This window comes from Erythrolamprus reginae, chromosome 2, assembly GCF_031021105.1.
Source record: "Erythrolamprus reginae isolate rEryReg1 chromosome 2, rEryReg1.hap1, whole genome shotgun sequence".
NCBI lineage: Eukaryota > Metazoa > Chordata > Lepidosauria > Squamata > Dipsadidae > Erythrolamprus > Erythrolamprus reginae.
Window position 1 is genome coordinate 303,934,212 of NC_091951.1, and position 144,179 is coordinate 304,078,390.

Genomic DNA, 144,179 nt, shown 5'->3' on the forward strand with positions numbered 1-144,179 from the left:
ATGCTTGCAATCTTGCTATTTTAAGACATGTTTTTAGTCAGTACCTGGACAGCATTTAAAGTCAGAACGACAGAAATATAATGTAACCCATCACACAATCAATATCCTTGAATGAACATTGTCCTTTCCCAGAGGAATACGTATTTCCTCTGTTTTCCTTATCAGCCTCCCTCTCTGATTTGTAGTTGAATTAATCTGGGGTAAACAACTGTAGCTTGCTAAAAATGGAAAGTTTGAGGTGACTCTCCAGCTGCTTCCTGTCAGCTCCCAACGGCACAAAGGCAGTAATGTATGGTGTCATTAGATCTCTACTCAATTGCCTGGACAGATGGGAGGAGATGTTTGTGTTTCATCAATTTAGGTGCGCTTAGCCATTCCTAATGTTTGCCTGCCGTAAGAGTGTAAATGTGTTATGCACTATTATCTGAGCAATTATAATCTTGCCAAATAAACACATGCAATTAGTTTGCAGGTAGTCATTGAAGTAAAAACAGGTGTTTCCTATAATCTTTGTGATTGCTTACACATCTCAATTTCCTTGTCTTAGCTTCTAATTACTTCGGAATGTAAAGGCTTAGGAGAAGCCCCTGCTCAAAGGCACCCAGCTTTGGAGGGAGTTATTCAGGGATCCAGTCAAACTAAATATAACCAGGGTGATTCTATAGTCAGTGAAATAATTTACATATATTACCACTTCAGTCAACTGTTTAGTCATTAGAAAGGTGTGTTTGTGTGTGTGTGTGTGTGTGTGTGTGTGTGTGCGCGCGTGTAGGTATTTAAAAAAAAACCTCATTTAATAATTGGCCCTTAGCTTGGAGAATGACTCTATAGCTCTAATTCTGAAACTATTATGACTAGGTGCATTAAGAATTTAATTCAATAAGCAAGAAGAATCAGAATTCTATGATGTCTGGCAAAAGGTATATATTTGTTGGGATACAAAGAAAAAGAGATAATTTTATTGTTACATTATTTTAAACATACCAGTATTGTAGTAGATGATGATTATTCACAATATAAATGTGAACTCCTTTTTTCTTCTACCCTTATTCCTTCGTCTTTTTTTCTTCCCTTTTTTTCCTTTATTTTAGCTCAATTTAAGTTAGAATTTTAAAATTTTTACATATGTTGCTAAATATTTTAGATGTGTTTTTATTTACCATTTTGTAATTGATATTTTTAAGCATTTTATAGACGGTGTTAAACAACGACAAGATTTTTTCTTTTCATTTTTTTAATGTTTAATTATAAAGATGACTTCTACTCTACTGTAGCTCCACTAAGTGTTGCATGTTATGTATGTCATGTTTGTCTATGCAATTTAATTTAAAAAAAATTTTTTTTTAAAGAATTTAATTCAATAATATAACAAAAAATATTAAAATATCTGTGATATGTTTAAAAAAACATTAAATAACTAGATCAGGGGTTTCAACCTCAAATTCATTGAGGGCCACATCAGGGTTGTGTTTGACTTCGGGGGCGGGGGCATGGCCAGGGGCACAGCCAGGGTAGGTGTGGCTAGTTCAACATCACACATCAGGGCTCCGTTTTTGGAGGTGATGGTCTATCTCTGCTCCATTTTCATTGGCAGAGGGCTGCAGGAGGTTGTTGCAACCAAATAACAGAGCCTGGACAAGCTGTGTGCGGCCCTCCCAAACTCTGTTTTCTCTAGCAGAGGCACCACGAGCATTTGCTGTTTCCAGGATGGGCCCACAGGCAGATCTAAGCATTTCCCATGCCGGGTCCGGCCCCTGGGCCTTGAATTTGAAATCCCTGAACTAGATCATAAAATAAGAAAAATAATAATAAAGACAAAAGGCAGACTTAAAAGAATAAGTGATATTGCAAACTTAATTGAAGGGTTTCCAAAATAGCTGTAAAACTTGTAAGATTTTCCTGAATGCATCAGGGAGAAGGCTAATCTGATCATCATTGGAAGATGGAATATTTTTTTGTTTAATGTGCAGATATAGCATGGATAAGTCTACCAACAAGACTAAGGAGAAGAACACTGGTATTGGTCCAGAGAAGCTGAATGTCAGCTTCCTTCAGTCTTGGTCAAAGGGCCAATATACTTAATATTTCTGAAGGGCAGTTGATTGCTTTATTGTGTATCATGAAAAGTAACACGTCATAAATGTAAATAATTGGAACAATTGATCTTTTGTCAGATTATCAGTAAATAATAATAATAATAATAATAATAATAATAATAATAATAATAATAATAATTTGTTAGATTTGTATTCCGCCCCTCTCTGAAGAGTCTAAACACAATAAAAGTTCTGGAAGTATGCTTGAACAATTTTTCTTCAAAAGTAGAAGTGCGTAGGTAGCAGATGAGGGTCAAGGCCATATCTGGCTAAACTGAAAAAGATGTAGCACCATTCCAAAAGAAAGACAGTTCAGAGAGTAAGAAGCAGTATGGCAGAAATCGCATTTTACAGAATGCTCTGGAAATGCAAAACACCATTTGGCTGATTGCTGTCTGAAGTTACAGTAGGCTTGTGTATTATCTCACTCCTGCTCAAAACAGCATTTGAAACAAGATGGGATACTACTGATAGGAGCCAATCAAGGCTCTCTTCAGCTGACCAATAGAAGAGCTCTGGTGGCGGGATCAGCTTTTGGAGAAATTCCTTCACACAGACATCTCACTTCACACAAAAGAAGAAGGAAATGTTGTCCCCCACTTTCCTGCATTCAGTATGTGCTGAATTGTAGATGTGGAGGCCATGTGGAGGTTGTGTACAGCAAACTATTATGATTTATGTATGATCTATTTGGGTTGTATGATTGTCTTTTACTATAAGGGTTTTAAATATTGTTTTTAATATTGGATTTGTACTCTGTATATTGTCTGTTGTGAAGTGCTCCGAGTCTTAGGAGAGGGGGGGGGCATACAAATCTAAATGATGATGATGATGATGATGATGATGATGATGATGATGATGATAAAAAAACTGCCTGCCTCAAAGAGGCCTCTCATGCCTATAAGATCTCACCTAATTCACATAGCCAGGATGATTTAGAATGGTGATGGTGAACCTATGGCATGGGTGCCACAAGTGGCACGCAGAGCCATATCTGCTGGCACATGAACGATTGCCCTAGCTCAGCTCCAACATGCATGTGTATGCTGGCCAGCTGATTTTTGGCTCACACAGAGGCTCTGGGAGGGCATTTTTGGCTTCCAGAGAGCCTCCACGGGGATGAGGGAGGGTGTTTATACTTTACACTGGCTCCAGGAAAGTCTTTGGAGCCTTGGGAGGGTGAAACATGAGCCACTGGGCCCACCAGAAGTTGGGAAACAGTCCTTTTCCAGCCTCCAGAGGGTCTCCCGGGGCTGGAGGAAGATGTTTTCACCCTCTCCAGGCATTGAATTATGTGTGTGGGCACTTGCGCATGCACGATAGTGCACATGGACGCTTTTTTGGCACCCAAGAAAAAAAAGGTTCACCATCACTGATTTAGGACATTATCCCTGCCTTGTAGGTGATCTAATCTAGGTTGTATCAACAGGATATTCTTAAGGATTTGCAGGGAGAATTCACCAATGAAAATGCTGTTGTTCTTTTCTATCTTTTGCTGCTTGGAAAACTGTATAAAAAGCAATAAACACACTGTGAAGGCAGTCAGACATCTTAGCATCCTGCAATGACTTGTTTCTAACTCCCTGAATACATTCATGTGTTGATCTGCACACACACAAAGGTCAAGAATATGAATTGTTAGTATGAGAGGAAAGCTACCGAGGTGCACATAAATTCCCACTAAAAATAATAATGTTGGCACGACCGCGTCATTTTCCAGGGCAGCTAGGATTGGTCTGTTACACTGTGTAACCTCTGCAGGGAAGCTCTGTTATGGATATGCATGAGTGGAGGGGAGGGGAGTAAGGGCTGTTTTTAATCCAGAGGATGAGAAGCAAGGCAATTTAAAAGCTTGGTGCATGCTGCTTTTTATATAACCAAAGGGGGTGGGGGGGAAACAAGCTAGAAAGCTGGCTAGAGAGATCATGTTTATGAAATCATCCAGCAGAATTAAGGGAGGGGGATTGCTAAGAAAGTCAAGGTACTAAAAGCCCCCTTTAAAACTCTCAAAACAATCTCCTAAAGCTGTCTCTAGTCTGCCTGCTTTTTAACTGTAGCTCTTACATATGGCACGAAACCTTTATGAAGCTGTGTGCTTTTGTGCTATACAAAAGGTCTCCATACAGTATTTAATATAAATTGAAACATTCCATCTAGCCACTTCCATAGAGGAAAAAGGAACAATTACACACAAAAATGTATGCCATCCATATTTCCAAGTTCGTTTCCAAATGGATCCCAGGTTCAAACCACATTCCATATAAATTGACAGCCCAACAATTTATACAATTGTACAATTGATGGAGAACAAGTAACCTTCCATAATTTTAATGGCTTTAATAAGCCTGAGTTATGCTACAATCAAATATGTTCTACTATGCAACACTATCTCAGCAATTGGCAGAGCATTAAAATTATCTGTCGTTTAAGATTCAAAAGGATGAGGATACCATTTATGAGATTTTTTTAAAATGCTTAAGAAAGAAAGATTTAAAGATCATCTTTCTTGCTTTTAGCCACTGTTGCTGTGTGGCTTATCCAGCTACAAAGAACAAAACTAGAAAATAAGGTTTGTAGGATAAAATACTACCCACCTCTTCATTAGATTCCCAGTACTAGTATGATGAAAGGTTTATTTTTATATTAATAACAGTGCTATTTTTCACTAATTATAGATCAAAGTTAGATTTTAACAAGAATAGAACAAGGTTATTTTACAAACAAAAACATACAATGTCTCCAATTTGATCAATCAAGCAGACAAAAGCGAAATCTTAAAGCAGTACCTGGGCCAGTTGCTGATGTGTTGGCATAGCAACTCTCAGAGTTCACTGCCAATGTTATATAATTAGTTATAGAATTATAATTATTACCTACCAAACTAATATTATCATAAAAATAATTAGACAATGGCTGATATCAGTTGGGCATATTCAAATGAAGTCCTTTAAAGAATTTATTTAATAAATTCTTTCCTATATTTTATTTTTTTAAAGCACTGATATTTTCTCCTTGCAGAACTCCAGATTGTTAAATAAATAGGAGTGGACATAAATATTAGCTTGTACCTACAAAAATAAAAATGACAATTAATCAGAAAACATGTAGAGATTTTTTTAAAGAATGAAACAGAAACATAACATGTGTACTAAATCCTATTACCCCTTTTTCCTACTCCAAACCCTATAAGATATGTGCAACAAGAAAGTGAACAATCAAAAGAATGTAGAAAAAGTCAAATCATTAAAAGGACAATTAAAAAAAAACTTGGTCATGTTCCAATACAATACCAATTATCTGGACACATATTTTCTCCCACCTACTATGTGAAACTCACTATCTTAACTCTTTTTCTTCGGAAATTGTGTTCAATAATAAAGCAATGGGTTTGTCCGAAAAAACAAACATTTTACATTATATTACAGATAATGGCCCTACTTAGGCACCATGCCCTAATCAGGCTCATCATACTGAATTACCATACTGTCTATCAGAACTATTATAAGTGGGAATCAATACATATTTATTTATTTATTTATTTATTCATTCATTCATTTGTCCAATACACAAATACATAGGAAGAAAATAGACATGTGATAATATACAAGAGGGTGAAAGTGAACTTAGAGGAGAGGTTATATGAAAGGAAGAGAATATATAAGATAGGTGAAAGAAAGGAAAGATAATTAGACAGGGGACGAAAGGCACTCCAGTGCACTTATTTACGCCCCTTACTGGCCTCTTAGGAACCTGGAGAGGTCAATCATGGAGAATCTAAGGGAGAAATGTTGGGGGTTAGGGGTTGACACAATTGAGTCCGGTAATGAGTTCCACGTTTCGATAACTCGATTGTTGAAATCATATTTTTTACAGTCAAGTTTGGCGCGGTTCGTATTAAGTTTGAATCTGTTGCGTGCTCTTTTGTTATTGCGGTTGAAGCTTAAGTAGTCATTGACTGGAAGGACGTTGCAGCATATGATCTTGTGGGTAATACTCAAATCGTGTTTTAGGTGCCGTAGTTCTAGGCTTTCAAGGCCCAGGATTGATAGTCTATTTTCGTAGGATATTCTGTTTCGAGTGGAGGAGTGAAGGGCTCTTCTGGTGAAATATCTTTGGACATTTTCAAGGGTGTTGATGTCTGAGATGTGATATGGGTTCCAGACAGATGGCAGTAGTCAAGGATGGGTCTAGCAAAAGTTTTGTAGGCTCTTGTGAGTAGAGTGAGATTGCCTGAGCAGAAGCTGCATAGGATCAGGTTAACAACTCTAGAGGCTTTTTTGGCAATATTGTTGCAATGGGCTTTAGCACTTAGGTCATTTGATATTAGTATTCCAAGGTCTTTTACAGAATGCGGGTTAGCAGTGAGAAATTTCTTATTCTATCCAGGCATCTAATTCCTACACACATGTGTTTATGGAATCTTGATATTCCATTAGATTCACATGGTTGTAAGTTATCTCGTAGTAGTTAAGCAACCTTCCCTTCTCCTTCCTACCCTGCCCTTGCTCCTGCCATGCCCTATCCTACTCTACCCTACCCTACAGTACTTGTGTTCTCTGGAGCCACCAGTCTAAGTGCTTACTAGTCTAACCTGTTTAGACTCTTGGTCTAGACAAGAGTCACCCGGATGTAGTCACTTGCTTGTTGATAGCTGAAATGAAACTCAAGTATGTTCTGTTTGCTCTTTCTTAGTGTGCTCTAGTTGTGCAATACTTCTTAATAATGTGTACCTAAATCAAATGCAAACTTTTGTTCTTATTTATTTATAAGATTTATAAGACTGCTTTTCTCACACTTTGTAACTGTGAGCAGCATACAAAAATAAAAATAAAAAGAGGAAATTTCAAAAACCAAAAATATTCCCAACAAAATAAAATAGAATCAATACATAATTAAGACTGGCAATAAAACATACATATCACAGAATTGGTTCATCTAAAAACCAAGTCTTTCTACAAAAAAATCAGGACAATTCAAACATAGGGGGCTAGAGTTCATTCCAAAGACCAGAGAAGGCTGTTTCATAGATTCCACTGAATGACATTGTTTCAGAGAGGAAACCTGGAGCATGTCTACCTTATGACTGTTCTGTCTGGGTTCCCCCAGACGTCAACACCAACTAAAAAGAGTAGCCAGACACGCTGGTAAAAAGCAAAGTCATTTTATATCTTTGAAAACAAACACAGATAACAAAAACTGTTCTTACTAACTGGAATGCTGTGAAGCTTCACAGAAGAGTCACGACGGCCAGACAATACAACAGGCTTCTTGCTGGCACACACACCACTGTAGATAATAAAACCCACGCCTCCCCCAAATTTTCAGCCTTCGAGGCCACAAGCCAGAATCAGAGACGCCAAGGATCGAAGCAAGGTCACAGGACTCCCAAAAGATAACTCTCCACAATACAGGAAGGGCGGGCCTGCCTTTTCAACCTTTCTGAGGAGAACCACACCCAAACCCAGCTGTTGCCTATTAGGGATGGAAATACCTGGCTAATTGTCCCCTTCTTTGTGCTGCCCTTCTCTGCCTCATATCTATGATGGCTTGTGCATTCTCATCTAATGACTCCAGGCTACTCGCTGGGGAGAGCTCCCCCCCCCGGGGGTTTCAGGCTGTTCCCCCTCCTCCTCGTCCTGACATTCCTCTTCCCCGTTTGCCTGGTCCTCCTCCTCCTCCTGTTCCTCGTCCTCCCCCTCTGAGCATGGAGCCGGCAGAGTTCCAGCCGTTCCCTGAGGAGCCTCAGACTGAATCACAACAATGACATAGGCAAACGTTCCAGAGAGAGGCAATCTCCCAAGTAACCCAATGCCATATTGGACCTTGTAAGTAATAATCAGCATGCTGAATTATAAATGAAAACCTATTGGAAGTCAGTGCAGCTCACAAAATGGTGATGTGTCATGGGCATGGTGAGGCATACCCATTGTTTCCTCTCCTGCTATATTTTGGACCAGATGAAGTTTTCAATTGACCTTCAAATTTAGTCCTATGTAGAGTACATTATAGAAATCTAACAGGTTAGTGACTAAGGTATGAGTAATCACAAACATAATTTCCTGATCTAGATGAAGATGCACAATATAAACTTGAAGAAAGGCCCCATTGGTCTTTAAGTAGGAGCCAGGAGTCTAGAGGATGCCCAAATTACAAACCAGCTTTGAGAAGAGAGTTCAGTCCTACTCAGAACCAAAGATGAAAACCTCCAGAAATGAAGCCTAGGAGAATCTACGGCACTCCAGCTTGCTAGCAGAAAGACTGTTTCCCCCAACCAAACCCCATGCAGACCCCCAAAATGTCTACACCAATGGCAAGTTTTGGACATTTTGGACTTCAACTCCCAACATAGTTGACTGGAGAATTCTAGGAGTTGAAGTACACATGTCTTAAAGTTGCCAAGTTTGGGAACCTTTGGACTGAGTCCATTGGAGAAGAGCGGCCTATAAATTTAAACAAACAAACAAATAAACAAATAAACAAACAAATAATAGGACAGAGCCAAGTTGGCTCATATGGTCAGACAAGGGCAGAGATGTATACAGAGATGTAAACAAATGATATTTAATTCTCTGCCAACAGATGCTTCATGAAGATGTCCCCCATAAAATCGGAGGCCTTAGGGATAGATCTTCCACACACACCAATATCAATTGGAAGAAACAATAGAGAAAGGAGGCACACTATGTCTCCTAGTCCCAGCCATATTCACCAAGGATAGTATTTAAGGTGGCCAAGAGCTCAAAGATGACTAGAAATGATGCACTTCTCCATCCTAAATCCATCCCAGGATTGTTGAAAAATACGATCAGTGTCATCTCAGCATATGTTCCAGCCTGAAACCCAATAGCAAGAGTTTAAGACTAATTTACTTTTCATGCATCTTCAAAACTGCAGGTTCTCAACAATCTTCTCCCAAATCTGACAAATAAAAACAATAAATAAACCTTACCCTAGAGTGAGGAAAATCCTTTTTCCATGTTACTCCCCGAGTATAAAGTTGAGATGAAACTATGCATAAAAATAGCAACAGCCATATGTTTCTCTTCAAAAGGTGTCACCAGACATCCTCTAACACACCTCAATTTAGCAGGAAATAATTAAAAAGCAGTTATATCTTTCTGAGTGCACACATTAAATGAAATTTGTGACAAATAAGCTGTAAATTCTTCATCCAATAAGAAAGCCACAACTTGTGACACAAATTATCTTTGATCACAATTCCTATTATGGGCTAACAATAGTGGTAGCATCTCTTCTTTTTACCTCTGTTAATAATAGATCTTCATTTAACTATTTAAGCACCACAATTTCACAAAGAAGCTTGAAAGATATTGTTAGAGATTCCCAGTCATCCAAGTTATGGTTGTTGGGACAAGCTTGAAAGCTTGTTAACCAACAAATGAATAGAATGGACAAGTAGTGTAAGATGATATTATCGGCCTTCAAGCTCAGAATGAAGGCTGAGGATTGACAATTCCCCATTAGCATTATAAATGACGCTATTGAAATTAATGCGCCTGAGTGTGTTGAAAAATAACTTCACGTGATTCAATTTTAGAAATACGAATGACAATTTAAAATAGTTAATGTTCTGTCTGGGTCACTCCGGAAGCTATGACCAACCCAAAAAGATAAGCCAGACACACCGGTAGAATCCAAACACAGTTTTATAATGGTAAAGAGAAAAGAAGCCAACAGAAAATGTCCTTAAAAATCAGGAAAATACTGGAACTCCAAATGGATACATGAAGGCAATTGTTCATACAAAAACACAGGATCCTTGATGCCAAGACGAGGCTGTAGATAACAGATATACACCTCCCACGGGTCTTCAAGACTGCTGGGCCACGAGCCAGGAACAGAAACGATGAGAGACAATGCAGATTACAGCAACTCCCCTCTGATAACACTCCACACTGTCGAAAGAGTTTGCCTGCCTTATAAACCCTTCCCTGCTAATGAGGACCCCCCCCCCCCGTTCCTCATTCACCGGTGATAATATTTCTTCAATTGATCCCTCCTTTGATCTATACATCTCTGTCGCATACTAATGACAGCTTGTGCTTCATCACCTAATGATTCCAGAGACTCCAAGCTACTGGCTTGAGAGAGCCCCTCCCCAGGGCTCCCAGGCCGTTCTTCCTCGTCACTTTCCTCTTCGCTCTCATCCTCCCCCGGGCATGGAGCCAGCAGAGACGCAGATGGTCTTTCATCTGACTCAGGCTGAACCACAACAAGTTAATATGATAAAATACATTGCAATATAAAAATGCAAGGGGCGCTTGCTATAACAGAGTTTAAGGAATGTATTGTACAGTATGCTTCTAATCTGAACACTGATCAGAGCAAAAGAAAAACAAGATCTGTATGAGCTGAAATAAATATGCTTATTGGTTAAGGAGAGACTCGGTGGGCAGAGATAACCAGCATTTAAAGTCCTGCAGCTAAGAAAAATTTGAGAGCTCTTATCAGGGAATGTATATAATCAGAAACCCATGGGGGTAAGCAGTTGTGAGCAAGAAGAAGGGAATGGTGAAAAATGTGAGTGCTCATTCAATTATAGTTGTTCAGCTGGTGGCCTGGAACTATATATTATCTGTCAAGAAGTATTTATTCATGCCCTCTACCACGCACCTCCAAAGCCATCTTCTTCAACTTAATATCAATGTTCCAACTAAAGAAGACTCTGAGGCTAGCGATTCCTCAAAGTTCCATTTTATTAGAAATATCATATTGACACATCTGGGAAATCTGAATCTGAGAGTTCCGGGTGTTTTTCCCACCCAAAAGAAAATCAAAGATCCATCCCCTGCACCCACAAGTCCATCACATGGTCCAATCATTTCAACCTCCCAATTGGAGGCAACACCCAATCACTCCCGTCCAGGAACATGTTGACTAATTTTGATTCCCATAGAATAAAACATTGTTATGGCTAATCCTCCACTGCTCCTTGCAATCTACCATCCCGTTTTCCCAGGCACTATATGTGGCAGTCCTGAAGCTCCAATGAAAAAGATAAGTTCCAGGTCTGACACCCACTTCTGCATATGAGATGTGAGTGAGTCAGATGTGGTTGTCTGCATATGTATTAGAGTTATTTCCCCCCCAAGATCCTTAATTTATATTCAATTTTAAAATCACCAGAAATGTAAAGAAATGGAGATTACTATTAATGATTCAGTGTGGCTACTGAACAATTAATATCAGGGAACAATGTAATATTTCATTTGATTTAATTTCCCTCCACCATAACCAGTTTTAAAATTACTATATGAAGCCAGAGCAACTCAAAACCCAATGAAAATTGCAGAGATTTGCTTTAAGCAAACACAGACAATTCTTCACATACCAGTCCAGTGGGAGCTACCTCTGAAGAGTCAAGTGCCAGATTGCATTGAAAGGAAATAGATTCTTTTCCTAAATATTTTTTTATATATAACTGTAATGAAGGAAGCTTTTTCTGCAATCATTTGGGACATATCTAAAATGTCAAAAATAGAAGTTGCATTGAATGATAAAAGTTATACATGACTCATGCAGTCCACAAAGAAAGTTTACATGCTAACAGTACCTATGTCAGCGAACCAAATAGCATCTGAGAAATAAATCACATTCCTCTCCATTGCTCTCACACAAGGTTCGATTTATTAGCAGAGCCATGTTGGATTCGTAACGTCCATTCCAGCACTAAATTCTATCCGGTTTCACACCCAGGTTAAGGTTCATCTCACATCCCCATACCCACAAGTGCAATCACGTGGTCCAATCCGGTGCAGGGACTCACTGACTTCCTCATTTGTTCAGTTGACTTTGGACTCTGTGTAAAGGAATTTGTTGTGGTATTTAGCTTCTCTCTCTCTCACCCCTATTGCTGTGCTACTGTGGCAGGCCAAAGCCTCTAAGTCCACATGATGGCTTTTGGCGTGACAACCTATACATTAATGCATTTGGTCAAGATGATGAATTTAGCTGGATAAGAATGATGGTGATGCTGAAATAGACATGGATGTAAACCCATCTGTTGGACTATGTGTCAGGATGCCAATTAACACCCCCAATGAAAGAAAACTCCAAGACTTGGGTTTCCTCAAAGTTCCATTTTATTAGAGATGTCATATTGGCACATCTGGGAAAACCTGAATCTGAAAGCTTCCAGATTTCCACACCCAAAAGAAAGTTCAAGCCCCTACCCCAGCACCCACATGTCCATCACATTGTCCAATCTAGGCACCATCCCAACTGGAGAGGTCTCTAAGGTACATCCCTCCAGGTGCAGGATAGAGTGACCTTGACTCTTGGAAAAAGAAATGTTATTTTGACTATTTCTCCCCATTCACACAATCCCCACCTTCCAATTTCCCACAGCACTAGATGTGGCAGGCCTGAAGTTCCAATGGCCAAGATGGTTTCCAAGCCTGACACTAGGATTGCTATCTATCTATCTATCTATCTATCTATCTATCTATCTATCTATCTATCTATCTATCCATCCATTTGATTTTTATCCCAATTTAAATCCTGTGTTCGTGCAACAACCAGGACAGCTTTATTTGCACATCTAATCCAGTTAGTTTGATTATATGTTTTCAGCTTAATATGATGATTGATGCCTCTGACTTGTAAATCATGCTTGAGTGTGGGAAATATGAATACAGAGCACTTGATTCTTCTGAGAAGCAGTGAACAAGTAGATACAGGAAGAACTGTATCTGGAGAAGCAGTGATTCACACTAGAAAAGGACTAAGACTATATATTGTCCTCCTATCCATTTAACATACAGAACAAATATATTTTGGTAGGACTGGAAAATATAACAGCTTGAAAAACATGAAGAATTTATGATATGTAGATAACACCACTCCGCTGAATATATTTCTTTAAAAAGTCTTAGACACCTTTATTGTGAAAGTGAAAGTAGAAGTGAAAAATCCAAATTGAAGTTAATACTAAAAAGCAAAGTTTATGCCAACTAGAAAGTCATTTCTATAGCAATGAAGAGTAGCATAGTGTTTATCTTTAAGGGTTATTAGTGCTAATGTACTCTATAAAACTGGATGCTGAGAAGGAGTGATTAAAACAGAAGATGCGTGCCATCGAGTTATGGACTTAGAAGACTTTATCAGACCTTATCAGAGGAAAGTTTTTATACAAGTGGACAGGAAAAGAGACAGTGGTTGTCATGTGTGAGGAAAGTAAAAGAAAAGAAAGACAATGATAGATACATTGGATGATTTACAAGAACAAAACTTGATTAGAATTTCCTTCGAAGATATAATAATAATAATCGCTAAATAAAAGTCAAAATGATGAGCATTTATCCTTATAATCACTGACTCATCATTCTGCCCCTTTTTACCCCTCCCCATAGATACCACTAATTCAGAGTAAAATCCACTTGAAAACATTTAACTTCACTGTGCAAAGCCAACCTTCTTGGAAAAATTAAATTCAAAAAGTTTGTTAAACCAAGGAACCAAACTGAAGCAGTAACAAGGTAAGGCATCTTGTAATGACCCACCAACCAATACGCTATAACGGCACAAGGATCTTACCCCTGGTTCTTCATCTTCCTACCATTTCATACCATTAAACGGAATGATAGTGTCCATTACATCCTGCTTGGCTATCTTTCAATCATTTTTTGCCCTGGACAGAAATTGGCTCCCTATCTAAGCAGTAGGAGAAAGCTCTACTTTCTATCTATCATCTATCTATCTATCTATCTATCTATCTATCTATCTATCTATCTATCTATCTATCTATCTATCTATCTATCATCTATCTATCTATCTATCATCTATCTATCTATCTATCTATCTATCTATCATCTATCTATCTATCTATCATCTATCTATCTATCTATCTATCTATCTATCTATCTATCTATCTATCTATCTATCTATCTATCTATCTATCTATCTATCTATCTATTTTATTTAATTTGTATGCTGACCAACTCCCGAAGGACTCTGGGCAACTTACTGCAAAAACCAATATCAAAACAGTACAAAACCAATTTAAAACCTAGTTAATAAAAACCACACATCTTTTCTGTGGCCAGATCAGAACCCCCAGGTTGCCAGCAGAGTCAGGTCTTTAAGGCTTTCCAGAAGGGCAGTAGGATGGGGAAAGCATGGATCTCCGGAGGTTGATGATTCCAGAGAGCTGGTGCCACCACAGAGAAGGCCCTCCCCCACGACCCCACCAACTGGCATTGCTTAGCCAATGGGACCCAGAGAAGGCTGACTCTGTGGACTCTTATGGGTCGCTAGGAGGTAGGAAGCGGTCCTGTAGAGCAACCTTTATTGATCCATGACTGCATCTTTCTAAAACTGGCTGGGGGTGGGGGGGACGCGATATACCTATGGGTATAGCTCTTGATTAAGAGAGGGAGAGGGAGGGAGAAAAAGGAAGGGAGAGAGGAGGGGAGGGAAACCCTTGGGTAGTCCACCTTCACTCTTAATTAAACATGAGGTGTTATATTCACACACCACCCACCCCTTTTTGTTGTAATTTACCCCCCCCCCCCAGCTCCCAATTTCCACCCACCCGGTTGTTTCCAACATCTGGGGACCCTTTTTCCTCTCCTCCTTCCCTCCCCTCCCAACCCACAGAGGCTTCCAACTCGTCAATATGTTTACGGCAGGCTTTGCATCGCCCAGCCTGAGCGACAAAAATGACTAAACCAGGGTTAGCCCGGATTCCCTCTCGAAGTCGGTTTCCCAGCTGGGGGGGGGGGGGCGATTTGGGAACCCGGGTTTTGGATGGGGGGGAGAGAAAGAGAGAGAGAGAAGGGCGAGGGGAGGTGTGAAGGGGAAGGCGCCAGCACCGCGGACAGCTCCTCACCCTTCCTCCCTCTCCCTCCCTCCCTACCACCACCACCACCTTTGCCTGCGCCGTGCGTATCATCTGGATTATTTTGATCGCATCGCAGTGCTTCCCCCCCCCCCCCACCGCCTACGTTGGCGAGTGCTCTCCGGCTCCTCCTCACCCCCCCGGGGAACATCCAAGCAAAGACTCCAGGCCGGGAGATGTGTTTGACGTCAGGGGAGCGCTTTCGTCCTCTTTGACGTGGAAGCGCTCATTCCCCATTCTGGCGGCGGCGGCTCGGAGCCGGGCTCTAAAGCGCGATGAGACGAGCGAAGGAGGCGAAGGAGGCGGCTACGGCGGTGGCCAGGCACTTTCTTAGCAACTGCCCGCTCTCCTTCCTCCTCCCGTAGCAACCAGAGCCGGAGGGACTTTCCTCTAGCGTTTGTTTTCTTCACACACACACATACATAGACAAACTAACACACACACCCGCCGCCCGGGAAAGTCAGTGTCGCTCTACCGGGGGCCATGGGAAAGAGATGCCGGGCAGGGCAGGGTGTGTTCGGGGCTCTCCTCCTCGGCGCCTGGACTGTGGTCCTGATGGCCAAGGCTGAGCGCCAGTTTGTCAATGAATGGGCAGCCGAGATCCCCGGAGGGCTGGAAGCCGCGCGGCTCATAGCGGACGAACTGGACTACGAACTTCTGGGACAGGTAAGACGTCCCTCCCCATCCCTTCCCTTCCCTTTTATCTTCTCTTTTATCTTTTCTTTCTTTCTTTCTTTTTTCTTTCTTTTTCTTTTCTTTCTTTTTAAAGTCGGGCGACTTTTATTTATTTATCAGATTTATTTTTTTTTAATGCCGCCCTTCTCCTTAGACTCAGGGCGGCTTACAACATGTTAGAAATAGCACTTTTTAAAAAAACAGAGCCAGCATATTGCCCCCCAACCACCCCCACACACAATCCGGGTCCTCATTTTACCCACCTCGGAAGGATGGAAGGCTGAGTCAATCTTGAGCCGGTGATGAGATTTAAACCGCTTTTCTCCTCCAAAGAGAAGGAGACACGGCGGATAACGTGTGGGGATCCTGCGACTTGGCGAGAGATGCAATTGCTGAGGGACTGGTTGCCTGGGTTTGGGTTTGGAAAGAGCGCTCTTTTTCCCAGAGATTCTCTGCCTGCTCTGCCGACCAGGAAAGGTATGCATGGGATGTTTTTTTTTAAGCTTCTTTGATTGTTAATTGTGGGTTTTAAACTGTTTTGTATAGGGCTTTACATTGCATTTTATGTCTTATTTGGCTGTGAGCCGCCCAGAGTCATCCGGGAGTCCAGATATAAGTCCGGATGGATGGGTGGGTGGGTGGGCAGGTGGGAGGGTGGGTGGATAGGTAGGTAGGTAGACAGACAGACAGACAGACAGACACACAGACAGACACACAGACAGATAAGATTTAAAATTTATTAGATTTGTATGCTGCCACTCTCCGAAGACTCAGGGCAGCTCACAACAACAACAATACAATAACAACAAAAGAAAGAAAGAAAGAAAGAAAGAAAGAAAGAAAGAAAGATAGATAGATAGATAGATAGATAGATAGATAGATAGATAGATAGATACAAAGGTAGCCAGGCAGGCAGGCAGATAGATAGATAGCATAAACACATAAATAAACACACACAAACAAACAAATAAGCAAGCAAGCCTTCTACCTGGTCGGTATTATTGCTGTTATCCAAACGAAACAAGAAGCAAGTTGTCACTCTGTGCTCCTGAAGAGAAACTTGGAGTTCTTCCCTGCTTCTCTCCTGCCCCCCATCTTCTTTCTATAGAATTGTCACCCCTGGTTGTGTGTGTCCCCTTGCCCTTGCTGTGTTTTCCCTTTGAACAATTTTTTTTTCCAAAAAAATTGGCCGGTCACCAGTAACTGTGACTCCAAGCAGCCTACACAGATGAAAACAACAGCTATGACCAATAACCCACGGAGTAGTAACCCCTAAGGTAAAACAGTCCATCCTGAATCATGACGGTGGAGGCAAGGGATGGTATTGGGACCAGGGTTGCATAGAATCTGTTTACCTGCAAAGAAGCCCAGGTGCCGAATGGAGCAAAATCAGCAGCAGATGCTGGAAAATTGCAAAGCAGAGAATTGGGTGAAAGCCCTCTGGGAATTCCGCTTGGCTTGGCTTTAACCCTTTCAGCTGCCCAAATGCCACCGCTGATTAGTTTTGAAAGCTGAGGTTCCTGAGCTCCTGCAGATGAGGTGGCTTTAGCTTTAACAGCAAAGGAAGAGACTATTCCTGGGTCTGAGATCTACCCTACAGATCCCAAACAACAGACATTTGAGATGGTGTTAATGTAGGTTGCATAGTGGAATTAATTGCAATTGACTAATTGCAAAAACAGTTAATTGCAATTGACTAATTGCAAAAACAATTAATTGTAATTGGCTAATTGCAAGTCACCAGTCAGAAGATCAGGGCAAAAATAAATTACAATATTTTTTTCCCTTTACTTGAAAAAAAGCAAAATGGTCAAGATGTAGAAGGCTAAAGATTATTGTTGTTAGCCGCCCGGAGTCTACGGAGAGGGGAGGCATACAAATCAAATCAAATCAAATCAAATCAAATCAAATCAATCAATAAACAAACAAACAAATAAATAAATAAATAAATAAATAAAGATATAGCTACATAGTAGTCCCTATGTACTCTATTATCTACTATATTTTTGATCCTCTGTAAGGTCTCTCTAACATCTGTTTCCTCTTTTATTATCTTGATTTGCTTGTTTAACCAAGCTTTATGGTGTGGGTACATAATATGCATAACGTAGAAACAGAAGATTGACAGCAGAAAAAGACCTCATGGTCCATCTCGTCTGCCCTTATACTATTTCCTGTATTTTTTCTTAGGATGGATATATGTTTATCCCAGGCATGTTTAAATTCAGTTACTGTGGATTTACCAACCACGTCTGCTGGAAGTTTGTTCCAATCATCTACTACTCTTTCAGTAAAATAATGTTTTCTCATGTTGTTTTTGATCTTTCCCCCAACTAACCTCAGATTGTGCCCGCTTGTTCTTGTGTTCACTTTCCTATTAAAAACACTTATCTCCTGAACCTTATTTAACCCTTTAACATACTGTACTTAAATGTTTCGATCATGTCTCCCCTTTCCCTTCTGTCCTCCAGACAGATATGTGAAGAGGTAGGGGTGTTGTGTGTGTGTGTGAGAGAGAGAGAGTGGGGGTTTAAATATATGGTGAATGAATCCTCATCAGTTTCTAAATGGCTATTTGGCAAATAGAACTATGTAAGATCTGATTCACGTTGCCTGACATGAACCAGCTCATTGTGTTATATAGCACCAGGATGTCAAAAACTGCATTGGCAACAAGGCAGACAAACAGAAGAAAATACAAAGATTTTAAAAATTCAGATGAAAGATGTTATAGATTTACTGACTATATTCATCTATATACCAGAGATGGAGAACCTTAGTTTCTACAGCTGCTGGGTGAGCAAGCCAAAATGTCCAGTTCTGAAAACTGTAATTCAGCAATACATGGAGGACCATGAATATTCCACCAGCAGCCAATATATATTAGTCTATACCACTAAGGAATCACCCATATTAAAGCCAATCTTTCAAATAATGCAGCATAATAAACTGCTTCACAAAGATTGCAATTAGTGAATTGCAATTAATTCCACAATAGATTCCATAAAAATCTATTGGTAAACCATTGAAGCTATGCATACTCCCATCATCAGTTTTCTACTTTAGCAAATTACCTCATTTCTAAGTTCAACAATACTCCTAGACCTAGAGAATACCGAATCTGAACCTGTGGCTCAACACTTGTCACAATAAAATTTCATTTAAATTTTAGAATTCTAACCTCACCTCTGAAACATGGTTCATTATATACATTATAACAGTATTTAAGTATTTATTAGATTTGTATGCTGCCCCACTCTGAAGACTTGGGACGTCTCACAACAACAACAATACAATATACAGAGTACAAATCCAATATAAATTAAAAACAAAATTTAAAACCCATAGATATTAAAAACTATCATTACTGGACAATCACACCATTCTCATGTATTACAGTCAGGAAAAAGGTGGTGTTGGGGGGAGAGATAGTTATTCCCCCCATGCCTGGTGATATAGATAGCTCTTCAACATCTTGTGGAAGGTGGGAAGAGTAGGGACAATTCGAATCTCCAGGGGGAGTTGGTTCCAGAGGGCCGGGGTCACCACAAAGAAGGCTCTACTCCTGGGTCCCGCCAGACAGCATTGCTTAGTCGACAGGACCCGGAGAAGGCCAACTCTGTGGGACCTGATTGGCTGCTGGGATTAAGTTACACACTCAAACACACATTATTTCCACCCTCCCTCCCCCACTCCCTTTCCCTCTCTCCGTCTCTTGAAAACAGGAGGATAAAAAAATATGCATTGCCCATTTTGTATACTTTTCTCTAAATGTGTATTTTAATTTATATAATGCCACAAATCTGCAAGTACTTATGCAGTCATTCCAGCATAAACAGTATTAGGAAAAAATGGAAGAGAATATGATTTAAAAAAATAAAATACAGTCTATGAAATCCTCTTATTTTCTACTGAGAAAATTCTGATACGATTTTAGTCATATCAAGTCACCTATTATCTAATTCCTCTCATATACAAATATATTGCATACTATATAACTGTGATGATGAACCTATGGCACATGTTCCAGAGGTGGCATGCAGTGCCCTCTCTGATGGTATGCAAGAACTCACCCCAGTTCAGATCCTCCACGTATTCACGTGCCTCCCACTAGCCAACTGGTCTTCGGGTCTTTGCCATGCATGTATTGGGGGCAGGAGCAGAGCACATATGGGGGGACATGCTCACAGATGTGGGGAGGTTGGGCACATTCCTTGAGGTCACTCACACATTGCATTTTGATTCAGGCGTGCATGCATTCGCACACGCATGTGCTTTGGGCACTTGATCCAGAAAAGGTTAGCTATCACTGCTATATAACATAAATCTAATTTATCACTGAGCTTATGTCAAGCTACCTTTATAGTCCTTCATGTATGTCCATGATCCCACTATATGACCTATAAAGCCCTACATGGCATAGGACCAGATTACCTGCGAGACCACCTTCTGCCACACAAATCCCAGCGCCCGGTCAGGTCCCACAGAGTTGGCCTTCTCCGGGTCCCATCAACTAAACAATGTCATTTGGCGGGTCTTCGGGGGAGAGCCTTCTCTGTGGGGCCCCCGGCCCTCTGGAATCAACTCCCCCCAGAGATTCACACTGCCCCCATCCTCCTTGCCTTGAAAACGCACTTATGTCGGCAGGCTTGGGGTCATTAGACTCCAGCCTCTACCCAGTAAATGTATTAGATGTGACAGTGTGTATGTGTATGTGATTGTTCATTTTAAATGACTAGTTTTAAGACCATTTTTAAAGTAATTATTCCATTAATTGGCTTAGAAATGTTTTATATTGTATCTTTTTTATCTAAAATGTTGTGAGCCGCCCCGAGTCCATGGAGAGGGCATATTTGTCCAATTAATAAATAAATAGATAAAATATGTTTCTAACCAATGTGCTAATTTTTTAAATACTCTTTTTAAGTTTTATTTTTATTGTTCAATATTTTTGTTTGATTTTAAATAAAGTAAAATATACTTTTATGGAAATTGAAGAGGAAGGGCAGACCTCACTATGGAGCTAAATCATACCTAAATATTCTAAATTGAGAAGAATCTAATTGGGAAATAAAAGCAATAATTATGAATATTTCTCTGAGCTACCAGGGCAAATAATATAGCATGATGTTTACTAATAATTCTTATCAGAGTTACGCAGTTGATGAATTAATTATAACTATAGCATGGATCACATACATAGATATGCACACATTACTACCACCAAAACAGAAATATGTGTTTCTTAGTAGCAACCATTCTGCTTTCATGATATCTGATTCAATCAACTTCTGCATCTTCAGAAGCTCACATTTCTTATTGAAATTAAAAATTCCAATAAGACAATTGATATTGAACAGAATGAAGACTGGCCAAATTGCTATTTAAATGAAAGTAAAACAACTCAATCACTAAGTGCATTTTAAAATTTCCTGTATAAAAGCACTGAATAAAGAAGCAACTGATAGAAGATAATACTTGAAGCTCAGGGCTGAACTGTGGAGTCCTCAGTGCTCTATGTGTTTGGCTGTTTTTTGGCAGACTGTTCATTACCAAACAAGTAACATCATCAGTGTATAAAGAGATTTATTACATACTCATTCATCAAAATGTTTTTAACTAATAGCAAGATTTAGATCAACATTCCAAGTAAATTTCTTGTGCGAAGGTTAAGGACTTGATCACTATATAGTAAAAGTAAGATTTCAGAACAAGCAACCATTTTTGCCATTCTATTTATTTAAGGCTTGACAAATTAATACAAAGACATTCCATGGAAAAATATGTAGGGAGAAATATCAATAGCCGACCATTTAATTATGGCAATAGCTGATAGAAGAATTCTACCATACTTTTTAAATTAATCTTAGATTTAGTTATTGCGAAATGATGATGTGAATGAGAGGGACTAAACACACTGTGTTCAGGTTTCATGTATTAATTCTACAAAAAAATAAAACATCCTTAAATCACTAATTCAGGAAGAGGGGGAAGAGATTACTACAGGATACAAGAAATGCACAACCAAATACTGTACACAGATTACAGTATTGTGCTCTTCTCAAATCCTGGATATGGTGGAAAAATATGCCAGTGTAAATTGCACTCTTCCAGAAATTTGAGCAGCAAGTGGTGGTATTCTTGCAATTTTGATGAGTAAACTTAAGAAAGGTAAAATTGATGGAGTTCCCAGTTTTTACTTCCCATAACACTGAGCATTACCTTCTGGTAGGAAAAAATTCTACGAATTGCTCTCCTTAAGGTTTGGTAGGATGGGGTTAGGAGTTTTGGCAGTTAATTAAGATTGTTCTGTGAAATTTGGAGTGAGAAAATGTACTTAATAACATATACCCAAACTTTTTCAGAAGGAAGAGAGAGTCAGAGGAATGCTATGTTATAAACCACAAAGGTTACTAGCTCCATGCATAATGTAGCTAGAAACTACTGTATTTTGGAGAAGTGGGAGAAAGAGTGGGGAGCAATTAATGAAAGAGAGAAGGTGCTTATAATAAATAACCTGATGCTACTTTTGTCATTCTGAGGACAACAGCAAGCTCCTGTAGATGGACATGTCCTACTCGTTTATATTTCTTCTTAAAATAAATTTAAACACACGTACCACTTTGGTCCATGTTACCATTAAATAAAAGCAATACACTTTCATTTTTATGCAAACATATGCAAGATTTAAAAGTACTAGTAAAACATAATTCTGCTTTCTGACCCTTTGTTTTTAAAAGGCATTTTATTAGGCAAGTATGCATTGTTGCATGGCTTCAGCTCTTAAAGTAAAAGCCTTTCTGGGCAATTTTGATTGTTTCATGCTGTTGTTTCTTGCGGTTTCCTGCTGCTGTTGTGCATTATGGGAAAAATATCTTTAAATTGTTTTGTAATTTACAGATTGGGTTACTGGAAAATCATTATTTACTTAGACATAAGAACCACCCTAGAAGATCTCGACGAAGTGCTTCTCATATCACTAGACAACTCACAGATGATAATCGTGTAAGTAGTAAGTTTAATCGTGTAAGTAGTAAGTTTAATCAGATTCAGATTTGTACATGTGTGCTTTATAGTTTCTCTTAGATGGTAATTCTAAATCCAATTCTAATCTTTCTCAATATAGAAACTTTCATCACCAAATAACTATTCGTGACATTGCTTGCCAGTTTGCTATTAAATCACCAATTCTGTGGAAATAATTAAATATAATCCTTCAATAATTGAATGATTTCTGATAATTATGGTAATATTTATATTTATATTTTTTATTCAAAGATTTTTAAATATGTGTGGATGGTTTCGTGTTTTCAACCTGAGACTAAATCTTAGTCTAGAGTCTAGACCACACTGGGACATTATATTTGAAAAGTGACACTTTAAAACAAAGAAATTGTAACTGTTGGCTTTAAGAACTATACAACCACATGAAATTCCAGAAGGCACAATCAAGTCGAAAGTGGGCATTTCTTCATTTGCGAATTTGATCATATTTATTTCTGGATCTCTTGTTTTATATGAATATCTCTGGAAACTAACATCAAAAGCATATCTTGTGTTTACTATTCAAATTCTTGTAATTTAGGAATTAGAAAGTTTGCAAACATTTCACAGATGAACAACAAACCTTATTTTCAAAGTTGCTATTGATATAAGTCCATCAAACATCAAAAGAGCTGAATTAAAGATTAAGAAGGAGCTTTAACATGTATCCCCTTAATAGCTTTATGATGCAAATGAAAAAAATAAAATATGTAAAAGTTATGATATTTATGTAGTCACTTACCAAGCACATATAAATTATATTAAAGTAACCAAAAGTCTTTACAATCCCCAAGGCATGTCACAACTTTTGAGCACCCCTAAAGTTTGGAAATTGAAAGTTGACAAATTTGACACACCTTAATTGCTGCATTCCTACTCATCTAACAATAAATTTGTTTCTAACAGTATATACAATAACATTATATACAGTAATTAACTGGAAAAACATCAATTGAAAATACTTGTTTCAGAATGAATACCTTAAAAAAAGAAGCCATCAGTCCTATTGGGTTCCTAATGAGTTGTATCATTTATTTTGTAGAAAACACATTTTTAATCATGTGAAGTATTTTTGGTGCTGCACGAGATGTCATGGATCATCATTGGCATTTAAATTCCTCACTGTCTTTGAGATTTCTTGATGATTCTGCTGCATTTAATTCATAATTGGAAACATCACCTGAATGATACCCCTACTCTAGAAAAATAATCATGTGCCCAAGCCAAGGCCATTTGAATCTATGTTATGTCCTCATGAAAATGCTTTAGCTAATGTAATTATTCTTCTTCTTTAATACAATTAGAGATATGGCTCTGCTTTTCTTCTTCATCTCATTTTTTTAAAAAATTAACTTTCATTTTTGTCTTTATTTATCCTGCTCTGGGATTTAAAACTAGACCTTCAAAGTTCAAGCAACAGTTGTACTGGGGAATATATCTTATTTTGCCTTGTTAAAAAATGAAATGCTGCCTTAGCAACTGTTGTGGTTAGCTCTGGCCCAGCTCCTGCCCCAAGGACTGTGGATGTAGGGGAGACATCCACATGCTGCAGGCTTGTTTTGCCCCCCCCCCCCGGTGGAATATGCTGCTGAAGGCTCCTCTGACCAAGAAGACATGAGTGACAGGGAGGAGGAGAGTGTGGCAGGCAGCTCAGAAAGAGATCAATTATCTAGCTCCTCCTTGGATTCAGAACAAGAGTTAATGATACAGCCACACATGCAGAGAGCAATGCATAGGCAGCAACAACTGAGAGATTATTATCAAAGAAAATGAGGCCACCTGTGGTTGGGTGGGGCTGTGGTAATTAGTGAGGCTGCTATAAATAGCAGCCTGTGGGTTTGGCCATTGTGGAGGATTATCTGATCGTTGTGTTTCGTGCCTGCTTTGCTGCCTTTGACCTTTTGTGTGCTGATTTTTCTCCGCTTTGAAACTAAACCAGAGCAAAGTGTGTTTCAGTTTGTGAAAGAAGAAGGACTGTGAATTGCCTCACAGCTGCAAGCTAAGTATCACAGAACTGATAAGGGACTTGTAAAAATGACCAGTTTGTTTGGAGATGAGTGCTCTTTGCTATACCAAAAGACGGCTTAGTTTAAGTGAATTTTCATTATAAAGAACATTGTTTTGAATGTTCAAACGTGTGTCTGTCTGAATTTTGTACCTGTGAATTTTCGGGAGGAGTCTATCAGAGAGCCGGACAGAAAAGCAACATTTCAGACAGAAGAGTGAATAGATTTTGATTCCTACCATCAGAGCAACAACAGCCAAAGGCCTGAATGTGAAGAACTTTCCTAGGAAGAATTGTTAAGACTGATCCTAGATAGAAGCAGAGTGTGGTAGCAGTTGCTTTACATGTCAGTAGCTGCAGGGCAGTTGAGGAAAAAGTAATTGCTAGGATTTAGAGGATATTGCTAGATATCTAAAGCTACGCTGTATCTTTAAGCCAGCTTTCTGCCTTTAGGAAATATGATCTGATGAACTATATGACCATTTTCTGCACATGGGTTGAAAAGGTTCTATCTTATCCTTCACCTTGGGTAGCAAAAGCCATAGGGGAGAGGCAGAGAGTCCAGATTAGATTTCTGGTCCATGTTGTAAACATACCAGATTTTTACTCCAAATGATATTATTACAAAAAGCAATGGGGTCTTTACTTCTCATGTCAAAATTCTTGACAATGGGAAATCCCATAGATTGTACATCCATAATTCATTTTATAATAAAAACAAGGCAGATTAAAAATAAGACAGTATCATTCATTTTGATTCTTGGATTATGGATCATCACTGCAGGATCAAAGCTGCTGCCTTCTTGACAAGCTTTTATTATCCTTTTAAAATTAAAGACCAAGGGCTGGATTAGAAAAATGGAATTTGATTTCCCAAAATAATAAAGTAAGACCAATTCTATAAGATCTTACTGAATATGATGTGTCTGCAGACACAGTGTCATACTGATAACATATCAACTGCAAAGAACAACTCTACTTCTAGTATATGTCTTCCAAATGCAGTTTTTTCCTCACTCATAGGGTAGAGGCCAAACAGGTGCTCACAGTGAGAAAAGCTAACCAATGTTCAACTGCTTAGGTAGATTTCATGATATGCTCCTATGTATAAGGAAGATTGCTGCAAACCCCAGCAAATGGTTAGACAGGGATAAGACATTTTTGTTGCCCCCAGATTGAAGGAGCATGAAGGAGATTGATTCCTCAAAATTATGGAATTATGGTTGAGTGGGGTAATCAATTTAAAAAACAAAAACTTGAGAAATAGGTTCCCTCAACCAACACTTCTGTCCCTGGCAAAGAACACGAATAATATTTAATAAATAAGTAATAATTTGTTTTTTTTTCATGGAATCAGAAATCTGTTATCTAGACAGACAGCTTCTCTCACTAATGTTATGGTCTTGGAATCATCTATCATAGCTAAATTCATAGAACATCCTGAATAAGGTCACACTGTTGCCCTGTACAGCCTATGTGCTCTTGGGACATATGTGGAGGAGATCTCACAAAATAACAAGAAAAAGAAGAATAAGCATTTGTAATCTCTATCACTCAAATGGAAGCAGATGAAATACCAGCCTTTATTATGTAAAAAGTTTTATAAAAACATAGGTATTTAACACTGCTAACAAGTACAAACTACTACAAAAAGAGGGAATTGTCTTAACTGTTATATCACACATATGTGCAAATTATCTGTTGCAATGTCCTACCTGTCAATGACTACTTCAGCTTCAACCAAAATACCGAAGCATACAATAGATACAAACTTAACTGCTCCAAACTTGATTGCAGAAAATATGACATCAGCAACAGAATGGTCAATGCCTGGAATACACTACCCAACTTTGTAGTTTCATCCCCAAACCCCTAAACTTTTAACCTTAGACTGTCTACTGTGAAACTCACCCCATTCCTAAGAGATATATAAGAGGTGTGCCTAAGTACATCAGCGTGGCTACCATCCCTGTCCTAATGTACCCTTTTATTTTTATTCATTTCATGTATTCAAGTTATGTTTTATTTATATGTACCATCTAATATGTGCTTGAATGAATGAATGAATGAATGAATGAATGAATGAATGAATATGAATGGCCTTGCTTCATATTCCAATTAGATATAGTATCTATCAACCTTTTTATTCTGCCATTCTTCCATGATACTATCTTCATCTCATCCATAGCTAAGACAGTAGACAATCTTAAACTGTTCTTAGTTGTAACAATAATAAAACTAGCATCTGCTTTTTTCTAGAAATGGTGTTCTGGTTTTCTTAGAAAACCTGAGGGTTATACATGGAATAAACAAACTTCAGTGTGCATTTAGAGACACAAGGACCCCCAGTATTTTCTTATCTAGCTATTTCTTTATCTGTCTGATACTATTTTAGGTGACTTGGGCAGAACAACAGTATGAAAAAAAGCGAACTAAGCGTTTTGAATTAGGAGACTCAGCAGAAAACCTATTCAATGACCCAATGTGGAGCCAACAATGGTACCTGGTAAGAATTTGAACCTACGTGTAGAACATATATGTCTGAACAATCTTTTAGTATTGCTTCATTGGTGTAATAAACCATCTGGGAGATAATTCAAAGTATGATAATACAAGTTGGTACCAAATGTTGAAACTGGAGCACCTGTGCCGGAGTGCTGGAACCCGGAACAGAGCAGCTGATCTGGTATGCATGTGCACCAGCCAGATGCTCTCCTCTGGGTTCCGGCATTCTAGTGCAGTTTTTTCCAACCTTGGCAACTTGAAGATATCTGGACTTCAACTCCAAGAATTCCCCAGCCAGCATTTGCTGGCTGGGGAATTCTGGGAGTTGAAGTCCAAATACCTTCAAGTTGCCACGGTTGGGAAACACTGTTCTAGTGCATGTGCACATACCAGAACCCAATGCATGCATGTGCCGGAAACCAGAAGAGAGCAGCTGGCTGGTGTGCATTCACACCAGACTAGTTGTCTAGCATGCATGCATGTGACAGAACCCAGAAGAGCAGCTGGCAATGGCACGCATGCCCACAGAGAGGGCTCTGCGTGCCATCTCTGGCACATGTGTCGTAGGCTCGCTATCATGGATATATACAATCATCTGCAGCATGTTTTATGATTTTGAAATGAAAACTACAGTCACAAAACTATTCTCTAATGGCTCTGTTAAAAAGTGCTATTGCTAACATGTTGTAGCCGCCCTGACTCTAAGGAGACGGGCGGCATAAAAATCGAATAAATAAAACAAATAAAAATTCTCTTACTGAATTTGCTGAAATATAATATATTAAAGTTTGAGATGTAGCACTCTTGAAAAAGAGTACAAGCTTTATAAAAATTCAGAGGGGAAAATAAGTACCTCAAATGAAAAAGAAAGGACATGATAAAGCAATGCCATTTTTAATAAGTCAGTTACAATGTGACTCAGCCCCTTTTTACCAATAAATAATAATTTTAAGAGAAGATGATTCTAAAAGATGGAAATTGCGGCGCAGGCGGAGTAACACTCGGACACAGAAGGTTTGGGTATAATGGGGTCACTTTATTAATTCAGATATCAATTAACTAATTAACCAATTAAACCACGTGACCTGCAGGGGTCATAAATCAAATGGGGGCGGGGTCAACTGTCACCAACCTTATAAAGGGGTGCCTCCCTCACCGCCCCTCGACTAATCGGTGCCTCGCGACCTTTCTAACATTACTGCGGCCGCCGGTGCTGATGTGGAGGCTGCAGGCTCCGCCCACAATGGCGGCCTCCTTCCCCCACCCACACCCCAAACACCGCCGGCTTGGTAAGTCGCCGACGGACCTTTTCCAGCCAGCTATCCTAAGTGCTGTTGCTAACATGTTGTAGCCGCCCTGACTCTAAGGAGACGGGCGGCATAAAAATCGAATAAATAAAACAAATAAAAATTCTCTTACTGAATTTGCTGAAATATAATATATTAAAGTTTGAGATGTAGCAATCTTGAAAAAGAGTACAAGCTTTATAAAAATTCAGAGGGGAAGATAAGTACCTCAAATGAAAAAGAAAGGACATGATAAAGCAATGCCATTTTTAATAAGTCAGTTACAATGTTACTCAGCCCCTTTTTACTAACAAATAATAGTTTTAAGAGAAGATGATTCTAAGAGATGGAAATTGGCAATAAAATATCACTTGATTTCAGATTTCATTCCTTATCATCTTCCATACTAAACAATGAAGTGGGTAAAGCTAGTGTGTATAGTAATACTATACTAACCTGGTGGCAGGCAGCAGAAGAAGAGAAACCACCCAAATATAAAAATTCACACACAAAAAGATGGCAGCATGCATAGACTGCCACTGACAGTGACCTGTGGCTCGCTACTAGTTCAGGTGAACCGGTCCAAACCAGGAGGAACCCACCTCTGGTGCATCATGAAGCAATTGTATAAATGTTTACACTGAACTCCAATCAAAACCAAATCAAATATAATACAATACATTTTTATAAACCATATTTTATTTCCCAATATACCATGAAATTCATGTGAATTGACACATTTTAGTAACGGAGAGGCTGTTTATTCAGCAATACTAACTAACTAAACAGTGGCAAATTTAATAAATAAAATAAATTAGTGTATCTCTGCAAGCAATATTTAAAAGTAGTTTTTCTTGCTTATATTAAATAAACAAAAGCTATGCAGGAGCAAGTGTGCATTCATTCATTCATTCATTTATTCTGACTGCAGCACATGTAAGAAAACTAATCTTTACAATGTGTTATAGGCAAAATAATTAACATTGGCACAATGCATAAATAAATTGTCTTTTGTTTCTCCTAGCAAGATACAAGAATTAACCGATCTTTGCGCAAGCTGGATCTCCATGTCCTCCCAGTGTGGCAAAAGGGCATCACAGGCAAAGGAGTTGTCATAACAGTGCTTGATGATGGCTTGGAGTGGAATCACACAGACATTTATTTCAACTATGTGAGTTTAATGTTTCAGTAGCAATCATTCTTTTTTTCATTTCCAATTTCGTAATTAGATTCTCGGAATTTATTATTAAAAAGGAAACATTCCTTTTTAACAATAAACATGATTTATTTTAAAAGAGAGAGAATGCTGCTGTTAATACTAGTTAATGGGGAAACAAGGAGGTCATACTGCAATTATATACAATTGTTGGCATCCCAGACAGACATTGTGTTGACAGCTGAAGAAACAAAAACAGGGACTAGATAAGTTTCCATTTTGGTTTATTCCTATCACTGATGCTTCACCAATTGATTTCTTTTATCCTATCACTGATAGGATTGAGAGTTATTTAGTTATTTGGAGTTATATATTATATAACAGCTATTTTCTTGATTAACATTTAGGATCCTGATGCAAGTTATGATTTCAATGACAATGATCATGATCCATTTCCCAGATATGATCCTACTAATGAAAATAAGTGAGTAACAACTTACTTTAATATGCTTCTTGATATTTATATATATTTCTGGTTGTTTCTGGAATTACTGGATGATTTTCAATGATATTCATTATTACTTTATATTATCTACCTGGTCTAAATTTTAAGAACAATAGCAGACAAAACTAATTCAAGACCAGAAAGTGCCTTCCTTGCTGCAAAACCTAGACAACATCATGTTTATTCTTTTATGATTCTTTGTTTTATGATTTCCCCTTGCTCAGGATTGCACTCTAACATATTTCTGTTTGCTAGATGAAGGGAGATAGGTATCCATATTGATTTTCTATACTCTAACTACAGTGTGACAAGGTCTCTTGCTTTATCTAGTTTTGTCTTGATATAGATGTGATTTGCAAAAATGTAATGAATATTTTCACAAATTACATCTATATCAAGACAAAACTAGACTTGTGTCTGTGTGTTGACTGCATAAATGACATTTGAAAATTAATTTGGCATTCATTGAAACTACCATATTTTTTCGGAGTATAAGACATACCAGAACATATAAATCCAATTAATAAGACACACCTTGATTTTGGGGAGGAAAATAGGGAAAATATTCTGCTTACCAGATATTCATCTGTCTAGTGTCCTTAGCCAGCACATCAGAGTATAAGATGAAGCCAAATTATGGAGGAATTTAGGGGGGGAAATGGTGCCTCTTATACTCCGAAAAATACGATACCTAGTGTTGCCTAATAGTCCTAATGTTGAAAAGGCAGTTTCAATGAATGCAAAATTGTATTGGTTATGATTTAGATGAAACAATAGGATAAATCACTGTACAAACACACAGACACAAACTTACTTATTCTCATTTCCAATTGATGACACAATCCCAACAACTCCCTAAGTCAGGGGTAGGCAAAGTTGGTTCTTCTATGACATGTGGACTTCAACTCCCAGAATTCCTGAGCTAGCATGATTGGCTCAGGAATTCTGGAAGTTGAAGTCCACAAGTCATAGAAGAGCCAATTTTGCCAACCCCTGCCCTAAGTTAATTGCGAAAGTTAAAAACGGATGGGCTTCAATTCTGCAATCAAGCTGCCATACTGTCTTTGTGAGACAAATGCACATTTAGCTGGGACTAAGCAACCTGAATAGAATGAGGATTTAGTTTTTACTGGAGGATTGCATCAATATGCTCTGTGTTGGTTTGAGCAGCAGATGATCAGGCAGAGGATCAGAGGATTTCAAGTGTGGGATCATAAATATGTAATACCTTCCAAAACAATTAGGATAGGATGCCATTTTTGTTATGATGTATTAGGCGTCATCAACATCTGTTTAAAGCAAATAATGTTGAATTACCTCTGTGGATTCTATTGTAACAGGAAATATATATATATTGTGACAGTGAAAGGTTTTCAGAAGATGAATATTTCAAGTTTGGTAAAATGTATCACTCTGTTTAGCTGGAGCAGTTATTGGCAATAATTGACCATTATCCACTGATTTAAATTATCTCAGATCTGCCATCTCTGCATAACAACTATTTCTGATATATGTAAATGGAATTCAAACTGACAGCATTCAACAGCTTCAGTGCATACCAAGCTGTGCTATTAAATAAGGCAGCTTTTTACAAGCAGACTATCATCTGATGCCATGAAGGTGAAGAGCTTTTGGACGGTGGAATAGAAAATATTGTACTGTTCAGTCTCTGGAAATAAAAAGCACAAACTTAAATCTAATCATCACCTAAATAGATAACTTGATATCTGATATTCATTAAAGCTATACATTTTTCTTGGTCTTGTGAACATTGCATTTATAGTGTTCCCTCGATTTTCGCTGGTTCGAACTTTGTGAATAGCCTATACCATGGTTTTTCAAAAAATATTAATTAAAAAATACTTCGCGGTTTTTTTTCTATACCACGGTTTTTCCCGCCCGATGATGTCATACATCATCGCCAAACTAATATTTTTTGAAAATAAATAACAAAAAAATAATTATTGTTAATAAATAATTATGTTTATAAATATCAGGATCACTAAGTGTCTTACTCAATGGTGAGTACCAGTAATAATGGTGAGTAAATGGTTGTTAAGGGAATGGGAAATAGTAATGTAGGGGTTTAAAGTGTTAAGGGATGGCTTGTGATACTGTCCATAGCCAAAAATGGTGTATTTACTTCCGCATCCCTACTTCACAGAAATTCGACTTTCACGGGCGGTCTCGGAATGCATACCCTGCGAAACTCGAGGGAACACTGTATTCTTGGAATTAATTCATGAAGTCATCAACATTTATTGGAAAAACAATAGGCATTTTCACTGAAGAATTCTTACAGCTCCAACACATCAGAATTATTATTATTATTATTATTATTATTATTATTATTTATTGGATTTGTATGCCGTCCCTCTCCGGAGACTCGGGGCGGCTAACAGCAATAGAATAACATCAGCCTGACTAAACTTGTTCTGTGTTCTATAATCACTCATGATTATTGCATAATTAGGGTAGCTTACTTGTTTATCCCCAACTTGCCAACTTTGTGTGACAGTAGAACATTAGACAGTAATCCAAGAGGACTGGGTTAGTTGTGCATTGACCATTTTTCCAATCAATGAAATAAACTGAACTCTGACAAGTGCTGATTTTTCAGTCAGTGCAACCTCTCAGTCAGAGACCAGAAGGGTATCTTTGGCATCAGTGATAATGTTTAAGAGGGGGGGGGGAATCAAAGAAAAATTCACAGTGGTACCGAACAGACAGAATCAGGGTAGCCTCATCTCACCAACCTTGTTTGCCCCCTTTTAACAATGCAGTTATAGCATATGAGTAAAAAAGAAAACAGAGAAGGTTTTCCTAGAGAAATCTCATTTGTTATGGAATCACTCTAGAATTTTGTCCGTTTCAAAACTAGTTAACTCATCAATAAGAATCCTGGTTTAGCCTCAAACAAACTCAGATCTATTTTATGATAAAATTATTCCCTCCCACCCATAACAATACATATTTCTCAGGAAGGTTAATTAAATAGAGATGGGTGTATTAACTTAATCAACTACATTGTGGTATTCATGATGTAACCCTCTTATCTTCTCCTATGACTTTGTTGATCATGTTGTGCAAGCAGGGCTATGTAATCTAGTTCCTTTTGGCTCCATCTGAATTTCATATACTCGAGTGAATAATAATCACATAATAAGATTTGGAGATGACCCATCTAAAGCTGATTTTGTTGCAGACATGGAACACGGTGTGCAGGAGAGATTGCCATGCAAGCAAACAATCTAAAATGTGGAGTTGGAGTAGCATACAATTCCAAAGTTGGAGGTAAGAAATATTAGCAATAATTCTATTTTAACAGTCTGTTTCTTTGCTGGAGTTACCCAGGGATCTGTTTGAAATGCTAGTGGAAAGGTACTGAACAATGGAATATTAAATTGAATAACAGGGACAGAAGGGATGATGCTACGCTTTCTGTTTCTGTTATGAATTCTGATCATACAAAAGACTGAAAGGGTTATTCATTGCTGCCGGGTACGTGCAGGGCCCATGCAGAGGCTCAGGGAGAGTGATAAACATGCCTCCCGAAGGCTCCAGAAGGCCGGAAACAGGCCAATTTCCAACTTCAAGAGGGCTTCCAGAGCCCGGAGAGAGCAAAAACTCCCCCCCTGCATGGTTACGCCCCCCCCTCATGGTTACGCCCACCCAGCCACCAGGCAGAGAACCCATTGCTAAAAATTTTGAAGTTCACCCCTGGTCCACATGTCTTAAGTTAAGATTCGTAACATTGCCAAGATCACTGCTCTAAAGTGAAGATCATTTTCTCTTCAGTCAAATTTTCAAACATTAATTAATTATCATTAAATATTATTATTATTAAAGAGTCATTAAATTATCATTAAATTATCATCATTAAATAGTCTTTTGGCAAAGATAAGGTCTTTCATATTAATATATCATAGTAAAATTGTATACAGACCAGTGGTGAAATCCAGCAGGTTCTGACAGGTTCTAGAGAACTGGTAGCAGAAATTTTGATCCTCTGTCCTTAGGTCCTTGCAGTTTAGAAAAGTGGGCAAAATGTTTCCATTTTGACATGGTCACAAACACTATTTTATTTATTTATTATTTTATTTGTTTGTTTGTTTTGTCAAGTATGTATTGGTGGTATACAAAGTTATAACGATGTTTATATACATGATACTAGTAAGAGAGAGACATTAGGACAGGGGATGGAAGGCACTTATGCACACCCCTTACTGACCTCTTAGGAATTGGGAGAGGTCAACAGTGGATAGTCTAAGGGTAAAGTTTTGGGGGTTAGGTGATGATACTACAGAGTCAGGTAGTGAGTTCCATGCACCAACTACTCAGTTACTAAAGTCGTACTTCCTGCAGTCGAGTTTAGAGTGGTTTACTTTAAGTTTGTATCTGTTGTGTGCTCATGTGTTGCTGTGGTTGAAGCTGAAGTAGTTGTTGACAGGAAGGACGTTATAGAACATGATTTTATAGGCTTTTCTTAGGTTGTGTTCAAAGAAAACACAAAATAATGGCTGATTGGGATTCTCTCTCTCTCTCTCTCTCTCTCTCTTTCTCTCTCTCCCTCTCTTAAAAGGAATCCGAATGCTGGATGGCATAGTCACAGATGCCATTGAAGCTAGTTCAATTGGGTTCAATCCTGATCATGTGGATATTTACAGTGCCAGTTGGGGTCCAAATGATGATGGGAAAACTGTTGAGGGACCTGGCAGACTAGCCCAAAAGGCTTTTGAATATGGAATTAAAAAGGTAAGACTTCTTAACACAGGGCGAAAAACCAGTTACCGTATTTTCAGAGTGTAAGACGTACCAGAATATAAAACACACCTTAGTTTGGGGAAAGGAAAATGGGAGAAAAAATCTACCTACCAGTATTCATCTGGCTAGAGTCCTTAGTCTGTTCAGCTTCTGCACATTATCTTATCCCCTGGTTAGGGCTGAAAAAGCTTTTTTTTTTGAGGCAGTAGGAATGAAAACAAGCCAGCAGATACTTAAGGCAGAAAAAACTGCTTTGAAGGGAGTAGGAATAAAAATAAATGCTGCAAGCCTGTAATATCGTTAGTACCTTATTAGGGCTGAAAAAACCTTTTTTGGAGGGAGTAGGAATGGAAAGAAGCCTGCAAAGACTTAGGGCAGAAAAAAACCTTTGGAGGGAGTAGGAAGCTGGGAAGATCATTAGCACCTAGTTAAGGCTGGGGGCGGGGAGCTTCGAAAAAGCTACATTCATAGTATAAGACGCACCCAAATTTTCAGCCTCTTTTAGGGAGAAAAAGGTGTGCATTAGAATCCCAAATAGCATCTGAGAAATAAATCAGATTCCAGCCCAAATCTCTCATCCAAAGCGTGATTTATTATCAGAGCCATGTTGGTCACAATGTTGCCATCCCAATACTAACTTCCTTCCAGTACCCCACCCAAGTTAAGGTTCATCCCTCATCCCCACACCCACAAGTTCATCACAAGGACCAGTCCAGTTGCAGGGATTCCATCAACCTCTTCCTTACATCCACTGGTGCAGAACAAAGGATGACTTAGACTTCAAGAAAGGAATTTGTTGTTCCTTCTCATGCAACTACCCCTCCCAATGCCCATGATACTATTCTACTGTGGCAGGCCAAGTCTATAACTCCCGATGATGGCTTCGGCCTGGCAGGGCATCTTATACTCTGAAAAATATGGTAGCAAATAGGTTGTTTACTATTATCACTCTCTCACACCTTGTTTTCTTTTTTTTTCTTGCTAACCTTTTTCCTACTTGTTTTCCTTTGAATATTAATGAGATTTTATACAAAGAGCCTTTGATAAAATATTAATAGAAATTGCCTACTTCCTGAATATTGCATGATAATCTAGTATAGCATCAACATTTAATACATCAGTCTTATAACAGAGTGCATAGCTCAATTAGTTATAATTAAGACGATGTGAATTTTTTTTTAAAAAAAATAGCCTGCTTGTTGATTGTTTAGATCCAGGTAAGGATGTAGATGAAGTCCATGAACATTTTTTTAATACTTTAAAATTCTAAAAACTAAGAGAACATTTAAAGCCATTTACTAAGCCTCTTGTATCAATTGAGAGATTTGCCTTAGTTTTTTTCCCTCTGTAATTTGGTTTATCCAATTTTTCAAAATATTCTTTCATTTACTGTCCTTTCACCATTTAGACAGACCAATGTTTGGGGCTGATAATCTGATAGGAAGTGGATTTGCTGACAGATGCAGCTGATACTTGACTCAGCTCAAATTCCTATTTCACAATTTCACTGAAAATGAAGGTATAAAACAATCAACAGTTAATTGTTTTTAATAATTATCTAATTATTAAAACAATTTACACCACTTGGACATATTATTTCTAACCTGTTGCTGGTACAACACAATGGAAGAAAACCAGCTTGGAGAAAACTGAATTCTAATAATAGCATCACTAACTTGGAATTTATTTTGGAAGGAGAAAAGAGTTTTCCTCCACTAAGAATGAAGTCAAGAGACGATCAATCTTAAAATAAAATGAGTTTATCATGTTTAAGGTAAACATTGGGAAATGCATTAGGTTGGGGTTTTTTTGCAAGCCCCTGCAATACAATCCCACTTTTAAAAAATTAAATCAAGATTTAAAAAATAATTTTAGTGCAAAGAACAAATAGTCTTCGGAGAAGGGCGGCATACAAATATAAATAAATAAGTAAGTAAGTAAGTAAGTAAGTAAGTAAGTAAGTAAGTAAGTAAGTAAGTAAGTAAGTAAAAAATAAACAAACAAATAAATAAATAAATATCAGCTGCCACCATAATTTATTTATTTATTTATTGCATTTATATGCCGCTTACTCCAAAACAGACTCTGAGGGGCGAACAGTTATAAATACAAGTAGAAAGAGCAATAAAAATATCGATAAAATCTATAATACCGTAAAAACTACTATATCAATTTTAAAAAGCCCATGTGTACTAACAGTCAATCCTAATTCCAGGCCTGTCAGAAAAACCAGGTCTTGACAGCTTTCTGGAAGACCAATAGGGAGGAGATAATGCAAATCTCTGGGGGCAGTTGATTCCACAGGGTTAGAGCCACCACAGAGAAGGCTCTTCCCTGAGGTCCTGCCAACCGACATTGTTTGACGGATGGGACCTGGAGAAGGCCGACTCTATGGGCCCTTAGTAATGCTTCCATGAAGAAGTCACTGGCCATTTGCTGCTTCTGCGAAATAGAATTTTATTTATTGGGGGGAGGGGGATTGCTTGAGAAATGAGACAGGCAAGATATAGCCTTGTTTGAGGTAGATTGTGGATTTCACTTTAAAATCATGCTTTCCAAGAGGGGAAAAGTGAGTCCAAACAGAAAATTGTCTAGTTGTGCATTTTTGTAACACAAAATTACTGGATAAAGTCTTTGTGGATCCAGTTATTCTGCTAAACTAGGCTATTATAAATTGATGTGGTTGTGGTTCAGTTTTGCTATTACAGGGAATCCTGATATAATTTAGCAAGCTGCATGAACCAAACTATCATGGCTATCAAATTAATCCTATATTTTAATTTTGTTTAAGCATAGCATTAAAATGGGGGATCGGTTGCTTAGCGGTTAAAGATCCTGAACTTGTCAGCTGGAAAGTTGACAGTCTGGATTCAAGACCCAAGTACTGTACTATGAGGTGAGCTCCCATTATTTGCCCCAACTCCTACCCACTTAGCTGTTTGAAAATATGCAAATGCAAGTAGATAAATAGATATCACTGGTGGGAACGTAAAAGCATTCCGTGTGCGTCAGCATATAATCATGCTGGCCATACAATCATTAAAAAGTCTTTGGACAAATGTTGGCTACCTTGGCTAAGAAACAGAGATGAACAAGCCATTGAAATTTAGCTATGACAAGACAAGGGAAACCTTTACTTTTAGCATTTTAAAATCCAGCAATTGTATATTTTTATTGGACAGGGTTTAACAAGCCATGCAAACTTAGCCTATCTTCTTGCATCAAACTTTTTTTTCTTTTTACTGCTTCTTATTTCTCTTTTGCTGCCATTCTCTTCTTTCTCTCCTTCACTGGTTTCCCCTCCTCTCTTTTTTAATTTCCTTTTTCGTCTTTGGAGAAAATCATTGTCCCACTTTCTCTTTTTCTCAGCCTGTCCGTCTCTAATTTTTGAAGATGCATTCAGTACACAGAAGCTTTTTTTAAAAAAATCCTTTGTACACTTGAGAAATATCACGGGACATCAAAATGACGCACCAGCATGCCATAAACTCTACCCTTTTTATACTCCCTGGTAACATCATGACACACATATGAAATGGAAGGTCTTGCACTGTGACAACACAATGGGTTCTTCATCATTTGAGCGTTTTGCTCCATCACTGCTGACACAGCTGTCCTGATTTATTTCTGGATTTTGAGTTTTCCCTATGAAGTCAAGAAAGGGGTTTGAGAGAATGTCTGAAGGTCAGTGTAGATGATACACAGGCTATAAAGAACACAATTCTTCATCTTTGTTTTCCTCTCCGCCTAGCTAAATTTGACAGAGATATTGTCCAAAGTAAGGGAAATAAGGAGTCATATTTTCCTAATGAGGGTTATTAACATTTTCTACATGAACAATTCAAGAAAAGGATTCTATTACCACTGCTATACTTGTTATAGTCTATGAACTATCTCTTTTAAAATTCACCCAAGCATTTTTATAAATGAGATGCTATTAAAGTGAATATACAGTGATACCTTGTCTTACAAACCCTTTGTCATACAACTTTTCAAGACACAAACCCAGGGTTTAAGATTTGTTTGCCTCTTCTTCCAAACTATTTTCACCTTACAAACCCATGCCGCCACCACTGAGATGCCCCACCTCCGGACTTCTGTTGCCAGTGAAGCACCCGTTTTTGCACTGCTGGGATTTCCCTGAGGCTCCCCTCCATGGGAAACACCATCTCCGGACTTCTGTGTTTTTGCGATTCTGCAGGGGAATCCCAGCAGCGCAAAAACGGGCGCTTCGCTGGCAACGGAAGTTCGGAGGTGGGGTTTCCCAGCGAGGGGAGCCTCAGCGAAATCGTAGCATCACAAAAACACAGAAGTCCGGAGGTGGGGTTTCGAGGACTTCCATGTTTTTGCGATGCTGCAATTTCCCCCTAGGCTTCCACAATTTATGTATGGTATGTTTGTATGTATGATTGGTTTTATAACAAGGGTTTTTAACTGTTGTAGTATTGGATTTTTACCTTCTGTTTTTTGTCACTGTTGTGAGCCGCCCCGCGTCTATGGAGAGGGGCGGCATACAAATCCAATAAATAAATGAATAAATAAATGCACTGAAGCTTTAAAATGCTAGACCATGTGTATTGACTCTTGATAGTCACATAGATCATCAGTTCCCAACCTTTGTGGTTTAGAAGCCAAGGTGGGGGTGGGGAGCAGATTTGTGCAAGTTGGACTGTGCGTGAGTGTGTATGCCTGTTGGCCTGCTGTTCTCACAAGTCAAGCTGTACATGCACATATGTGCACCAGCCAACAGCTCATGTGGCCCAGTAGTGAATAGACCACAGTCCAATAGTGGGCTGTGGCCTGGGGATTGAGGACCCTGACATAAATATCTCTGGGACTGCTTTCTGCCGCACGAATTCCAGCGACCGATTAGGTCCCACAGAGTTGGCCTTCTCCGGGTCCCGTCGACTAAACAATGTCATTTGGCGGGTCCCAGGGGAAGAGCCTTCTCTGTGGCGGCCCCGACTCTCTGGAACCAGCTCCCCCTCGAGATTAGAACTGCCCCCACCCTCCTTGCCTTTCGTAAAGTCCTTAAAACCCACCTCTGCCATCAGGCATGGGGGAATTGAGACATCTCTCCCGGGCCTATACAATTTATGTATGGTATGTTTGTGTGTACAGTGGTACCTCAAGATACGAACCCCTCGTCTTACGAACAACTCGTGATACGAACCCGGGGTTCAGAAAAAATTTGCCTATTCTTACGAACTTTTTTCGAGTTACGAACCGGCGTTCGGAGACTGCTGGGAAGCCGCGCGGCTGTTTTAAAAGGTGACAGCCGGGCGGCGGGGCTTCCCAGAAGCCTCCCGAACGCCGGTTCATAACTCGAACAAAGTTCGTAAGAAGAGGCAAAATTTTGCTGAACCCCGGGTTCAGTTCGGGAGGTTGCTGGGAAGCCCCCCAGGCCGGCTGCGACCTTTTAAAACACCCGCGCCGCTTCCCAGCTGTCTCCCGAAGCCGAACGCAGAAGTTCGGCTTTAGCGTTCGGCTTCAGGAGACAGCTGCGAAGCGGCGCGGGTGTTTTAAAAGGTCGCAGCCGGCCTGGGGGGCTTGCCAGCACCCCCCAAACCCCGAACCCAGGTTCGAGGGGGGTGCTGGCAAGCCCCCCAGGCTGGCTGCGACCTTTTAAAACACCCGTGCCGCTTCCCAGCTGTCTCCCGAAGCCGAACGCGGAAGTTCAGCTTTAGCGTTCGGCTTCAGGAGACAGCTGCGAAGCGGTGCGGGTGTTTTAAAAGGTCGCAGCCGGCCTGGGGGGCTTGCCAGCACCCCCCCAAACCCCGAACCCGGGTTCGGGCGGGGTGCTGGGAAGCCCCCCAGGCCAGCTGTCACCTTTTAAAACAGCCGCGCGGCTTCCCGGCAGTTGCCGAAAGCCATTTTTTTGCAGGGTTTTTTTTGGTTGTACGGATTAATTGACTTTACATTGTTTCCTATGGGAAACAATGTTTCGTATTACGAACCTTTCATCTTACGAACCTCCTCCTTGCACCAATTAAGTTCGTATCATGAGGTATTACTGTATATCTGCTTTAATAACGGGTTTTTTTTAATGTTTTTCAATTATTAGATTTGTCATGAATTGTTTTATTGTTGTTGTGAGCCGCCCCGAGTCTATGGAGAGGGGCGGCATACAAATCTAATAAATAAACAAATAAATAAACAAATAAACAAATAAATAAACAAACAAACAAACAAACAAACAATGCATTATCACTATTTCTGTTGCATACAAAGATGTGCTAGAATCATTTCTCTTCCCTCTGAGCAATATTACTTACTATTCTTTTAATTTTCTTTGGTTGGCAGATCATCGCTTCATATATTTTATATTCAATGCAGCAAATGGCCATAAATTAAATAAGTACTGTAGTCAAAGCCTTAGCTGGGTTTGGACAGAGTTGTGAATATCTGAGGTCTATACATTTAGACTAGGAATAATCCTTTTAAAAGAAATTATCAACAAATAGTGAGCACTCCATTTAATTATTTAGTGCTTTATTAAATGATTGTCTCGTGATGGAATAGATGCACCGTATGAAATATATATTAGTATTTCCCAGAATATTAATTTGTAATGCAGCAAATGTGCAGCTATTGTTTATTTGTTCTGTAATTCCTCCCATTCCTTAGGGAATATAGTTATGTTTCAAAGATTGTCTAAATATCAGCACATTGTCACTAGGAAAATAACAGCACTTTAACTTCTAAAGTATTGCATTCAATGTATGACTTCATGGATCATGAATTATTCTTCCTATAATAATATTTGCATGCCAAGTATTAGAAAGGGGAAATCTCAAACAAAAGCAAACTTTTATCAGTGCTTTGAATTTTACTCCAAGCAATGAACCCTGAATCTTCACTTAGAAAAAAGTATTTGGACATCTGAAGTAGCCATCCTTCAAATCCTCGGAGAGGGGCGGCATACAAATCTAATAAATAATAATAAATAATAAAATAATAATAATCGGGTGGGGTGGGGTTAGGGATTAGCATGAACCCTATAACATGTTCCTGAAAATAGTTCCTTCTACATTTTGGAGTGCGCAATGTCTATTTGTATTTTTACCAGTTTAGAGACTGTACAATTACAGAGTTTATTTATCTTCTGCCACCATCCAAAAACAAAGCCAGACAGCCTGTGCAAAGCAGACACTCCTTAAAATTTCTCAGGCGTTCCTCTTATCTTGAATTTTCTCTTTTATAATCCACAAATTGTTACAATTGTTGAAATATTTCTACTCACCAGCAGATGGCACTCTCCAATCCACAATATGCTTCCAGCTGATTGTCAAAAATATTCAAAAATTACTTTTAATCCACAAAAACAAAGGGTTTTATTTTTCATCAATTTCTTCTTTCTATAATTTTTATTTATGTATCCAAAGTGATACATTTGGGCTTTAAAGTTTTAGTCTCATCTGCCCCCCCTCTCCTTTGAGAATTCCCAGGTGCCAATTAGCCACTATTTCAACTTAGGGAAATTCTTTAAAAATTCAAATTGAAAGTGATTGATTGATTGATTGATTGATTGGATTTCTAGGCCGCTCTTGTCCTGTGGACTCAGGGCGGCTTACAAGATAAAAGCAAATACAAAAAACCCCACCCATGTAAGAAACCCAAACATAAAATCTAATCTAAAATCCATTAGAATTAAAAAAATCCCAGTCAACCACAGTCGTCCCATCACAATCATATTCTCATGCTATCGGCCGGAGCAGAATGCCAGCACTCAACAGCCCCACAACAGCCCCTACTGGCAGAGGTGTGTTTTTAAACCTTTTTGAAAGGCTGGGAGGGTTGAAGCAGTACGAATCTCTGGAGGAGTTGATTCCAAATGGCCAGGGCTACCACTGAAAAGGCCATTCCCCTAGGACCCATCAGATGGCATTTCTTGGCTGATGGGACCTGGAGAAGGCCAACTCTGTGGGACCAGCCCAGCTGCTGGGATATGTGAGGCAGGAGATGGTCCCGAATGTAATATGGTCTTTTACCTGTGAGTTGGTCTCTTTCTCACCCAGTTACAGCACTTTATCCATTCTCCGCTCCTGCACTTAAATTTGCTCCAGGTTGGCCCGGCTTTGCAGTGTTCATTAATAATGGCCAATGCCCCCGCCACCAATCCAAGAGCTGTCTCTGACTGCCTGAGGTGCTTGCCTGCTCCTCTGGGTTTTCCAAGATGCCTCTCCTTCTTCACCGTCCCTTCAGGATGTTTCTGGGCCAAAGAACCCCCAGCAGCAGTTTATTAGGCTGCTTTTCCCACCAAGATTCTCATGTTAAGGCTTATTATATGAGCCAAGGTGACTCAGTGGATAGTGCAGTACTGCAGGCCACTAAATCTGACAGCTAGAATTGCAGTTCAAGGTTGACTCAGCCTTCCATCTTTCCGAGATGGGTAAAATGAGGACACGGATTGTGGGAGAAATATACTGGCTCTGTTAAAAAGTGCTAACTGCTAACATGTTGTAAACCGCCCTGAGTCTAAGGAGAAGGGCGGCATTAAAAAATCGAATAAACAAAATAAATAAATTATTAATAAAATGAGCATGAAAATTACATCTGGAGGAAAGTGCACACATCTTTACTCACAATAATCACCTCTTTTCTTTCATTTCCTTTAGGGAAGAAAAGGGAAAGGTTCCCTTTTTGTCTGGGCTTCCGGGAACGGTGGCCGCCAAGGAGATAACTGCGACTGTGATGGTTACACAGACAGCATCTACACAATCTCCATCAGCAGTGCTTCACAGCAAGGCCATTCGCCTTGGTATGCAGAGAAATGCTCCTCAACACTGGCCACAGCGTACAGCAGCGGGGACTATTCTGACCAGAAAATTGTAGGTGGTTTTTACCAGATTTAACCAACATTGGGGGAAGGGCAGCAGCCACAAAACAATCTGTAGAGCAGGGAAGGTAAAATCATGGAAATTAGTCTTAATGCTCTAACGATCATAATTCAGATAGAGTGGCCCTTTTATTCAGGATTCAACTTCATTTTTTAAGTAAGCTCCTGGGAAAAATGTGGCTGGTGACTGGTGACATTGGGAGGTATTTTGGGACAAGAGCTGCAGGATTTTTTAATTCAAGTTGTAAAGATTTGCCTGAAAAAGTCATCAAAAGCGCACCATATTGCTGAAATAATACATAATCACCTTTTGTCCAAATGGGGTTCCATATTTCTTGCCTACAAAACTAATTGGCAAAGGGCTGTCTCTATCTCCGGAGAAAACAAAACTTGGGTTGAATTTGCCTTCAGTGCCAAGAATGAAAAATAGAAACTTTGGAAGAGCCAGATACTTTGGGAAATGCAAAACAATTGCCTGGATTTATGAAAGGACAGGGGAGATAATAATATGGAAAGTAACCATGTTTTTGGCTTCTAGAGAGCCTCCAGGGATATGGGGAAGGGCGTTTTTAGTCTCCCCTGGCTCCAGGGAAGCCCTTGGAGCCTAGGAAGGGAGAAACACGAGCCTACTGGGCCCACCAGAAGTTGGGAAACAGGCCATTTCCAACCTCCAGAGGGCCTCCAAGGGGCAGGGGAAGCTGTTTTTGCCCTCCCAAGGCATTGAATTATGGGTGTGGGCATTTGTGCATGCACAATGGAGAGGGGCAGCATACAAATCTAATATATATATATAATATACAATAGCATGCATGTGCACTCTTTTGGCACCTGAGGGAAAAAAGGCTCATCATCTGTAATTACTACTGTAACGGTCTCTACATGGGGCTACCTTTGAAAAGTGTTTGGAAACTTCAGATCATGCAGCTGCGGCTGCGAGAGCTATTATGGGCTTCCCCAGATATGCCCATGTTTCATCAACACTCCGTGGCCTGCACTGGTTGTCGATCAGTTTCCAGGGACAATTCAAAGTGTTGGTTATGACCTTTAAGCCCTATATGGCATCGGACCAGAATACCTTCAGTACCGCCTTCTGCCGCACGAATCCCAGCGACCGATTAGGTCCCACAGAGTTGGCCTTTCCTGTTGACTAAGTAATGCCATCTGGCGGGACCAAGGGAAAGAGCCTTCTCTATGTCGGCCCCGGCCCTCTGGAATCAACTCCCCCTGGAGATTAGAACTGCCCCCACTCTCCTTGCCTTTTGCAAGCTCCTAAAAACTCACCTATGTCGCCAGGCATGGGGAAGTTCACATGCCCCTTAGCTACTACAATTTATGTATTGTTTGCTTGGATTGTATGATTAATTTTTTATAATAAGGGTTTTATTCTGTTTTTAATATTGGATTTGTACATTGTGTATTATGTTGTGATCCGCCCCGAGTCTTTGGAGAGGGGCAGCATACAAATCTAATAAATTATTTATTCATTCGATTTTTATGCCGCCCTTCTCCTTATATTATTATTATTATTATCACTGATCTAAGGTCTCTAGATCCTATTACTGTACATTTTAAGACTGTACTTCCACATTTTGCGATTTTGCAGGCAGAAATATGAGGCACTTCTTCCAAGCAAAACCCTTCATTTTCTAATAAACCATCTCTTTCATTCTCCAAATTAAAAGTGCTGTGCATTGTTAGACTGAGGAGAAGGGAAAGAAAAGTGTCTGCTATTAACTCCTGTGTGATTTTTAATCTGGCAATCATTTTACAGTGATCCATTGTATGATTCTGCAGTAATTCTGAAACACTTCTTTTTATCTTACTAGGATTTCCCAGTAACTTAAGTGCCTTTATATAGCATTATGTCCATTGAAAATGAGCTGTTTTAACTAAAATATTGTAGGCAAAATAGATGGGGAGAGTTTTTAATATCTGGAAGCGAACAACATGTTCTAAGAAATCCACAGAGAAGTATGCTTTTGTGCATGGCCAAAATTAACCCTTTATATGATTTTTATTTTCTTCAGATAAGTGCGGATCTACACAATGAATGCACAGCTACGCACACGGGGACCTCTGCATCTGCTCCTTTAGCTGCTGGGATTTTTGCTCTAGCCCTAGAATCAAAGTAAGTCTTAAACTACTTCTTGCTTAGGAATGATCAAAACTTTGATTTAATTCACATCACAAGCCACTGACCTTTCCCATATTGCCAGCATAAACATCTGCGGCAGAATAACAAAATACTGTACATTGAAACAGACCTCAAAATTTGAAGTTAATTTTTCTTCTTGGATATGTAGACTAGAGGGACCACAAATAAAATTGATGTGCATTGTAAAAAAAAAACCCTATGATATTCCTTGCAGAAAGCTATGCAATTCTGCTGGCCCAAAATATTGAGTTTGAGGCATCATAATAAACAAGGGTGTTAAGCAATATGAGGCATTGGGTTCCCATGGTTTAGTTCATTGCTGAGGAAACCTATAAATATTTACATGTTTGGAGCAGATCACATAATATCTTTCTATTAAATCTCTTGGTCTGCCATTTGATTCTATCTCATAGTGAAATGGCAAGCAGAGCAGAGGTAATTTGGATTCACAATCCATGCTAACTTGTGGTTTGCTTAACTGTGGCTTATGGGTATATGTCATAAGCCACAGTATATGGGTATAGGTCACAATGGCTTAGTTTCCACAATGTATTAACCGAAAGTAAACAAATCACATTATGGCTTCAACTGACAACAGGCAATGTGAGGCCCCAGACCATGTAGCCTTGGTGCCCTCTCTTGCACCCCTAACTGCAAGAGTGGCTGCAATTGCTCAAAGACAATGGCATTGATCAGTGAAGGACTATCAAAAATTTTACTACCACACTGTGGGTGTGGCTTATGCAGGACGCCCTGCATTTTCTTTCAATATCTTTCAGTGCAAATTGGGTGCTCTGGGGTGGAGCTCCATTTTTGCTACCCCGCTGCATTCTTTCCCCCATCCGGGGGATAGCCCACCCCTGGCTTAGTGGGCATGGCTTGGTGGGGTCATGTAACTGGATGGGCCTGGCCAGCTTTTTTTAAAAATCAGAAGTTTGGAAACAGCTTTTCCAACTACCCAATTTGAATTTCTGCTTTTTAAAAAAATAAAATGTGCTATTTTATAGTAATCGGGAAAGGTACTACCCGTTTGCTTACAAAGTGTAAAGCAGTCCACACCCCAGCCTAGCAGACATCAATGAAAAGGGGAGTGGAGGATCTGGACTTGGGGTTCAAACAGTGAGGGGAGAAGTGTGCACGGAGCAGCCAAGGCAAAAAGAAAGCCACCAGCTCACTGGGTTGAACCCGGTGCAGGTGCAGACACTCCAAAGATGTGGGAATGGCAAAGGTGGAACTAGCAAATGCTCTGTCCTACACATTGGGAAAAAGAATCTGAACTCCAAATACGAACTGAATAATCAAATTATCACAGATAATCCCCACTCGGTTAAAGACCTCGGTATACTAACAACAAAAGATCTAAGTGTCAAAGCCCACTGCAACAACATAGCCAAGAAGGCTTCAAGTTGTAAACCTAATCCTATGTAGCTTCTGCTCTGGCAATCTCACACTACTTACTAGAGCTTGCAAAACATTCGCCAGACCCATCCTCGAATACAGCTCTTCTGTTTGGAACCCATATCGCATCTCAGACATTAACACCCTTGAAAATGTCCAAAGATACTTCACCAGAAGAGCCCTTCACTCCTCCACTTGAAACAGAATGCACCACGAGACTAGACTTTCAATCCTGGGCCTAGAAAGCTTAGAACTAAGACGCCTTAAGCAAGATCATATTTAGCATATTGCCCAGAAGATCATATGCTGCAACGTCCTGCCTGTCGGCGACTACTTCAGCTTCAACCACAACAACACAAGAGCACACAACAGATTTAAACTTAATATTAACCGCTCCAAACATGACTGTAAAAAATATGACTTCAGTAACTGAGTTGTCGAAGCGTGGAACTCATTAGCGGACTCCATAGTGTCATCCCCAAACCCCCAACACTTTACCCTTAGATTATCTACGGTTGACCTATCCAGATTTCTAAGAGGTCAGTAAGGGGCGAGTACAAGTGCACTAGAGTGCCTTCCGTCCCCTGTCCTATTGCTCTCCTATGTCTCCTATACCTTTCTTCTATTCCTATATCTCTTCTTCTATTCTTTCATTGATATGTTCTATTCCTATAGCTTCTCTTCTATTCTTTCTTAGATATATTTTACTATGAGTATCTCCTCTATAACCTTCATCATGTATTTTATTATGTGTATATTTATATATACCCACTAAAACCCTCATTGTGTATTGGAATGAACGAACAAATAAATAAATAAATAAACAAACAAACAAACAAATAAACAAATAAATAAATAAATAAATAATAATGTTTAGAGGAAATTGACCCATATTTCCTCTCTGTGGTTTGGTTACAAATTAACAACATCCTGCTCTTTTGCGAGGCTTGACGGTATCTGCCAGGTGGATGGTTGCAGTCCCTTAAAGCTGCAGCAGCGGCAGCACTGAAGGCGACTGGGCTGGGTGGAGAAGGCACTCCCGGAACTTACGCAGGGCTTTTCCCTGTGCACCAGTTGCCAAATCAAGAAAGGGGATCCAAAGATCTAGTTAGGCAAGGGAGTGACTCGCTCTCTCCTTGCTCTTTCGGGATGCACACCCAAGCCATATTGCAGAGCTACAGCTCTTTTGCACCCTTTCTCTGGCGACGGCTTTACATAATTTTTTTTTTGTTTTTTACGTTGGCTTTACGTCTCTGAGTAAGCCTCCCCCAAGCAACTTGCATAAGGACAAGCTTGCTTCAGGAGAAAGGATAATATTGACAGGGAGGAAATCCCTGCTGGGTTGAAGGGAGTTTATCCCAGGTAAAGAGATGAAGGTGGCTTTCCGGGAATAGGGTAGGCGCTGATCCCATTCCCTACTCTGCCATTCAACGGTGAAGTGATTTTGGATAAATGGGGCTGTAAGGAGAGCAAAATTCTAGTGGTGTATCAGCTCTATACTGGATGCAAAACAAATAACCCAGCGGTGATAAGATTTTATTCTCATTAGTAGTTAAGCTCTGTTTTTTTGCGCATGTGCAATGGGTAAAAATCATGGTCCTGGTGATGCTTAGCAGGTGGGCAGAGCCTCCTCCTGCTGCAGCTACCGGTTTGCCAAAATGTGAATAGCTATGGCTACCAGCTTCTGCAAGCTGGATAGAACCAATAGAAACATAGAAACATAGAAGATTGATGGCAGAAAAAGACCTCATGGTCCATCTAGTCTGCCCTTATACTATTTGCTGTATTTTATCTTAGGATTTATTTATTTATTTATTTATTTATTATTTAGATTTGTATGCCGCCCCTCTCCAAAGACTGGATATATGTTTATCTCAGGCATGTTTAAATTCAGTTACTGTGGATTTACCAACCACATCTGCCGGAAGTTTGTTCCAAGCATCTACTACTCTTTCAGTAAAATAATATTTTCTCATGTTGCTTCCGATCTTTCCCCCAACTAACCTCAGATTGTGCCCCCTTGTTCTTGTGTTCACTTTCCTATTAAAAACTCTTCCCTCCTGAACCTTACTTAGCCCTTTAATATATTTAAATATTTCGATCATGTCCCCACTTTCCCTTCTGTCCTCCAGACTACATATATTGAGTTACATATATTGAGTTCATTAAGTCTTTCCTGATAAGTTTTATGCTTAAGACCTTCCACCATTTTTGTAGCCCGTTTTTGGACTCGATCAATTTTGTCAATATCTTTTTGTAGGTGAGGTCTCCAGAACTGAACACAGTATTCCAAATGTGGTCTCACCAGCGGTCTATACAGAGGGATCACAATCTCCCCCTTCCTGCTTGTTATCTCTCTATCTATGCAGCCAAGCATTCTACTTGCTTTCTCTACCACCTGACCACACTGTTCACCCATGCTATCACTCAAAAGCATGTCACCACTGGGGCTTGAAGACAAGAATCAGAAAAACCACTAGACAGAAGATAGTAGAGAACAAATATTTGTTTGTTTGTTTGTTTGTTTGTTTGTTTGATTGTTTGTTTAGTCAAGTGCATATTGGCAGTATACCAAGATACAAGAATGTTTATATACATGATACTAGTAAGAAAGAAACATTAGGACAGGGGACAATAGGCATGCTGGTGCACTTATGCACACCGCTTACTGACCTCTTAGGAATTGGGTGAGGTCAACACTCAATAGTCTAAGGGTAAAGTTTGGCATTAGGAGATAATACTACAGAGTCAGGTAGTGAGTTCCATGTATCAACTACTCGGTTACTAAAGTCATATTTGCTGCAGTCGAGTTTGGGGCACAATGATAAAACACATATAACCCAATGATAAATAGAATAGAATCAATAAATGAGAATATTTGTAACTCAGATTGAAATTAAGTGCCCTTACTATTCTCTGAATTTGTTTTTTTTTTCTTGCAGATGTTTCATTACCCAAATTGGTAGCATCAGCAGTGCTAGTGATGATGTTACTACCCCAGTGATGTTATCTACTTTGTGTAATGAAATATCTTCAAAAAACAAACATGTTCAGGGATCACTAAGGTCCACTCAAACAGAATAGAATAATAAATATTGTATAATAAGGTAACCTGATTAGCTGATCTATTTTCCCAGCAAAGAACAGAGTTCCTTTATCTCTAAGTAGTTTTCTGCATTTTAGTATGAATCTTTCATGACATTAAAAAGAAAATACTGTTGGAAATTCAGTAGAGATGCTGATTACCAGGGTTTCTTAACTGAGCACTTATGCGCTAACTGAATCATTGGTGTGTTTGAAAAGTATTCTGTACCTATTAAAATGCTGGCTTATGAGCCAAGACTCCAATCCCTTAAGATCAAAATTGACTATTATTTTGTTTGCAACAGTCCGAATCTAACCTGGAGGGATGTTCAACATTTGGTCGTCTGGACATCTGAATTCGATCCACTGGCCAACAATCCAGGATGGAAGAAGAACGGAGCTGGGCTGATGGTGAACAGTCGCTTTGGATTTGGATTACTCAATGCTAAAGCACTGGTAGATTTGGCTGATCCCAAAAGCTGGAAAGGGGTGCCAGAGAAGAAAGAATGCATAGTTAAAGACAATGACTTTCAGCCAAGGTGAGAGCTGATACTTTGGTATTTTGGTTTAGTTTTTAGATGAACTCTGATCCAGAAACATGGAAACTTGTAGCCTTCCTATATATCATTTTTTTCAACTGTCCTCAGTTGACTGCTTCCATCTGGCAGTGCTTCTACTATATAACAAGGGTTTTTAGCTGTTTTAGTATTGGATTTTTATATTCTGTTTTTATCACTGTTGTTAGCTGCCCCAAATCCACGGAGAGGGGCGGCATACAAATCCAATAGATAGATAGATAGATAGATAGATAGATAGATAGATAGATAGATAGATAGATAGATAGATAGATAGATAGATAGATAGATATAGTTGTGCAGTAAAAAGCCTTATAGACAGTGATGGGCTCCTACTGGAACAGTCAGGAACGCAGTTCCTTTAGCAAAATTTGGAGCTCCACCCCAGAGCATGCAATTTGCCCTGAAAGATGTTGAAAAAAAAATGCACAAGCCTCGCCCACAGTGTGGTAGTAAAAATTATGGTAGCCCATCACTGCTTATAGACCATCCTGAAATAGCAACAGTTCCATGGAAAAAAGCAAGAATAGGAAAGGGAATGAGTGGGAATGATACATTTTGCATACAAAAGGAACCGGATTCAATCTACCGAAGCAACAGGTAGCATGTAAATATAAATATGATAGCCTAATTAGTCTTCTGCTGGGACCCACTACCATCTATATTTGTTTTGAGCAGTGTTTCCCTGCAACAGTAAACTGTCTTCGTATTTTTCCTCAATAAACATGAATAGCACTCCAGAGCTATATGCGAATTTAAAATTACTTTGAAGAACTTCTGTCTTAGTTAAAGCAGCTTCATTTTTTTAAAAAAAATTAAGCAAAACTTCTTTACAAAACCAAAGCTTTGCTGTTTTTTAATGCTTTTAATGTGTCATTGTATGCCATCCAGAGTCCCTCTGTGAGGGAGATGGACAGTTCTTATATATGAGAAATAAAGAAATAAATCATCTTTGCAGATTTTTAAAACTGCATCAGAACTTCATGAAGTAAATTAAGTTTCTAATCATGTTGCCAGGTCATTAAAATCTAGTGGTGAAGTTACGATTGAAATTCCTACCACAGCTTGTGAAGGTCAAGAAAATGCCATTAAAACCTTGGAGCACGTGCAGCTTGAAGCAACAATTGAATATTCCCGCAGGGGTGACCTTCACGTGACCCTGACTTCCCCATCGGGTAAGATCATAAGATTGTCTCTTTCGGTACTAGCTAGCTAGTAACTGTGGCATACTTTTTTGAAATATTTTTCTACAGATACAAAAATAAAGGGTACATAGAAAAATGGAATATTTGCCAATAAATTAGAATGGAAACAAAGAAAAAAATATCTTGAAATTACACAGACACACACTCACATGCGCACACACAAACATTGTACATGTATGTATATGTACAGTATGTATTGTACAATATGTATATAGGTACATATATGTATGTACATATATATATATATGTAGATTGTTCTGAGTTCGGGTTTTGCCCTGTGTAATATTTTGCATGTTTACACAGGGCAAAACCCGAACTCAGAACAATCTACATACATATACCCGTGAAAATTTACGAAAACAAATATATATATATATATATATATATATATATATATATATATATATATATGTATATGTACATTGTACAATATGTACATGTGTATGCATATACTGTATTCATGAGAACATTTTGAATTTTATTTATTTATTTATTTATTCATTCATTCACTCATTCATTCATTCATTCATTCATTCATTTGTTCATTTGATTTCTATGCCACCCAATCCCAAAGGATTCAGGGCATCTTACAAACAATACAAAAAAGTACAGTTAACAATAAAAAGAAGTAGGTACAAATTAAAACAATAACCCCAGTTAAAACCCACAATTCAGCAATCCAATCAAAACATACATATTATTCAATACAATTTGGCCATGAAAGATGTATAATTCATCTTTCTGTGTACAAGTAATGTATTCTGGGAGCCGCCCCGAGTCTTCGGAGAAGGGCGGCATACAAATTTAAATAATGATGATGATGATGATAGTTGTTGTTTGTTGTTGTTGTTGTTGTTATTATTATTATTATTATTATTATTATTATTATTATTATTATTATTATTATTATTAATGGCCCCCAGGCCTGCCGGCAAAGCCAGGTCTTTGTAGCCTTTGAGAAGGCCAGCAGGGTGGGAGCAGTACAGATATTTGGGGGGGGGGGGGTTAGTTCCATAGAGCTGGAGTCATTCAAATAGCAACTGATTCTATCTAAACCATGCACTTCGTTTGCATTATCTAGCCAAATCATGCATATTTGCTGGGGTTTAAAGTGAAAGCAACAGCATTTCAGAAGAGAGCTTAATACAGTATCCTTCTTCCCTGGGATTTGTTTCATCTTTTAATAAGCCTAATCAGATGGTCTTATTTTATTGGGTGATAGAAAATTCCATAATTTGACATATTTTTATTGATCTTATTAAATTGGTCTCCATGCAGTTTGATTTAGTACACTCCTAAAATACCACTGCCAATACTGTTAGTGTAAAGTACTTCTAACAAAACTATGCATCTCTCTTATGGAAGGCACACTGAATGCAGACTTACATATCGAGCTATTATTGTTTAGCTTGTTAGAATAAGACAGCATTCTTAATTTCATTGCAAGCCATATATTATGGCATTTTGGTTTTGTTCTCTGTTAAAGTTAGAATGGTGCATGGTAAAAAGAGTAATTTTTCATATACAGTGATACCTCGTCTTGTGAAATTAATTTGTTCCGTGACCAGGTTCATAAGATGAAAAGTTCGTAAGACGAAGCAATTTTCCCCATACAAATCAATGCAAAAGGAAATAATGCATGTAACCCCATCCCAAAAGTCACCCCTTTTGCCTTGCACCGCTGGGAATCCCCGCCTCCGGACTTCTGTTGCCAGCCAAAGTGCTGGGATTCCCCTGAGGCTGCCCTCACTGGGAAACCTCACCTCCGGACTTCCGTGACCAGCCGAAGCGCTGGGATTCCCCTGAGGCTGCCCTCACTGGGAAACCTCACCTCCGGACTTCCGTGACCAGCTGAAGCGCTGGGATTCCCCTGAAGTCCGGAGGTGGGGTATCATTGTATATTGTGCTCCTGGCAATCTCTTTTTTTTCCCCTTCTCTGGACCAGAAGTGTGTTCCTATCGCTGCACTAGGAGACTCCATTCTGGTAGCGGTCACCAGGTTGCACAATTTACATATGACTGCTCCAGTGCCATCTTTGCCGGTCCATCAGGTGGCACAAACTTTTTTTTCTTAATTTTTGGGGGGGGGTGTTTCCTGTGCATGCGCAGAAGCAAAATCTCATGTGGGGATGAGATTTCAGTAATCTTTTGCTTCCGCGCATGTGGAATCAGGACAATGCGCACAAAGCGCATTTTTATGCAAGTCAGTGCAACCTGCCACTGGTCTGGGCATACAGTGAACATCTTAGCAGCTTGATATGTCATATTCCACACCTACAAATACTAGCTCATTTTATGTTTTATGAACCCCAATCCATATGTTGAAAGAAGTCATGAGGCATAGTAGCAAGCCAACTCATCTACCCTATCAAAATTTATGTATTAAGCATAGATATATGAAGATGAAGCCTTGGCTTAATACCCTATGTTCATAGAAATATAATAGATATATATTATAATACAACTTCCATGGAAACCTACATGCATAAAATCCTATACAAATAGATTCACTTCTCAAGTTTTGATACTTCTATTAATTTGAAACTGATCCCATAATTTCTTCAATATAAAGGGATATAAATTTTCTTATTGCTAAGTACACAAGATTATCTATCTGGGATTTATCTATGGGCCTTTACAGCCCCTGTTTCGCATTGATCTGGGTTCAATCTCATGCTGTTGTGTGTGCTTATGTTTTTAGTACTTTTTCTGCAGCTGAGCTGATTGACTTCTGGCTCATCTGAAACTCAAGAATCAATACCTTGCCACCTTTTTCTCAGGCTTCCTAAACTGAACAGAGAGGTGGCTGTTGTTGGACAGCACTGTATTATTGGTCAGTTAGAGAGATTTCTGTCTGGTTCATGGTGAATGCTCAATATTGTGAAGATGGCAGCAGTGGGGACACAAATATGATTCTGAGGATACAGGAGATGTGTCTATTGCCTGAAGTTGAATTTTATATTATCCCATACTGGAATGTCACTTTTTTCTACAGGGACCAAAACAGTCTTACTGGCTGAACGGCAAAGAGATAAATCACCCTATGGTTTTAAGGACTGGGATTTTATGTCAGTTCACACATGGGGTGAGGATCCAACAGGAACATGGATTTTAAAAATAATTGATACAGTGAGTATGAAAAATTATATGCGTGGATGCAAACTTAAAGTAAGATATAGCAAAACAATATTACTAATCATGATTTGCTCAACTAAATATACAGTATATAGGTTATATATAATTTTTCTGCAGCTTCAACAGATGTAGGTGCATCTGTGTTCGACTACTGAAGGTCAAGTATATCATGTTCCTACTTTTGTATTTTCTTCTCAAATAATAATGGTGCTTTTGTTGAAAATCTATTCTTCCTTCCTTCCTTCCTTCCTTCCTTCCTTCCTTCCTTCCTTCCTTCCTTCTGTTGTGTATACTCCCATTCAGCCTGAGGATTATTCAGATTCCGAAGTGGAGAACGATTTTGAATTGGCAGAAAGGCCTGATTTACAGATAGAAAGGGAGGTTAGTTCAGAGGGGGAGACAAATGATGTAGACATGTATTCAGGATCTAGTGAGTAGGATCTGAGAGGGATTAACCCTTACTTCAGACACTTTCAGAAAAGAAGGGAACAAGTGTTAGGGAAGAAATATTAGAAGGTGAGGAACTGGTTAATCAGTTACCTCACATCCGGGTGTGAACGGAAGAGAAGCTGATTTCATTCAATCTTGCAATCCCAAGATGGAGGCGTCCAGGACACGCTCCTGAGCATAAGCCAACAATATGTGATTCACTACCTGATTTTTATGACTCCTGGCTAGCACTGATTAGCCCATAAATTTTAGAATGACTTGTGGAATGTTGTTATTTTACTACCATGCTAATCTACTTAATTGCTAAAGATAGAAGATGAGGAAAAAAAACACTGCGTGCAAAGTTGGTGTATTAATGAGAGAATAAAGGAGAAATAAAGAAGATGTGTTTTTACAATGAGATGAATTGAGCAATCATTTATTCCAATTATTATCTGTATGAGCCTGAAACCAGAACACTTTCCTTCCTGCCTTCCTGCCTTCCTGCCTTCCTGCCTTCCTGCCTTCCTGCCTTCCTGCCTTCCTGCCTTCCTGCCTTCCTGCCTTCCTGCCTTCCTGCCTTCCTGCCTTCCTGCCTTCCTGCCTTCCTGCCTTCCTGCCTTCCTTTTTTTCTGAAATATGGCCTTTAATTTCGAGGTGAAAAGTTTCTACTAACTATTTTCCCCTACTCCCTTGGTATTAAATTATAAGACTAGTTTCCCACAAAAAGAAAAATAACAACATACAGAGCTGTTGATGAAATAGGCATAGAATAAGATTAACAATGAATAAATCATCAAATGTTTCACAACTAAAGCTAGACACTGAAATTATGTGATAGTTCCTTCTTCTGATTAAACAGAAGTCTTTTTTTTACCTTTTCCTTGATACCTCAGAAGGGACTAGAGACTTAGCTTTGAAAAATATTAATACTGCTTGAGATCTTCAAGAACTGCAGTTGTGGATTGGTATTCTTAGAATAAGGCCAACTGTAACTATATTTTGCAGTAATTATCTGGTATTTATATTAGGGGCAAAAAGTGAATTTATTTGAATGATAATTTATACTGAATAGTTCAGCTTTTGTCAACTAGCAGATATAATTCTTGTGGCTAATGGCTTTAAATATTTTGTTGAGAAATTAAACACAAGAATCAAAATGTCTTTTTCATGATGTTAGCTTTGAACAAATGTTTAACTCTAATTTGATTTAAAATGTTTGAACTGATTATTTTTAAAGGGTCCAAATAAATGTGTTGATAACAAAAACTCAACAATGAAAAATATCTAATTAGTTGATCACTGGTGGGTGGGAGTATTTGTATTAGTGATCATATAGAATAATGCAAAAAATAAATTATCATTAGGGAAAAATTATTTATTCACTTATTTAAAAACAGAATACCTGATGACTTAAAAAGCCAAAAGAGATAGCATTTCAATGTAAACTGGCAAATAGAGAAAGCAACGTTTTTGAATGCATGGCATCTTACTGCTGTAAAAAAGCCATTCCTGTTCCAATGAGTTAACTAATCACTTCCACCAGTGGAACTTTTACTAAGATTCACTGCTTATAAGGAATCAAAATTATCCTTAAATTTTTAAAACAGTTTTTAGGTGAACTGGTACTTTTATGGCCTATTTAAAAAATATACTAATTATGATTTTTTTAAAAAATTTAAATCACATTTGTCTCCTGAAACACCAAATGGGCAAATTGTAAGTTGCATAACAATTAAAATACTTTAGGAATGTTACTATAGGCTCATCACCAATAACTCAATTTAGATAGAAATGAATAGAGAAGCTTCCAAGATAGAACTGAGATGATTTATACATTTCATTTTGCTCAATTTTTTTTAAAAAAAACCCAACCTATGGTCATGTCATTTGTGCATAAATATTTGTATGGATCTCAAAATGTACATTATATCCAATTTTTAATATGTTATCTGAAAATAATTGTACATACTTTACCATAGAATATATAGTAGATGTTTTTTAAATACAGTATATGGATTTTTGAGATGTAAGCTATATTGTACATTTGTATATTTGAAGACACTAATTTGTTCTGATTTACATATATATTAAGAAAGTGAATGGGATAGTAAAAAATGAATAAGTTTCTCTCTCATCCTTTATTACAAATGGTTGTTACTCCTTTAAATAAAATATGGATGCTTGATCTCTATGCATTCAGTAGAAGTAACTATATATGTAGCTATTTTAAGAAACATTTATATATTCTATTAATTTTGGAGAGATGGATTGTCAATATGAGTATACAGATATCATCCAATTGAAATAGTTTAAAATTAAATAAGCATTTTTCATAGTCTTGTATTTTTATCTCTTAAACTTATGGACAACAAAAAGATTGACAATTACGCTTTTCCTCAGTCTAAAAGAATACAAAATGAAGGCAGGATTGTGAACTGGAAATTGATTCTGCATGGCACTTCTACGCGACCTGAACATATGAATCAACCTCGCATCTATACATCATACAACACTGTCCAAAATGATAGGAGAGGGGTGGAAAAGATGTTAGACTCTGTGGAGGTACCTATCTAGCCTTTTCCTATCTATAAGTGCTTTATAAGATGTGAAATAAGTGAGACTATTTTTCTTCTAAATTAATAAAGACCAGTCTTTCATGCAAAGCATGAAAAACAATGTTGATTTAGATGGATATTAAAGATAAATTCACGAGTCTTTAAAATCCATCTAAATCAATATTGCTTTTGCCTCCTGGGAGTTTGGTATTTCCCAACATTAGATGTGATCATGACTATTTGATTAGATGGATTTTAAAGGCAAATTGATAAAAGACTAGCATAACAACAATAGCTAGGTGTCATAGTTCAAGAAATTCCTTGTATGATGCCAATATATTGTGCATAAGCACTAGATGGAAAAGGAATTGGAGAAATAACACTGGAAAAATTGTTATTACCTAATTCCCTGCCTATTAGCTGTTCATCTGGTCACTTGTTATTAATGTGATTGTTGGTTTTTAAATGACTAATTTTAAGATAATTTTAAAAGTAATTATTATATTAATTGGCTTAGAAATGTTTTATATTGTATCTTTTTATCAAAATGTTGTGAGCCGCCCTGAGTCCCCGGAGAGAGGCAGCATATAAGTCCAATTAATAAATAAAATAAATAAATAAATGCAAAGGGCTACCTTTGAAGAGTGTTCGGAAATTTCAAATCGTGCAGAATGCAGCTGCATGAGTGGTCATGGGTCTTCCTAGATGTCTCTCCATGTCTTCCCATGTCTCTCCAATACTCCGCAGACTGCACTGGTTGCCAATTGGTTTCCGGACACAATTCAAAGTGTTGATAATGACCTACAAAGCTCTACATGGCATCAGACCAGATTACTTACGGGACCGCCTTCTGTCACATAAATCCCAGAGGCCAGTTAGGTCCCACAGAGTTGGCCATCTCCAGGTCCTATCAACCACACATTGTCATTTGGCGAGGCCTAGGGGAAGAGCCTTCTCTGTGGGGGTCCCAGCCCTCTGGAATCAGCTCCCCCAGAGATTCGTACTGCCCCCACCCTCCTTGCCTTCCACAAGAGTCTTAAGACTCACATATGTCGCCAGGCCTGGGGCAATTATATCTTGCCCCCTTGACCAATAAATGTGATGCATGGTGTGACTGGATTGTCTGATTGAGTAATATAGGGTTTTAAGCTGTAGTTTTTAAAATGTACAGTATTAGATTTGTTTTGTACACTTTGTTTCTATATTTATTCTGTGAGCCGCCCCGAGTTTTCGGAGAAGAGCGGCATACAAATCTAAATAATAATAATAATAATAATAATAATAATAATAATAATAATAATATGGTTCAAAATAACTCCTTATATTCTAATTCGTTTAGAATTAGTACATAAACTTCCTAAATAAGCTAATTCCTCAAGCCATTGCAAAATTTCTCCACAGGTCTCTATAGCATCTTAAGTGAGCTGAGTCTCAAAGACAAATAACTAGCTACACATGTCTAGCACCACAAAGATAGAATTCTGTAATTTTGTTCTCAGTACGTACGGTTCAAACAGCATTCGCAGAAAAAAATGTGATATACTTTTGACAATAATCAATATTTCCCGATGTTTGGTACACTCAATATCTATCTTTCAGGACCACACCATGCAAGAAAACCTGAGTGACAGATACAAAGTGAGAGGAAGCAAACAGCAAAACCAAGATGTGGTTCCTTCTGCTGCAATGCTCCGTCTACTGCAAAATGCATTCCATAGTCAGCTGGTTGGGAATCATCTACCAAAGAAGATGCTAAATGAAAACACAGATATTCCATATGAACATTTCTATCAAGCTCTCGAGAAACTAAACCAAGGTCCCCAGCTGAGAGACTCAGAGGAGTCTCTATATAGTGACTATGTTGACCTTTTTTACAATTCAAAATCATATAAACACAGGGATGACAGACTACTTCAAGCTTTGATTGATATTCTAAATGAGGAAAATTAAAAAAAGAGTTCTTGGCAGAAACATTAGGTTGGAAATATTCACATCTGCAATGCACTCCTAATTTCAGACTAATTGTCATCTTTCCATGAATACAATTGGTATTATTCTGTATCTAACAATAGCATAAAGAATGAGGAAAGCAAAAAGCTTGTTAGATAAGAAATGACAACCTATTTATTCAAAGCAATCAACAATCCTTTCAGATAGGCAGCCTCCTTCAGAAACGAGTAAAATCATATCTCTAGGAAATAGCATAAATTCTTTGCAACAGTTGTGTTTATTATCCCTCTGTACAAACTACAAATACTTTAGATTTTATTTCCACTGGCCTATCTCAAAATGTAACGTTGTTTGGAGATACTAGGAGACTTGTCTGTCTTTCTATTATCATCCCTGAGCAAAAAGCATAGTGCTAGAAAGCCACATCCATGTTTTAGGTATATAATACATTTAAAAGGTAGCTCAGAAGAGATTGAAAGGGGCTCAATCTAAATGTGCAATCAATAGTATTTCAGGCAGAAGGAAATTTGGAAAATATGTTGAGATACAAACCCGGGGTTTAAGATTTTTTTGCCTCTTCTTACAAACTATTTTCACCTTACACACCCACCGCTGCTGCTGGGATGCCCCACCTCCGGACTTCCGTTGCTAGCGAAGCACACATTTTTGTGCTGCTGGGATTCCCCTGAGGCTCCCCTCCATGGGAAACCCCACCTCCAGACTTCCGTGTTTTGTGATGCTGCAAGGGAATCCCAGCAGGGGAATCCCAGCAGTGCAAAAACGGGCACTTCGCTGGCAACGGAAGTTCAGAGGTGGGGTTTTCCCAGCTAGGGGAGCCTCAGTGAAATCGCAGCATTGCAAAAACACAGAGGTCCAGAGGTGGGGTTTCCCATGGAGGGGAGCCTCAGGGGAATCCCAGCAGTGCAAAAACGGGCACTTCGCTGGCAACGGAAGTTCAGAGGTGGGGTTTTCCCAGCTAGGGGAGCCTCAGTGAAATCGCAGCATTGCAAAAACACAGAGGTCCAGAGGTGGGGTTTCCCATGGAGGGGAGCCTCAGGGGAATCCCAGCAGTGCAAAAACGGGTGCTTCGGCTGGCAAAAGGGGTGAGTTTTGGGCTTGCACGCATTAATCGCTTTTCATTGATTCCTATGGGAAACATTGTTTCGTCTTACAAACTTTTCACCTTAAGAACCTCGTCCCGGAACCAATTAAGTTTGTAAGACAAGGTATCACTGTATTCTCGTTGAATACATTGTTCTGTACAAAGTTGAATGTGCACAACAGCATGTGAAATTGATTGTAAGTCAGTGTTGCTTCCTAAGTGGATAGTTTGATTTCACAGAAATTTGATTTACTTGGAGTTATATTGTGTTGTGTTCCCTTTATTTTTTTGAGCAGTGTATATGGAAATATATATATAAATTTCCCCTTTGTTTGGTAAATCTCACCAAAATCTCACCAAATATGGCACCTCTTCATTTTGTTCTTTTTGGCTGGCTGGGGGATTCTGGGAGTTGAAGTCCACAAGGGTTAAAGTTGCCAGGGTTGGAGATCCCTGGTTTAAATGATCCAGCATGATGGAAATGACAGCAGCATGAAATCGGACAGACTTCTTACTTGTTGCTAGTGATTCCTTACAGGGAAGGCAAAAATCTTGGGGGGGGGGGTTTAAACATTTTGATATTTTGGGAATGTCTTTTTTATGAATTTGATTAATTCTATTGAAGAGAATTATAATAAGAGTTATAATTATCCCTTTCCCTCTTAATTTAAACATACTATTATTTTTATGCTGAAAATTTCATTTCATTCATTTTTCACCATTATTCTGTATTTACAAAAAGAGGAGCAGAAAGTTCAGAGAGAGGATAATCTAAATGGAAAGCACGAATAGAATTCAAGATGTGCTCATACGAAGCTATCAGAAGAGGGTGTGGTTTTATTCTCCACAATGATAAAGGACAGGACCAGAAACAAAGTTTTCTAGAGAAAGATATTTAAAATTAGGAGGAATATCCTGACTGAGAGAATAGTTAACTTGCCTCTGATCCTGGAAGTCTTCAAACAAGGTCAAACAATCATTTGTCTGGTGTAATATAAGAATTCTTTCCATAAGAAGAGGTTGAACTAGAGGACTTGCAAGGTACCTTCCAGGCTATGATTTTATGAGAAACACACAAAAAATTATAGGGCATTTCCTTTATTAAATAGTAAAAAGGGAAAGGTATATTGCACATATCACTTCAGCTGGATTCATACATATGTCTTTTATTTAGTTTTATGATATGTGGTTCCAATTCCAAACATCCTTAAAATACACAATTTAATACAATGTGTGGACCCAGTCAGGATTTGAATTCTCATTTCTAACTTAACCTGTGAAGTTTACAAATCTCTGTCTAGAGGGAACAGCATTATTATAGTTGCCATTCAATAATAGCAGTTGTTAGTACAGTATATTATTGTCATGCTCTTTTATACACATGAATTATACTTTATTTGTTGTTTACAGTCAGTATCCATATTGTAGCTAAGATTAAATGAAATCTAAATTAATCTTGTGCAAATTCTAATAATGTGAATATTTCCAACCTATACCAAATCCTAAGAGTGCTAATTTATTTTGATTAAGTCTTTTCTTGGTGCCAGTATGTGTTTGTGAAAATGTAAAATGAAAGACAAAAATGTTTTATGTCAAAGAAAATGAACATTATATTTTCTTTACAGGTATTTATAAAGTATTAAAGCTTTTATCAGATATAATTTAAGAAGAATAAATTATGAGAAACTTTAAAAATAAATAACTTTTTTTCATTTGAGCAAAACTGTTTTGTCCAATAAAGATTTTTAGATGGCATGTTGTAATTACAACAGCCACATGTATGTTATGTAATGTTAATATTTACATTTGTCTAATCGTACATTATACATAATACAACATAATGTGTTAGCAGAGCCCAGACTGTGTGGTCTTACCATTTGTAAAGTAACACAACACCAAAGTAACTTCCAAGATGAATTAGATGAGAGATATTAGTCTAATTGCTGAACAAAGACAAAGAAATGGAAAGCTAAATGGAATGGAGAAACTATTATAATAGAGGCAGCATTGCAATTAATAAGATAAGTCACCTTGCTCTTTATTACAATGCAAGAAATCAACAGTTGGTACATTTATATGTGGGTGTGAGATTTGTTATTTCAATGCTTGGAGTCAACCTTTCCCAAAGCCCAGTTGCTGTGGCCTAGAGGTGGTGCTCTTGCCTCAGTAGGTTGGGAGTTCGATCCTAGTTAGAGGCAGATGTAGGGTCACCTGCTTGGATTGGGGGGGCTTGGACAAGGTCACTTCCAACTCTTAATCTGTTAAATTGAAGACTCTTCAAAGGTGTTCATAATAAATGTTCAGAATTCCTTAGGAAACATGAAGGATAGCGTCTTCCTGCTACATATTTAGATTAAAATCCACCTTCAACATAATGAAAAAATCAAGTTGTCCATATACAGGCACCAATACTTACAAGTTAAATAAGACTTATAAAAATACAATGATCTTATTTTTTTCACCATCACAGGCACATTTAGAACAATCGTTTTCAGGTGAGCGACCTCTGTTAATGAACAGAATTAGGAGAGTGAAAAAGATGTTTGGTATTACAATATTTTGAGAGGAGAAATAATTTTTTATAAATAAAAAAGAATATGCCTGGTAGTGTTACAAGAATCAGCTCCCAAATTTTGTGGTGTATTTGTTGAATTTCTAGGTCGGCCAGCTCCAGAGTGACTCTGAAGGGCTTCAAAAGTTAAAAGAAATAACATTATATGAAACACAAGCTATGTCCAAAGAACAAAATAATCTGAAAGGGGAACAGGCTAACATACCAATTTAAGACCTGGGGTAGTGGATGAGCTTTTTAAAGGTAACCTAAAGGCAAATGAGTTCAGGACCATATTGCAATGCTGTTATAGAAAAGGCCCAATTCTTCAGTCATGCTAAATAGTATTGTTTAATCGATACAAGTCAGCAGAATGTGAAACTGCGAAACTGGTAGTCCTTTAATTAGTCACGCCCAATGCTATTTATAGTTAATAACCATCACCTTGAACTATATCTAGATGCCAACTAGTAAGTTCATGTAGCAAAGGTGTTACATCATCAGTTGATCCTTTGCTATTTGCTGCTGCATTCTAGACTTGTGATTTCTGAGTGGTCTACATGGACAGCCCAGGTGAAGCATCTAGAGCAACTTTGAAATGATCAGAACATGAGTTATGGGATGGGATGGCCTCTTGATTCATGAAAAAAACATGAATGGCATGCCAGTTGAACCTTTGCAAAGACCTTCCTGCCCACAGCTGCCACATACTTTGCAAACAGCAGAATAGTGAAATAACAGAGTTGGAAGGCACCTTAGGGATTTTCTAATCCAAACTTTTGCTCAAGTGGATACCATTTCAGACAAATGGTGGACCAATATCTTCTTAGAAACTTCCAGTGTTGGAGCACCCACAATCTCTGTACGCCAGTCGTTCCACTGGATAATTGTTCTAACTGTCAGGAAGGTTCTCCTTATCTCTATGTTGCTTCTCTCCTAGATTACTTTCCATCTGTTGCTTTTTGTTCTGCCTTGCTCTGCTTTGGAGAATAGGCCGATCCCTCTTCTTTGTGGCAGCCCCTTAGATATTGGAACACTGCTATAATTAACACTACCCCTTGGTCCTTCTTTTTATTAAACCAGACATACCCAATTCTTTCTACATAATTTCCAGATTATGTACCCAACATATGCAACCACAGGGAAAACATGCAATATGTCCAACACTGCAAGAACCAAATTCTCATAATCACTTGATCTTGCTGTTTACTACTGTTGTTAGCCGCCCCGAGTCTACAGAGAGGGACGGCATACAAATCAAATCAAATAATAAATAAATAAATAAATAAATAAATAAATAAATGAATGAATGAATGAATGAATGAATGAATGAATGAATGAATGAACGAACGAACGAACGAACGAATGAACGAATGAACGAATGAACAAACAAACAAACAAACAAACAAATAAATAAATAAAATTTGTCCCCATCCAGACCTCATCAGCCTCCAAGCATTAGGGCAGCATAGAAATCTAATAAATAAATAAATGAATAAGACCACAACTCTTTGTTTCACCAGTCAGGTATTACCTGTTGGTGTCTTCATCCCCGGCAGTTTTTGCAGCAGGGCCAGGAGACACGATCTCTGGCAGACACCATCTTGGAAATGCATCATCAGGAGGCTTTGGCCTGCCTGATGATGAGTCCAGGGCGGAGCCTGCCAGCTCTATAAAAGGGCTGGGCAGGCTAGAAAACCTCCTTTTCGCCCTGGACTCAGCAGCGAACACCCACCCGCCCTCCCTATCTTTCAGTGTGCTACAGAGGGTCGCCCTAGGGGGCCGAATAGGAATTTTTGGCGGTCATGGCATTTGCTATGACCATTTTTTCGCCTATTCCACACTGCGGCAACGGATAGGCGGTTAGGGGGTGCTTCGCCCCTGTGTAGGCTAATTGGCTTACCTTTGGTCATTTGGGTAGGCAGGTTAGGGGCGGAAAACTGGGTGGTGGTTTAGCAACTGCGTGTTCTCTGTTGGGCATCTTTGGGGATGATTGACAGGTTCTCTCCAAGGGCTTGTGGTTTGAGCGACCTGAGCTATTGGGGGGAACCTGTCTTTGGGTCCCGACCATTTAATTCCCTTTGGAGGGGTTAGCAGGTGGGACCTCCCACATGCAAATGCAAGGCAGGGTCTCAGGTGAGGGCGTGGTCCCTCACCTGGATCAGCATGGAGCTACGCCCATAAGTTGCCCCGGAAGTTTTTCTGACATCATTTTCCGCCCCGGAAGCAATTGTTTGACCCTGCGGGTCCTTTGTTAGGGGTTATATTTAATTATGCTAATTTATGCTAATTTATTTAATTAAATTATGCAAATTTAATTAATAAAAATGACCCAGTTTTAAATCCAGCTCTTGTGTCGTGTTGTTACTCCGCCTCTTCTGCAACAAGATGTACAACCAAGTAACATCAACACACCGATGAGACCTGACTCTACACTGTCAGATGATCTCCCCACAAAATCCCATGCACATGTTAAACAGAAAATTTGATTGCATGAAGTACTGAGGTACCTCACCTAACTGCCCGATAGATGGTCCACTGTCCAATAGAGAATGAGGGCCACATTTGATTAGTGGAGATAAAACTGGAGAAATAATGTTTTATGATCTTATTTTCATGATGCAATTCCTAGTGTTGAGTATTAGATGTGCTTTCCAACTGCATTCTAGGCAGAGAGAGAGAGAGAGAGAGAGAGAGAGAGAGAGAGAGATACAAAAGTCTGATATTTTGATGTGACATTACAATAAGGTGGATGAGAAAGAAAAAGGAGGAACAAGGGGAATTTTGGTGAATATGTTTATTGGGCATGTTAAAAATAAAAATTAACCCTGAAATTTAACCCTGAAAATTAACCCTGAAAAACTGATGTTGTTAAATAAATGTATGGGTCAAATGACGACAATCATATTAAAAACGGAGACAGAGAATCAGGTATTTCATTGGGCATGTCATAGAAAGATACACCTAGTTAAAACTATCAGCAGAAATAACGTAAATCCTCCATCACATTTCTTGGATTTCAAAATAATATTTTCAATCATATAATCATTATAAAAGTTTGTACTGGATAAGCTAAGTTTTTATATTGTTATTCTGCCAAAGAATCTGAGTCATTAAAAAATAGCACGTAGGGATGTCCACAAAGAGGTTCAAAAGCTCAAGATGGTAGTCACAAGTGTGAGATCAAAGTTTTGTTCCTTTTTTAAATCTGTGTCTTGAGCATGCGATCATGGTCACTAGTTTGAATTTTTTAATTCCCTCTGCAAATGCCTTTGCCTACAATGTCTTCAATCCTGAGCTTCCCAAATATGTTAGGACTACAACTCCAACAATTCCCAGCCAGTATGATCTTTATTTGTTGAAGAATTATGAGAGGTGCCAAGTTCAACAGATCTAAAGATTCAAGGATAGGGGAAGAGCAAAGGGGGAAAGGGGGGAAAGATGTGGGAAGAGGGGAAATTAAATAAAGAAGTTGTGAGCGCCAATACTTTTATTTATTTATTTATTTATTTATTTCATTTATTTATTTGTCCAATACACAAATACATAGGAAGAAAAATAGACATGTAGTAATATACAGTGATCCCTCGAGTTTCGCGATCTCGATGTTCGCTAAACGCTATATCACGAGTTTTCAACCCGGAAGTAAACAACACCATCTGCGCATGCGTGGCCTTTTTTTTCTATGGCCACGCATGCGTAGATGGTGGAGTTTCCCCACCGGGCTGAGCGGCTTCCCCTGGGTCTTCCCCCTCTTGCCCCGGTAAGTGGCGCGAGCAAAGGCGTGGGCGCGCGCGCGGGGCCCGCTTCCCAGCTGGGAAGCAACAACACCAACCGGGTGGGGGGGGGAAGCCCCGGCGGCGCGCGCGCGAGGCCCGCTTCCCAGCTGGGAAGCAACAACACTAACCGGGTGGGTGGGGGAAGCCCCGGCGGCGCGCGCGCGCGAGGCCCGCTTCCCAGCTGGGAAGCAACAATACCAACCGGGTGGGTGGGGGAAGCCCCGGCGGCGCGCGCGCGAGGCCCGCTTCCCAGCTGGGAAGCAACAACACTAACCGGGTGGGTGGGGGAAGCCCCGGCGGCGCGCGCGCGGATAAGCGGCAGCAGCGAGGCGGCGGGGAAACCCCAATCTTCGGCTCCTCGCTGCTGCGGTGGAAGTAAAAACACCATCTGCGCATGCGCAGATGGTGTTTTTACTTCCGCACCGCTACTTCGCGAAAAATCGATCATCGCGAGGGGTCCTGGAACGGAACCCTCGCGATGATCGAGGGACCACTGTATATAAGGGTAAAGTGAACTTAGAGGAGAGGATATATGAAAGAAAGAGAATATATATGATAGGTGAAAGAAAGGAAAGACAATTGGACAGAGGACGAAAGGCACACCAGTGCACTTATGTAAGCCCTTTATGGCCTCTTAGGAACCTGGAGAGGTCAATCGTGGAGAGTCTAAGGGAGAAGTGTTGGGGGTTAGGGGTTGACACAATTGAGTCAGGTAATGAGTTCCACGCTTCGATAACTCGATTGTTGAAATCATATTTTTTATAGTCAAGCTTGGAACGGTTCGTATTAAGTTTGAATCTGTTGCGTGCTCTTGTGTTGTTGCGGTTGAAGCTGAAGTAGTCATTGACCGGTAGGACGTTGCAGCATATGATCTTGTGGGCAATACTCAAATCGTGTTTGAGGCGCCATAGTTCTAGTCTATTTTCGGAGGATATTCTGTTTCCAGTGGAGGAGTGAAGGGCTCTTCTGGTGAAATATCTTTGGACATTTTCAAGGGTGTTGATGTCTGAGATGTGGTATGGGTTCCAGACAGATGAGCAGTAGTCTAGGATGGGTCTGGCAAACGTTTTGTAGGCTCTTGTGAGTAGTGTGAGATTGCCTGAGCAGAAGCTGCGTAGGATCAGGTTAACAACTCTAGAAGCTTTTTTGGCGATATTGTTGCAGTGGGCTTTAGTACTTAGGTCATTCGATATTAGTATTCCAAGGTCTTTTACTGAGTGTGGCTTGGCAGTGAGAGATTGTTTATTCAGTTCATATGTGCGGTTTGGATTCTTTTTGCCGATGTGGAGGGTAGAGCATTTGTTGGTTGATATTTGAAGTGGCCAAGTGGACTGCCATTTGTTCAAAGTGATATATAGTCTCCTGCTTGGGCAGCAGGTTGGACTAGATGACCGAAAGGCCCCTTTCAACTCTAATAAATAAATGAAAATAAATAAAAGTTATTCTGAAACAGTAGTTATTTTCAGTTGTGTACATTTCCTTTCTCTGTCACTTAGAGACAGCAAAGCACAGAAAACAGAACTTATCTTTACTTAAGAGATCAGAAAGACTAGATTATGTGGGAGATTGTTTTAATATTGATGTTATTTAATTATTTCTGTAACTTGGAATATATAGTTGGTAAAGAAGAGTGCTTCCCCCCTCCAGCTGCAGTCCAGTATGGACTAATATTAGTAGTCAGGTATAAGTGGATTTGTTTTTGCATTATCTTTTAATGCTTTTCTTTAATAATGCTTTTTTTTCAATAAACTGCTCTGAATGCTAAATAAGCAGTAATGCAGGCTCTTGCAGCCTGATAAGAAAATGCACTTAGAAGAAAATAGCTGCAACTTTATTAATGAGGTCTGTGTTTCTTCATGGAATAAAGCAATAAAAACTCAACTAATAAAGTCTATGCCATATGCCAGTCCCATTAAAAGTGGTGAACCAGTGTAACATCCTTTCATTTGGAAACCAAGATATGACCTAGCAAATGTTCTTGTTGATAAGAAAAGAATGTTCCATAATCTATAATTCAAATGGCAAATCAAATAGCAAGTGACTCAGAGAGATAAAGATTTTTTTTAAAGTTGTTAGATAATAGCTGGAAATGTTAGGGATACTGAACCAGTCCTTGCCTTGCAACACCTTTGAACTGGTTCTTCATGTCAGGGCAAACACTATTGTGTTTGCCCTGAACTGACACTATCAGTTCAGTTCAGGGCAAACACAATAGTGACACTATCAGTTCAGTGAAGCAGTGGATATGATGTCCCAGTGGCTGAAAGCTGTGAGTGTATGGATGGGAGTGAACATGCTCAGACTTAACCCTGACAAGACCGAATGGTTGTGGGTATTGCCTCCAAAGGACTATACCAACTGTCCGTTCTTGGTTCTGGGGGGGGGGAATTACCCCCCTCAGAACAGGTTCACAATTTGGGTGTCCTCCTAGACTCACAGCTAAAATTAGACCAACATCTGACAGCTGTAGCTAAAGGGACCTTTGCACAGGTTCGCCTAGTGTACCAATTCTGACCCTTCTTGGATCAGGAGGCTCTATTCATAGTCAGTCATGCCTTTGTCACCTCATGGCTAGATTATTGTAATGCGCTCTACATGGAGCTACCCTTGAAGAGTGTTCAGAATGCAGCCACACGAGCTATTGTGGGTGCACCTAGGTATACCCACATTACATCAATCCTCTGCAGACTGCACTGGCTTCCGATTGGTTTCTGGACACAATTTGAGGTGTTGGTCATTCTCTTTAAAGTCATACATGGTTTAGGGTCAGACTATCTTCGAGACCGCCTTCTACCACATAGATCCCAACGACCGGTAAAGGCCCACAGAGTTGGTCTTCTCCAGGTCCCGTCAGTTAAACAGTGTCAACTGGCAGGTCCATGGGAGAGGGCCTTCTCTGTGGCTGCTCCAACTCTCTGAAACCAGCTACTTCCTGAGATCCAGACTACCTCAATCTTGCTGGCTTTCCAGAAAGTGGTAAAGACCTGGTTTTTCCAGCAGGCCTGGAGCCGTTGATCTGATGATGATAACCATTGAGATCCGGCCATATATGGAATTGATTGGGTTTCTTTACTTTAATTATTTTTAAACTGTTATTATAGGGTTTTGTTTTAGTATTTTGGATGCTTATTTTTTGTTGTGAGCCGCCCAGAGTGCCTAGGGAGTGGCAGCATAAAAATTGAATGAATGAATGAATGAATGAATGAATGAATGATGACTGACTGACTGAATATTCCCACTTTGTGCTCTCCTGGTTTAGACTGAGTATCCTTCATCCCAGCCTCCTAAGAGTGAATCTTTCCAGCAATTTTCTCCATGGCTATTTTCTCATCCATACTTGCACCCATGTTTCACATTGGTCAACCATTAGGAGAAAGGAAACTCTGACTGCAAACCTCCACTGCCTTGTGGCTATAGCCTTAATTGGAAAAGGCTTCAGGAGTAAACCTTGGGGCAAAATCTGGAGCCAAAGTCTTGGAAGCAGTTTGTGACTGTGTACAGCCACATTCTGATAACTCCTATGAAGTAGCTGGAACCAATCGCATTGATCTTTGCCATTCCATTGGATTTTTTCAGAGATGTGGAGAAGGTGGAATCTGCTTTAAGGGTAACAATCTATCCTCCATATAGTGTTCCCTCAATTTTCATTCTGAGACCGCCCGCGAAAGTCGAATTTCCGCGAAGTAGAGATGCGGAAGTAAATACACTATTTTTGGCTATGAACAGTATCACAAGCCTTCCCTTAACACTTTAAACCTCTAAATTACAATTTCCCATTCCCTTAGCAACCATTTAGATTATTACTCACCATGTTTATTTATTAAAGTTTATTTTTTAAAAAAATTATTAAAGGCGGACGAAGGTTTGGCGATGACATATGACATCATCAGGCGGGAAAAACCGTGGTATAGGGGAAAAAACTGCAAAGTATTTTTTAATTAATATTTTTGAAAAACTGTGGTATAGACTTTTCGCAAAGTTCGAACCCGCGAAAATCAAGGGCACACTGTACTAACCTACCCAGGCTTCTTACTCTGGGATGTTCAGAGCATGATACCATGGTCTTTTGAAACCAAAGGATGCCAATGCAGTTTCACACTAACCAAGGGTCCCTTTGCCACTAGAATTCATAAGTTCTCTACATACATATCCTTTAATTATGGTGTAATACTACAGAGAGAAAAGAAAGAAATGCTGTGGGAAAGAAACAAAGATCAAAACCCTAGTTTCCAATGGAACTTTCCACATAAGTACTGGGTTTATCAGAACATTTAAGCTTAATGTGGCTGTTTGTAAGTTAATGAGCTATGTCAAACCAGACAATTATAGTTTATCCAGTCAACTATATTAAATAAATAGGGACTTTTGTGCATTAACACAGCCAAAATACATTACAAATTGTAGACAAGATTTTTACTATTCTCCTTCCTTTCCTCCTCAGTCAAATTATTCATAGTTTAAAGATTCAAATAGAAAAATCATGATCATGTAACTAATTTGAGCATCATTTCAGATCATGGAGTCATCCTAGAAACTCATGTTCAAAATATTGAGCATTATATTGCCAGAAAAAAGTTAACAATTTTGCCCATAGTGGCACTGAATATCTTCCAGCCCAGGAGTAAATCTACTTGTTTCTGTAATGTGTAAAAAGGTGTGAGCTTCAGCCCCAGAAAAAGATATTTAATTACTGCATTGCAAATTGAACACAAGGAGGTTCTTATAATATCCATTCCATTTCACTTTGCTGCATACTATTTTCTAGTTCACTCGAGGAGTTTGTTCAGTATTCATAATTGTCAGTGAAACTATAGAAAGAAATGAATTGTGCTAAAAGGTTACCAGCATCTTTAGCTACTAAAATTAGAAGTTGACCCATTTGTTGCCCTAAGAATATTTCTTTTTTATATATAAATAATTTTTATTAAATTTCTTCATTAAAAAACATATAACATGCAATAAAAAACCTCATACAATACACAAATATAATACACAAATATACATAATCAAAAAGAAAAAAAACAAATACAAAAGAAATAAAATCTAATCACAAGTACTTAATATTATTTTTAACTCTGAAAAGCAGTCTAAAAAGTGCCTATTAAAAGAAATTTCCTGTTCAAAAAGCAAGGAATGTCTAATATATTAACCGAGTTAGAAGGGACCTTGCAGGCTATCTGCTTTGAAATAAAAAAAATGACAATTTTGACTACTAACTCACACATATTTCTGTCCAGCCATAGTACCAATCTCATTAGGCTTCTCTCTCTTAAAATCTAGGAAAATAATCTGAGGCTGTCATCTACATTTACTGGAATCTCTTAAATCACGATTTTGCTTGTGGAGAACTTGCTGTTTGTACTCTCAAGTTCCACTATAAGTAGTTAACCAGTAGAAGGAGCTGTTACACCACCTCTATGCATGTTCAGGGAAAACTATTGCAACTACTATATAACAAGAGATTGTGAGTTATTTATTTATTTATTATTTATTTATTCATTTGTCCAATACACAGATACATAGGAAGAAAAATAGACATGTGATAATATAAAAGAGGGTGAAAGTGAACTTAGAGGAGAGGATATATGAAAGGAAGAGAATATATAAGATAGGTGAAAGAAAGGAAAGACAATTGGACAGGGGACGAAAGGCACACCAGTGCACTTATGTACGCCTCTTACTGGCCTCTTAGGAACCTGGAGAGGTCAATCGTGGAGAGTCTAAGGGAGAAGTGTTGGGGTTTAGGGGTTGACACAATTGAGTCCGGTAATGAGTTCCACGCTTCGATAACTTGATTGTTGAAATCATATTTTTTACATATTTTTAGAGTTGGGGAACAAATGGGATATCCATGTAAAATGTTAATTCTGTCTTGGCTTCATAAAGTCTGATAAAGTCAACAAGCTATAAATGCTTTCATGGTACATAGGACTTATCTTAATGACCTACGAAATCTGACTAACCAGTCAATAAGAGAGAATGTCTTTTTGCTTCTATCTAGTATTTATCTAGATTTTTTCCAGTCCAGACATACTAGCTGTAATTGTATTGATTGCAACATGGTCCTACATGTGTACTCCTCAATCAATGCCTTTCAGGAAAAGCAAAATTTGCAAGGTGTAGAAAAATAGTAAGAAACTGCAAGCCAAAGTACTTGAAGACATATGATAAGGAAAGGAAAGGAAATAAACATAAATCTACTCTGTATCACAATCACTCTCAGTACTCTTCTAAATCTTCGTAAACTATCTTTGCTTCCATTATGTTCATAAACTGCTCTATGTAGTATGCAGCCTGTTATAATATCCATATCACTTCAGTTCCTTCACTTTGAGGATTGTATCACTCCAAGCATTTCAGTCTTTCCCGTCCTCTCAAACTGCTCAACCTTATTTCATAGAGTGAATTTATTAATCCCTCCCATTTATATGAAAAAAACCCTTTTTGATAATTGATCTATGCCCATTCACCTGATCTAACAAGAATGGTGTAATAACTTAACCCCCTTGCACATACAGTGGTACCTCTACCTAATGGCACCTCTACTTACAAACTTTTCTAGATAAGAACTGGTTGTTCAATATTTTTTTTGCCTCTTCTCAAGAACCATTTTCCACTTACAAACCCAAGCCTCCAAAACTGTAACCGGAAAAGGCAGGAAGAAGCCTCCGTGGGGCCTCTCTAGGAATCTCCTGGGAGGAAACAGAGGCCGGAAAAGGCGGGGAGAAGCCTCCGTGTGGCCACTCTAGGAATCTCCTGGGAGGAAACAGGGCCTCCACCCTCCCTGTGGTTTCCCCAGTTGCACACATTATTTGCTTTTACATTGATTCCTATGGGAAAAATTGCTTCTTCTTAGAAACATTTCTACTTAAGAACCTGGTCACGGAACAAATGAAGTTCATAAGTAGAGGTGCTACTTATGCTCATCTCCATTTCAAAGCCAAAGAGCCAGCACTGTCCGAAGATGTCTCCATGGTCATGTGGCTGGCATGACTAAATACCAAAGGTGCATGGAATGCTGTTACCTTCCTAGCAAAGGTGGTTCCTATTTTTCTACTTGTATTTTTTATGTGGTTTCAAGCTGCTACGTTGGCAGCAGTTGGGACAACTAACAGGAGCTCACCCCATTACCTGGCACTAGGGATGCTCACCCAATCAACAGTCTCCATTTTCTCACTTGAATTGCGGACCTTGGAGGAAATTATGCCATCTCAATACTTAACAGGATTTAGAGTTTAGAGCATATAATCATACTGAATTGATTTTTAATTAATATTGCATTGTGTCTTTACTTCCTGTGCTGAATATTTTTAACTTTTTAATTGTGTTTTTAAATAATAATGTAATCTGCCTGGAGAAATTTGGTTATTGGGCACTATATAGCTGTATAATTGAAGCAGCTTATACAGGCTGAAAATCATATTGTAAATTTAATATTTCTTTCAAAAATTGAACAAACTATTATGAAACATGGCCTACATTTTCCTATATATATAGATACAATGAGACATCAGTCACATAATATGTTTATGCCAGCATTCACTACAACAATGAAATAAATATTCCAAAACATTCATGTTGGGACGGCGGTACTGTCTTATGAACAATAGTTATACCAAATACATAACCTAAATATTCAAATTCTAGCTAAATTAATAATCCACTAGATGGCATCAATTCATTTCTGTGATTTCTCAAGGAAAAGTTGAAGAAATCCACAAGATTCCTTTGAAATCATACAGAAATGTATGTATGTATGTATGTATGTATGTATGTATGTATGTATGTATGTGCATATTGTTCTCAGAGTGCAAGAAAATGCTATTACTATTTTATAATTTATGCCTTATTTATTGTAGTATTTCAATTTCAAGGCCACTGGCTTCCACAGCTCTGGATGGTTTAAAAGAAAACATATATCAACAAAAAAGAATACAGAACATTTTAATATTACTTTTTATATCCAAGACATTCAAAAACAATATATAGAGTTCAGTTAAACATATTCAGTTAAACACTGAGAGCCCATGCACCACGACAAATTCCTTATGTGTCCAATCTTCCAATAAAGAATTCTATTCTATTCTATTCTATTCTTTTACATTTAAATTTAAATAATGCTCTAACCACTGATGGGTTCTAAATCCCATTGCTACTGGTTCGTGTGCGTGCATCTGCAGAATCGTCTAGGGCGGGTGGGTGGAACCTCCCACCACCGCCACTATTGGTTCATAGAACTGTACCGTACCCGTAGCAATCCACCGCTGGCTTTAACCACATACCCATTCTTCAATCTTGCAAAAACATGAAGATTACCAGTTGCCGGATACAGCAAACAATTATATCTGGATTCTACCCTGGGACATCATGTACCTCTAGCCAAAATAAGCTGATTTAAATAAAGTTTATTTGTTAGAGCACAAAGTCACCAAGAAACACACTGGAACAGGCATGCAGGCCCTGGCTATTTAAAGATTCCAAACTGGTCAAGAACAGGGCATCTGAACTACACTCAGAAACAAAAATGGAACTCGGACAGTGTTACCAAAATGTTCTATATGCTGCTACCAACTCTTGTTAGACTTGGAGGCTGTTTTAATTTCCTTATGGGCCTTAGGCCATCACCAAGAAATTGGTAGACAACTTTCATAGATATTGTGCCCTCCCATAACATGCTGGCTGGGAACAGAAGTTCTACCTATCTGGTAGTCACCAGGTGAGTTTGACACCTAGTGTGAGTTTGACATACATTAATCCAACGTTATGAACGTTCAGTAGATCAGTATATGACAGGTATAGCAGAAAGCTTGCCTAATATGGTATAAGAGCAAATTATTGAAGTTGGAGACATAACTCTTTGGCAAATGAAAGGATCAAACTCTGCCCTTGAGTTCTAGATAGTCATCTTAAAGACGTATATTTAGTTAAATACTCTCCTTAATTATAGGATCATGACCAGTAAAAGTGGAACATTTTCCCAAATGCTATGTTTCTCCAGAAGTTTCCTCTCATTCACCACTGTGAGTGCTGTCGATTCTCAGCAGACAAGGTCATATTCTTTGTACACTGTATGATTATGCAAGTATAATGGTTGTTCAGTTCTAATTTCAGTGATCTGACTCAAATCTGGAAATGTTAAAATTTGAGCCCCAAATACTATTAATATGAAATGCTTGGGTGGTTATTTACTTTGTTACATTTCGCTTATTTCCAATATTCCACTTTATAATTATTTCTTATAAGCTCCAATTATTCAGACTATAGAATCTTGGAGGGTGTGTGTGTTAGAAATATTAAAAAAAGAAACTTAGCTTCACCTATGTGAGTGGAAGCATGCATTTTTTAAAAAAATGGCATCATCTATTTAAAAGTTACTGTGAAAGTCAAACATAAGTTTCTCTCTAAATGGACAGATGTTCTTTCAAATACACAAATATTTTCTTGGTGTTTAGCCACTGAGATTGTGCAATTGAAGCATCTTCACTGTGACACTCATAAAAAGAGATAGTATTTCAATCACATAATCTCAGCTATTTTCTTGGGTTTCCTCACTTTCCCTGCCCCCTGGCCATGATTGCCCCAGTTTCCAATGGTTATTTTATATTTTATATTTCTTCATAATTGCCATTTTATATTACACTAATAGCCAAACTAGATACAAACTATATAGCAGGGCTCCCCAAACTTGGCAACCTTAAGACTTGTGGACTTCAACTCCCAGAATTCTCCAGCCAGCATAGCTATGCTGACTGGAGAATTCTGGGAGTTGAAGTCCACTTTAAAGACCTCTATTGTATAGTGAAGAGTAATTCTAACTGACTTTTTTTTTTCGGGGAGCGGGGCTTCAAGTCAGTCTTAATTCTGGCAATTACCTACTTAGGTCCCTGCAGTTTTCTTGGCAAGATTTCAGAAGTGGTTTACCATTACCTTCTTTCCAGAGCTGAGAGAGAATGGCCCAAGGTCACCTAGTTGGCTGTCTGCCTAAGGAGGGACTAAAACTCACAATCATTCAGTTTCTAGGCTGGTGCCTTAACCATTACACCAAACCAGTTCTCCAACTGATGATGAAAGTGCACTCATAATATGTCATAATTTCCTTTTCTTTCTACAAATCCTATTGCTGCCCTTTGGTTAAGTAAACGCACTACTCTAGTCAACCCAAATTGTTGTTCCTTATAAGTCATTAGTCAAATCAGGCACTAAGAACAAGAAGTAAACCAAAGGTAGGATAGATCAATGATCATTCTGAGCCGTGGTAAAGCTTGCTCTGTTCTAAGAGCATACATTAAAAAATAATAATAATAAACAATCCTCTGAATATGTCTCTTGTTCTCTCTTGCCTTAAAACAGAAAAAGGGGGAGAGGAACCATAGAATGATAACTACAAAAGCAAGTCCTACACATAAAGCCATTCTTGGAAGAGATTGAGGTAGATTATGTGCCAAATTAATGTTTCAAGGTCAAACTCTGAGTATTATCAAAGCGTTTATCATCTCAATACTTATTGTTGTGTTCTTTTGAATATGTTTTCATAGACCACTTTTGAAGGAGGAGGCTATCATGCTCCTTACTAATAAGTATTAAAGGGTCTGCAGATGTTACTCAGAAATTCCAAGAAAAAATGTGAAAGTACTTGTGCCCCATGAAAAAAAAATCATCATTTTTATATATGCAAAGCTATCATCAGAAACTTCTTAGTATTTATTTGTTTGTTTGTTTGTTGGATTTGTATGCAGCCCCTCTCCGGGGACTAGGAGCAGCTCACAGCACATAAAAGAAAACATACCGTAGCAGTACATCTAAATCCAATTAATGTAATTAAACCCCCCCTAAAAGTTCTAATATAGTTAAAAACATTCACTACCATTCACTCCGTGTATTATACTGTATTGCTTTCCTCTTGAAATCCAATTATATTTTGAAGGCAGTCAAAATGTAAACTTTTTCTATTTAGTTGAGTTTTGATACATATGAGAAGTGAAAAATTAACCATGCATTACATGATGGTTTCAGTGGCCATGATTTCAATGGTTGTAACACAAACACTGAAAAAAGTGACTTATGATCATTTTTCACTGTTACAACCTTTGCAGCATCCCCATGATCATATAATCTAAATTCAGATGATTGACAATTCTTCATAATTCATATGAGTGCACATGAAGTGCCTTTTTCAGCTCATTAAAGGAGCTATCTCATTCATGCTACCAAGCTACCCAGATGATCACAAATGTAAATAGCACATGGTTTGGATCATGGGTGTCAAGCAGAAAAAATTCTGTCCACACCAAACGCAGATGGAATACTTCAAGCTAGCAATATGTATTGTGTATAGTATATAGTGTACTACGATAAATAATAATGCTACTGTGGTATGAAGTGAGAAGTAAATGGTCAAAATCAATCATTTCTAAAGCCAAGAAATGGAGCCAACTCAGCTGCAAATGGTAGAGAAATTACAATAGTCTAGAATTTTTTAACAATCAGGGATTTCTAAACCTTTTGAGAACGTTATGGTGCATTCTAACACAATGTCCTCTGAGGGAACATACAGTAACAACTTATGACACATTTGTTTTACAATGTATCTGCCATCCACACTAAGCTGTCCTGTAAGACATTGTTTACAGCCTTTGCCCTTGGAAAATGGGTATATTTCCCCTAAAAAGAGTTGGTCATTTTATTTTCTTAAATATTTTCATCCCTTGATTGTGTTAGCAGTGTGGATTGTAATACTTTCTCATCTGCCATAATTTAATTTTTGTACTTGCTAAACTTGTTTTTGTTTTTATTTTGATATTGTCCACCACCAAGAGTTACTTGCTGAGATGGATAACTATACAAATTGATTAAAAAATGAAAAGTGGAAAAATTAAAATAGAATTTACACTCAAATACAGCATTTACTGTATCTAAATGCAGATCTCTTGTATTTTTCTGTTCTGTTCTGTTCTTTCTGTTCTTTCTTTCTTTTTTTCTTTCTCTCTTTCTTTTCCCAGTTCCCAGGATTCATTCCCAGCATACTTTTTAAAGTTTGCTAGTATTAATTAGAAAGCCAGTTTCTAATTGTTTGTGGTGGTTAAGGCATCAGGCTAGAAATTAGGAGATTGTGAATCCTAGTCCTGTTTTGTGTGTGAAGCTAACTGGGTCACTTTATCAGCCCTAAGAAGTACAGTAGCACCTCTACCTAAGAACACCTCTACTTACAAACTTTTCTAGATAAGAACCAGGTGTTCAAGATTTTTTTGCCTCTTCTCAAGAATTATTTTCCACTTACAAACCCCAGCCTCCCAAACTGTAACTGAAAAAGGCAGGGAGAAGCCTCTGTGGGGCCGCTCTAGGAATCTCCTGGGAGGAAACAGGGCTGGAAAAGGTGGGGAGAAGCCTCTGTGGGGCCTCTCTAGGAATCTCCTGGAAGAAAACAGGGCCTCCACCCTCCTTGTGGTTTCCCCAATTGCACGCATTATTTGCTTTTATATTGATTCCTATGGGAAAAATTGCTTCTTCTTACAAACTTTTCTACTTAAGAACCCAGTCACGAAACAAATTAAGTTCGTAAGTAGAGGTACCACTGTACTTCTGAAGTATTTGTCCAGGAAGTCACCAGGAGTTACACTATCTGAAAATAGTATACATACACAAAATAAAATAATAAAATAATAATTAGATGCTAGAAGAAGGCAGTCTTTAGTAATATTTTCCTAATGGTTGTACAGATGAGCTATTCATAATCACAATGTCTAGTTGTACCTTAATCCAAGTGTGACCAATATTCGATTTTTAGCAATATATCTCCTCTTAATGAAACTTTAGAAACTCTTAATGATTCCATGTGTCAAGAAACTGACTTTACACATCTGAAAAGGACTAAACCTTTGCCTATGGTGCTGTAAAATGAAACGGACTTAATGATCTCAGCACTGTCATCGGTTACTTCCATTATCCTGTGAATTATCTTTTGCCAAATTTTCTGCATGCTGAATTACTCAGTTTCAGTAAAAAATGGAAGTGCAGGACATTTTGAGAACAGCAACAACATCTGTTCCAGCAATCAGTTATTTGTTGACAGATTTGAGTAGCTTGTCGTCATCTCGTTCTTGTAGCACACAATGCAACATTATGTTCTTGCTAAGGATTTGTATTACCAATCCAACCAGAATATAGCATACCATCATCATGATGGATTTTTTTTTAAAAAAAATTACAACTTGTTTGGGAAATAAATCTCCCAATTTTAAAGACATGGCACAAAATGAGAGAGCAGCAATTATAACAAATAACAAATAAACAGAGGATGTTAAAATGTGCAAAGTAACAAACAAATGAGAGAAGAATAATTCTCATAATAATTCACACAACTCAACTAAATGTTGTAGAAAATGTAGAACAATAAGCAGGTTCCCCTATTGGTTTGCTAGTTTTGTTTGTGTTTGTGTTATATGTGTATTTAAATTTTAAAAAATTAAAAATAGTGAACATAACTTTTCCCAACCTCCATTTGTGGGATGGCATATCTGAAAACAATTAATGATAAGATAACTGGCTGAAGAGGTCTGGTGTTGAAGTCTACATAACCAGAGGGATTAAAACCCTGAAGAACTGAATCATTATTTTGAGCCTGGCTCTGGTAGGTAGATCTTAGTGTTCTGGTCAGTCTTAAAACAGAATCCAACAATCTGAAGTTCAGACAATTACACTTTTCAGGGAATCCTACCTCTAAAGCTAAGAAGAAGAGTCACCTCTTGCTTTATTTTTGCATTTAGTTACTCTAGCAAGAACATGTTGACAAGGATCATAATTTGATGAGAAATAGCAACATTGAGACATTCTTCTGAAAGTAATTGAGCCTAACAACATCAAAATACAGTAAACCTTTCCAAAAACAACTGAACCAGTATATTCAAGAATAGTGCAAAATGAATAAGGCAACAAAAATAACTGAAGCAATTGATATTTGTCCTATCAGTTTTAATTATAATTTATACCTTTTTAGTCAGTATCTCTGGTGACACATTCTGCATAAGAATTAAATAATGGGATGATATTATTATGCAATTATGCATAGTAGATAATTTCCATTTTCATCATTTGCATGATGTTGTGGTATAGTTGATGTTGTCATTACTTCTACAAAAATATCTATCTATAATACCTATATTACTGCAACGCTCTCTACATGGGGCTACCTTTGAAAAGTGTTCGGAAACACCAGATCGTGCAGAACGCGGCCGCGAGAGCCATCGTGGAGCTTTCCAGATTCGCCCACGTATCTACAACACTCCGTGGCCTGCATTGGCTGCCGATCAGTTTCCGGTCACAATTCAAAGTGTTGGTCATGACCTTTAAAGCCCTACATGGCATTGGACCAGAATACCTCCGGAACCGCCTGCTACCGCACGAATCCCAGCGGCCGATAAGGTCCCACAGAGTTGGCCTTCTCCGGGTTCCGTCGACTAAACAATGTCGTCTGGCGGGCCCCAGGGGAAGAGCCTTCTCTGTGGCGGCCCCGGCCCTCTGGAATCAACTCCCCCCGGAGATTAGAACTGCTCCCACCCTCCTTGTCTTCCGTAAACAACTTAAGACCCACCTATACCGCCAGGCATGGAGGAACTGAGACACCTTTCCCCCAGGCTTATTATAATTTATGTTTGGTATGTATGTGCTGTTTGGTTTTTAATTATGATAGGTTTTTTAGGTTTTTTTAATATTAGATTTGTGCCAGTATAATATTGTTTTTATTGTTGTTGTGAGCCGCCCCGAGTCTTCAGAGAGGGGCGGCATACAAATCTAATAAATTATTATTATTATTATTATTATTATTATTATTATTATTATTATTATTATTATTATTATATTTACCTGACCTAAATCATCAAATCCTCAACATTGACTGTATATGAATTTACGTGACACACTAAATCACACAGTATCCACTATTTTTATAATTTGTTCCGTAACAATTGTGGCTACTTTATGGCTTGATAAGACATTGAATACAGTTAATCAAATAAACATAATTAAAGTAATCCAGGATAACGGAGTCTACGGAGGGGGGCAGCAGATAGATAGATAGATAGATAGATAGATAGATAGATAGATAGATAGATAGATAGATAGATAGATAGATAGATAGATCTAAACTTGGATTCCACAAATAGAATAGAATAACAGAGTTGGAAGGGACCTTGGAGGTCCTATAGTCCAACCTCCTGCTTAGGCAAGATACCCTACACAATTTCAGACAAATGATTATCCAATCTCTTCTTTAAAACTTCCAGTGTTGGAGCATTCACAACTTCTGGAGGCAAGTTGTTCCACTGATTAATTGTTTTAACTGTCAGGAAATGTCTCCTTAGTTTTAAGTTGCTTCTCTCCTTGATTAGTTTCCACCCATTGCTTCTTGTCCAACCTTCAGGTGCTTTGGAGAATAGTTTGACTCCCTCTTCTTTGTGGCAACCCCAGAGATATTGGAATACTGCTATCAAGTCACCCCAGTCCTTCTTTTCATCAGATTAGACATACCCAGTTCCAGCAATCATTCTTTGTATGTTTTAACCTCCATTCCCCTATGGGCGGATTCCTGATCCCGCCGCTTCCTGGTGTGCTGTGCATGCAGCTTTGCTTCTGATGTAGGCACGTGTGCGTCCCAGTGACATTTTGCTTCTGCGCATGCACAGGAAGCAAAATCTTGTAAGGAACACCCGTGAGAGAGATATTACAGCTATTTTTTTTTGCTTCTGCTCATGAGCAGAAGCATAAAATTGGCAAAATCCTGTGCAAAATAAATATGATGTATGGCTGCAATTGAATTGTTTGATTGATTTTAATATACTAGGGTTTTAGCTTATGTAATTTTTTAGCTTACGTAGTTTTTTTAAATTAATTAGATTTGTTTTGTATTCACTGTTTTGTATTGTGTCCTGTGAGCCACCTCGAGTCTTCATAGAGGGGCGGTATATAAATAAAATAAAATAAAATAAAATAAAATAAAATAAAATAAAATAAAATAAAATAAAATAAAATAAAATAAAATAAAATAAAATAAAATAAAATAAAATAAAATAAAATAAAATAAAATAAAATAAAATAAAATAAAATAAAATAAAAAATAAAATAAAATAAAATAAAATAAAATAAAATAAAATAAAATAAAATAAAATAAAATAAAATAAAATAAAATAAAATAAAATAAAATAAAATAAAATAAAATAAAATAAAATAAAATAAAATAAAATAAAATAAAATAAAATAAAATAAAATAAAATAAAATAAAATAAAATAAAATAAAATAAAATAAAATAAAATAAAATAAAATAAAATAAAATAAAATAAAATAAAATAAAATAAAATAAAATAAAATAAAATAAAATAAAATAAAATAAAATAAAATAAAATAAAATAAAATAAAATAAAATAAAATAAACAAATAAAACAAAACAAAACAAAAATCATCAAAGCTGCATGTGCAGCCCAATTTTCAGTACCAGTTCAACATCCTTATCTGTACCGGTAGCAACCCAATACTGCAGTCCCCTAATCATCTTTGTCGCTCTTCTCTGCACTGTTTTTAGAGTCTCAATACCCTTTTTATATTGTGGTGACCAAAACTGGATGCAGTATTCCAAGTGTAGCCTTACCAAGGCCTTATAAACTGGTATTAACACTTCACGTGATCCTGATTCTATCCCTCTGTTTATGCAGCCTAGAACTGTGTTGGCTTTTTTGGCAGCTGCTGCACACTGATGGCTCATATTTAAATGGTTGTCCATTAGCACTCCAAGATCCCTCTCACAGTTACTAATATTGAGCAAGGTAGCACATATACTGCATCTGTGCAAATTACTTCTGGAAAGCTGTTTGTAGTCAATAAGAGAGCTCCAAATTGAGCCTTAGCTTTTCTCATTACATCTTTGCAGGCTCGGGCTATTTGCTGACATTCTGCCTTACTTATGTGATCCTCTTTCCACTTACACCTGTCCTTATTATTCCATATTAATTTACCAGGGTTAAAGTATGTTTGATATTCAGCAGGGGCCAGGAAGAAGAATGCAACTGTGGAGGAGAAAGATAAACAGACTCCTGGAGACAAGGAAGAAAAGGGTTAAGATTTAACTTTAAAGTTTAAGTCTTAAACTTGCCACGTTTGGAGAATCCTGGATGATATTGACACTTTCATCCAGGGGTCTTCAAACTTGGCAATTTTAAGACTTGTGAACTTCGACTTCCAGAATTCCTCAGTCAGCAAGTTTTAAACTTGCCATGTTTGGAGACCTCTGCTTTAGTCCAAATTCAGCTAGTATTTGTTAAATAAAACTTCTTTAGCTGCTATTTCAAAAGTCAAAATGGTTATGCAGGAAAGCAACATAGATTTTCCTTAAATAATAAAAAAGACTTTTCTTTCTCTTTTGATCTAGAATGTCATTGTTGCTTCTGGGCTTGTCGCAAGACGTTTTTGCTATCAGATTTTGGGCTGGGTGTCTTTCACTATTCCCACCCTCCAAGTTCTATAATTAAAGAGCCTGGGCATTTTCAGACAACAGTCATAAAAGCAAGATTGCATGGTAAACGAAAGTCTAGCACCAACCACAAACTTTTATGCTCCAAAATACTCCCGTCTTCTATGCATCAAGCTTGGCATTTAAGATTAGATTAAATGGCACATTGGGTTAAAACAGGGCAGTAGAACTGGTATCTAAATATATCTTTTAAATTTTCATGCTGTACTTTGAAGACAACCAAACTATTGCTGAGTCATGGGTAATTTAAGGATAAAATGAAAGAAAAGGCTTGGATCATTTCTCACTATGATGAGCTGGCAAACTGGAGTTTGGGCTACAGCCCTTCATATTTTGTAAATGGTCTCATCTGATTGAATATTCCACTTTTTAGAATTCTCTATAAAATACACATCAGAAAAGATTTACTCACTGAAGTGTTTTCAACAGGATTTTTTTCTCATTATGAGAAGGCAAGCTACCACACCATTCCAACAAGAATTTGGTCTTCTGGCATGAAATGCTTGCCATCTTTTTAAAGCTCCATTTCATTTAATGTGAATTATTGAATTAATCTGCATTTTTGCAGGGTTACCTATTGTTATCTACAAAACTTTTATTTTTTATTTAATCTCTTGGCTGATATCTACTGGTCATTCAGATTTCTGCAGCCAAGCAATGGTAGCCAGAATATACATTTATCTATCTATCTATCTATCTATCTATCTATCTATCTATCTATCTATCTATCTATCTATCTATCTATCTATCTATCTATCTATCTAGCGTTTGCCCAGGTTCACCTGGTGCACCAGTTGCGGCCCTATCTGGACTGGGACTCATTGCTCACAGTCACTCATGCCCTCATCACGTCGAGGTTCGACTACTGTAATGCTCTCTACATGGGGCTACCTTTAAAAAGTGTTCAGAAACTTCAGATCGTGCAGAATGCAGCTGCGAGAGCAGTCATGGGCTTACCTAGGTATGCCCATGTTTCACCAACACTCCGCAATCTGCATTGGCTGCCGATCAATTTCCGGTCACAATTCAAAGTGTTGGTTATGACCTTTAAATCCCTTCATAGCACTGGACCAGAATATCTCCGAGACCGCCTTCTGCCACACGAATCCCAGTGACCGATTAGGTCCCACAGAGTGGGCCTTCTCCGGGTCCCGTCAACTAAACAATGTCAGTTGGCGGGCCCCAGGGGGAGAGCCTTCTCTATGGCGGCCCTGACTCTCTGGAATCAACTCCCCCCAGAGATTAGAACTGCCCCTACTCTCCCTGCCTTTCGTAAACTCCTTAAAACCCACCTTTGTCATCAGGCATGGGGGAACTGAATCACCTCCCCCGGGCATGTTCAATTTATGCATGGTATGTTTGTGTGTATGTTTGTTTAGAAATATGGGGTTTTTAAAATATTTAAAATATTTAAAATTATATTTAGATTTGTCATGAGTTGTTGTATCCTGCTGTGAGCCGCCCCGAGTCTGCAGAGAGGGGCGGCATACAAATCTAAATAATAAATAAAAATAAATATCTATCTATCTATCTATCTATCTATCTATCTATCTATCTATCTATCTATCTATCTATCAGATTTGTATGCCGCCCCTCTCCGTAGACTCAGGGTGGCTAACACAATAATAAGACAATGTAAACGAATCTAATATTTAAGTTAATTTGAAAACCCCAATTTAAGAAACCAATCATACATACAGACATACCATGCATAAATTTTATAAGCCTAGGGGGAAGGGAAAGTCTCAATTCCCCCATGCCTGACAACAGAGGTGGGTTTTAAGGAGCTCACGAAAGGCAAGGAGGGTGGGGGCAACCTGATATCTGGGGGAAGTTGGTTCCAAAAGGTCAGGGCCACCACAGAGAAGGCTCTTCCCCTGGGTCCCGCCAAACGACATTGTTTAGTTGACGGGACCCGGAGAAGGCCAACTCTGTGAGACCTAACTGGTCGCTGGGATTCGTGCGGCAGAAATAAACTTCTCGGAAAATAACAAATGTGCATTGAAATTACCAACAAGAATCAAACCTCAGCTGGGGAAGTGGTCAAAACAAAACCCCTGTGATTCCACATCTGGAGATTGCAAGTTGAGAAACTTTGGTGGAAGCTTGGAATCTGTTCCAGATTTGCCTATTCTCATGATGCCAGCAGAATTCAGAAGCTGATTTATTGCTAGCTCCACTGCTGTATTGATGAAACCACAGCCAAGCTGGTCTTTTTCTTTTATGTATATAACATATACTGTATCTTTATTAATGTTTATAAAGAAATAAAAACTAACAGAAACTACTATATAGAACAAAGACAGAGGAACATTGAATAATGCATGCTGCCCTGATAGAAGGGCCGTGAATTGTCTGAGCGCCAGGTCAACAGCACAAAGTTCCAGCAGATTGATGCTGAATGCTGTCTCTTCTGGGGACCAGGTGCCCTGCGCCATCTCCGATGCTAGATGGGCACCCCAGCCCAGAGTGCTGGCATCGGTGGTTACTGTCAATCTGTAGCGCTCCAAGAAGCAGATTCCCTTGTCAATGAGAGGGGACCACCACCACTCAACGGACCTTCAGACAGAGGCTGGAAGATGCACCCTGGCTGGTGAGGTGCTGTGGTCCTCTGAAAAGGGAGAAGAAACCACTGGAGATCTCTGGAATGTAGGTGAGCCCAAAGGGTGACATGAATGGTGGAAATAATCTTTCCCAGGAGGGAGGACAGCTTGTTCAAGGGGACCAGGGTTTGATCCAGGGTCAGTTGGACTAGGTCCAATAGGTTATCCCTTCACTCTCAGGATGTGTCCCAGATGTGTTGGCTTGATGGAAGGTGACAGTTGACTTTTACACAAGTTGACTAGGAACCCATAGTGTCCGAAGATATTCAGGGCTACTTGGATCTCTCCCTGGCTCATCTTGGGCCTGGGAGGAGGATTGGATGATGGTGTCGCATATCTGCATGGGTATGAATCTGAGGTGGGCTGCGAGTGTAGCCAGGATCTTTGTAAAGACCCTTGGTGCAGATGACAAGTCAAAAGGGAGCGCCCAATATTGGTAGTGCACCACTGCATAGAAAAAACGGAGGTATTGACAGTGTGAGTCCCAAATAAAGACATGGACGTATGACTCCAAGAGATCGATAGAAGTAAGCAGATCTCCCCGTCTTATCCCCACTAAGATGGATTGCAGGGTGTGCATTTTAAACTTTTGTGGACAATGTACCTGTTGAAGCACTTCAGGTTGAGAATAATCCTCCATCCGCCCAAGGTATTTGGAACGATGAATAAAATAGAATAGGACCCCTGTCCCTGCTGGTCCTCCAGTACCCACTGGATAGCTTGGATGTCCAGTAGGTGTTGGCCCCCTCCATGAGGACCGTGTTTGCTAGATCTGAGGACTGAGGGCAGCGTTTAAAAAACTGCAGAGGGATGGAGAGGTATTCAAGGGAGAGGGCGGATGACAAGGTCTCTCAAACCCACTTATCTTTAGTAATTCCCTCCCATTGACTGGAAAACAAGGCCAGGTGACCTCCTATGGGAGGAACTTCCCTGTTATCGGTTCCCGGCAGAAGGGGCAACTCCTGGCTCCTTGTAAGGGACATTTGCCCTGAGACCCACTATAGGACTTATCAGGCGCCAAAAGTTGGCAATTCCCAAACTGACCTGAAGCCCGCCCATAGGGTTGATCTCTGACCCTGGGCCCAGAATTTAGCTGGGCTTGTCATAAATAGAAATATTAATTCAGGAAGGACTATAGTTCATTACTCCAATAGTAGAAAAAGGTAGAGATCTCCCTCAGAGCCAGGAAAAATCATGGCAGAACATTCCTTGCATAGAAACCTCTCACATTTCAGGCCTGCTAGGTTCAATCAATTTCCTAAACTGCTCTGGACATATGACAGAGGAAAGGACTTGACCTATGTTGATTTGCTTGTTTGTTTATTTTGTCTGCCGAGAGAAAAACCATAGATCTCAGTTTTCTACCAGTATATTCCCCAGTTAAAGAGAAGCTAGGAAGAATAATACCGTGCACAAAAACCATGAGTATAAAAGTTAGTCCATTTGAGATACTTTGGTTGAAAGTGGTTTTGCTTATGATGCACCATTTTCATGCATACACACAAATACACATATATACCCCATCCACCCATACATATATGAGGACCCAGATTGTGGGGGCAACATGCTGGCTCTGTTAAGAAGGCTATTGCTAACATGTTGTAAGCCGCCCTGAGTCTAAGGAGAAGGGCGGCATAAAAATTGAATAAAGTAAATAAATAAATAAATGAATAAATGAATGAATGAATGAATAAATGAGAGACATTTAATTATTGTTGATATTATCATTGTTTTTATTTTTGTAATTAATGACTGTTTACACTGCTGACAATTCATAACAAGTACAGTATCTTGGTAGAAAAATCTTAATAAATGTGCTTGCAGCCAGCACTATCCTTCAAAGCCCACAATTACTTGTCCCTGAGGTAACTCTTCCCTTGTGGAATAATGCTCCCTCTTTCCTCATTCTGAAATATCCCCATCCATATTTCAGCAGTACTTTTATATTTACTTTCAACTAAATTAAATCGCAATCAGTAGACAACTGCCCCCCCCCCAACAATAAAAACACAGTCTATCATCTGCACCTCTATAAACTGTCTGGTTTGGTTCTGCAACCCAGCAAGACCAACACAGACTTCAGAGGATAATCAGAACTGCAGAAAAAACAATTGCTGCCAACCTGCCTTCCATTGAGGACCTGTATACTGCACGAGTCAAAAAGAGAGCTGTGAAAATATTTACTGACCCCTCGCATCCTGGACATAAACTGTTTCAATTCCTACCCTCAAAACGTCGCTACAGAGCACTGCACATCAAGACAACTAGACACAAGAACAGTTTTTTCCTGAACGCTATCGCTCTGCTAAACAAATAATAATAATAATTATTATTATTATTATTTATTAGATTTGTATGCCGCCCCTCTCTGTAGACTCGGGGCGGCTTACAACAATGATAAAAACAATATATAATGACAAATCTAATAGTTAGAATCTAAATAACAATAATATATTTTAAAAGTCTAAAAAACAAGAAACCCCAATGTATATGAAAACATACATACAGTCATATCATACACAAAAAACTACATAGGCAGGGGGAGATGTTTCAGTTCCCCCACGCTTGATGACAGAGGTGGGTTTTAAGGAGTTTACGAAAGGCAAGGAGTGTGTGGGCAGTTCTAATCTTTGGAGGGAGCTGATTCCAGAGGGTCGGAGCCGCCACAGAGAAGGCTCTTCCCCTGGGTCCCGCCAAAATGTGTTAAAATTCCCTCAACACTGTCAAACTTTTTACTAAGTGTGCACTTCTATTCCTACTAGGTTTTTCTCATCAGTCCTATCACCCATTTCCTCCCACTCAGGAATGTATGACTGTAACTTGTTGCTTATATCCTAAGATTTTTATTAATATTGATTGTTTCTTCATTGCTTATTTGACCCCTATGACAATCATTGTGTTGTACCACATGTTGCTTGACAAATCTCTACTTTCTTTTATGTACACTGAGAGCATATGCACCAAGACATATTCCTTGTATGTCCATTCACACTTGGCCAACAAAGAATTCTATTCTATTCTATATGTTTGAGTGAGGGAGACCCCAAAGCCGCCAGGAGCTCTCCATTCCTTATCTCACACCCATTCTATTTACCTTCCCATTTATTGTACTATAGGGTGTTCCTTTCTCCCTTTGAGTTCAACCATACAAAACAGTGCTTGGCACCCAGACAAGTTGACATTGTAATGACACTAGTCAACAGTGACCTTCTGGATTTTGTTAGCTTAGTCCAAATGTTTTAATAGCTGAGGACTGGTTAGCGCTACAATAATATTTCTATACGTCTTGTGATATTGTGCCAAAGTTGGAGCAAAGCAAAATATATTTTTGCTTTGCTCCAACTTTGGCTTTGTGGGGAGTGCCTATCAGATCCTTGCAGCTGGGTGAGGAGCAAGTGACTGATCAAGGCCCTTCCTCTACCACTTTTCTGAGAGCAACCACTGAGATAACAGAAACACATGGAAGGACACTGACCCACAGGCCCACACAGTGTTGCAATCAAACTGGGGATAGGGACAGGGGCAGAGGCAGGAGTTACAAGACAAGAAAGATATTTGGAAGGCTGATTTGCCTATTGCCACTTATAATGTTGCCAGAAACCTATTAAAGAAGCAAAGCTTTTTGTATTGTCATTCATTCGAAGGCCAGTTCATCTAGATTCAAGAAACAAGTCCTGCTCTATTTGGAAGAGTTAGGTCACTGTATAGAGGACAGCACCCTAAGAGAAAATTATGTTTACCTCATGATGCTGATAAGAATAGAATAGAATAGAACAGAACAGAATAGTTGGAAGGGACCTTGGAGGTCTTCTAGTCCAACCCCGCTGCTCAGGCAGGTACACTATACAAGTGATGGTGACCATTTTTCCCTTGGGTGCCAAAATAGTGTGTACATGTGCTATCGCACAGGCGTGATTGCTGACACCCATAATTCAATGTCTGGGGAGGGAGAAAACAGCTTCCCCCATGCCCTGGAGACCCTCTGTAAGCCAGAAATGGCCTATTTCCCAACTTCTGTGGGCCCAGTAGGCTCGTGCTTTGACCTCCCCAGGTTTCAAAAGCTTCCCTGGAGCTGGGGAAGGATACAAATGCCCTCCCTCATCCCTCAGAGGCTCTCTGGAAGCCAAAAACGCCCTCCTAGAGCTTCTGTGTGAGCCAAAAATTAGTTGGCTGGCACATGCATGTACGTTGGAGCTAGGCTAGCACAACAGTTCACGTGCCAGCAGATATGGCTCTGCCTGCCATCACTGCTCTGTACCATTTCAGACAAATGGTTGTCCAATCTCTTCTTAAAAGCTTCCAGTGTTGGAGAATTCACAACTTCTGGAGGCAAATTGTTCCATTGTTTAATTATTCTGTCAGGAAATTTCTTCTCAGTTCTAGGTTGTTTCTCTCCTTAGTAAGTTTACACCCATTGCTTTTTGTCTGGCCCTCAGGTGCTTTGGAGAATAGCTTGACTCCCCTTCTTTGTGGCAACCTCTGAGATGTTGGAACACTGCTATCATGTCACCCCTAGCTCTTCTTTTCCTTAAACTAGACATACCCAATTCCAGCAATCATTCTTTATATGACATTTGCACACGTACACATAGAAAGGAGGTGTGAAATGAGATTGGTTGGGGTTCTTTTTAATTGAACTCATAATACAAGTAAGTCATTTAACCATAAGATGAAGGTATAGCTGCAAACACATATACACATATGCACAACACATATACATGTGCACAATAACACAAATAAACCCATCTGTATAAAGCAAGCATAAATCTTGGCCAGAATTTCATTTGTATTACAAATCCCTAATCTTTATCTTCTCTTTTATATGAACAACACAAGTTTGTGTACATAAAGCTTCATATAATACAATTTTTATGTGCTTGTATTAGACTCCTGTAACCCTCACATAGTTTCAGTCACTCTGGTTTAGCCTTTTACTTTCTTGTTATTGTCTTAAACATAAAACAAATCACCTTTAAAAAGGAATAAAAAAATCTAAAATCTATAGAAATCCTTTTCTATAACAGGAACAGTTCAATGTGTACCTTTTAAAACTCAACATTTATTTTTTATAGCAATGCTTAGTCTCCACTTTTGCCTTTTCCTTTCTTTATTTAACTGAAATAATGTAGGCCTTCTGTTTTGCTAGCCTTTCCCCCTTTAAATTATGGTCCTGATAGCATTTTCAACGATATATTTTGGGGAGTGGGGTGGTGATTATCTATGCACCAAGCTGACTGTGTCTCCGCATTGCACAGTGATGTGGAGTGCTGAGTCACTGTTTCCAGTATGCTGAGTCATGACATGTGCACTACTTCATTTCAGATACTCTAGATTGCTGCTTTTTTTTTTTTAACCAAGAAGTCAGTAAAAACTTGATGGTAGTTTCTGTTCTCAAGACTAATTGCAGATTCTTAAATTAGACTACATTTGATAAGGAAATAGTTCTACATTTGGCTTATATTGCAAGCTTTCTTAATTCTTGCTCAAATGTTTCTTCTACAGTATTTAGAAGACAAGAATGACTAAAAACAGTCTAAGTTTGCAGGATTTCTTTTTCATTTGTTGTATCAATCAACTGCACTATATTGTTATCAATCAAAAGCAACAGATTAATTATAGTATTTTTCCCCAAGTTTGATGGACATTTTCCCTTATGTTTTTCAGCCAAATGTTAACTGTCGACAGAATCAGCATGAGAAACTTTAGTGTTCAACATCATAACATCATTCTTACAAGTTCAGTGACTAGCCTTGGTTTCACATCCCCGTAGATTAAAAAATGGGATCTCAAGCAATATGGTTACCGGACCTTGTGTCACAAGGAGTAAAAAGGTAGGAGTAAAATGGCCATCTTCCCTATGCTTGTGGTTGCAGATTAGTATGCCCTGCAAAACACACACACACACACACACACACACACACACAGGGTTTAATTTAGTTGGAACTCCAAATACAGTGTGGAATAAACTACTATTTTATATCAAGGTCTGCTACTTAGCCACTTGAGTAACCAATCAGATCAGTGGATCAGTTTTCAGTTCTGGAGACCTCACCTACAAAAAGATATTGACAAAATTGAACGGGTCCAAAGATGGGCTACAAGAATGGTGGAAGGTCTTAACCATAAAACGTATCAGGAAAGACTTTCCTCTCCCTATTGCCCAGAAGCAAAATCTCACTAGGACGTGCACATGCCCAAGCCAGAGATACAAAACCATGTGTACAGGTCAATTTTCGCTACCGGTGCAGTGTCTTTATCTGTACCGGTAGCAACCCGCTACTGAGTGGGTCTCAACCTTCCAAATGCCGTGATCCTTTAATACAGTTCCTCATGTTGTGGTGACCCCACAACTATAAATAATAAAATTATTAGGAAACTCAGGGATGGGTTCTAAGTTTCCTTGCTGCTGGTTTGCTTCCTCCTGTGCTGCGCATGCATGACCAGTACTGAATTTTTTTAAAATCCAAAAACAAAATGGGTGAGCAGTGTGGTCGGGCGGTAGGAAAAGCAAGTAGGATGCTTGGCTGCATAGCTAGAGGTATAACAAGCAGGAAGAGGAAGATTGTGATCCCGCAATATAGAGCGCTGGTGAGACCACATTTGGAATACTGTGTTCAGTTCTGGAGACCTCACCTACAAAAAGATATTGACAAAATTGAACGGGTCCAAAGACGGGCTACAAGAATGGTGGAAGGTCTTAAGCATAAAACGTATCAGGAAAGACTTAATGAACTCAATCTGTATAGTCTGGAGGACAGAAGGAAAAGGGGGGACATGATCGAAACATTTAAATATGTTAAAGGGTTAAATAAGGTCCAGGAGGGAAGTGTTTTTAATAGGAAAGTTAACACAAGAACAAGGGGACACAATCTGAAGTTAGTTGGGGGAAGGATGAAAAGCAACATGAGAAAATATTATTTTACTGAAATAGTAGTAGATCTTCGGAACAAACGTCCAGCAGATGTGGTGGATAAATCCACAGTAACAGAATTTAAACATGACTGGGATAAACATAGATCCATCCTAAGATAAAATACAGAAAATAATATAAGGGCAGACTAGATGGACCAGGAGGTCTTTTTCTGCCATCAGTCTTCTATGTTTCTATGACAAGGAGTAAAATAAAATAATCAAAAGGGCAGCTATGACTATGTAATGGAAACCTCACCCTTATCCTGCATGCAGACATGGCACATATAAAATGGAATGGATCTTAGGATGTAATTATTGTGACCACCATTTTGATTCATTGTCCCCACCCACCCACCTGTCTACATCCATTCCAGAACAAAACTCCGATTTAGTTTGGAAAAATTAGTACATTCCTCAAGACTGAAACATGACCATCCTTGCCTTTCTTTGTTCTTCCAATACTATCACTTGAAAATCTTTGTTTTTAATAATAATAGGGTTAGTTGATGCTTACGTTAACATGGGAGAGTAGACTGCTTTTGGAAACCTTTTTGCATCTGTACTGTGGAGTAATGTCAGCACAAATGTAAACCAGTAGAATTCACAAAAACCCATCCTGCTGTTTAAGTAAAATGCTCAGGGACTTCAGCAGCCCAATGTTAAAGACAAATGAAGGTCCTATAAGCAGAATGATGAGGTTTGCTATTTTGTCCTCTTTCTAAGGAAGCTAAATGTCTTGAGCTGGACCTGAACATTAGTTATACAGATAATCTAGCAAGCCCGCACAATTATCTTTCTTGAACAGATGGAAATAACCAAATAAATGAACTAGACTTGGGTATTTCAGATTCTGAAGGAGGAAGTCTGAGAGAAGGGAAGAACTGAAGATAACATTTTTCAGGGGGGGGGGAAACCCCAATAGCATAGGGAATTCTTCTGGCTTAGAAAAGAGCAGTATAAAAAGATACTCTTGACCAATTAATATAACTGTTCCTGGGAGTATAAGACCTATTCTAGAATACAGCTCACCTGTGTGGAATCCACACTGCATATCAGACATTAATACAATTGAAGGAGTCCAGAAATACTTCACAAGAAGAGTTCTTCACTCCTCCTCAGGTAACAAATTGCCCTACTCCTCCAGACTTCAAATACTACATCTAGAAAATTTACAACTACGTCATCTCCTAACTGATTTAACTGTTGTTCATAAAATCATACATCATAATGTACTCCCTGTCAGTGACTATTTCACCTTTAGCAACAACAACACAAGAGCACATAATAGATACAAACTGAATGTAAATGGCTCCAAACTTGACTGCAGAAAATACGATTTCAGCAATAGAGTTGTTGTTGCTTCCCCCAATCCCAAAATGTCCAACCTTACATTATCTACAATTGACCTCTCCCCTTTTGTAAGAGGTCTGTAAGGGGCGTGCATAAGTGCACTTTTGTGCCTAATGTCCCTGTCCTACTGTCTTATTATCCTTTCTATTACTATGTTCTACTTATGTTATATTATGTTATGTTAATATGTACTATAATACTATACTTGTTTGACAAACAAACAAGCAAACAAATAAATAAATACGCGAGAGCCATCATGGGGCTTCCTAGATTCGCCCACATTTCTGCAACACTCCATGGCCTACATTGGCTGCCGATCAGTTTCCGGTCACAATTCAAAGTGTTGGTTATGACTTTAAAGCCCTGCATGGCATTGGACCAGAGTACCTCTGGAACTGCCTGCTACCGCACGAATCCCAGCGACCAATAAGGTCCCACAGAGTTGGCCTTCTCCGAGTCCCGTCGACCAAACTATGTCGTTTGGCGGGCCCCAGGGGAAGAGCCTTCTCTGTGGCAGCCCTGGCCCTCTGGAATCAACTCCCCCGGAGATTAGAACTGCCCCCACACTCCTTGTCTTTCATAAATTACTCAAGACCCATCTATACCGCCAGGCATGGGGGAGTTGAGACACCTTTCCCCCAGGCTTTTTTTATATTTATGTTTGGGTATGTATATGTTGTTTGCTTTTTTAAATATGATAGGGTTTTATGTGCTTTTTAATATTAGATTTGTTTTTGCTGGAATATTGTTTTTATTATTGTTGTGAGCCGCCCCGAGTCTTCGGAGAGGGGCGGCATACAAATCTAATAAATTGAATTGAATTGAATTGAATAAATACATAAATAAATAAAGGTTTATATTGGTTGTCAGCATAATAGGTGCTCTAAATGTAGTGAGAATCTTACATTGAAACAACATGTAGGATCCAACACTCAGAGAAGAGTGATGGTTTATCTTATTGGTCTCTCGGGATGAAGGCTGAATATCAAAGTAGGGAATGGTGACTTTTTAGATGTTGCTGAATTGAAACAGCATTCTGCAACAAGGGTCCATCCTTACTGGGTTTGCTGGGAGTGCTACTTCAGCAATATCTAAAGAGCTGCAGGTTTCTATCCCTGAGGTCAGGCCATAGATAACACCACCCAGATAATAGGAGAAGACTTTAATCTCTCTTGTGGCTAACAACATAGGAAGCTTTGTATGATAAGACTGGAGGGAGCCAATATAATTTCTAACTTTATCCCAGACCTGAATGTAGCTCATTAGGAAGTATTTTCTTGGATCCATAGTCAAAAGTGATGATGAGGAAGGCCCAGCATATGTTCTTTGGCAGCATCCACAATGGAGGGAGGGAATAAAAACACTGAGATGATAGTTAGGCTCAGCCCCTTTTTATGTGTGTATATGTTGTATTCATAAACAAAACTGTAGGGCAGGGCTGTCAAACTCCCGGCCTACAGGCCAGTTATCACATGCTGCCCATGCCCACTACCAGTTTAGTGAGGGGGTAGGAAAGTCCCGATATGTCACATGATGCCACCATGACAGCGTGAGATTGACACCCCTGCTTTAGGCTTTGACTGTCCTATTGAGACTGCCATCTTGACTTTTATGACATTCTTTCCCCTGGATCCCACCGTTTCCTTGGCCAAGGAAACCCTATTGGTTGTTTAATTTCTTTTCCAGCATTCCCACTTTTTACTTTCTCAGCTGAACAATCTGGTCGGCAAGTGATTGCTCACATAACAATAGATCAGGACTGGGGAATTATGGGAGTTGAATTTCACAAGACATAAAGTTGCCAAAGTCCTTGCACAACCATAGAATCTACATTGTGTAAGACAAAAGAACCACAGAAAATTCCTTTGCTGACCTTAGCATTCTATTTGAAAATAGCACTTGGAAAAGAAATGGATTTATGCCTGTCATCTGTGGCAGATTAATTTTCTTCATTAGTGAATATGTAAATACTTTGAAAAGGAATCCGTTTAACAACAGGATATATTGTTCCAGAAATGCAGGTGCAGGCATCACTCAGCTTAATGTGTAAAAATAAAAGCTGTCATACGATATATGGTATGTAAGATAGGTGGGATAGAATTTTGAGCACCAAGTACAGAAGTGGGAATGTTACAGAGCCAAGTACGCATGATATCATATTGTACATAGTCAGTAGGGCCACGGTTGACTCAGCCTTCCATCCTTCCGAAGTGGGTAAAACGAGGACTCAGATTGTTGGGGGCAATATGCTGATTCTGTAAACCACTTAGAGAGGGCTGTAAAAACACTGTGAAAAGCTATATAATTCAAAGTGTTGGTTATGACCCATAAAGCCCTACATGGCATAGGACCAGATTATCTCCGAGATCGCCTTCTGCCGCATAAATCCCAGCATCCAGTGAGGTCCCACCAGCCGGACAATGCCGGCTGGCGGGACCTAGGGGAAGAGTCTTCTCGGGGGGGAGGGCTCTGGAACCAGCTCCCCCCAGAGATTCACACTGCCCCCACCCTCCTTGCTTTCCGAAAAAGCTTGAAAACTCATCTTTGCCTCCAGGCCTGGGGCCACTAGATCTCCCCCCCCAACCAACGAGTGTGTTTAGAGTGACTTATTGAGTGAATGATAACTTGGATGTTTTAAAGTTTTTGGGATCTTTTTAAATCTTTTAATTGTAATTAATTGGATCAATTTTTTTTACTATGTATTCTATGTTTGTTGTGAGCCGCCCCGAGTCCACAGAGAGGGGTGGCATAAATATCCAATAAATACATAAATATAAGTCTAAACGCTATTGCTATTGCTAAGGCAGTCTTCTTCCATTGATCACAGCCTCCAGATGGGAAACCTTCCCAGAGGAGATTCAGTAACAACAAAATTCTCCAAAATTGCAGATTTCTGATCTCTTCGTTGGCCGGGTGATGTACAAGTATACTGGTGTCTGTTGTGTGGCACCATGCATGTGGCATCATGAGGCTCATAGTTTGCCAAAACAAAATTGCTGCTCAATATGAATATGCCTAAGAGGGTAGTATAATCTACTCTGTATTTAGTATATACCGGTAATCATGAACGTTGCATTCTGTAATTGTGGAAGAAGCAGGAGGTACTAGAAAAACCACATGTTTTTTGTTGGCATTGAAACATCAGTTCTGAGTTCCGGTTCCTCATATGTCGGTTCATACCTTTTATATTGGTTTATAATTTGTAATGTATATTTTATTATTTATTGTCATTAATTATTACCTAGCTCATTTTGATATTGTTAAAACTTCTGAATTGTTGCAAGATATTCAAATATGTAAACAATGCAACACATAATTCAAATTTGATATACACTGAATGGATTTAAATGCATAAGCAAATCTATAAGAAATTAATAAACAAACATTTTTAGAAAAGTGTGTCTGAATTACAAGCGGAAAGCTAAACTGTTTTACAAATAGTTGTAACAAGAAGCAGAGTGAGGACAGGGTGCACTATAACTGTGATGGCGAATCTATAGCACACGTGCCACAGGTGGCACGCAGAGCTATATCAGAGGGCATGTGAGATGTTGCCCTATATCAGCTCCAGCGTGCATGCACATGCTAGCCAGCTGATTTTCAGATTTGGGGTAGGCTGTTTCGTACTCTGGGGCTTCAGGAAGCTTCCCTTTTGCCCAACGGGCAAACCAGAAGTTTGGAAAAACAGATTTCCAGTTTGCCCATTGTGCTGTTTTTCATACCTCGGAGGCTTCAGGGAAGCTTCCTGAAGTCCTGGAGTGTGAAAAACAGCCCAATGGGCAAACCAGAAGTTCAGAAAAATGCGCTTCCGATTTGCCCGTTGTGTTGTTTTTCACATATTTTCCATTTTTCCAAACTTCTGGTTTGCCCATTTGACTGCTTTTTCACCATCCCAGGCTTCATTGAGACCTGTGAACATGTGCTGCGATGTGGGGGATTTGTGTGCATGTGCAGGGGGAAGTATGGGGTTCACATGGGGTGGAGGGAATGAGTGTGGGTAAGTGCTAGCATATGTATGCTTTTGACACATGAACCCAAAAAGGTTTGCCATCACTGCATTATAACATGGCCACCTCTTTGATTTTATATGGCTTGTGCAGGTTTAAAATATAAATCTGATAAAAATACTAGCCCTTTATTAAAGGCTGAAAAGTTTTATCTCCCCCACTGTAAATACACAGGAATTTAAGAAAGCATAAATAACTGTAGTTGCAATAGCTGATCTACTTGCTTATTAGAAGAACTGTAGTTAATAAATTCCCTCTTCTATTTCTATTTTCCAGTTTCATATAAATGCAAATGACAGGCTTGGAAAAGATGTTTGCCCAGCTGTTCCAGCCATAACATTCCTATGCTTTACCATCAGTTCCCACTACATTCCAGGCTTTGAAGCGGAAACTGCTCTTCGATGCTGATTGGAGATATGCTATAAACCATGGCCGAAGACTTTCCAGTCATTGTATGCCATTTTATTAGCTCAACTCATAATACCCTTTTCATAAAAAAAATTATTCACAGATGTTTACAAATGGCTGTCAGAAAAAAATACTGGTTTTCCGGGTATCAGCCAGCACACGTATTACTCTTTGTTGACATTAGGCAGGCATTTATTGTAAGAAGTAGTTCAGAACCCTTAGGTTTTGCTAGGATACCATCTCCCCACCACATTGGATTCTGCTGGTTGGAATCAGGTTGGAAAAGGAGTTATGATTCCCATATCTGGAAACCCAAGGTAGAAAAGGCTGGGAGTGTAATACTGTGATTTAGTCATGAAATTCACTGGTTGACACTTGCCTACTAATTCTTCTCAAATTAATATGTCTTTGAGCATGTGCTCTGGTACTAGTAGGGCTGAGTAACTATGTATGGTAACCCAAGCTGGACAGAAGGACAGAATAATAATAATAATAATAATAATAATAATAATAATAATAATAATAATAATAATAATAAGCCAGTGAAAGTGATCCCAGTCGTACTTGGCACGCTGGGCACAGTGCCAAAGGATCTCAGCGGACATTTGAAAACCACCAGAATTGACAAAATCTCCATCTGTCAATTGCAAAAGGTCGCTTTACTGGGATCGGCAAACATAATTCGCCGCTACATCACACAGTCCTAGGTGCTTGGGAAGCGCCTGACTGGTGATGAAATACGAAATCCAGCATAGTGATATGGTTTGCTGTGTTGCACTGAGAATAATAATAATAATAATAATAATAATAATAATAATAATAACAACAACAACAACAACAAAAGCAAATGTAGCATGACCCGAAGAATCTAAACTCTATTTAGCTAAGTCCCAGAACACAAGCCTTCTAATGCCACTACCTCTATATTTAAAACATGTGACAGCTAGTACATGACAGTATCAGTGGTTTGATAATATCAATGTCAACAGCTTATGAAATCAAACTAGATATATGTAAAGTGTATCAATGTTTCCCCGTTCCAATATTTCAGGTGTTTTCCTTGATTTATTCAGTCAAATAAGTATATTAAAAGGCATGACATGTTATGAATATGTCATGCCTTTTTATAAGAAAACAAATCACAATTAATCACGATATGTGGACTGATCCAGACTATAATAATATCAATATATCCAAAGAAAAAAGAGAAAGTGTTAGAAAGCTGCAAATAGCTAAAGTACACGGTTCTGCTACTATAATGGACCACTACATATAACTGCAATTTTAAAATGCTTCTTAACTCATCTTCCCAAACGTTATTCTCTCCTCTTATTGCTGGCCAGGGATAGTTAAGCTTGTGATCCATTGGACAATAGGAAGGCTGATTTAAGCTATGTCCAAAAGATCTTTAGTACCACGAGACACAACTAAATTTTTGCTTGAAGTAGAAAAAAAATAAAGTCATTCAACATATAAGGTTATCCTGTGTCAAGGAAGCCCCATTCCTGAATGTTAAATTTAGTGTGCAGATTTTAGGCTGAAGTTTAGTGGCAACATTTGTTTCCCCCATTATTTAATTTCATATTTGTCTGCTAGAAGCTTGGATCTGAAAGTATCCTAAAACTTTTAAAATACAGGGGCAGTCCTCTTGTTTTGATCATCTGTAGTTAAATCTTGAAAATCAATGTTTCATTCATGAATTGCTGCAGTTCTTTGGATAGAAAAAAATCAATAGCATTAAGAGTATCTTGCTTTATTGAGAGGTCCCGTCAACTAAACAATGCCGGTTGGCGGGTCCCAGGGGAAGAGCCTTCTCTGTGGCGGCGCCGGCTCTCTGGAACCAACTCCCCCCGGAGATTAGAACTGCCCCTACTCTTCCTGCCTTCCGAAAACTCCTTAAGACTCACCTTTGCCGTCAGGCATGGGGAAACTAAACATCTCCTCTGGGCATGTTAATTTATACATGGTATGCTTGTGTGTGTGTTTGCTACTACATGGGGTTTTTCTTAAATCGTTAAATATTTTAATTAATTGGATTGTTGTGACTGTTTTTACTTGTTGTGAGCCGCCCCGAGTCTTCGGAGAGGGGCGGCATACAAGTCCAACTAATAAATAAATACATAAATAAACTACTGTCTGTTTTGTTGTTATGTCTCATCTTCATGTAGTATTTCACCTTTAAATAGATCTTCCATGACACAATACTGACCAAATAAAATAGGAAATAAACATTTCTGCATGATATTCCTTGCAGAAAGCTATGCAATTCTGCTGGCCCAAAATATTGTGTTTGAGGCATCATAATAAACAAGGGTGTTAAGCAATATGAGGCATTGGGTTCCCAGGGTTTAGTTCATTGCTGAGGAAACCTATAAACATTTATATGTTTGGAGCAGATCACATAAAATATTTCTATTAAATCTCTTGGTCTGCCATTTGATTCTATCTCATAGTGAAATGGCAAGCAGAGCAAAGGTAATTTGGATTCACAATCCATGCTAACTTGTGGTTTGCTTAACTGTGGCTTATGGGTATATGTCACAAAGGCTTAGTTTCCACAATGCATTAACCGAAAGCAAACAAATCACATTATGGCTTCAACTGACAACAGGCAATGTGAGGCCCCAGACCATGTAGCCTTGGTGCCCTCTCTTGCATCCCTAACTGCAAGAGTGGCTGCAATTGCTCAAAGACAATGGCATTGATCAGTGAAGGACTACCAAAATTTTTACTACCACACTGTTGGCATGGCTTATGCAGAGCGCACTTCATTTTCTTTCAACATCTTTCAGTACAAATTGGGTGCTCTGGGATGGAGCTCCATTTTACCTACCCCAATGCGTCCCCCCCCCCCGGTCCGGGCAGTAGCCCAACCTGGTATTGATTCTTAAAACATGGGGGAAAGGAACACAAGACCTGCATAAATTAGATTTAACACATTTGAACAACAGAAATACCTGCTTATTCCTTCCAAAAACAATGTTCATTTTCTGTTCCATACAGGTAGACTTCGAGCTACAATAATAATTGGAACTGGAATTTCCATTGCTAAGCAATGTGGTTGTAAAGAACAATATCTGTAACCACGTTGCTGATTGACAGCAATCCCAGCAGTCCCAGTTGCCAAAGTTAAACAAGGATGGTACAGTTGTTAAGCAAAGACCTTACAGGTTTCCCCATTAACTTTTGTGGATGCTGTCAAAGTCCCCGATGAAGACAATGTCTTCAAAGGGGCTAAGAGCAACCTAGCCATGTGGGATCACTCACAAACGCGAATCCTAGAAAGAAGACTTGGACACATTCTCTCTCTGGGTGAAGTGACACAGTATGGAGCCATGTACCTCTTTTTATTTGGGTGCATAAGCGAAATGGGGATAATTACACATATATGTCAAGTGATACACAAACATCCAATAACATAACTTCAAACATGACATATCTTTGAGTTCTTCCTTTCCCCCAGATATCACAAAACAATTTCCTAGAAACACTTCCTCAGAGCAAATGTTTCTCACACCTAATTTCTCTGAAGCCTTCTGCCTTATCGCAATCAATCTTCTTAATCATCCTCTCGTCCTGTGTTTGCTTCAGGCAATGTAAATCTCCCCCTCTGATCGTATAACGTCCTGTCCGGAGTGATGTAAACTTGTTTATCAGTGAGATGTTTATTGAGCCCTTTTGTTTCCCTTCACCAGTAATACAGACTAGGCAAGTTAGTGCTGTCCTATCCTGGCTTATAATAGAATCAGGGTAAGCAGAGCATTTTTATGCTAGAGGTCCAGATATATATAATTATGATATAATCCTATTCTAACATTCATGGTATACTGCAGCAAACTTTGCTTGTGGGAAGCTGGCAGGCAACACTGGAAATCACAATCACCTGACCACTGCTCACTATGAAGTTGTAACTGCGAGCCAGGCACCAAGTACTGTACCTATATCAAAGTGCAAGACTACAAGAATGTTGTAATGGTCAGAACTGCAAGGAACCATAATAAATACCATTCATTGTCAGCACTGTCATAATTTTAAATGGTTATTCAACAAATTGTCATAATTTAAAGCTACCTGTAGTAAAACCCTATTTTGATCTGTGCCCTACCCATGGTAGCCTTCAGCACTCACCCCAAAAATGGTGCAGCCTTTGGTCATCAACACATTGATGCTCCCCCCAACTTAGACAGATATGGGGACCAAGTCATACTTTGGATCCCTCTGTTATTATAATACAGGTCAAAGAAAGAGTATTTACCCCTTTCATAATTTGTGCTCATCTCTGCCATTGAATATTATCAGATCTTCCTGAGGAAAGTAATAGATAAAGAGAGTTTGGGTAAAGTAAAAACACTAAAGTCTGATACTTGTTGTTTATTTTATAAACAAAGGATGTGGCAGTGTGAAAAAGTAATAGATTAAAAAACTGGCTGCAACCCCTTTAGCTACATGTCTGTGATTTCCTCTCACTGGTGTTCAGTACACCAGTGTTTCCCAACCTTGGCAACTCAAAGATATCTGGACTTCAACTCCCAGAATCCCCCAGCTAGCATTTGCTGGCTGGGGAATTCTGGGAGTTGAAGTCCAAATATCTTCAAGTTGCCAAGGTTGGGAAACATTGCAGTACACAGCATTCTGCAGGAATTTCAATCCACCTTGCCACAGCAAGCTTCTTGACTACAGTAATATTTGAGGCATTTCTAGCAACAGCTACTTTTTCAGGTCCTTCCATAACATTAAATGTCTCTGACCATTAAATGTTATGTGTGGATGTGAGTGAGTTAATTGACTGCTTTTTAATGTAGTGGCATTTTAGCTGATAGTTTTAACAAATTAGATGTGTCTACATATTGTTTTGTATTTATCCTGTGAGCCGCCCCGCGTCTTTGGAGAAGGGCGGCATACAAATCTAATAAATAACAACAACTTCAGATCGTGCAGAATGCAGCTGCAAGAGCTATCATGGGCTTTCCCAAAAATGCCCATGTAACACCAACACTCCGCAGTCTGCATTGGTTGCCGATCAGTTTCCGGTCACAATTCAAAGTGTTGGTCATCACCTATAAAGCCCTTCATGGCACCGGACCAGGGTATCTACGAAACCGCCTTCTGCCGCACAAATCCTAGCGACCGGTTAGGTCCCACAGAGTGGGACTTCTCCAGGTCCTATCAACAAAACAATGTCGCTTGGCGGGGCCCAGGGGAAAAGCCTTCTCTGTGGCGGCCCCTGCCCTCTGGAATCAACTCCCCCCAGAGATTAGAATTGCCCCCATCCTCCTTGCCTTTCGTAAGCTCCTTAAAACCCACCTCTGCCATCAGGCATGGGGGAATTGAGACATTCTTTCTCCCTAGGCCTTTACAATTTATGCATGGTAGGTTTGTTTGTATGGATGTTTAGTTCTGTAATAAGGGTTTTTTAGTTGTTTTTAGCATTGAATTTACATGATGTTTTTTATTACTGTTGTTAGCCGCCCCGAGTCTATGGAGAGGGGTGGCATACAAATTCAATAAATGAACAAACAAACAAACAAATAAATAAATAAACAACAACAACACTTTAGAGATAGCTAAATGGGATTTAGCTCTGAAATTTGACTTGGCCGTTCCCAAACATGTAATTCTCTCTTTTTCATCCATTCTCTGTAGACTTGCTTGCATGTTCGGGATCACTGTCTTGCCTTCTAGATAGGTCATCATTTCTCCTAAAACAAGGAGATAAACATATTTAATACAACATTAATAAAAAGGCAATATACTCTAGAATGAACTGCACTTTGTTTTAGCGATGGCTTCTTTGAACTTTAAGTTTGAAGTTGAATGCACGCAACATATTAACCAAGCATGCCTGACAGTTTACTAGAAGTGTATCTTGGGATGTAGTGTGTTTCTGTTTCAGTTTTGTTTAGTTTTTAGAACATTTCCATGGCCCAGAGATGCCCCAGTCGCATGGCTAAGTGAGGCCATTGATTTTTCAGCTTTAGAAACAAGGAAAATTCAGGAGAAGATCCCCGGGCTTCATATGGTCTGATCTATTGTCTTCCGGACACTGAAGGACAATGCCTTACGGCCATAGCTGTTCAGTTAAACCGGCTTTTGGGACAAAAGGTGGTGGTAGGGAGATTTTGCTTCAGTCAGCAATACTCTACTAGCCTGAAAGTGGCTTCTCCCCTCCCACTCTTGAGATAAAATTTTATCCATTCTCATCATCACCATTAACAAAACAAAAGACAAACACTTTGCCCGTTACACAATGTCCCAATCTTAGGTACATGCCATTGTCCCAATCTTAGGTACATGCCATTGTCCCAATCTTATGCAGGTGATTATATTCATAAAGATAAGCATCTATTTAGTTTCCCTGTGTACTTTCTAGATGTTCACAAACTTAAGAATTTTTTGTCCTAATAGTCCCACCTTGACCTCACGCATGGACAGTTTCTTAGCTTGAGTTAATTTCAGTACTAGAGAAATAAGGCAAGGATAAAAACACTTTTAATCTGGACATCAGAACTGCATTGCAACAAAGAAATCTCCAATTAATTGGCATCTTCATATTGGTTTTAAGTCTTCAGAGTTGTTAGTAGATTCAGAAATAAATTTATTTAACACTACTGTACTCCAAAACTCTTGTGCAATTAAAACTGGTGTATTTACTTATTTGTCCATAGTATTTAAATCTACGTACTGTATTTCTTTGGGGCAAATCATCACTGCAATTGACAAGCAAACAAACATATAAATGTAAAATATCCACAGTAATTTTAAAAAACAAATTAGGTAAATCCTAGAGCCAAATTTACCAATTACTTAAACTAGGTGCATTGTGACATGCTCTCCAGAAGAGTTCCATTTCACCATATTAGAAGAGTAGACCTGTAAGAATAATCTAGCCATGTTTTTAATAGGTCCCCTTCCAGAGTATAGGCCAGTGATGGCGAATGTATGACACACATGCCATAGGTGGCATGCGGAGCCATATCTGCTGGCATGTGAGTTGTTGCCCTAGCTCAGTTACAGCACACATGTGAACATCGACCAGCTGATTTTTGGTTCACGTGGAGGCTCTGGCAGGGTGTTTTCGGGCTCTGCAGGCCTCTGGGGGGACAGGACAGGGCGTTTTCATCCCTCCCGGGCTCTAGGGAAGCCTCTGAGCTTGGTGAGGGTGAAAAATGGACCTACTGGGCCCATCCGAAGTCAAGAAATGGGGGAGTGGGGCGATCGTGCACACATGCATGGGGGGGCAGCATTGATTTATGGGTGTGGACACTCGAGCATGTGCAATAGCGTATGTGTGCGTGCTTTCAACTTCTGACAGAAAGAAGGTTTGCTATCACTAGTGTAGGTGCTGCTGTAGAAAAGCAGTGACTACAGTCTTCATACTAAGTACCTCATGGAAACAGGGAGATCACCATGAGATTTTTCTGCATTACAGTATTCCCTCGATTTTCGCGGGGGATGCGTTCTGAGACCGCCCGCGAAAGTAAAATTTTCGCGAAGTAGAGATGCGGAAGTAAATCCACCATTTTTGGCTATGAACAGTATCACAAGCCTTCCCTTAACACTTTAAACCCCTAAATTACAATTTCCCATTCCCTTAGCAACCATTTAGATTATTACTCACCATGTTTATTTATTAAAGTTTATTTTTTTAAATGTTTTTTAAAGGCAGATGAAAGTTTGGTAATGACATATGATGTAATCGGGCGGGAAAAAACGTGGTATAGGGGAAAAAACCACGAAGTATTTTTTAATTAATATTTTTGAAAAACCGTGGTATAGACGTTTCGCAAAGTTCGAACCTGTGAAAATCGAGAGAACACTGTACTTCCAACTGGAGAACTGGAGAATGCTATCCTGTAGCTAAAACCTCTAAGGGATTTTCCCTTAGACCAGAGGATACCAACCCTCAGGGTACAGTCCAGGACTGGGTCATGGCCCATTTGGAACCTGCGCATTTATGCATACAGCTCCATTTACGCAAGTGGTGGGCCCACTGCTTGTGCAAATGAAGCTTCAAATGCACCTGAGTTCCTGCCACTTGCACAAATGGAGCTGGGCGCACAAATGTGCAGGCCCGCTGCTCACATAGAACCATTATTTCTCCTCCCCCCTCTCCCCGCTGGTCTGCAAGCCCAGAAAAGTTGGGGACCACTCTCTTAGACATTTCAAATACCTCTCAAACCTTTACACTGAAGTCTACTGAGAGAATTTAAGAACTATAAATAATAATAAAAATACAGTATACAGTTCAGTTCCTGTAATAAGGTAAATCACTTTTTACAGACTCATGTAAATTATTATCTATTCCTCCTTCCAACCTAATGGTTTTTTTCCAGACTATTCCGTGCCAATCCCGAAAAAGATATTTTTCCTGTAAATCATGTGTCACTGCCAAGGCAAGCTTTCCTTTGTTCCAGTCACGAAATTCTTTCTAAGTCTCAAATTCAGGCTCCATTTGAATCGGGGAGAAATTTATACTCATAATTATACTCACTCAACAGCTGTTCCTTGAGGAGTAATGGTCATTGTCTTATATAGACATTGTCAAGTATAAATTATAAAGCTATTAGAAATAAAAAAAGGATCTGGATATGCTCACATCAGCCCCATCCATCAATTCCTAGTATGCACATTCTGAGTACAAATCCTATTCTGCTAAATGAAGTTATACTGATTAGAAATCAGGACTTCTTCGCCATCCAAATGAATTTTTGTTCATCATCATGGAGGTCTACTGCAGCACAACCTCTTCAGAGATGCCTTTGCTGGCTCTCATGATGGCTTTGATTTCAACAAACATCAACCTAAAAAGTCATATATGGCTTTTGAAACTGTCTTTAAAAAGAATATGTGCTCTTTCTGTATTTATCCCAGAAAGGAACGATTCAGATAGTTGTATTCATGAAGCGAAGAGATTGGCAATTTGGAGTTAAACCTTGGTGGCTGCTCCATCATTGTGAAATAGCTGCTCCTGAAGGTATGATTGCCTGCTCACTGTTGTGCTTTGGAAATGTGTAGAAAAGAGTTTTATTTTTCAATCTTTGGGACATGAATAAGGGATTGTGGGGTATGGTTTATGTTTAATTAAATAATCTGTTTTTCAATCCTATGGATGTGCAAAGTTGAAGTTCAGTTGGGATATTTGTGATTCAAAGATTTAATGAGATCATTTCTGTAAAGTATTAACTATGAATGATTTAAAGCATTGCAGTGGGACAGTATAAAAAGTGAATGTAATAAATAATAATCACAATGAAGTTGCACCTTAGGATCAATGGGTGTACCTCCTCTGTACTTTTTAATTTTAATTCTTGCCTACCTTCAGATTAAATGGAAGAAATCTGGAGTGTTTTGGGGTTTGTTTTTTTGAAAACGTATAATGTAAGAGGTTGGTTTGTTTGCAACAAAGGTTCTCTTGGCATTTTTCGGTGACATTGATACCAAACTACCTGTTGTTTATTCTGGATTAAATCATAGTTCTTTCATCTATCTTGATGTGATTGGTCCTCAAAGCTCTTCTAATTGTCACTAGTTTTGCACACAGTTTTTAGCTGTTTTCCAGTGCAAGCTGACATATCTAGGTCAAATCTAAATCAAATACAGAAATCTGCAAACTTTGGGTCCAACGAGCATATTTTAATTTTGGAGAGCCTGCATGCATGTGGAATGGCTGCCATTGAGAGGGACTCCTTATTTACAACATGGGTGCAAAGCAATGGTTAAATCTACTTACTTTCCCTATCATTTCAGAAGCTGTCATGCACGCTTTTTCACCCACTGTACATGCGCAGAAGGCTTTGCGCATGCGCAAAAAACTAGAAAATGGTAACATCCCGGTGGGTGGGCATGCTGCTGATGCTACCGGTTTTTCAAATCACTGGTGGCCACCATAACCAGTATACCCAAACCAGGCCAAACTGGTAGCATTTCACCCCTGATGCAAAGGTGAGCACAGTCAGCCATATATTTATTTTATTTTATCAAGTACGTATTTGTAATATACATAGAGATAACATTGTTTATATACATACGGTAGGATGGGTACTGATGAGACGGAACAATTGGACAGGGATAGTAGGCACGCTGGTGCTCTTATGCTGACTTCTTAGGAATCAGGTGAGGTCAACAATGGACAGTCTGAGGATAAAGTTTTGGGGATTTGGTGACAAAACCAAGAGTCCGGTAGTGAGTTCCAGGCATTAACCACTCTGTTGCTAAAGTCCTATTTTCTACAGTCAACTTTGGGGTGGTTCACTTTGAGTTTGTATCTGTTGTGTGCTCCTGTATCATTGTAGTTGAAGCTGAAGTAGTCATTGACAGGTAGGATATTGTAGCAGATAATTTAATGATCTATGTATTAGTAAGTAGGAATTGAAATGGTTGCAAATGAATAAGCTGCAAATAAAAAAATATCCTGCTACATAGCTGGTATCCATTCTAAGTTCTGATACCAAAGTTACTTAATCTATAAAGCATAATGCTTTATTTTGTCTTGTTTGTATGTATGTGTGTTTTCTTTTTATGTTGTCTTGTTTTTATCAATGTAAATAACCAATAAAGATATTTTTTTTAAAAAAAGATTGTGCCAAAGGCAACATAGTTCTAAGCTTTCTAAGCCCAGGATTTCAAGTCTGGTTGTGTAAGGTATTCTGTTGTGAGTAGAGGAGGGGAGGACTCTTCTAGTGAAATATTGTATCTCAGGACTTTCTAATGTATTTATGTGGGTTCCAGACAGATGAACTGTATTCAAAGATTGGTCTGGTGAATGTCTTGTATGCTCTGGTTAGTAGTGTGGTATTACCAGAGAAGAAGCTACGTAAGATGAGGTTAATAACTCTTGAAGCCTTTTTGGCAATGTTGTTGCAGTGGGCTTTGGCACTTAGGTCATTTGAGATGAGTATTCCAAGATCTTTGACAGAGTGATGGTCATCTGCAAGGTCTTGTTTATTCAGCTTGTATTTGATATTCTGATTCTTTTTGCCAATGTGCAGGACAGAGCATTTGTTAGTTGGAATTTGGAGTTGTCAAATGTTTGACCATTCTGACACAGAGTCAAGGTCTTTTTAGATGGTAGCAGTGTTGCTGGTGGTATTGAACAGTTTTACATCATAGGCAAAGAGAACACAGTCACTTGTAATGTAATCACAAAGGTCATTTACATAGAGTATAAAGAGTGTTGGTCCTAATGTACTGCCTTGGTGTACACTGTGCTGAACGAGATTAGATAGGACACTCCCTATTTTGACCACTTGTTGTCTGTTTGACAGGAACACAGTTATCCAGTCATGTAGGGGTGCAGAGATGTCACAGGATTTCAGTTTCAGAAGTAGTTTATCATGAACCACTGAGTCGAAGGCTTTACAGAAGTCTATATAAATTGCATCTATTGTTTTGCCCTGGTCAAGTTTTGAGGTACATATGTTTTTGCATATATTTTATTAATATAGTTAATAAAAAGGAAAATATAAAGATACCAGAATACTTTCCTACCCTACAGGATCTTGTCTACCACCAGACAGCTTATTTTCCCATTACACTAGGCAGATAGCCATACTTTCAAGCAAACCCCCCCAGAATTCTACTGGATTACTAGCAAGAGCAAATTCTTATGTTTTAAGCTATTGCAGGCTGAGTCTTTTCTGTTCTTTTCTGACTCGTTCCCTAGTCCAGTCCAGTTAATGAAATGGAACTAACTTGTCCCCCTTTGAAACCTTAACTTTCATTATAAATAATGCATTGATTATCTAAGAGTTCATGCAAGGTTATTGTCACATTTTAGAACTGTAATAAAGTGACACGGCTTAACATAATTAAGAGCCAATGCAAACATCAGAAAAACTGGAAGCATCCAAAGCCAAAGCATACATAAACATGGTTTGCATTTCCTCTTTAGATAATGCTGCCAAAATCTGGTTTCTTGAGCAATGTGAATTTGATCCACACAGCCTATTTAGAGGCATGTATCTCTCCATTTCATATGATGAGGGTTTGGGGTGGATTCAGAACACAGTATTTTTAAGTAGTGCTTTAAGGCTCATCCTATATATTTAGCCATTTTTATCTCCCTGTACTGAATTTCAACAAAGGAAAGTTATCTTGGAAAGCAGAGATGTCATAAATTAAAAAGCAAACCTTCTATAACTTACTATTCAGCACTTTTGCAATTATTTCTTCCAAAGGCTCAAAGTAAAGAAGTTTTTGTATTCTGGAAGGATTTCAAGGCACATTTTAAAGAGGACAAAAGTCAGCTTCCAAAGCTTGATAGGTCTTTGCTGCATTTATGCTTTTATTTCATACCGAAAGAACTAATTTTTGTTACTAAAAGCCCAGGCATTCCAAGAAATCTTTAAACTGATACATTCTATTGGTAATATTTTCAGGCTAAACGTAAGCTCAAGAGAAGTACCCTCCTCCTTCACAAATATGTTCTTGATTATTGGAAGGAAAATTTATTGGAAAGGAGAGGAATGAATGACTCACAGACTTCTTTTTTGCATACAGAACTTGGAAACAGCAATTTAAGCCCAAATCAAAATACTTTTTTTAATTCATTCTTTTCCAAACCCTCCATTTTCAAAAGTCAGCAACGTCAACATACAACAAGGGCATAAATTGAATTGTTACTATATACTACAATTCTGTGAGACCTGTGTGCACACATGATTTTTGGGGGGAGCCTTGTGATGTGCATATTTACATATGTAATTCTGAATACCTGCTCTGGTATTGTTAGACTACATTCCTGTTAGCCCTAAACACCCTGTCTATTGCGCAAGCATAAGTATTAAGGAGAACAACAGGTTTCTCACTTCCGTTGTAAACACCTAAATCATCTAGAATCCTAGGCAGTCTCTGATTGTCCAAATGGCATTTTATCCAGCATGATCCCTTGAAAGTATATGCCAAATGGCTGAAAATGTTTTTCACAAATTATAATGCGGTGATACTTTTATTTACTTTGTTTATATCCTTTTATTATTTTTATAAACAACTCAAGTCAGTCTCCTCCTCCTCCTACTTTCCCCACAACAACAACCCTGTGAGAAGAGTTGGGTTGAGAGAGAGTGACTATCCTAAATTCACCCAGATAGTTTTCAGGCTAAGGTGGGACTAGAACTCACAGTTGCTCAGTTACTAGCCTAGTAACCTAACCACTAATCCCACTTTGGTAACCAGACCAACCCCAGATTTTAAAATATAAACTTCTAAAAATCAAAGATTATTTCTATGATGCCTCTATAATATAGTGATACCTTGTCTTACAAACTTAATTGGTTCCGGGATGAGGTTCTTAAGGTGAAAAGTTTGTAAGATGAAACAATGTTTCCCATAGGAATCAATGGAAAAGCGATTAATGCGTGCAAGCCCAAAATTCACCCCTTTTCCCAGCCGAAGCACCCGTTTTTGCACTGCTGGGATTCCCCTGAGATTCCCCTCCATAGAAAACCCCACCTCCGGACCTCTGTGTTTTTGCGATGCTGTGATTTCACTGAGGCACCCCTCGCTGGGAAACCCTACCTCTGGACTTCCGTTGCCAGCGAAGCGCCCGTTTTTGCACTGCTGGGATTCCCCTGCAGTATCACAAAAACACGGAAGTCCGGAGGTGGGATTTCCCATGGAGGGGAGCCTCAGGGGAATCCCAGCAGCGCAAAAACAGGTGCTTCTCTGGCAATGGAAGTCCGGAGGTGGGGCATCCCAGCGGCGGCGGTGGGTTTGTAAGGTGAAAATAGTTTGTAAGAAGAGGCAAAAAAATCTTAAACCCCAGGTTTGTATCTCGAAAAGTTTGTATGATGAGGCGTTTGTAAGACGAGGTATCACTGCATATACTTTAATCACAATATTTATGTGCAAGAAAATTAAAAAGGACATTTTCACTACTGTTATAACCTTTTTTAAAAAATAAGTCTCATGTTGTTTGTAGCTTAATTATCATCAATGATCTGAGATTTAGGAGATGCCTGCATCAATTCCAGCACACTGATCGCAACTTAATGTGTGGTTACATCTGATTCATTTTTACATGCCAGAAAGAGGTTGTGTAAAGGACAAAAATATCAAGGTAAATTCTTAATTCACCATGGTTTCTATTCTATCAATTTTCCCCTTCTGACAATTTAGCTACCAGAGTTGGGGGAAAATTGGCTTGAGACTTTAGGGAGCTTCTATTGCTGGAGTAGCTACAGCTGAATTAGATAGGTGATTAATCTGAATATTTTGGCAATTCTAAACTTCTCATTCCTATCCTAATTAAATAGCTCGAGAGAGTGCAAAGAAATTATACCAATTAAATTTGTTACGCCTAGCCAATTCTTTTTTATAGTTTCTACCTTACTGTTCTATTATTACAATTTCTATTTGATATGTGATCAATTACCTTGAAGACTAACATCAGTATACGGGCAAATCAGTCTTTAGGACACAGAGTTTGTCTTACATGTGGCATCAGACAAGTAGACATTCTAGAGGAAAAAAATAAATGTAATCAGAATGCCATACCACAGATATTCCTAAGTCAGAAGCTTTCCTTCTATAAGACACACAGTAATTATAGAGTAAATGTTAGCAATGATATAATCAATCTCAGGCCAGCCAAAGCTTTACAGTCAAACTGTGGCTCACTTGGAAAGTTGCCCATAATGCTTCAAATAAAACTGTATGATAGATGCCATCTGGGAATTCTTAGACAATTTTGGTAACTCTGTTATTTAGGTTTGCAAAACTGTAATATAGATAATAGATATGGATACTGCAATTTCAGCAGTTAAATTAAATGTGAACAAAAATTACCTTCCAACTTTCAAACAGACAGTATTAAGTATTCAGAATATTGATGGTTAATATCATCCTCTAAACATCACTTAATTGGGAATGTTACATAATTCTAATTACTTCTTCTGATAATGTAGGCTTTATTACAACTGATATTTTTCAGATTCAAAATCTGTCCAGAAAAAATAAGCTAAAATTAATTCTCTATCTGCAAGAATAGTTACTTAAGAGACTTCTTTCTGAACCAAAAAGCTTAGCTTAGTCATGGACATATACGATTTACTGAATGGGGTTGCAAGCACACTCACTAAATTTCGTGTAGCCAACCATTTCATAGCATCAGTAATGTGGCTGGAGAATTAAGAATTCAGCCACAAATTAATACAACTAGATTATAAATATAGTTCCCTTGCCAGCTCACAAATGTCAGCCACAATGCCCAATCCCTTCCGGAAAATTGCAGACTGAAGACACAAGGAAAGGTGCAGTGAGTCGTATAGAGTAGCGGCCCCCAACCTTTTGGACATCAGAGACCGATTCCATGGAGAAAGGCTTTTCTGTGGACTGGAGAGGGCATGGGTGTGCATGTTGCTTGCGTGAAGCAGATGGGGCTTCGCTTGTTTGCACAACCAGATTGCTAGCATTCTAGGGCAGTAATGGCGAACCTATGGCACGGGTGCCACAGGTGGCATGCGGAGCCATATCTGCTGGCACACGAGCTGTCACCCTAGCTCAGCTCGTATGCATGCCAGACAGTTGATTTTCTGCCTAAACAGAGGCCATGGGAGGGCGTTTTCAGCTTATGGAGGGTCTCTGAGGGAATGGGGAAGGGTATTTTTGCCTTTTTCAGGCTCCCCAGAAGCCTCTAGAGCAGTGTTTCTCAACCTTAGCAGTTTGAAGATGTGTGGACTTCAACTCCCAGAATTCCCCAGCCAGTGTTGCTGGCTGGGGAATTCTGGGATTTGAGGTTTACTTATCTTCAAACTGCCAAGGTTGAGAAACACTGCTCTAGAGCTTGGGGAGGGTGAAAAATGGGCTTCCCAGGCCCACCAGAAGTTGGGAAACGGGCCTACTGGGGCCCACCAGAAGTTGGGAAACGGGACATTTCTGGCCTCCAGGAAGCCTCTGGGAATGGGGGAGGCCGTTTTCATCCTCCCCAGGCATTGAATTATGAGTGTTGGCACTCACGCATGCATGAAAGTATGCACGCACACACTTTTGGCACCCATGGGAAAAAAAGGTTTGCCATCACTGTTCTAGGGACAAAAACCAGGGGTTGGGAGACCCCCGATATATATAGAGAGACTCCTTCAGTCATAGTCCATATTTATTTTATTTTCACGAAGTCTTAGTTCCAAACATGTTTTTAGCTCCATACTTATTTCTCTGATTCCTTACTTCTGAAAAGACTGAAGCTAGAAACAGAACATTCAAAAAGTGAAACCAAACACAGTGCAGGTTCTTAATTCAAGCGTCGTAAAAAACCATGCAGTCAGCTAAAATCAAAATAATCAAATCTTATTCCAGCTCTGCTTCAGAAATATGGCTAACAGTATTTGTTCTTCTTACCTTATAGTATCAGTCTCCTTGTAGTAGCTTACAAGTCAGAAAGAAAGATTTTCACAGATCTATAGGCAGATTTATTTTACTGAGCAAGAAGATAGGTTAGAAACAGGCTATAGGTTCTTTGGTTCTTATTTAACTGTGAATATATGAATATTTGAAGGAGTCTTATCTTAATGGGGAATATGGTGATCACTTGATAACACAGAAATGACCGCCCTTCCTTGTTCTGCAGTTTTGAAAATACCAATTATTATCATCAGAGCAAGAGAATTTCATCACAAAAGGACTTTCCCCAACTTGATATTCTCCACACACTGGTTGTATTTACAGGGTATTGTCAAATATTTTCTTCATGGACAGCCTGTTAGAATATAAGATACTTTAACTTACTTTTGATTAGATCTTGAATTGCATTATTGTCAGAACAGTCTGTTCTGATTTAGTTGGTTAGAGCTAGTTTTAAGAAAGAAACGGATTGAGATGTATTGTTCCCTGACCCTAACCCTTATAATTTTCCCCTTTGTGTTTTGTATTTTGTGAAGCCCAGGTATTTGCTTGCCATGACAGAAGTGGTCAGTCAGCCTGGTGGCTGAAAGATTATAAACAGCAATATAATAAGAACATATAGCTCTGTGATTTTAAGAATATAGGATTGAATTATATTTTGATAACTACAGGCAGGAAAGGTCAGGATAATAAAAGGTCAGGATCAGTTTCCGATCACAATTCAAAGTGTTGGTTATGACCTATAAAGCCCTTCATGGCATCGGACCAGATTATGTCCGGGACCGCCTTCTGCTGCACGAATCCCAGCGACTGGTTGGGTCCCACAGAGTTGGCCTTCTCCGGGTCCCGTCGACTAAACAATGTTGTTTGGCGGGACCCAGGGGAAGAGCCTTCTCTGTGGCGGCCCCGACCCTCTGGAACCAGCTCCCCCCAGAGATTAGAATTGCCCCCACCCTCCTTGCCTTTCGTAAACTCCTTAAAACCCACCTCTGCTGTCAGGCATGGGGGAATTGAGACATCTCCCCCAGGCCTATACAGTTTATGCATGGTATGTTTGTGTGTATGTTTTTGGTTTTTTAATAAGGGTTTTTTAGTGACTTTTAAATTATTAGATTTGTTGTATATTGTTTTATTGTTGTTGTGAGCTGCCCCGAGTCTACGGAGAGGGGCGGCATACAAATCTAATTAATAATAATAATAATAATAATAATAATAATAATAATAATAATAATAATAAATATTCAAAATAATGTTGACTCTGGTTTTAAGTAAGTTTATTAAGATTACTTTGAATGAGTTTTTTCTGATAGCCAATCGCAAAATTAAATATACTTGTCTTTGCTTGCTTTTTAAAAATTGTTTATTTATTGTAGGTGATCAACATCACATCAAATCAAATCAATCAATATTACACCCAAGGTTCATTTCCATATCTCTGTATTCAAGTGTTAGGAGAGTGTAATAACAACGTATTTTTCTGCAGGATGCATTACATTTTTCAGGACACACTTTTCAGGAATGCCTACTTTATGCCACACAAAATAGCCACTCCCAATATTAGATAGCTTCATTTTATTATAATTTCTCAAGTATTATCTGTAATCTCCCAGACTATGCTACCACAGTTGTTTGGGTGCATTTTATTTCCTTAAAGTTATTAAATTCCAAATAGAAAAAAGTGTGGGAGCACAGAAGCTAAGTTGTAAGCATAAAAAATGAAGAGTGTGTGTGTTAATTTTGCTTTGGGGTGGGGGGAATGATATATATGAATGAATTTGTCAGGGCTTAACTGCATATGAAAGCTTAGCCTTGGTGCCAGACTTTTAATGTTTGTGGCTTTAAATAGATATGTTCATTTTACTGTTTTATGATTGATCTTACCTTAATTATTGGTTGGCAGCTGTCCAGAGTTCAATATAAGATGGGGGAGGGCTATATACATTTTTAAATAAACAAAACTGCTCTTGTATTCCATAATCCCCCTTTATTTTTTATTATTTTCTTAAAATGCAATGATTGAAACTGAATGGCATATTTCAAATGCCTTTCCAGGATTTTTCCTTTAATTTAACACACTGTATGTGTTTTGACCCTTATTAGTTTAACCTTTGCCATAGATGTCAAAATAATGTAATCAACTATGGCCACCAAAATTGCTTTAATAAAAAAGCTTAACAGTGTATTAGAGGATAAAGCAGGGAGCTACTAATATATGATAGATACCACTGGTGCAAAATTCAGTGGCTTGGGTAGTTATAAGTGCCAGTCTTTCAGTATATGCGACACCTTTCCTCCACAAGCTGCATTATCTACCAACAGGATTCCAGGTATCACTCAAGGTGCTGGTGGTTACTAAAGCCCTTCATGGCTCAATGCCAGATTACTACAAGATTGTCTCTTCTCAATAGTATCTACCCATTCTTTTAGATCCAAGAGAGTGCTCCAGGTCCTGTCCACTAGAGAATTTCAGCTGGCACCTGGCAGGAACCAGAAGAATCTTTTCTGCGGTGGCATCTGCCTCAAGAACCTCATCCCTCCTGAAATTAGACTTGCTCCAACCTTGCTGTCTTTTCGCAAGGCACTAAAAAGCTGGCTTTGCCAGTTAACCTGGGCCCTGGCAGTTCAGGTGACCCCATTTCATGGCTAATGTTACTTTGAGTTGTGAATGTTCTAGGCAGGGGTGGGCTACTAGCCGGAACATCTAATTGGGTTCACCTCCGTGGCTCTGGAGGTACCATGAGTTTGAGTGGAGTTATGCTTCTGTGCCCGTGCAAGTAGCAAAATTGCACACGGAAGCAGAAAACCTCACTGGAACACGGGTGCACTCAACTCTCCATGTGCAATTTTGTTATTTGCATAGTAGCATAATTCCGCTCAAACTCATGGTACCTCCAGAGCCATGGAGGTGAACCAAATTAGGCATTCCGGCTAGCAGCCCCCCCGCCCCCAAGTTCTAGGTCTTGGCAGATGGTTTATTTTGATTTGTTTTCTATCCCACCTTTATTATTTTTACAAACAGCTCAAGGAAGTGAACATACTCCACATACCTTCCTCCTCCTGTTTCCCCCACAACAAAATTCTTGAGCTGAGAGTGAGTGACTGGTCCAAACTCACCCAGGCTTAGAGAGACACTTGACCTAGTGTTTCAATCCCAAAGGTCATCAATATATTATTGGTAGCACTTTTGTCTTATTCAGAAATCTCGTAATACATTTTGATAGTGAGATTGATATAAAGGGTCTGTTCTTGTTTTGAATCTTGCCTATTCAAAACATTCTACCAAGCTCCCTCCATACACTTATGGGATCTCTGGGTCTATTCTGTGTTCTGAACCCCCCCCCCCCCCGCCCCCCAAAGTTCCCTCTTGTTAAAGATAATCTACTACTTGATAGGAGAATTGTTGTTCTTTCAAGATGGATGGTCTGGATAAACAGAGGAATATTCTGGTTAATTTACCCGCTTACCAAGCTGAAAACAAGACTGTGAACTGCAACAATCTGCTTCAATTCTTCTTCATCCAGGAATTTATTGATTATATTTTGTACAGCATTGTACAGCCTGAGCCCTAAACATGAAACAGAATCAAATGCACTTTATTTACTCCGTGTCTATACTGAGCATCAATGTCCTTCTTCACTATCACTTCTCTGCATCCTTTCAAATTGATCTTTTTAATCTGAAAAATGATCTGCTTTATCATAAAATGGACACCAAAATTGCTAGGACAAAATTATTAGGATGAAATGAAACATGAAAGGAGTCATAGCCAATGTGGTCCAGCAAGATTCTTTTTTTATTCTTAAATTTATTCATTTTTTCCGTGATGATTGTATCCCCATCATCTCTAGTCCAATAAAGATGAGAAAGCAATTGTCAAGTGTTACTTCCTCTAAATAAACCCATGTCTTACTAAAACTGTTCTTGTAAACTGGCAAAAGTTCACATACCAAAGAAAAGCAGATATTTTCTAAGAAATTTCTTTTATCATATTGTTCAGAGTTTGTTTATTTGCTCTTTAAAGCTTGTCCTCTTTGGATATGATTACAATGGCAAATAGGAAAGTGAGCTTTCCATATCTTTTAAAACAGCATTAAACTAATTTCTGAGTTATCGTGAATAAACATTGTGTGGACAACTGTTGCTATTTCTGTCACAAATTGGGGACATTAAGGGAAATGGCAATAGAATGAATATGTGATAGGCTATGCATACATACAAGAAAAATCTAAGATTTGCAAACTCTAAATTTAATAGAGGTTGAGTCTAACTGAATTGAGTCTAGTCGAATTGTATTTGGCCTCAAAAGCTATTGCCATTGTTGTGTCTTTTCGATTGACACACCCAATATGCTACAGGCAGTGTCAATGCTATTGCAGCAACCACAATGCTTGGGCTTTCCTTTTGGGGCCTAATATTCCAGCAGTAATAAGTGGTTGCTTCTAGCTACTATTTTTCATGCCCACGATGTTTGCAAAAAAGTGTCACTCAAATCTGGGTAACTTACACTTCAAGCCATATGAAGCTCTCAGCCTAATTTCAGAAAGCCATCATGTGGTCAATTCAAACTTCTGGAAAAAAGTCATTTCTTCCTTTCTTGATGGTCTGTTGTTTGAAGAGTAAGAAAAGAAAGTAAGAAAGAAAGGGAACTGCTAATGCAAAATCGGATATGACAGGAAAGAGAAACAGGACCACAAAAACTACTCCAGCTCATTCTTCGTTTACACTTCATTTTTATGACAAGCCGGAAAACCCCTAGATGTTCTTGATAGATAACCAAAGGAAAAATAAAAGTGTTCCATTGCCAAGATGAGGTTGCAACCTCCAGATTTCCAAAAAGTTTCACGTATGAGAAAATAGTATGAGAGAAGTAAGTTAGAACTAAGGAAAAATTTCCTGACAATCAGAACAGTTAATCAGTGGAACAGCTTGCCTCCAGAAGTTGTGAATGCCCCAACACCATAGTTCCCTCTAAGCTGAGCAGTGAGCAATCGCTCACTTAAAAATCATCATCAACTCAGAGTTTTCCAAACCTGCCCAGAAGCCAAGAGGGAAATTTTATTATTATTTCTGTGCCGCCCAGTCCCGAAGGGACTGCCGCTCAGACACTATACTTTTCCGCCCACCCCCCAAAAAAATTAGAGGCAACACTGCCCAACACTGGAGGTTTTTAAGCAGATGTTGGGTAAACATCTGTCTGAAGTAGTGTAGGGCTTCCTGCCTAAGCAGGGGGTTGGACTAGACTGTTGTTGTTGTTGTTGTTGTAAAATGTACAGTATTTATTTATCAGATGTCTACGGTGCCAAAACTTTCAATGGCTCACAATTCCCCAGATTAATTTTAAAAGTGCCTTGAAGCAGTAGTGGGTTCTAAATCCTGTTGCTATTGCTTTGCGCTCATGTGCGACTCTTTTGTGCATGCTGAGAAGCGTCCTGGGCAGTTGGGCCCTCGTTGCCACTTTTAAATTGTGAGAGAACACACAGTGGTCTGCTCAGATTCATTTATTAGGAATCCACAGCTTGGAACAAAGAAAGCATTTTGTAGCAACATGTAACAACACGCAGGTCGGGTTCCCCTTTTTTAAAAGGCTCAGGTTTTGGGAGACGCGGCTTTGACAGCCGTTTGTACTTTCCCGCGCATTGCTTAACCAATTACTTTAAACTATCTACAAATAGGCAATTTGAATAATGATTGACACCCCCGTAACCATGGATACAGAACAGGCGGAATCTCCTGCCGCCATTGTTACCGATTCACAGAACTGGGCCACACAAGGAACAACCCAGCCAGCCTGGAACTTTAGACTTTCATTGACATTTATCTCTTCTTTCTCTGCAACCCTACCTTTTGTTGAGAGAAAAATATCTCCATCCCAGGGCATTTAAAAGATGAGATGGATGCTAAAAGTTGAGACCATCACCAAGCTGTCTTTTACACCTTTTTTATACCTATTACATACGGAGTCCTTGTAAAAAAGGGGATGGAACTTTTATTGCATGGACACAAATATCATGACTGTGTTTGATCCCCTCCACCCAGCCACCCATAGAAGTCCTATTCCCATCCCATCTCCACCCAGCTACACACATAGAAGTCCTATTCCCTTCCCATTTGAACTCAAGCTTCACCCACTGTTTATTTCTGCTTCATCCAAAGTGGACATTTGTCCAATAGAACATGAATTTTACTAGAAAAAAAATTATTTATTTATTTATTTATTATTTAGATTTGTATGCCGCCCCTCTCCGCAGACTCTGTTTCAATAAGTTTGAACTTACCAAATGAACATTTTATAAGTTAAATCTTACTTATAACACAATTACAGCTACGATAATTCCATTTGACCCATCACCCATGTTCATCTTGCCATTCATTCCAAATTTAACACAAAATATTTTTTGTTCACTTGCAACTGTTATTTCTGTTTACAGCTTAGTCCAGTGATGGCGAACCTTTTTTTCCTGGAGCCTGGGGAGGGGGAAAACGCCTACCCCCATCCCCCCCAGAGGTCCCCCGGAAGCTGAAAATACCCTCTCAGAGCTTCCATGCAAGCCAGAAATCAGCTGGCCGACCTGCACATATGCACTGGAGCTGAGCTAGGGCAACGGCTCGGGTGCCAGCAAATATGGCTCAGCGTGCCACCTGTGGCACCCGTGCCATAGTTCGCCATCAATGGCCTGTTGTGGTTGGCTCTGGCCCAGCTCTTGCCCCAAGGAATGTGGAGTTGGATGCAGGGGAAACATCAACTTGTCATAGGCCTATTTTATTGCCGACAGAGGCAGGTAGTGCAGTTTCCTCAGACGAAGAAGAAGGTGGGAGTGATTTGGAAGAGGGGGGCTTGGCACACAGCCCAGGAAGCCAATCTCCATTATCTTCGGTCGATTCGGATGTGGAAGTCTTGGACCCACGCAGGCGCAGAGTTATGCATAGAAGAGACCAATTGAGGACATATTACAGGAGATAAGAGAGGCCACCTGTGTTTGGGTGGGGCTCTAGTAATTAGAGCTGCTGATACAAATAGCAACATGTTGGTTTAGCCGTTGTGGAAGATTATCTGATCGCAGTTCTTCAGGACAGTGCCTTGCTGTTTTCTGGACTTTGTTGATTTTTCACGCCTTTGAAACCAAAGCGGAGCAAAGTGTGTGTGTGTCTCATTTCGTTGGAAGAAGGAGGGCTGTGACGTTTCTTCACAGATGCTAGCTAAGTACTTAAGGACTGATTAAGGGAATTGTACAGCCTACAAGGTTGTTTTGGGACAAGTGATCTTTGCAATACAAAAAGGGTGCTTTGTTTCTTTTGAATTTTGTGAAAAACAACATTGTTTTGAATTTTGAAACGTGTGTGTGTCTGAAATTTGTACCCTTGAATTTTTGGGAGGCTCATACCAGAGAGCCCAGCAGAACATGGCCTAGGCATAAGGAAGTAGTAGGGTGTACCAAAGAAGTCAATGAATGCATTTCCATGACAATGGTTATGTGTCCATTAGCTAAGGCAACATTTTAAGAATCAATAGCTTTCCTATTGGACTTTCTTCATATGAACATTGTTCATGTAGTCAAACTGTTGACCCAGACAATCAACAAATGATATTCATTCACATGAATAGATAGATGAAAAGAGGAGTAGATTTTCTGAATGAAAACAATGAATTTTTTTAAAAAATTGAACTTAGGAATCAGAGAATTTGGACTCAATTTCCAAGAACACAAAGTCTGATTGTAGCAATGATTCTATCAATACAGCCCTAGGAAAGAAAAAGCTACAAAATGAAATAAAAAGGTATATAGAATATTATTCTTGTATTTGTTCCTAAAGATTTGTCAAAATTCCAACAGTATCCACAAAGATGGCATGGAGGGGCCAACTGATGAAAGCAGCATTGCAACATCACAGTGCAAACCTTGCTCCCTTTCTGTGTGTGCCATCATGTATTATTCCCATTCCATATTGCCAAGGCAAACAGATCTTCCAATCTGTGTTCTCTGGTTTAATTATCCACTCTACAGCAAAACTTAGCAGAAAATGTATCCTGTGCTGTTGAAGCTTCTACCAGACACTATGTTGAGCCATAATGTGTTTATGTATTGACAATAATACTAACGCAATGTGAAGTGGGAAATTAGAGAGCACTACCCAGTTGCTTCAATCACTGGTCACTGAAATGTAGATAGTATATTTCATTTCAATTCACTAACAATCAGAGGTGGGTTCCTCCCGGTTCACACTGGTTCTTTAGAACTGGTAGCAAACTGCTGGTGATGTCACAGTGACATCACAGAACTGGTTCTGTTAGTGCTGGTCTGTGGACGTCACCATCTTTCATGTTTTCAATTTTTTTTCTGATTTTTTCCCCTTTGGTGCATGTACAGAAACTAATTTTCCAGTACTGTGCATGTGTTACCATCTTGTTTTCAGCTTTTCATTTTTGAATTGTTGGTACTGTACATGCACGCACCCACAAGGTATGCTCATACAGCGCAAGAGGAATTGAAAGGGTGGCGAGGTAAGTTAGAGCCCACTTCTACTAACAATACAGTGGTACCTCTACTTAAGAACTTAATTCGCTCCATGACCAGGTTCTTATGTAGAAAGGTTTGTAAGTAGAAGCAATTTTTCCCATAGGAATCAATGTAAAAGCAAATAATGCATGCAAACCCATTAGGAAAGAAATAAAAGTTTGGAATTTGGGTGGGAGGGGGAGGAAGAAGAAGAGGAGGAGGACAGTCGCTGCCAAAGGAAGAAGTTAAAGGGAGGGGAATAAAAAAAATCCAAAACTTTAAGGCTTAAAAAAAAAGAGGGACTCTGAGGCGGAGAGGAGGACCACACCCCTCCCATACACCCGCCGTGAGGCTGCCTCCCATACACTGCACCAGAGAGAGAAACCCAGGGTGAATGACAGGAAACTGGCCAGGTCTTCGTGCCACTCTCAAATTTCCTGGGAAATTTTTCTGGGCTCGGATTCTTAAGTAGAAAATGGTTCTTAAAAAGAGGCAAAAAAATCTTGAATACCCAGTTCTTATCTAGAAAAGTTCTTAAGTAGGGGCGTTCTTAAGTAGCAGTATCATTGTATATGATTTGCTGTCACTTTTGAGGTATCTTATTAAAGAAAGGGGAGTATTGGTCTCAGGGAACCTCAGCAGAGAATTCCACCAAAAATATGAAAAAAAGATACACTGGACCTGCCCACCACCATCCTTTAATATTTTGCAAGAAAATTGATTGTAGAAATTGAGTCCCAAAACTGTACAATTCGAACTTTAAGGAGATTTGTCCACTCAGGAACTGTTTGTTATTTGGAAGTACACCAATTGTTTGTTTTAGATGGCTGTGGTTATTCTGGCTCAAAGAGTGATAAAGAATAGTTTTGTTGTTTTAATTTTACTCAAATTCCAGTGTTGCTTTTTAACATTATTTTTACAGTTTATTTTTATTCCTTGGTTTAAAGAACCATGCAATAAACTATGCAAGTTCTTTGGAGTGAGTCAAAAATAGTCGCTTGCAAACATTTATTTAACTGCCATGCTATGCTGATTAACCAGCAGAAGAAAAACACAGAGCTAAATATTATCGCTATCCAAAAATGTAACAGCATTCAACCTTTTTTTTCTCAAACCCCTTTTTTTTACATTGCTGGTTTTATACTATAAAGGAATACTCAAACATACTAAATGGAAAATCACTTATCCATTAAATACCAGCCTTCAATATGTTTATTACATCATTGAACATATCACAGGGTATATAATCCTATTTAAGGTGACCAAAATGCGGAGATGAGAAAATGGAATAAACTTTCATTTGTGTGAAACTCACATCAAATAATTAAACCAGATACAGTAGAATTCCAAATAGGTGAATACAAATAAGAATTTTCTCTTTCTTTTTTATAGAGTCCTATTTGATTAAGTTGAGTGGCATAGCAAGTCACATAATTAATATGGAAAATAGTAGATTCATATAGCCAAATATTAGAATTTGGATGCTTCTGAAGCTTGGATGCTTTGCAGACAGTAATGACTGATATAATGGCTTCATCTCTTCATATAATTACAATAATACTTACACAGTGCTTTTAATCTTCAAAGCATTTCATATTCTTAATTGAAAAGGAGTGATCCAGTGTCTAGCCCGATAAGAACTAAAATGTTTGCCAATTACAGCTGTCAAATAAAAATGTGCCTTTTAACTAATAGAACACCAACATAAATTTCACTTCAATCGCATTTTTCCGCATTTCTATTTAACATATCTACAACATCTGCCACTTAAAACCACAGACTCCTGAGCATTTTTTCCATGTCCAATACCCAAAGAATTCAGCAGCCAAAAATTAATATGCATTTACATCAATCCCAGGATTCAAACATCTGGATGTGCTCAGTTTTAGACCAGTTTTGCAAATAAGCATCTGTTTGTTGCTGAGATGAATTCTTCCCATGCTCAGTCTTGCTACTGGAAGAATCAAAAAGTAAAGCAATTGTAGACATTAAAAAAATCCCACCCTTTTACTGGGGTATATATTGACCACTGAGTTCACGCTCTCTGCAATGATTACATGAAATAATTTAATATTGATTCATTAAACCATTTTGTTGAATAGAAAATTATTTCATGTCCCCTCTTTCACTTATATAATCTGATTTATTTTGTGAAAGAATGTAGATCTAGCCTTAGAAATGGAGAATGAAAGGGTAAATTGTTAAGGGGCGGATCTCTTATTTAGTTCTGAAAAAGTGTGAAAAAGAAACATGAACTGATTTTGTATGGAATAACATGGAGCAATTTAAAACCTGACAGTCAGTCAGAGTTTTTAATTGCTCCATGTTATTCCATGCAAAAATCATTTCATGTAGAATTTTATAATTCTACTTTAATAAAGAGCAGTCTGGAATTTCTGCCATGCCTGTTCCTTGACTTTGCCTACATTGAAATAGGTATGGCTAGAGAGTATATATTTAAAATTAATGAATATAAACATCTGCATTAAAGGTTGAACACAAATAGTCATTCAACATTCTCCCAAAATAAATAATAGATGATGTGTCCAAATTTCTCCAGGGAATGAGAAATTCTTCAGCCCAGGGTGATGATAGCAGCACAGCTACTGAGGGGGGGAAAACCAAGGAAAAGATTTGCTCATATTTACAGTACTTCCCTTAGGATTTAATTGAAATGCCAGAAGTTGGAAGAGAAGCTGAAGAATCTGGAGAGATATTGCACATGCATTTGCTGAATCTGGAGGTTCTGCCAAAATGGGAAAATGTGTATTACAACATGATATGCAAGTCCCCCTTTTACATACATGCTAACCCCATCACAACGCATATACAAAAAGGAAGGACTTTGCGTCACAATGTTTGCTTGATCATTCGTCTGATCCTTGCCCTTTCCCAGCAAGCTCTCCTGAGATGGTGTCTAAAATGACAGATTCTTGGCCACCTAACCACTAGGTGAGCTACAATACAGAATCTGCACCCGTGAGCATTTGTCCAAAACGTGCTGCTTCTTTGAGAAAAATTCTAAAACAAATGCACTTCCATTAAATTGAGAAAGATTATTTATTTATTTACTTACTTACTTACTTACTTACTTACTTACTTACTTACTTACTTACTTACTTACTTACTTCAATACACAATGAGAGTTTTAGTGGGTATACACACACACACACACACACACACACATAGTAAAATACATGATGAAGGTTATAGAGGAGATACTCATAGTAAAATATATCTATGAAATAATAGAAAAGAAGATATAGGAATAGAACATATCAATGAAAGAATAGAAGAAGAGATATAGGAATAGAAGAAAGAAATATGAGATATAGGAGAGCAATAGGACAGGGGACGGAAGGCACTCTAGTGTACTTGTACTCGCCCCTTACTGACCTCTTGGGAATCTGGATAGGTCAACTGTAGATAATCTAAGGGTAAAGTGTTGGGGGTTTGGGGATGACACTATGGAGTCCGGTAATGAGTTCCACACTTCAACAACTCGATTACTGAAGTCATATTTTTTATAGTCAAGTTTGGAGCGGTTAATATTAAGTTTAAATCTGTTGTGTGCTCTTGTGTTGTTGTGGTTGAAGCTGAAGTAGTTGCCGACAAGCAGGACGTTGCAGCATATGATCTTGTGGGCAATACTTAGATCATGTTTAAGATCTGTTCGTAAAAACCATATGCCTTTCTCTTTAAAGACATGTGCCCAAATTATTGTGAGATTTTAATGTGTTGAAGGAAAAATTAAATTTAAAATTCAGGGATGGGAAATTTCATGACTAATAACACTACTTGTGACTCATAGTTTAGGACAGTGAGGGCGAACCTTTTTTCCTTCAGGTTCCAAAAGCGCGTACGCACACACTATCGCACCTGCGCGAATGCCCACACCCATAATTCATTGCATGGGGAGGGCAAAAATTGCCTCCCCTGCCACCCCTGGAGGCCTTCTGAAGGCCAGAAACAGCTCATTTCCCAACTTCTGTTGGGCTCGGTAGACCCGTTTTTTCCCCTCCCTAGGCACCAGAGGCTTCCCTGGAGCCTGGGGAGGGCAAAACCGCCCTCTCCCATCCCATCAGCGGCCTTCTGGAAGCTGAAAATGCCCTCTCAGAGCCTCCATGTGAGCAGAAAATCAGTTGCCCAGTGCATACATATGTGCTGGAGCTGAGCTAGGGCAACGGCTTGCATGCCAGCAGATATGCCTCCACGTGCCACCTGTGGCACCTGTGTCATAGGTTCACCATCACTGGTTTAGGATGAAGTGTCCTGGCTTAAGTAATAAACTTCACCCTGACTAGGGTTTAAATGAAGGACTATATATTTCTTCCTATATGGATCAAATACTCTCCCCTATTGGTTTCTGCTGCCTGGGCATTACCATCCAGCTTAGTCAGTTCCTATCTAATTGAAGAAGCAAAAGAGAGAGAGTCAATGCTTTTGAAATGTGGTGCTGAGACTACTATGGCTAGCCAATAATTCAAACAAAAGTATTATCAAGCAACCCAATCCAGACTTCTCACTCAAGGTCCAAAGACCAGGATCAAAATATCCTACTTGGAATAAATTGAAGACCTAGTTTGTGGAGAAGGCTCTAAGATGGAAAAGGTATAAAGAAAGATAATCAGTACCAAAGTGGATAAGCTCAATTCACTGATGATGCTGTTAGAAGAGGTAAAAGACTGTCATGGACCTGGGACAGATTGTCATGGAGAAGAATGCACAAAATCAATGTGCACAAAAATGCACAAAATCAATCAATCTATCAATCTTCTATCGGTCAGAGCAATCAACCAATGGAACAACCTACCAGCAGACGTTGTGAACTCCACCACTCTGGACATTTTAAAGAGAAGATTGTACTGCCACTTGACTTGTGTACTATAGGGTTCCTGCTTGGGCAGGGGGTTGAACTCGATGGCCTTCATGGTCCCTTTCAACTCTAACAATAAATAAATAAATATAAATAATTGCTTCATTCTAGTTCCATTCAATTTTTTTTTCCTTCTTAATTTCCAGTTTCAGTACGTATACAGTATTCTTCAGACAAAGACGCAGTCTGCTTCCCATTCTTGCTGTTTCTTATAAATGAGAGTTTATGGCCTGGGATAAAGATAAATTTACTTTAAAAGATTTTTGGCCTTGCTCCTATAAATTCTACTCTAACTGAATGTTATCTATTAATTGACCATCTTAAATCTTCTCCTTAGTCTTCTGATTAAATATGAACTAAATTAAATAATAAGAAAATAGGCTTGTGTCCTATTAATGAATAGCTTAGCCAGTTTGATTAGTGATTTGGAAGCTGAAGTCCAACTTATCAGAGAGAACCAGACTAGGAAAGGTTGATATATGCCTAACAGTGGTGGGGATCAAATTTTTTTACTAGCATTTCTGTGGGGGTAGTTGGGTGGGCGTGGCAGGGAAGGATACTGTAAAATCTCCATTCCCACCCCACTCCAGGGGAAGGATATTGCAAAATCTCCATTCCCTCTCAATCAACTGGGACTCGGGAGGCAGAAAATAAATTGGGGTGGTGTCAGTCAGAGGTGGTATTTACCGGTTCTTCGAACTACTCAAAATCCCCACTAACGATTTCTCTGCACTATTCAAAATTTCCATTACTGATTCTCCAGAACTGGTCAGAACCTGCTGAAACCCACCACTGATGCCTAATTTAAAAAAAGCAGGATCTGTTTTTGCCATAATGCTTCCAAATATGAAACTACTTCACCTTCTTAGAAAAAGTTGGCAAAGGAATTATTGCTCTATGTAGCATTGCTAGCACTGCCCTGTAGCAGCATAATCTAAGAAGTCTTCGAGCTATAAAAGTGTTATACTTCAGTTAATTGTCACTTCTAGATGAGAGACATCTCCTCTTCCAAATTTATTATCCCCCCTCTCTTTCGTTATGTTATTTTCCTTTGGGGAAAATTATTAGACTGCATAATAATTAGCTTATATATGAAAAAAGAAAGTGAAAAGGTATGTACAGTATGTATGTATGTATGTATGTATGTGTGCAGGAATGGGCAGCCAAAAATTTTACTGCCACACTGTGGGTGTGGCTTATTTTGTGGGTGTGGCTTAATGGTCATGTGACTGGGTGGGAGTGGCTTGCCGGCCATGTGACCAGGTGGGAGTGGCTTGAACAATCATCATCGTTAAAGTGAACTGTTAAGTCCTCGACTTACAACCTTACCAGTGTTGCTCGCTGGGCTGACAATTTGCTTCACATTTCCCAGGAGAGAGGTAAGCTTGTCCGAGGCCAGGAAGGAGGAAAGAGGAAAAAAGCAAGGAGCGCAGCAGCAGCACGGGGGAAAAAGGAGAGCTGAGCCGAGACCAGTAATCCAGGAAGTGACAGCCGCTGATCAGCTGGAACTGCACATACATCTTCATTTCCGCCGGTGAAACTGTGTTCCACCCCATCCTGCCATCTGCCCACCCCTCTATGTATGTATTTGTGTGTGTGTGTAAAAAGAAAATGAAAGTGTTTCAATCATTTCAGAAATCTGGATATTTCTAAGCAGAATGTAATCTGAATCAATTCAATTGACATCACAATAAACCTTAAAAATTCTACAGCTGAATATTCAAGTTGCTCACATCTGCCAGAGTTAGGGTGAAGTAAGAACATCAAACTACAATGAATTTCATACATTATTCTAATCCTTTGTTTTTCAACCAGAGCCTATCCCTGTCAGAGACATGTATTTTTTCCTGGTTGAATAATGAAACTCCTTAAAAGTGCCATTGTATTCAGAATCTCAAATATTCCTGTTATCAGCAACAACTATTTATAGCATCATTTCATCATCAGTGCAGCAATATAGAACTTATCCGAATGTACAATAAGAATTTATCTCCACAGTGATGTGTGGTTACAACCATAAGTTACTAAAGTGAGCATAAAAGCACTGATATCTACTCAGAATTGAATTAAACTGGGTTGTGTTTCAGTGAGTGATTGTAGTAAATTACAAGCTATCAGTAAACTTGAAAATACCTTAAAAGGAGGAAGCATACACCTTTAAAATGTAGATGGCACCACAATCTTTTTTTTTTTAGCTCAGAATCAAACATACACTCCTTTTACAAGGTCTTTCAAATCTCATCAGTCATTAGAGGTTATTAGTCTAAATAAATACTGTTTAGAAGATCTGGAAAAACCTGGATTAAATCTCAGCTCAGCTATAAATTTGAAAGTACATTATTCAACCAAGCTTTTCTCTCAGATTCAGCCTTGATGCATTATGTGCGGTTAAATACATTGGCCAAGATTGATAGTGTTATCATGCAGATTACAGAGTTATAATAAACAAAGTACAATGCAAAGAGGAAAATGCTGTTCAAATGCTCAGTGCATATTATCTGCCCTCTTCAGCTATCTACTGATATTTACCAATGTCAGATTTATGTAACACTGTTCTTTCTAATTAGTTATATCAGTAAAAATATTTAACAGAAAAAGTTGTAACAGAATTAACCTGCCTTCTCTGAGTTTGGAAAACTCATCCTTTTATGTTATATTATACCCTACGAGACTAGATTTTCAATCCTGGGCCTAGAAAGTTTAGAACTAAGACGCCTTAAACAAGATCTAGGTATTGCCCACAAGATCATATGCTGCAACGTCCTGCCTGTCGGCGACTACTTCAGCTTCAACCACAACAACACAAGAGCACAAAACAGATTTAAACTTAATTTTAACCGCTCCAAACTTGACTGTAAAAAATATGACTTCAGTAACCGAATTGTCGAAGCGTGGAACTCATTACCGGACTCCATAGTGTCATCCCCAAACCCCCAACACTTTACCCTTAGATTATCTACGGTTGACCTATCCAGATTCCTAAGAGGTCAGTAAGGGGCGAGTACAAGTGCACTAGAGTGCCTTCTGTCCTCTGTCCTATTGCTCTCCTATATCTCCTATACCTTTCTTCTATTCCTATATCTCTTCTTCTATTCTTTCATTGATATGTTCTATTACTATACCTTCTTTTCTATTATTTCTTAGATATATTTTACTATGAGTATCTCCTCTATAACCTTCATCATGTATTTTACTATGTGTATATAGATATATACCCACTAAAACCCTCATTGTGTATTGGACAAAATAAATAAATAAAATGAAATAAATAAATATTTTCTTTAAATGTAACTTCAAATTATTTTCAGTAGTCCGATACATTTCACTTTTGATCAAGGCAACTTCGATCAAGGCTTGTGAACTTCAACTGTTAGCCAGCTGAGATTTAGTGTTATATTCCCTAACAGTAAAATCATGCCTATGTTTTACAGAGGTTCTCCCATTGTATTTTTAGCAAGTTCTCACTTGACAATTAATTGAGAATTACCCAAATATTTATTGTAACTTGGGAAATATTGGACATTTTTTTAGCCAAAAGAACCACTAGAGGTATGATTATTTTATATTCAGAATTACTTGACAGTACCCAAAGAGGATTAAATGTAAGCTACAAAACTCAACTGGAGAAAAATATATACACTGGAGAAGAAATGCAGCCTGGAAGAGAACAATAGGGAGCAATGTAACAATTGTCATGCTTTATTATTGTTCCAAAATATCAATAGAGTTTTGTGCTACGCATTCCCAGTGAAGAAGTTGCCTGTTTTGTGATAGCCATAAAAAGCAATCCAGAATAAACAGATTTGCCCATTTCTGTCAAAAGTGTTCACAGAAAGTTTGCTTTTCAGATTCAATCGCCACTTTGCATAAGTGCTCAATATTTAAAGTAATGAATTTATTATTTGCATTTCCTTGAAGTAAATCCCCTTCTCTTATAAGAGGAAGAAACGGTGGCTACATATGAACAGTAATAACTTTTAGTACTTTTCAAAGTGAATTAATGTTCTCCTAAAGAAAATAAGAAAAAAAATCATCCCAGAGCCTACTCTGTAAAGGACTTACAATGGAATTGCTCAAATTTTCCAATTTAAAAACCCCTCTCACATCATTTTTTCACTATACAGTGATCAATATCTATGTAAATCAGACCCATCAGAAGTCAAGCAGATGTTTGTTTTATGTGTGCTTTATAAGGTCCAATTCTACATAAAGTGCATCCAGATGCAACCAAGTAAACTAACAGGAGCATGAAGTAAGTAAACCTATAGGAAGCAAAAAACAAACAAACAACCCAACAGTAATTATTTTTGTTTTCTTTAAATTTAAAGTTTTCTTTAAATTAGCTTGTACATAATGTCAAATGGCACAGCTGAATATAATCGGGAACATAATCCGTGTATAGAAAAGCATCACTGTAATTTTTATTAGAACCTTCTATAACTTTTCCGCCTGTACACATTTCAAAACTATTTATGCGTTCTGTTTGCATAACTGAACCATCTTGCATTCTGTTTGCATAACTGAACCACAGAGTTGGCCTTCTCCGGGTCCCGTCAACTAAACAATGTCGATTGGCGGGCCCCAGGGGGAGAGCCTTCTCTGTGGCGGCCCCGGGCCTTTGGAATCAACTCCCCCCAGAGATTAGAACTGCCCCTACCCTCCTTGCCTTTCGTAAATTGCTAAAGACCCACCAGGCATGGGGGAATTAAGATACCCCCAGGTATATCTGGTTTATCCATGGAATGATTGTGTTGCATGTTTTTAATGCTGGGTTTTAAATGTTTTTAAATATTAGATTTGTTATACTGTTATTTTGTTGTGAGCCGCTCCAAGTCTACGCAGAGGGGCGGCATACAAATCTAATAAATTAAATTTAATTTTTCAAAGTAAGAAAAGATTCAGCCATATCGACTTCTGTCCTCTTTTTGAACTTTTCTGTTTCTCCTGCCTTCCTGGTCCACCCCCACCCACCCACCCGCCCCATTTTGATCATGTTTCACCTGATTCACACTTCTGTGCTCTATTCTTAATCTCTTTAAATCTGTCGTCCTTATTTCCTGCAGTGCCTAACTTACAAAACTAAATTAGTTGAAGCAAAAACTCTCGCTAGGTCACCACAGAGTGTTTTAAAATATACTAGTCAAAATTACACCCCACAAGCACAACATAAAATGTGCTTATTGACCATGATTCTAAAGGACAATATTTAAAGCAGGTTAAACAAGCTTCTTCCTTCCCTGAGCATCACTGAAGCTCTACATGCTTTTCTGCTGACAGATACAAATTGTACATCATGTGAGAGAAAAAAGGCAGTGGAGAATAACTGGCTCTGGGATTCTTTTGTTACAAATCAGTTGAATCCAATGACATAATCATTTATTATTTTCTCTGTTTGGCTTTGACTCATGAGTTTCCCTGAGGTAGGACAATTAGGTTAGAATTAGATTATAAAGAAATGGTTGCCATTATCTATTAAAGTGAGTGGTCTTTTCCTGCTTTTTCTTGGGGAGGGGGAGCAAAAATGCTTTTATATTGTGTTCTGGCTTCAGGGATCTCAATTTACCTCCACATAGCAGGATAATAACAAATGGCATTTGTTGACTGTGTACTATTATTAATTAAAACTCAGTGATGACTGAACAATCTTAACATCAGATTAATGGTGACTACGTCCCCAGGAATGGACAAGCCACAACTCTTTTCACAATAACAGGCTTACCCCAAATTAACATCATGGTTCCACAACAATTTGTGGATATGGGAAGTGTATTGTAAGTTTTAAAACAGGCATGACATATTCGAAAGAAATGAAAACAGATAACTTAATGCAAATCAGTTCCACTTAGAAAAAGAAATGAAATCAAATCCTGTTTTTTTTACCCAACCTAGCATGCTACTTCTTAGAGTTGCCCTTGGTGTGCTGCTCAAAGACCAATGCCATGTTTTACACTCAAAAGTGTGATTATATCTGGCACCCTGGATTTAATCCCTAATGACAAACATGTTGTTCTGCAGCTGTTGTTAAACTATAGCTTCAAATAGGTGCAGTCAAAATTGTTAGCATTGAGGCAGGGATGGGTTCCTCCCGATTTAGAGCAGTTTGCCTGAACCAGTAGTGACCCACTAGTGATATCACGATGACATTACCAAACCAGATCAATGCTGGTCCATGGGCGCTGCCATCTTTAAAAAAAAAATTGGGGGGGGGATTTTTATCTTTATTTTCCTTTTGAGCATGCGCAGAGGCTGAGTTCCAGCACTGTGCATGCAGTCACCATCATTTTTTCTGTTTAGGGGGGAGGGGGGTTAGTTACTGTGCACGAGGTGCGCCTTTGCACTGAGGGAGGGAGCGAACCAGCAGTGAGGTAAGTTGAAACTCACCCTTGCTTTTGACTGGAAAACACCCCATTTTGCATTCTGTTTGCATAACTGAACCACAGAGTTGGCCTTCTCCGGGTCCCGTCAACTAAACAATGTCGGTTGGCGGGCCCCATCTTTATCCACAGGAGTTGTCCTTCTGCTTTTCCCGGTTGCTTCCCTGGTTCCTGCACTACAAAAAAACCCATTGAAAAATCAGAATGATTGGCCCTTTTTGCAGGAGACTCTCCTAACAGGAAAGGAAGGAAAGGGAAATACACCAAATAAATATGAGAAAAGAATATGAGAGAAGCTGGTGGCAGATGCTGCGTCTATTCCTCTGGTTCTAAGGAGGGTCTGAGAGTGCATGTGCAGCCCCAGGACATATGCTTGCCTTCCGGAGCCTTGCCACCGCTGCTCCCATTCTCAGTCCCAGAGCAGCAGTAGCTGCATCTCCAGCAAGGACTGCCGATCTTGAAAGGCAAGTATCCATTGCATCTGCAATAGACAGCAAACTCCAGCTGTTCACCGGACTGGATGCTGGTTTAATAAGATTTCCCCATGGACCACCAAAATTTTCTTGCGAACCACCAGTGGTCTGCGGACTACCAGTTGGTGACCTGTGCTATTGTTCTGCCGGCATGTCTCAACCGCCCGTAATTACAGGGTAATTAGTTCAGGAAGACACACACCACACGATAAAAGGAAAACCCAAAAGTTTTTACAAACAGAAAAACAGAAACAGCTCCCTTTTTAAATATCAAAGGGATTTTCTGGTACACACAAGGCACAGGTTAAATGCAGTCCAATGGCTCACCCAATAACTGGAAATTGAGTCCAATTCTAAAGTCCAGAGAGTCCACACACAATCTTGAACAACACAAAAACCATGATCTTGATGAAACAATGAATCAGATAAACTGCCATGAGGCTAAAACACCAGACTGCACTTTTATCTGTAGCACTAATTACAGCAGCTCCACCCAACCACAGGTGGCCTCATTTTCTCTTGTAATAATCCTTCAGTTGTTGTCTCCTATGCATCACTCTACACATGAGTGGATATGTCACTAATTCTTCTTCAGTATCCAAGGATGATACAGATGACTGATCTCCTCCTGGGCTGTCTGCCAAACTCCCCTCTTCCCTGTCACTCACGCTTCCTTGGTCAGAGGAGACTTCGTCGGCAGATTCTACTGGGAGCAAAACAGGCCTGCGGCATGTGGATGTCTCCCCCACATCCACCTCCACATTCCTTGGGGCAGGAGCTGGGCCAGAGCTAACCACAACAAATATGAGCCATCAGTGTCATATTCCAACTGTTATTCTATTCTATTCAACCTATTCAGCCACTACTAGAGGTTTCCACCCACCAGGAGATTCAGCAGAAGGAGGTCCTTAGCAGGCATTCTTAATTGCAGCTCCCATCCTATGGAACAGCCTGTGCCCCCAAGGGAAGAATAGCCCTTATCTTCATTCACTTTCAATCGCTGGCAAAAACCTGGCTTTTCTGGAATGCCTACTGTTGCTGCTATTTTAATATCTGTAAACTGCCTAGAGTTAATGAGGATTGAGGTGGTAAATAAATTTCATAAGAAATAATATGAATAAATCCTGCATTTAAAGCAGAGACAGGAAACTTGTGACTCTCCTAAATGCTGCTTGAACTATCATATCCATGATATTATTAGTCATATCACTTGGGGTTTCTGAGAGTTTATTACAGCAATATCTGCAGGTTTGTTGTCTTTCTGCATAGGGAAAATAACAGACTGTATCTAAATATTAATAGATCAATTTCTAAAACATGCAATTCTAGTGCAGGATAGTAGAATTCTCTGAACAGAAAACATTACATTGGTAAAATAATATTAATTAATGATATTCATGTTAATGTTTATTTCAATGAAACTGTAAAAAGTCATATGCTAATTCAATATGTAGTGCAAGACTTACAATCACAATTGAACCCAAAATTTCCGTTGCTAAGCAGGACAATTGTTAAGTGAGTTGCACCTCAATTTACTACCTGTTTGTCAAGTTGTTGTTAAGTGAATCATTGCAAGCTTCCCTCATTGATTTTTTTTGTCAGAAGCTGGGAAGATCATTTCCAGAAATTCACATGGCCCTCAATTCGCTGTAACAGTGATAAAAAATGTGGCATGTTTTCCAATCATTCTAAGGTGGAAAGTAAATGAAAACTAAAGTCTGAACCCTCAAATCCAGTTAAAAAGTATTTGAAAACAAAAACAATACAGTGGTACCTCGTGATACGAACCTGAGGTTTGGAATTTTTTTGCCTCTTCTTACGAACGTTTCAGCCTCCAGGAAGGACGTCTTCGTGACGTCAAAGCTCCGCCCATGGAATTCCCTATTGGGATTCCCCACCTCCTTTCCTGCCTCCAGATCGGCCGAAAACGCCACCGCCGATTGCAAAAACAGCGCTCCGCCGGGCGGCGCTGCCCGGCTGTAACCTTCTGAAACAGCTGGGCGCTTCTCGGTGGCCTCCAGAACTCGAACCCAAACCCGAACTTCCGGGCTCGGTGTTCGGGAGAACGCCGAGAAGCCCCCCGGCTGCTTCAGAAGGTGACAGCTGGGCGGCGCGGCTTCTCAGCAGCCTCTCAAACCCAAAACCGAAAAGTTCGGGTTCGGGAGAACGCCGAGAAGCCCCCCGGCTGCTTTAAAAGGTGACAGCCGGGCGGCAGCGCCCAGCAGAGCACCATTTTGCGATTTTTTTCCCCTTTGCATGCATTAATTGCTTTTACTCTTATGAACTTTTCGCCTTACGAACCTACTTCCAGAACCAATTAAGTTCGTAAGATGAGGTATTACTGTACTTCCCTAAACTATTCTCTTCTCCAGGAAAAAAAAAGCTGGTTCTGTCTACTGTGCATCAGTGACCTTAACCTACCAATAAAATGTTAAATGTGGCCTTTGACCACAAAAGGTTGTCCACTTCTATATTATGATTTATTTAACTGCAGTTATAGTGCTGGCTACAGGCCAGACAGCTTTTCCTCTGTCTCGGCTACTTGTTTTTCATTTTCAATTTGCACTTATTTTTTAAAAATAATATATATAAAAAGGAGGGAGGGAGGGAGGGAGGGAGGAAGGAAGGAGCAGATTATCAAAATTTTGCACAGTATATTTTGTTCACTGAGTGACCTGATGTTCTTTTTCTCTGTTATCTTTATTTCTCAGTAATACTTTCAAAAATGGCTGAAGAACAAAACATACAAGACCGCCAAGTTAAGAGCAATATAACGTTTCACACAAATTTCTAGACAAAATGATTTTTGTTTAAAAAGATCACCCTGTTTCATGTCAAACAAATATTCTAATCTATTGAGAAGTTCAGGTCGTCTGGCCTAGAGTTTGGTGCAAATTCCCTCTAACTATTTTCTTGCCATGTGATATGAAGCCTGGATAAAATGTCTCTCTCTTTTAACAAACTCTTCTCATACATGTCAATATCCTTAAACAAGCTATAATAAACATGTCTGGTTTTCTTTTAAAAAGTACACCACTCTAAGGAATAACTATAGTTTTAAAACATTGGAAATAAAAATGTCAGTTCAAGTCTCATAGTAAAAATTATTGATTTGATATGTGCCATCAAGTCGTTGTAGATTCTTAGTGAAGATACAGACATACCTTCTCCCAACAGAATATGATCCCAATCTGGTCCTTCAGATGTACTGTGAGAAATCTGAAGGACCAGACTGGGAATGGTTCATCTTGGATAAATTTTATTTATGCCATCACTAACATCTGACAATGATTTAAAGGCATATTTAACTTACCAGGCTCCCTAAATTTTTCAGGTTAGTTGGCAGATTTTACTTCATGATATAGAAAGGTTAATTCAGAGAATATCTAACAGAAACTCAATAAATTGGAGGGGGGGAAACTGTTAGTAAATTGGAAAGATTCTACCAAATTAAAATGAAGGCACTTGGCAATTCACAAAAAAAAAAAACAGCAACCAAAGGATATGGACATTCATCTTCCCTCAAAAACTTTCCCTGAATGATGTAATAAGTGTGGAGAAATGTCACCAGAATTTCAATGATCCACTTCATGGAATAAACAGACACCATAGTATGGAAAACTGAATAACTTCACTTCGCTAGCTTCAGGTTAATAACTGAGGGGGGTCACCATGCCTTGTTTGGTTACTGCTAGTTTTAAAAGTAGGACACATTTTAGAGGCTCATCAAAGCAAAATATTCCTTCACACAGCTCTATAAGCATTAGTTTTTATATTAAATTTCAGTAATGATAGGAACTGCAAAACAGGATTCCACTATACAGTATTATCATTGCCTCATTAATGGGCTAATTTTATTAACTTTGAATAACTTCTCCTTGTTCACAGGTTCCGTTGTAAAATACCTTAAGTGACAATGTAGATGAAAGCTGGTTTTTTTTAAAAAAAACAAAGTTTGTTTAGCATTACTTAATCTTTAATTCTTAGACTCTTGTCACTGGAATAATTGTTTAGACAACCTAATTTAATCCAATGTTCGATGCAGAAAATCAGATTTATAGCGTTCCAACATGGCCCAGCCAGTCATCTCCATTGAGGGAGAGTTTGCTGCAATATTTCACTATTGGTTCCACTGCCAAGGTATTCTTACCATTTGCCTGTTTCTTCTAAATTTCAGTGGAAACCTATCAACCTGTATCTTAAATCTTACACCTAGCCCTGCCTCCCAGATAACAAGTCTTTGTCTTCTGCTTTGTGACCACTCTTCAAATATTTGAAGAGTGCTCTCCTGTGAATCCTTGGTCAGCCTAGGCTAATTACAGGGAAATTCTTAGTCATTAACAAACAAGCACACAATAGAAGCCCTAGTCAAGGAGACTGGGGGGGAAAACAACTGGCAAATGCTACCGTGAATCCACAGAAGTTTACATGCCTTGAAAACAAATTTCTGAAGATGAGGCATAGTCATGAAATGAAATTGCTAGGCGTTTTATAGTCTGACAGATCAGCAGAAGCAGTGCTAATAGTAATGGTTAAACCCTTTTTATGCTTTGGATGCATGTTATACCAGAAAAACTCCTCTAGTTCCTGAGAATGAACACATTTGGGTGGATCCGTTCTACAGATACACCTAGTCTTTATTTTGAAGTGCTGAACTGATAAATGTTCCTCTGGTTATACTGCTGAAACACAAGAATGTTTCATCTACCATTATATTCCCATAACCTTCAATGACCTTATAATATAACTCTGAAAAAAGCAATATCTTACACTTCAGAAAAACCATCCATAATAATGGAATATGTATAATAAGGTTCCAGAATAGCTCCATTGTTCTCACTTTCCCCACTGTATTTTAATCCAGCCTTCTCCAGTTTGGCATCATTTAGTTGTACTGAGACTAAACGCCAAAAATTGTGGCTGCCCGTTTTCAGCAACAGGCGAAAGAAATCTGTTTTTAATACTTACAGAACTATATGTATAGCGCATTGGAAGAGAGATTTTATGTTGAACAGAAGCCTAATAGAGAAAAAGAATAGCTTGAAGCTTTAATCTTCACTTCCATGGGGGAAATAGTTTGCCTAATAATTGCTTCACCTATAATACTGAATGGTGAAATCATGGCAAGTAAGAAAATGCATTAGCATCCAGATTAAAACTCCAGCAGAAGATTTCCAGATTAGAGTACATTTTAAAAGCAGGAGTGGACAATAGCAATGCAATAGTACTTACACTTATATTCCACCTTACAATGCTTTACAGCACTCTCTAAGTGGTTTTATAGAGTCAGCATATTTTCCCCAACAATTTCCATCCTCATTTTACCCACCACAGAAGGATGGAAGGAAGAGTCAACCTTCAGCTGGTGAGATCTGAACTTCCACATTGCAGGCAGCCAGCAGTCAGCAGAAGTAGCCTGCAGAAGTAGCACTCTAACCACTATGCCACTGCGACTCTCGTATGATGGGGAGACACTTCTCTGAATAATTTGGAAGTAATGAGTCGATATCTTGATGATATATCAATAGAACTAAGTCCATCTTTTATCTTGTTTTTAAAAAACCAGAATTGTTATAGTAAAACTAATTTTATGTTAGAATTTTTGAGGTTTTCCATCTCAAAATGTCAGAAGATCATATCCGCTTTCAAAATAATAAAGCAGTTCTGGGGTAACATACTAGGTTCCCAGATTAATTTTTCTGTAGCTGCTTTTCTGATGTATGGCGCTTTTTCTATATCCACACTGTAAAACTAGCTTCTTCCAGGACCCTTCAAACAATTTGTTCACTAAGATTCAATTATCTCCGGGACCGCCTTCTGCCGCACGCCCAGTGACCAATTAGGTCCCGTCAACTAAACAATGTCATTTGGTGGGACCCAGGGGAAGAGCCTTCTCTGTGGCGGCCCTGACCCTCTGGAACCAACTCCCCCCAGAGATTAGAATAGCCCCCACCCTTCCTGCCTTTCGTAAGCTTCTTAAAACCCACCTCTGTCGTCAGGCATGGGGGAACTGAGATATTCTTTCCCCCTAGGCTTCTACAATTTATGTATGGTATGTTTGTATGTATGATTGGTTTTAAAATAAGGGTTTTTAGTTGTTTTAGTATTGGATTGTCGCATGTTGTTTTTACCACTGTTGTTAGCCGCCCCGAGTCTACGGAGAGGGGCGGCATACAAATCCAATTAATAATAATAATAATAATAATAATAATAATAATAATAATAATAATAAAAATAATAATTTTAGTTGTGCCTAGAACCAGCCATACAAAATATTTTCACAAATATCTGTCTGTAAAAGCTTCTTTAGCTGCTTGAGTTATGGGATGCTTGAATTAATTATTAAGCATTTTCTGGCAAATACGTCTATTAGTGTGGATCACATAGTAACCCTTTAAGAGAAATCTACAGAGGTTTGCAGACTGCAGGGAACAAACCCAACAATAAATCAAAATGGGGAGCTGTAAATATTATTTGAATATTGGCACCCAAACCATATCCTTCAACAGAAGGTCACTGGGATGGAAATATCCCAAAGCACACAATGAAAGTCATTCTTCAAACCACTATCTCTTAAACTACACTTTTCAAAATATTTGTAAAACAATCCAATGTAAATCTCACTTCCTTGATGAATAACGTGAACATAAATACTGTAAATATACAAGTAAATTAAAGTAAAGAGAAGAAGGCACGTCTTGGTATTTAATCCTAACTGCAGAATTTCATTTTCTTAATATAATTTTGTCATAAGGAAACTTATTTGGATGCAATTTAAAAACAGTCATTAACTCTGTGATTGTATAAGTTGAACCCAAAAATGTTTTTGCATTTTTAAAAACCCAAATTCAGGAATCCTCTCTACTCTTAATTTTTGTTGTTCTAAATGTGCTTTCAGAATTAATGGCAGGTAGATCACAGTGCCCCTCCATCTCACCACACATACCAAGGAAAAAGGAGAGAAGATGGTTCATTGGATTTCTGGGTAGAGGAGGTTGTGACAAACTCTCAAGGACAAATGAAATTGGCATATGATGAAATAGCCTGAGCAATTGAGACAATTAAAAAGAGGGATTTTATTTTTCCCTCCCTACCCCTTCATCAGACCAAAATCCCTTTCCATTTACTAAGGAAATGGCAATATTAGTCAAAAGTAATGCGATGGGAGAATTT

The 144,179-nt window shown here is 38.9% G+C and overlaps 1 protein-coding gene across 2 annotated transcripts; it reads left to right on the plus strand.

Moving 5' to 3' along the window:
• Positions 1–15,381: 15,381 nt before the first annotated feature.
• On the plus strand, positions 15,382–63,047 carry PCSK1 (proprotein convertase subtilisin/kexin type 1). Of its 2 annotated transcripts, XM_070743001.1 has the most exons (14): positions 15,382–15,621; positions 22,531–22,635; positions 27,075–27,185; positions 29,495–29,641; positions 30,034–30,110; positions 33,337–33,425; positions 34,714–34,886; positions 43,514–43,726; positions 45,762–45,862; positions 50,677–50,910; positions 51,964–52,121; positions 55,146–55,279; positions 58,118–58,279; positions 59,872–63,047. In XM_070743001.1, exons 1-14 carry the CDS (start codon positions 15,439–15,441, stop codon positions 60,220–60,222), a joined length of 2,238 nt encoding a protein of 745 aa, XP_070599102.1. In that variant the 5' UTR covers positions 15,382–15,438; the 3' UTR covers positions 60,223–63,047. The 2 variants fall into 2 exon arrangements, with proteins under 2 accessions (XP_070599102.1, XP_070599103.1); XM_070743002.1 differs by lacking the exons at positions 15,382–15,621; positions 22,531–22,635 and having other exon boundaries at positions 27,106–27,185; positions 29,499–29,641.
• Positions 63,048–144,179: the final 81,132 nt, after the last annotated feature.

Excerpts from the sequence above, each read along its gene's own strand:
- PCSK1 (XM_070743001.1), top strand. The coding sequence starts at position 15,439 with ATGGGAAAGAGATGCCGGGCAGGGCAGGGTGTGTTCGGGGCTCTCCTC. Across the intron at positions 22,636-27,074 it reads AACTCACAGATGATAATCGT|GTGACTTGGGCAGAACAACA; the intron begins GTAAGTAGTAAG and ends ATACTATTTTAG. Across the intron at positions 27,186-29,494 it reads GGAGCCAACAATGGTACCTG|CAAGATACAAGAATTAACCG; the intron begins GTAAGAATTTGA and ends TGTTTCTCCTAG.